The 114,465-nt window shown below is 44.2% G+C and overlaps 1 protein-coding gene and 1 pseudogene across 1 annotated transcript; both read left to right on the forward strand.

Moving 5' to 3' along the window:
- Positions 1-35,829: 35,829 nt before the first annotated feature.
- Positions 35,830-81,288, forward strand: LOC127674482 (transcription factor SPT20 homolog). Its single transcript, XM_052170248.1, has 4 exons — positions 35,830-38,133; positions 43,854-43,884; positions 67,604-67,692; positions 81,187-81,288. The coding sequence occupies exons 1-4, from the start codon at positions 35,830-35,832 to the stop codon at positions 81,286-81,288; spliced, it is 2,526 nt and encodes an 841-aa protein (XP_052026208.1).
- A 5,057-nt stretch (positions 81,289-86,345) lies between these two features.
- LOC127674483 (endosome-associated-trafficking regulator 1-like) lies at positions 86,346-87,463 on the forward strand (annotated as a pseudogene).
- Positions 87,464-114,465: the final 27,002 nt, after the last annotated feature.

Consider the following 114,465-nt stretch of genomic DNA (forward strand, 5'->3'; position numbering starts at 1 on the left):
ACCAACTGGGGATCAAACATTCAAATATATGAGCCTATGGGGACTGTCCTCATTCAAACCACCACAGTCAGACACTCTCAATAAAGGCTGGAAACCTCTCCAAATCTCAATCTCCAGATGTCATCAGTCAGTGACCAACTTTAAGCAGGATTTTCAAAGGTAAAGATTAGAGATGTCATATTAATGCTTATATGCACATATTCCAATTATAAAACATCATGTTTCTCTTTAAGACACCATGGAAACAATGGATATTTCTATAAACGATTTATCAAATTGAAGGAAATAGTTTATTTCTCCTATGATAGTATGTAGAGACTTTGCTCCTTGAATTAATTTTTATCTTTTTTTAAGGATTTATTTATTTATTTATTTATTCATTCATTTATTATGTATTCAGCATTCTGCCTGCATGTACACCTGCATGTCAGGAGAGGGCACCAAATCTCATTACAAATGGTTGTGAGCCACCATGCGGTTGTTGGGAATTGAACTCAGGGCCTTTAGAAGAGCAGACAGTACCCTTAACCTCTGAGCCATCTCTCCAGCCCTAATTTTTATCTTTTTAGGGAGAAAGGAATTGTCAGAATGTGGTCTGTAGGTTAAGCACAACCTGTGCCTGATTTTTGACATAAAGTTTTATTGAAACATATGCAATTCATTCTCATGTTTTTATAGCTGCTTTCACTGTAAGGTGCAGGTTTGAAGAGTTGGAACAGAGGCTATATGGTTTTCAGCCTAATTATTTACTATCTGACTTACTAGAGGAAAAGTTTTGCAATCCTTATATAAGACTACAAAAAGTGCAAATAATCTAATTTTATATAATGCTCTCATGTGTGTTTTTCCAAACATGTGTTTTTCTTATATAACATAGTATTCATTCAATAAGGTAAAAACATTGAGTGTAAGATCGCTTAAGTGATAATTAACTTCTTAATCAGATTATTCATATAAGTAACTCACCTGTGTCCAGTGCACAAAATTGTCACTCTGAGAAAATATACCCTCCAATAAAACAAAAAGCTAGTACTTCTGTGAGGAAATGTGAAAATGCTTATATTATACATTCCTAAGCTCTTAAATGGGTTCTTTGACTGAATGGAGGGATCCAAGCAGTTCTGGAACTCATTAACCAGAGAAAAGCATGAAAATCATATCGATTTGATATGTATGTAAGGGTCTTCACAAGAGAGTGGAGTCCGAGGAAATGAACAAAACTTGAAGTTTAGGAATGTTGCTGAGAGATACATGCAGGGAATATTAGCAGTGGAAGATAAAGATAGCTTTGCAGTGTGTTACTAAGATTTATTGCAGCACGAGTTACCAGTTTTTAGTCACCAAGGCTACTCTCCAAACTTGATATGTGAAGACATGTCTCCTTAAGGACTTTTTATGGCATACCCAGGAATAGCATACCAACTGGTTATCCAGTGCCAAAGGAACAGTTCTGAAAATGTCTACATACAAATAAACATTAAATTATTTTAAAATCATCTTATGGCTTATATCTATCAAAAACATTAAATTATTTTAAAATCATCTTTATGGCTTGCCGCATGCAAGGAAAACAGGTCATGTGGCTCCTTTTGAAGTTCTTCAAGTGGTCTTAGCTAAAAGAATGGACATATTTTAAGAGAGCACATCCTTAATTTTTTTCTACTATAGTACCAGGCCTTCGAGATATTAGAAACTTAAATCTTAGCTGGCAGGTGGTGGCGGGAAAAAAAAAAAAAGAATGTAGTGATTTGCTTAGGTTGTCAGAAATGCTTTAGAAGATTCTGCATCTTCCTTTTGTTTACCTTGATTGTGGGCATTTCATTAGACTCACTCCACCACCATTGGTCATAGCCCCTTGCCATCCTTTGTGTTTTCTGGAGGTGCTGGGATGGACCTTGGGACCTTGCAGGTTTTAGGCAAGTACCTTAGCAGTGAGTGACACCCTCCAGAACCAAGAAGGTGGCAAACTTTCCCAAGATTTAAGTTTATATATTTTTTTTTAATTTTTTTGGATTTGGTTTTTCCGAGACAGGGTTTCTCTGTGTAGCCCTGGCTGTCCTGGAACTCACTCTGTAGACCAGGCTGGCCTCGAACTCAGAAATCCGCCTGCTTCTACCTCCCAGAGTGCTGGGATTACAGGCATGCGCCACCACCGCCCGGCTACTACATCTCATTCTTATTCATTCATTTTTGCCATTCATTCACGCATGAAAAATAAATGTGTTAATGTGTTCTATACAAATATCTATTGGTATGCCCTAGCTGTTAGGGCAAAGGAATTGGAACTTGTTGTCCTTTGAATAAGAAATATTCCCGTAAGCTCATGCATTTGAACATTTGACCTCCAATTGGTGGTGCTGTTTGAGGGAGGTTGTGAAACCTTTAGGAGGTTCAGCTTCACTGAAAGTTTATAGCTTTCCCCACTTCCTGCTCATGCTCCACCCTGTGTGTGAGTAAAGATGTGATCAGCCAGCTTTCTGCTCCTACCTCTATGCCACGCCCTCCCTACCACTGCAGACTCTAGCCCTCTGGAACTATAAGACATACATTGGATTTTACAAGATGATGTTTTTTCATCGCAGGAAAAAATAATAGAGGTATTAGAGAAATAGCTATCAGAGATAAAGTAGTGTCATGTTTAGGAGTAGAGTCAGATTACCTGGATTCAAATTCTGACTCTGCTATTTATTGCTGTGTCCTTTTGAACAAGATACTTAACTGTTCTGTGACTCCATTTTATTTTATTTTTTTATTAGTATATGTAAGTACACTGTTGCTGTCTTCAGACACACCAGAAGGGGGTGTCAGATCCCTTTACAGATGGTTGTGAGCAACCATGTGGTTGCTGGGATTTAAACTCAGGACCTTCAGACCTTCAGAAGAGCAGCCAGTGCTCTTAACTGCTGAGCCATCTCTCCAGCCCATGACTCCATTTTATTTATTTTTTCTTTTTTTCTACTTTTGGTTTTTCAAGACAGGGTTTCTCTGTGTAGCCCTGGCTGTCCTGGAACTCACTCTGTAGACCAGGCTGGTGTTGAACTCAGAAATCCGCCTGCCTCTGCCTCCCAGAGTGCTGGGATTACAGGCATGTGCCACGTATAGACTTACTACTTCATTTCAAGTGAACCAACTATAACTCAACCATATGGATGAATGCAGAACAAAAAGAAGGTGACCATGTTTATACAAAATTCAAAAACGAACAAAATAAAATTTAGGGTTTCAGAAGCCAAAATAGTGACTACCCTTATAGGAGCCAATGGTGTAATTTCTATGAGGAAACATGAAGTATACTTTAGGATCATAATTTTTTATGTATAAATGCATATCTGAGTATATGCCATGTGACTTGGTAAGCACAGAGGCCTGAAGAGGGTGTCAGAATGTGTATATTTGTAGAATATTTATGGAAAATGGTGCATAAGCTATGTAACCATCAGAGTGTAAGGAATGAGTACATATATTGCTTAAAGATTTTATATGTGAAATCTTGGCTCATATACACCTTAACGGGGCAACATAAAAGACAGCTACAGGAACATTGACCTGACTCCTTGCTGTTCTTGTATAATTACTAGTACTAAATGATTAAGGTAGTAGTGTCCAAAATCAAAACTATGGGCAGCACTGTGTTCCTTCTAAAATCTATAGCGAGACACTTCTTAGCTTCTGATGTTTACCCACAATCCTTGGTTCCCTGGCTTCTGCATCACTTCAGCCACATGGCTGCCTTCCTGTATCTTCGCTTTGTATCCTTTTATGCTTTTCAGGTTCTATGCCTGAGTTCCCCACTGTGATGAGGATACCAGCCATATTGAACTAGAACTCACCTTAATAGCCTTATGTTAATTACCTTTGCCAAGATCATATTTGGAAATAAAGCCAAATTCTAAAGGTAAAGGGGTAGGATTTCAACATACCTCTTTTTTTTTAAAAAAAAATATTTTTACTTTGTTTCCTTCTTGGTATTATTTATGTGTTTGTTTATTTATTACTCTAATAATTTTTACAGTCTAGCAATTATCCCCCTCTCATTCTGACCTTCAACAGTTCCTCATCCCATTTCTCTTCCCCCACCTCACCACCACCCCACCCAGTCTCCAAGAGGATGTCCCCACACCCCAACCCTCCAGGCCTCGCCACTCCATGGGGCCTCCAGTCTCTTCTGGGTTAGGTACATCATCTCAGACTGAACCCAGACCCAGCAGTCAGCTGCTGTATATGTGTTGGGAGCCTCATATCAGCTGGTGTATGCTGCCTGGTTGGTGGTCCAGTGTCTGAGACATGGGTCCAGGTTAATTGAGACTGCAGGTCTTCATATGGGGTTGCCCTCCTCCTCAGCTTCTTCCAGCTTTTTCCTAATTCAACCACAGGGGTCAGCAGCTTCTGTCCATTGGTTCAGTACATTAAGTATCGGTGTCTGTCTCAGTCAGCTACTTGTTGGGCTTCTCAGAGGGCAGGCATGATAGAGCCCTGTCTGCAAGCACACCATAGCCTCAGTAATAGTGTCAGGCCTTGGAGCCTCCCCTGGAGATGGATCCCAATTTGAGCCTGTTACTGGACCTCCCTTTCCTCACTCTCTTCTCCATTTTTGTCCCTGCAGTTCTTTCAGACAGGAACAATTATGGGTCAGAGTTTTTGACTGTGGGATGGCAATCCCATCCCTCCACTTGATGCTCTTTCTTCCTGCTGGAGGTGGGCTCTACAAGTTTCCTCTCCCCACTGTAGGGCATTTGATCTAAGGTCCCTCCCTTTGAGTCCTAAGTATCTCTAACCTCCCAGGTCTGGTACGTTCTAGAGGGTTCCCCCACCTCCCAACCCCTGAGGTTGCCTGTTTCCATTCATTCTGTTGGCCCTCAGGGCTTCAATCCTGTTGCTCCCACCCAATACCTAATCATGTTCCCCTTTTCCCCTCCCTGTCCTCTCTCCCACCCAGATTCCTCCCTCCCCCTGACCCCCATGATTCTCCCTCCCAAGTGGGACTGAGGCATCCTCACTTGAACCCTTGGGCTTGTTGACCTTCTTGAGTTCTGTGGTTTGTATCCTTGGTATTCTGTACTTTTTTGGCTAATATCCGGTGTGGATCAAGGACCTCAACATAAACCCATATACACTGAATCTAATAGAAGAGAAAGTGAGAAAGAGCCTTGAACTTATTGGCACAGGGGGAAATGTCCTAAAGAGAACTCCAATGGCTCATGTTCTAAGATCAAGAATTGATAAATGGACCCTCATGAAACTGGAAAGTTTCTGTAAGGCAAAGGACATAGTCAATAGGACAAATTGGCAACCTACAGAATGGGAAAAAAATCTTCACTAACCCCACATCTGACAGAGGGCTCATATCCAAAATATATAAAGAACTCCAGAAGCTAACCATCAAAAAAACACACACAATCAAAAAATGGGGTATAGAACTAAACAGAGAATTCACAACCGAGGAATCTTAAAAGGCTGAGAAGCACTTAAAGAAATGTTCAAAGTCCATGATTATCAGGGAAATATAAATTAAAACAACTCTGAGATTCCACCTCACACCAATCAGAATGGCTAAGATCAAAGGTGACAGCATGTGTTGGTGAGGATGTGGAGAAAGAGGAACACTCCTCCATTGCTTGTGGGACTGCAAACTGGTACAACCACTCTGGAAATCAATCTGGACATTCCTCAGAAGATTGGAAATAGATCCACCTAAAGACCCAGCTATACCACTCTTAGGCATATACCCAAAAGATGCCCCACCATGCCATGGGGCACATGTTCCACTATGTTCATAGTGGCCTTATTTGTGATAGCCAGAAGCTGGAAAGAACCCAGATGTCCCACAAAGGAAGAATGAATACAGAAAATGTGGTTCATTACACAATGGAAAACTATTAAGAACGAGGACATCGTGAGTTTTGCAGGCAAATGGATGGAACTAGAAAAGATCATCTAGAGTGAGATAACTCAGACCCAAAAGGACATTTTATTTTTATTTTATAAACATTGGTGATTTGACTGCGTGTTTATATGTGTGAGGTTGTCAGATCCCCTGACACAGGAGTTACAGACAGTTGTGAACCACCATGTGGGTGCTGAGAATTGAACCCAGGTCCTCTGGAAGAGCAGCCAGTGCTCTTAATCATTAAGCATCACTCCAGCCCCTCAACATACCTCTTTTTAATATATGTTCAACAACAATAAGTCCTAACAGGTATCACATCATTTAATACTAGATGGAGTACATTTTTGCATAGAAGGCCATGATAGTTCTTCCCATGTTTTATATTCACGTCTTTTTGATAACGTGCCTTGTACCTTTCACTCTGTCTTACTATCTCAGGCCTTTTCATGAATAAATCTGAGATGGGCTGCTGCACAGGTGAATGAATGAGGAGTGTTCCCAGTAACAACTAGTGCCTCTTGCTGCACACGTGAATGACGCCATCTTAGACCATGCAGCCCCACTGAACCCTCTGCATGTGTAACCTCAGACAAGACCAGTAGAACTGCCCAGTTACGCGCAATCAAAATGATGGTCTGTAGCACGAAGAACAAATAAAATGGTTGCTTCATATTACTAAATTGTGTGATAATTTCTTATCCAAATAGAAATGCTTGGTATGGTAGATGTGGTATCAGAAGCCTGGGCCTGATTTTTAGCAGCAAAGATTTAACCTAGGACTTAGTATAAGTCGTGCAAGGGTTCTACCACTGAGTTATATCCACAGCCCTGAAGTTTGAGCCTTACATTGCTTACAATCAACTACCTCAACTAAACCACTTCATTCTAACAGCTTCCCTTTACTTCTCTATAAAATGTGACCTTTTTTACTTAATTCTGTCACCATTAAGTCCAATTTCAGGTTTTTGGTTTCAATTAATAAGTCCCCAGCTCAAAGAAACATAAGCAGTAAGTGGAATTTATCAGCTCAAATAACTTAGTAATTCCGAGTTTGCTCTTGTCTTGAGGATAATAATTCTGTGACTCAGAGGTAAAGAGCAGTTGTCCCTAAGCACCCTTCACCTCTTTCTGGTTCCCTCTGTGTCTCTACTTCCTCCTTAAGCAGGATCTTCCCAGAGGGCCCTGGCCTGCAGTGAAAAGGACTCAAGTTCACCTAGCCTTATAAAGCCAAGAACTTTTGAGTCTCGTCAGATCAGCTAGATATATGGGCTGCTGGGTAGAGGAGCTCTTCCTATGGTCTTAGTTGAGTACGTGTCCAGGTGAGCCAATGAGGTAGAAGGGTCAAGAGTAAGGGTGAAAGGAAGAAAGACATGGACTCACTAAAGGCACCTAGAGAGACCCATACAAGGAAAAGCGGGGGTGGGGGGGTAACTACGATTAGAGTAAATGAAAGCTATATTGGCTGTTTTTGTATCACTATAATGGTACACTTGACCTAGCAACTCCAGAGAAGAAAGGTTCATGCTGGCTCTTGGTTTAAGAGCGTCTTAGTTGATCATGGCAGGGAAAGCATGGCAGAAGAGCTTAGTTCCCAGTGGAGGAAGCTTGTAGCTAAGGCTGTCCACACCGCAGCAGAGCAGGAAGCAAAGGTGGAGTCAAAGGCCAGGTATAACTTTCAAAACTTGTCAAACGCAGGTGGCCTACTTCTGACAACTAGGCCGTACTTGCTTATTGTTCCATGGTCTCCTCCTGTAACACCATCTACCAACAGGCCAAGCATTACAAGCATAAACCTCTGGCCGACATTTCAGCTGCAAGCAATAGCAGAAGTAGCAGGAGAGCTAGAAAGTAACAACTTCTGACTCTTGGAAGTCTTGAGTTTTCACTTTCAACCCTCTGTTAGCTCAGAAATGGTAGGGGTAGAGCAGCTGCTGAGTCTCTGAAGAATATCTACAATGGGCAAACATCTCAAAACTGTAGGCCAGGGGGCGCTAGAAAAATATCAAGAATGTTCTAAATATCTAAAGAACCCAATGTAGAGGGCACGAGGCACTTGTGTTTACAAATAAGCACTATGGAAACGGGGAATGTTAAACATACAAGCTGACTCCTCAAGGAGAACAGGTTTGCATTTTTTCCACCCAGAAAGCTGGGAATGGATGTCGTTACTAGCCTCGTGATTTGTGCTATCTATAGGGTCAAGTCATGCTTGAATCCCCCAGAAAATTATGTTTGTTCATCCCAGACTCTTCCTTCCTAGACCTTTACCTTGAGCATTGTTTTTCAGTCAATAAAACCCTTCCTTATGGGAGATGTCACTTGTACTTTATAACAGCCTAAGCACCCTCGGTGCTATATGTAGGACTAGGCCATTCTCAGGTCCACAGACTTTATGTTTATCTCAGGCGTTCTCCCTAGCCCCTTATCTTGAACATTACTTCTGAGGCAGTGGAACCCACCTTTATGGAAGAGGCCACATGCACTTTGTAAAGAGTTTCAATGTAAACATGTCTTTAGTTTTGCTATGCACACAGGATTGAATTAATTGTCATCAGAAATCTTTTCTCCAAAATTGTGATGTGATTAAATATGGGTAAAATAAACCACCCTGGGTCAGACTCAGGTCAAGTTTGAAAGTACACTGGCTAACTAAGTCATGTTGAACCAGATTTCCTTCTTACCTCTCATGGATTATTACTCCACTGGCTCTGATGTTTGCAGAGACCTCCACAGATGAAACTAAGATAAAGGTAGCCCAAAAGGTTAGTTTCCAAAAGAATGGAGGATGATTCTACTGAGAGATATTTCAGTCCAGGTAGTTACTAGTTCCTGAATCAAGACCTTAGCTCTACAAAAGACAGAGAACTGATAATAGCTACTACTCTAATTCAAACACTCATTCATATTCTAAATTCACTGGTGGTAATTTATGTTAACTGGGTATCATTTGATACAAAATGAAAGATGATGAAGGCTGGAGAGATGGCTCAATGGTTAAGAACACTGGCTGCTTTTCCAGAGGTCCTGAGTTCAATTCCCAGCAACCACATGGTCCTTCACAACCATTTGTAATGGGAACTGATGCCTTCTTCTGGTGTGTCTGGAGACAACAACAGTGTACTCATGTACACAAAACAAATAAATCTTTTAAAAAATATTTTAAAAACTAAAAGAAGAAATCCTCCAGAAGTCTTTCTATCACAGCTCACCTCTTCTGCCAACACTTATGACAAGCCTAATTGATTCCACTTATTCTAATCCATAGCTGGTTCCTAGGGAGATCCTAAAACACACACACACACACACACACACACACACACACATATATATATATATATATATATATATATATATATATATATATATACCCTTTCCTTTGCCATAAGGAAGTCCATGTACTGTTCACAATGTTCACAAGCATGGCCTCAGGACTATCTTGTGAATAAATACTCAAAATACCAGACAAATGCTTTATGTACCCATGAGCTTCTCTCGCTGATTGTCTCAGTTAGGGCTTTACTGCTGTGAACAGAGACCATGACCAAGGCAACTCTTATAAGGAGAACATTTAATTGGGGCTGGCTTACAGGTTCCAAGGTTCAGTCCAGTATCATCAAGGCGGGAGCATGGCAGCATCCGGGCAGGCATGGTGCAGGAGAAGCTGAGAGTTCTACATCTTCATCTGAAGGCTGCTAGTAGAAGACTGGCTTCCAAGCAGCTAGGATGAGGGTCTTAAAGCCCACACCCACAGTGACACACCTACTCCAACAAGGCCACGCCTTCTAATAGTGTCACTCCCTGGGCAGAGCATATGTAAACCCTCACACTGATGCAGGGAAAGCAGATTCACATGAAATCATTCCATTATAGTTCATGATGGCTGGCAGGCAAAACTGCATCCCCTTTCTCCTCCCTTCAAAAGAAAAGGGAGTATCTTTTTTTTTATTCTTTGTTTTTTACAGTCCAGAGTTTATCCCTCTCCCAGTCCACCCTCCAACTGTTCCACATCCCACACCTCCTCCCCCCACCCCCACCCCTGTCTCCAAGAGAATGTCCCCATACCACCAGCCCTCCCATTCCTCCTCCCACTTGCCTCTGAGAGGGTACTCCCCACTGCCAGGCCTCCCAACTCCCTGGGGCTTCACGTCTCTCCAGGGTTAGGTTCTTCTCTCACTGAGGCAGACCATGCAGTCCTCTGCTGTGTATGTGTCAGAGGCCTCAATTAGCTCATGTATGCTTCCTGGTTGGTGGCTCAGTGTCTGAGAGATCTCAGGGGTCCGGGTTAGCTGAGACTGCTGGTCTTCCTATGGGGTTGCCCTCCTCCTCAGCTTCTTCCAGCTTTTCCCTAATTTAACCACAGGGGTCACCAGTTTATGTCCATTGGTTGGGTGTAAGGATCTGCATCTGACTCTTTCAGCTGCTTGTTGGGCCTCTCAGAGGGCCGCCATGCTAGGCTCCTGTCTGTAAGCACACCACAGCATCAGTAATAGTGTCAGGCCTTGGAGCCTCCCCTTGAGCTGGATCCCAGTTTGGGCCTGTCACTGGACCTCAGTCTGGGCTCCATTTCTGTCCCTGCAGTTATTTCAGACAGGAACAATTCTGGGTCAGAGTTTTTATGGTGTGATGGCAACCCCATCCCTCCACTTGATGCCCTGTCTTCCTGCTGGAGGTGGACTCTGCAAGTTCCCTCTCCCCACTGTAGGGCTTTTCATCTGAGGTCCTTCCCTTTGAGTCCTGAGAGTCTCTTGTTGAAATGGAAAATCTAAGAAAGAGGTCAGGAAATACAAAAGAAGTGCCTTATTATGGGTTTGGGCAGTGTTGAAGTCTTAATCCAGTGCCTCATACATGCTAGGCAAGCACTGTATTACTATGATGATTTTTATATACCAGATGTTATCCTTAAAATGAGACAGCTAAGAGGACTAAGAAATAATTTAAGGACTATATGGTTCAATTAATAAAGTACTTTCTACACAAGCTTACATTTGTATCTCTAGCACCTGTATTTTAAAAAGCTAAGCATAGCAACCCACATCTACAATCCTATCACTGGAGAGTTAAGGAAAGAATATTTTGTGTCTTGTTGACAAGTCAACCTACCCAAATCAGCAATCTCCAGGTTTAGTTCCTCTAAGTAAGGGAACAAAATAGTCACAGGAGCAATAAGGGAGACAATGTGTGGAGCAGAGACTGAAGGAAAGGCCACCCAGAGACTGCCCTACCTGGGGATTCATCCTATAAAGTCACTAAACCCTGACACTACTATGGACGACAAGAAGTGTATACCAAGCCGGGTGGTGGTGGCGCACACCTGTAATCCCAGCACTCTGGGAGGCAGAGGCAGGCGGATTTCTGAGTTCGAGGCCAGCCTGGTCTAAAGAGTGAGTTCCAGGACAGCCAGGACTATACAGAGAAACCCTGTCTCGAAAAAAAACAAATCCAAAAAAAAAAAAAAAAAAAAAAAAAGAAGTATATACCAAAAGGAGCATGCCATGGTTATCTCCGGAAGGGCCCTGCCAGAGCCTTACAAATACAGAGGCAGATGCTAACAACCAACTATTTGACTGGGCATGGGGTCCCCAGTGGAGGAGCTGGAGGGTTGGCCAGAGGAGCTGAAGAGGTTTACAGCCCCATGGGAAGAACAATGATTTCGGCCACCCAGACGCCCCAAGACTCCCAGGGACTGAACCATCAACCAAGGAGCACACATGGTTCCAGCCAAAAATGTGGCAGAGGAAGGCCTTGTTGGGCATCAGTGGGAGGAATGGTCCTTGGTCAGGTAAAGGCTCAACAGAGGCCTGAACAAAGAGAAACCAAGGAGGGGGGAGGAGGGAGTGTATTGGATAGAGAGGCATATACGTGGAGGCAGGGGGAAGGAGGAAGGGAAGGGGTTGGGAGGGTCTTAGGGGAGGGGGGATATCGGGAAAGGTTTTACCATTGGCAATGTAAATGAATGCAATATTCAATTAAAAAATTAAATAAATAAAAATAAAAATGTGAAAAAAGACCTGACCTCAAATCTATAATAATAATAATAATAATAATAAATTATAATCTTATTATACTATAATGTTATCTAATTAATAATTATTATATTCTTAATTAATAATATTCTGAATTAATAATTATATTATTATAATACTATTGTGATATTATTGTTTATTATTGTTGATACTATTATTATTATTATTATTATTATTATTATTATTGTGGAACAATAGAGGAAGACACCTGACACCCTCTACACATGCAAACAACACACATATACATACACACACACAACACCCATGAACACCATACACACACAGGAGATAGGGCATTGGGATTCAGGAAATGCTTAATGGATAACATTTTTGTCATAAAATCATAAGAGCCTTGATTTGGATCCTCAGCACCCATATACAAAGCCAGAGTTGGTGTCCCTGTAACCCCAGCACTGGGAGGCAGATACCAGATGTCAGGAGCTCACTGGCCAGATAATCTAGCCAATCAGTGAGCTCCAGGTTCAGAGAGAGACTGAGTCTCAAAAAAGAAATTAGGTGATACGTTATAAAAGAAAACACTTGACATTGATCTCTAACTTCCACAGGTAAACACATGGCCCAAATACATAGCTTACACTACACTACACACACACACACACACACACACACAATTTTTATAAACTACTTTAGAAAACTAAATGTTTGAGCCAGGCATTGGTAGCTTAAGCATGTAAACTCTGCTCTTCAGAGGTTGAGGTAGGCAAGAAAATTGCTAGAGTTTGAAACCATACTGAGCTCAGTAAAAAAGGAAAAGCAGAGGAGTAAAAATGAGAAGGAAGAGGATAAAGCAGAGAGGAAAAGAAGGAAGAGGAAGGGAAGAATGAGTAATGCTTACTAAATTGTACCCACCTGTCAGATAAAAAAGACGAACTGTTTCTGCCTGTTCTCAGTTGTTCAGTATTCCTGGGTATTTTTCTTCTAGTGTTGGCAAATATAGATTGATCTGTGTTTAAAACACAAAATTGGAAACAACCTTAAGATTTTTAGCTAGCACAGAGCTTTTCAACCTTGGCACTATTGACAGCTTGGGCCAGATAAATCTTTTTGTGGGACTGTGTTGTGCTGTGTGGATGCTTAGCAGCATCGCTGCCCTGTACCCACTAGATGTCAGTAGCACCACCCACTCGCACGCACTTGTGGCAACTTAATGTCTCCACATATCCATCATAAGGATTTTTACCTAAGAGGTTTAACTACAAAATAGTGACTCCAGAGAAAGCAATTTTGTCTCCCAGAGACCATGTGCAGAACACACACACACACACACACTCCCTAATATACATATACCAACACACACACACATACACACAGAGAGCAAAACCAAAATCTGGCCTTAAATGCTAATAATGTCAAGGTTGAGGAACTTATTATAAAGGAACAAGACTTTGGTAAATGTGGGAGAGATTAGGTTATGTTTTTATTACTAAATGATATCCACAGATAACCTTTGAAAACATTTTATTGATTTATTTGATTATGTTTCTGGGATAAATTTGTACTCCACACTCTATGCCCCTTCTAATGTCTCAAGGATGTAGCACTGAAGGAACACTAACATAATTAGTATATTTCATCCCCCCCCCATGCAATTCATGCTCAAAGTTATTTATGTAGTATGATCCAAGACAAACAAAGCAAACGTCAGGACTTTTGCCAATAAATCAGCTAATATCTCTTTTCCAACTGGAAATGAAGAAGAGAAAAGATCTGGACTCTTGTCAGAAGTCACATTGAGACTACAAGGGAATGTGTCTTTTTGTTTGAACAATTTGGAGCAAAGTCGAGTGGAAATCCAGGGTTTGGTGGTATCTTTAGGCTACCAAATCAAGCCTCTCCAAAAGCTAGACCAGTCTCCCAAGTTTTTACTTTCAGAAGTTATAAATTTCCGTTATTGTTTAAGCTACCAGGAATTATATTTTCCTGTTCTTGACACTAAAAGATAGATCTAAGAATCTGCTTACATCTGTTTCTACTCATAGAACACTTCCAAACCAATCAAGTGTGTAGGATTTCCCTCACATCAACAAACCAGCTCTCCAACTTCCTGGATTGCCATTCTGATGCCCTACAAATTCAACTCTAGTCTGATAGTATAAATTCCAAAATTTAAGGACTCAGTCCCTTAAGACCACGCCCACTTGAAATGTTAATTGCAAGTCTGAACCCTCTCAGATTTCTGATCAACTAGTTAGAAATTCAGGAGGTTCTCATAGCCCTCTCCCCACAGTTGATAACGGTCTGCAGTTACTCACAGAACTCAGAAGCATAGCTTCCATTATGTTTACCAGTTTGTTGTGGAGGGTACTGTGATGTATCCCAGTGAGGAGGTAGACACAGTGAAGTCCAAGAGCTTACACCCCTTTACAATTAGGGCGCTGCCCTCTCGAAGCACACAGATGCACTCACCAACCTTGATACTCTCTGACTCTGAGCAGTTAGGGACTTTATGAAGAATTTATCAGGGAGATATGACCTATTTAGTCTCCAAGTCTTCGCACCCCCAGAAGTTGAGGGGGGCATGGACCAAAAAGTCTGAAGTGTGTGGTAGTCAGAGTTGTATCTGTTTTACAACCAGCTCTCATGTTAAAGCACTAAGTTTCAGTGGGGGCGGGAGGTGGGGGGGGGGTCCTGCCATTCAAGGGTTTGAAGAGCTCTCTGAAAGCAGCAAGAGTCACCTTCATTGCTCAGGATATTGCAGGGGATTTGGACCCTGGACTCAAATACTATGCCAAAGGTCAATCCCCGGGACAAAAACTGCTGCTAGCACCTTATCACTCAGAAAATCACTCGGGTTCTGGGAACTCTTTGTCAGGAATAGGGAACAAAAGTCAAATATACAGTTTCTTGTAAGTGGAGGGCAGAGGTACTTCCTCAAACTGCCAGGGCCTAAAAAGCACTGAACTCTCTTCACCGGATACCTAACGGGCAGCCATCTTACTTGGCTTGTCTATGTATGCCACACTATCTGGTATGTAACAAGTGCCCAGTCAGTGCTTGAAGAATAGCCAAGTAGACTGGGATCTGACCCCATTAATAGACCCAACTAAAGCCGCACTCTAACAGGACACACATTAGATATGGCTATCTTGTTGATAAGTAGAAACTACATTGTTCCTGATTTCTTCTTTCCCCACTGGAAAGATCTAAATAGGACATCTGTTCTGCAGCAGTTTCGTGAAGGTGACAGTTTCTCAAAGCCAGATGCTCTTGACAGCTTTCTAGAGCTCTATTTGGCCCTAGTGGGAACCCTACAAGATCATGAAGTTATTGAACTCACAATAGCTTCAATGTGCTGGCTCCAGGAAGGAAGAGATCGAGCTCTATATACCCTCTATAAGTTTTAAAATGGCTTAACAAAAGCATTGCCCTCCCATCCATATGGGGAAGGCGGGCAACAAAGAAGGAAGTCCAGATCGTCAGGCCCCAGTCTTCCCTGGAAAATACAGTGAGTTGGCTCCTAAGATCACGCTCATGATCTTTGTTGATGAGGCCATGTATTTCCATTTCTTTAGGGTTTACTCTGCACCAGCCGTTGCACTGATGCATTCGCATGTGCTGTTTCATTTGTCAAAAGCAGTTGGGGAGATTCCAGTTAGTACCATCCCCATTTTTGCTGAAGCACTGGGGGGGGGGCGGGAAGGTGGGGGTTCCAGCAACTTCTTTGGTGTGACCTAAGGAAAAGGCCAGGAGTTAAGCCCAGGCAGCCCAGCTCCAGAGTCTTTGTCTTCAAGCACTGTTCCACCTTGTCTCCCATTGCTACACATACCAAGGGATCTGCAGACCTGGCTCCTGTGGAGACAAATGGGACACCACCAGGGCCCAGTATAATCTTCAAAGGAATGGCAGACACAGGAATGAGGGGCTCAACAGTCAGTTGATGCTGGGAATCCCTGGCCATGCAGGGGAAGAAGTAAGATTAGGGTGAAGTAAAGGACTCTGTAGAGATGCTGCCATGTATGGGGAAACAAAGCCGGGTGTGAGCAGAAAACCGTAAAAGCCACTTTCTTCTGAGGAGAGCAAGGTCACTAAGCTGCTTCAGAAAATAGACAAGTGACTCCGGCAGTTCTCATGCCCACGCATCCCTTCCCCATTCCTAATTAGAAGCCTAATTATAAAGTGTTCGCTAATGGTCAATTCTTAGCTGAAATATGTTTTTTTTCTTTTATTTAATTGCTAATATACTATACTAATAATATGGTTTTTAATTTTCTCTCTTGTTCTGGAGATTGGACTCAGTGTCTCACGCACAGCAGCCTTATCATTGAGCTGCAAATTCAGCCCTCTCTCCATTTTTCCCAGTTTCTGAGGCAAGGTCTCTGTGCTGATTACAAACAAACTTTTTCTTACTTGGTTTGGTTGGTTGGTTTTTTTGTTTGTTTGTTTTGTGTGTGTGTGTGTGTGTTTTGGATTTTTGGATTTGTTTTTTTTTTCCGAGACGGGGTTTCTCTGTATAGCCCTGGCTGTCCTGGAACTCACTCTGTAGACCACCAGGCTGGCCTCGAACTCGGAAATCCACCTGCCTCTGCCTCCCAGAGTGCTGGGATTAATGGCCCAGCACTTAAATGCCCAGCACCTGGCCTTAGTTTGTTTGCTCGCTTGCTTGCTCGCTCGCTTGGGTTCGGGTATTGCTTTCATTTTTGTCATCCTTGCTGCTTTTGCTTTAGGGAATTGATTGATGATTGATATGCAAGAGCCTATCCCACTTGAGTGGCGCCACTCCTGGGCAGGTGGGCCCTGGGGAAAACAGGTTGAGCAATCCCCGAGGAGCCAGCCTGGTTGCAGCACCCTTCCAGGGCCTCTGACTCAGCTCTTCCCTGAGCTGTAATCTTTAAACCAAAGTAACCCTTTCTTCTCCCAAGTTACTTGAGGTCATGGTGTTTATCACAGCAATAGAAAATGTAACTAAGTTTCAAAGTCTCAAAGGACTAGGGTCTCAACGTTTTTTTGATATGCCCCCTTTCTGGGTAGCTCTTGAGATCCTTAATGTCATTCGCTGTTATACTATTATTACCCTGTGGCCAGCTGCAATTGTTTTTACAGTGACCTTCAGTTACGAGGGAAAAAAAGCGTTAGGTTTACATGGTTAAGATGACAACAGTTCTCTTGCTGGAATGGTCAATATTCAATCTTAAAAGAAAATGGTGGTGTAGCCCAATCAGAACTATGTGTTTGGGACCTAGAGACGGTTCGGTGGTTAAGAGAGTGTTGCTCTTACAGTGGATCCTGGTTTGGGTTCCCAGAACCCTGATGATGGGTCACAAATATCCTACCCTCCAGTTCAAGGGAATCCTATATCCTCTTCTGGCCTTTACGGACACCAGGAATGCTTGCATGCAAAACACCCATACACATAAAATGAAAATAATTATTTTAAAAGACAAAAAAAGAACTATATATTTAGACTTTGTTACCAGCTCCTAACAAAGAGTTCATAGAGCCCTTGTATTCCCTGCGTGATAAGGGTTGTGGGAGCAGTTTTTGTTTGTTCTGAGTTGTGCAGCTGGCCTTGAATACAGTGCTGACTGTCCTTCCGCACGCTCGGGAGGAGCGGGGCTCACTGGCCTGTGCCACCAAGCCTAGCGATGTGCTTCTTATTATATTCTTCATGTGTGTTATTTCTATTCATTTACTCATTTTTCATTCGCATTTCCTTAAATTTATAGACTGCTTTTTTTTAAAGAGTAGTCCTTTATAACCTAAGAGATACTCAATAAATATGAAACTGCATTTGACACGGGACAGAATTTGGACTTATACTTTATAAATGCCTATAAGACAATCTGAGGTCAGTTCTTTGTTTTTATTCTTTAAAATGCTCACTTCATAGGATGATAAGAATCACATCTCGCCCAAGGCCAATGTTCCTCAGCCTCGAGGTGGTATTATGGGTACCAACCAGGAAACTTTAAAAGCTGCTGACAGCCAAGCCACTTCTAAGACATTCTGATTTGACTTCCTGACCATGAGATTTATCGTCATCATCATCATCATCATCTTCATCTTCTTCATAATCATTATCTTCTTTGTAGGCTGTTTTGTATAAGCATGTCATTTACTCTGAGAACTCCCCCCTTATAGCCGACTACCCTCTCCTTCCCCCATTCCCATTAAGTCTCCTCTGTTCCCTAGACAGTTTCACTTCTACTTTCATAAAAATGTTTTAAAGCTCCCAATATGACTCTAATGCACTCACTTCCAGAGCTGTGGCCTGCGAGGCCTGATGAGTTAATGTTGGATTTGGGAACTTTGAAAATGTCTGAGTCATACATTTTTATTAATTATGGATGAAATGGAATTTCATATCCTAGAGTAAAAGTAAAATTTCTTTCTTTTTTTTTTAGACAGAGTCTCTTTCACTGTATAGCATTGAACTCTCTATGCTATATGTCCCAGAACTCTCTATATAGATCCGGCTGACCTTGAAGATCTCTCTCCCAGAGATCTGCGTGTCTCTGCCTCCTGAGTCCTGAAGTTAAAGGGATGTGCAGTTATATTAGGGGCTAAACAATAAAAATAAGCAAGCTTATAGGACTAAGAGATGTTTCTGATTATGAAAGATCCAACACGGAAACAGAAGTTTCATATTAAAGCAAATATATAGACCATGAGGCAGAAGAATGTTCAATGCATGCTTCTTCAGACACCTTAGAGAAGTAAGCTTTCAGGCTGTAAGGGCCATACGGGGACCGCCCCACCTGGGAGAATCCATGCTGTCTGCAGACACCAAACCCTGACATTTGTTGTTTCTAAAGGCACAGGCTGAAAGGAACTGGGTGTGGCTTTTCCCTGGGAAGTTCTGCCAGCACTTGACCAATACAGATGTGGATGCTTGGGTCTGATCTCAGACTGAGCTCAGGGACCCTGGTGGGGGGAATGCAGAAGGACTGGAGGAGCAGAGGGGATTGCAACCCCATAGGAAGAACAACATAGGCTGTACAGATCACCCAGAGCTCCCACGGACTAGACTACCAAGCAAGGAGTGCACAGGGAGGGATCCACGACTCCAGATATATACTTATCAGAGGATGGCCTTGTCAGACAGCAAAGGGAGGTTAGATGTCCCAGCGTAGGGGGATGCTGGAGAGGTGGGGTAGAAGTGGGGGGAGGGAGCACCCTCATAGAGGCAAAGGGGAGGGAGGAGAGGGCAGATGTGGTATGGGGGAGGATTGTGGAGGGGTAACCAGGAAGTGGGATATCATTTGAGATGTAAATGAATGGAATGATTAATAAAATAATAAAATTTTCTCTAATGAAATATTTTTAAAAAGAGATATGTGTATGGATATATCATTCTGAATGCATCTAATTTCATCTGTCCTTGAGACTAAGCAGGATTGGCCTTGGTTAGCAGTTGGATGGGAAACAGAGGATTGATAAAAATCCAGTGCCAAAATCATACTTATTTTGATTGAGTTTATTCTTTGCTTAACGATCCATAATATTTCTTTCACCACTCCTTCTGTGTCAAATGTTGGGGTCTTCTTACATATACCACAAGCCTCAAGCTGTCCACAGAATGTATATTTGTCATCTTAACATAATTTAGGCTCACTTGATATAGAAAATTAACTGCAACTGGCCACAGAGTGATAACAGGCCCATGTGTCCCCCATTTAGAACATATGGGCATACTGAAGTACGGAGTCTTTAGGGATTCCTGGATTCACTTAGACCTGTTCTTCCTTACTGAAATTAGGGACAAGTCCTCCTATTGCTGACTGCCTCATACTAGGACCATCTACTTCTGTCTTGCATAGTAAGTCAGATTTTTTTTCAAACACCTAGAAAGGCTCTAGAATCTATCAGTTCAATCAATAAGACCACCAACCAGGTTTCCTAGGGCAAGCATACAATTTCAGCACTCTAAATGCAGAGACAGGAGGATTGTTAATTCACAGTTTTCCTGAACTTTATAGTGAGACTATCCTAAGTAAAAAATAAAATTAAAAATAAAATAGGGAGTGAAGAGATGGCCTGGTGGTTAAGAGCACTTGCTACAGAAAGCCTTGGGACAGGCGCCTGCAGAGACAAGAGGGGGTCATGTCCCCTGGGGCCAGTGTTACAACCCACATGCAGAAACCCACATGGAGACACACATTCACGCACGCAATTTTACAAATAAAATTAAAAAATTAAAAACATATTTGAGAATTTGTCATTTAAGTGAAATATAGGAAATGGCTGATAATTAAAGGATTTCCAAATGCCCATCATTATTGCAAAGAGCTATTTGTTAAATTTCTCCCCGTTTCTGCAATTACCTGCCTTCTCAAGTGCTGTCTCATGCTATTTTCTATTCTGTGTAACAGTTGGTAATTAAAAGTTATATAGTTTTCCTATTGCTAGATTGAGTACCATAAGAACACGATCTAAACAGAACAAATTATTCTGTTTCTGAAATCAAGAAGCAGTAAATATTTTTATACTAACTTGGATTATTCATAATTTCAATCTAACAATTGTAAAAGTAAAAACAGCACAAAGAAATCTGCATTAACATTGATCCACATTCCTCATTGACCTGACCCCTTTTGCAAGTCTCACAGACCACAGTCCTTGAGGCCTAAAGGTTTCAACATGTTTCCTGAGACTGAAGATAGTCTCACACAATCACAGTAGTCAGTGACTGGATGCCAGACACAAGGGCCATTGTTCTGGACTGGGTCTTTCTGTTAAAAAAAAAGAAGACTTCTTTAGCATTTTGTAACAAAATCTTCTCTTTCATGAAGTTATGTGGAAACAGGTTGATTCCTTCAAGGCTTGTTTTTCGGCTTTGTGAGGCTAGCCCAGATAAGAACAGCCTTCAGTCAGTATTGAGGAACCCCACTTCTGCATGGTCTACCAAATGCTTGGATTTTACAAGGCTTGCCCGTTCTGGCTACAAGGAAGACGAACTCTTTCCTGTGTAATCCCTGTGTCATCCTGTAAGAACGTCCCCACCTGATCCTATCAGAGACTGTTTCCCCCTGGCTTCCTGACCCACATAGAGATGAGCCCAGGGCTGTAGATGTAAACACTTTCTGCAGATTTCTAGAGTTCAATCTTGAGGCAGTTTGCCTTCTCCGGTCTCCTTCCTGCAGATTCTAGCCACACTGATCTTCCCAAAGCCTTTTTGTATTGACTTTTTAACATTATTATACAGAGATCTTAATATAAAAACTGAAACTGCTAGAGGGGAGCATACAGAAAACGCTTTAAGATACACCAATAGGCAAGAACTCTGACAGAAGAACCCCAATAGCACAGGAAATAACTTTGAGGGTTGATAGATGGGATTAGATACAACAAAATGGCTTTAGCGCAGCAAAGGACGCTATCACCAGAGTGAACAACTTACAAAATGGTCGCAAATCTTTGCCAGCTATCTCTCAGACAGGGGGCTAACATTTAAAACACATGAAGAAGTCATCAAGCCCAGCAGCCCGGGGACTTTTAATCCCAACACTCAGGAGGCAGAAGCAGACTGAGCCCTGTAAATTGAGGTCAATCTGGTCTACGGAGCTGGTTCCAGGACAGTCAGAGCAACACATGTATGTATGAAAATCCTACTGTGAAATCCATTGCTTTTTATGCTAACTCAAAAAATAATACTTTAAGAAGATACTATCTGTAATCTTTCCAAAAGGAAAAAAAGAAAGAGGAAAAGAAAGGCTGGGGGGGGGGGGGCGGGGAACAAACAAACCCTAAAGCTGAGCTGAGCTGGGCAGATGGTTCAGTGGGCAGAGCACTTGCTATACAAGGGTAGGGAGAGTTCAGCTCATCGGCATCCACAACCACATCGGGTGTGACCATGTGCAGCTGGAACCTTAGGCAGATGCTGAGGGGTGGGAGTAAGAGTTTCTAGAGTTTGCAGGCCACCGGCCTAGCCAAAGAACCGCGAGCTCCAGGTTTATCAAAAGACCCTGTTTCAAAAGAATAAGGCAGAGCACAGCAGAGGAGGGCACAGGTAGCAGTTTTTTTTTTGCAGCGAAGGTTGTTACCCACTGAGCCATCTCACCAGCCCATTAGATGTTGCTATTTTGATTCACGGTCTCACATACCCCAAGACACCCTTGAACTTTTGAGTTTGCTACATAACCAAAGCTGTCCTTGAACTCCTAACTCTAATTCCTAAATTTTGATATTATAGGCGTCTGACTGCCCCCCCCCCAAAAGTTTCTAACCTGTGGACTGCCTGGGTACTTCCAATTTCACTATTGTGGAAAAAAACCCAAGTTTTATGACACAAAAGGCTCCTGACTTCACCACAACCTCCCTGGTATTTCTGGATGGAACCACTTCAGTGACCGCCCACCCCTGTGGCTGTCAACCAACTCAAGATGCTATCTTGATAATTGTTTTCTAAGGGTAGGGAACGCGCTCCTTAGCTAGGTAAGGTGAATTCCATCGCCTCCCCCCATGCAGCTGTGGAGGTGAGTCACAATGACTTTAGCACAGCTGTATAGCAAGCAGATGGCAGAGCAGGAGGCCTGAAGTCTGGGGATTCTTTACAAAGCTTTTCAAGCCCACCACTGAGCTGCCTGGGGGGAAGCATTACCGAGCACCGCCCTGTGAGTCACAGGCTCCATCTGGGGTTTTGAGATAAGCGGTTGTTGAGCTTTGCTTCTTCACCTGGGTCACCTAAGCATTCAGCGGTTTCCCCCTCCCCGCCGCAAACTGCTGGACTCTTAAACAGTGCGTCATCGTTCTGGGTCGCAGAAGTGGCCGACTTATTTTCCATTCTGGAAGCTCTAACTGAATTCAACTTGCAACATTAACAAATAAAAAAGCGCGCCCCTGGTTTCTTTGGCCAGGGAGCATTAAGGACCACTTGTTTAATTTTAAAACAATAACCAAACTAAAAAATGCAGGGTTAAAATTCAGGCCTGTGTTTTGATAAAGCGGGTATGTCATCTTTTATTGTTGTCTGTCCCCCAGGAGAAAAATCATTAAAAGGAACTATCAATTTTCTTTTATACTGCCATTAAAGAATTCATATTTCTCTTAACTTACAACATACCAACTATCACCTTATTTCAGAATTAGAAAATTGTTCAGATTGTATTTATGGAAGGAAATCTTAAAAAATCACAGCGTCCAAGAACCTACACCAGCCTACTCAATAATAATGATGTTCAGGTGAGAACTTAGGAATGTCAACCTTAGCGAGCCATCAGATGATTCCTATGTTCGGCCAAGTTTGCAATTATCTGATGCAGAGGGAAGGAAGGAAAGTGGGTGAGACGGCCTGGTAACAAAACGCCTGATCTGGGGTACTTAGGAAGTAAAGAGAGTTTTGTTTTGGCTCATGGTTCTGGAGATTCAAGTCTAAGAAGAGACTGATGCAAAGGGGCCTGAGAGATTTTAGACTCTTTATTCCCTTCAAAGGCATGCCCTCAGTTACCTAAGGATCTTCCACTAATTTCTACAAGGGATACTTAAAGATCCACAGGGACTGCCCAATCAGTAGCACCACCCAGGAGACCTAGCTTTTACATGTGGACCTTTAAGGGGTACACATCCAAAGAGCAGGAGGTTATGTTTCCCTTTGAAAAATACTGAGGGCCAGCAGCAAGTAGGCCCAGAGGAGGCGGACCTGTGCGGGCCTTAGAACCGCCTCCTCCGGTCCTGAGGAGGGGCGAGGGAGGTCACAGCTTGAAGGTGTATCAGCTCCGGCCACGCCTTTCAGCATTTCAAGCTCAGAGCTGCAAGCGGTCAGTCCTGTGCACCAGCGCTGAGAACCAGGACCGGGAGCTACCATGGCCTCCAACGGGCAGGAAGAGAAAGATAAAATTGTATTTGTGACCAAAGAAGACCACGAAAATCCCAGCAATGCGGAGCTGGTGGTTGACGACCCCAGTGATCCCCACGCGGAGTATGGACTGATACTGCCAAGTGGAGGCATTAACTGGAATTGCCGGTGCCTTGGAGGAATGGCCAGCGGTCCCTGTGGAGAACACTTCAAGTCTGCCTTTTCCTGCTTCCACTACAGCTCCGAAGAAAACAAGGGATCCGACTGTGTAGGTCAGTACCAGGCCATGCAGGAGTGCATGCAGAAATACCCAGACATCTATCCCCAAGAAGAGAATAAGAAAGAGGATGAGGATGAGGATGAGGACGGGGACGAGGACGACTTCTACCAGGAGGGTCTGGGGAGCGATGAGGAAGAGAAGGATGAGGAAGAGGTCGATGATGATGATGACGACGACTACTACGAGGGGTTTGAGAATGAGGAGGAAGATGAAGAGGAGGAGGAGGAGGACGGAGACTATTACTACTATGAAGAAGAGGAGGAAGAGGAGGAGGATTATTACGAGGACTATCACGAGAACAACTACAACGACAACAACGACCACTACTATGACAATGACGACTACTACGAAGAAGACAACAAGTACTATGATGATGATGATGAAGATGACATCTACTACGAGGCTGACTACCAGGAGGTGTGCGAGGAAGAAGATGATGACGATATTTACTACGAGGCCGACTATTACGATGATGAGGAGGAACCAGAGGAGCCAGCAGAGCCAAAGGAGCCTGCAGAATCCGGGGAAGAAGCCGACGCCACTGAGGCCCCCTCTGGAGTCAAACTGCAGTACTTCAGCGCCTGAAGGCCACAAGGCCGCAGCTGCTGCCCGTTTGCTCAGTTACAGAACTTTCTGCACTATGAACGCCTCCCTTTCTATCGCTGCTCGCTCTCTCTGAAAGCATCCTTTCCTCTCCTGTTTTATGCACTGTAATATAGAAAATAACTGACTTTGATGATCAGGGTCTTGGCGGCTTGCCTGACCCTGGAAGAAAAGAGGCGTGTGTGTGTGTGTGCGCGCACCTGCATTCTACATGAACTTACCCCCAACACTAGGCCACTGCCGAACTGTCCTCTCTGAGTGCCCTGGATTCTCCCACTTTGAAATAATGTGAAGTTTCTCAACAATCAAGAGCCGTTTCTCAGGAATGTCTCTCGTAAGTAAGCTGATTTATGTTGACCCACTGTATCTCTTTTAGTAGGTTTTATGTCTCTTTGGGAAGTTAAGTAGAGGCCTTAAGATTGCTGGAGTGAGGCCATTCCTACTGGAAGAGGCCAGAGATCAGATACTGGTGCTAGAGTATATGGGGACTGCTGTGCTTTGTTTGCTTTGAGTGTTTGCAGTGCTCTAGGGTGTCTGCAGTTGGAAGGTAGAATTCCAATCATTTGACTCCCAGTCTCTTCCTAAGTGAAAGGAGAAACTGGACTTTGGTTTTTGCTGTTCGTTGATTTACTCTTTCAAAAGGCCTGGTTTGGGGGCTCTGGTTCACTCAATACAGTCAATTGTAGCATTCCTGAGAAATGGAAACCGAACTGTTGTCAGAGGAAGCAGCCAAAGCAGGCTGTGGTCTGAATGAAATACTCAATTAAAAAGAAATGATTTCTCTAAAAAAAAAAAAGTAAAAGAACGAGCTCTAAGATTGTGTATATGAGAAAAAGAATGAATGAATGAATGAATATGTAAACTTAGGTATACCACAGTAGTCCTGCGGAGGTCAAAGAACAGCCTTGAGTGTCAGTCTCTGCTTTCCTCCTTGCTTGAGACAGGGTGTCTGTTGTTTTTCTGTTGGATATGCCAGACTAGCCGGTCCTCAAGCTTCTGAATTCTTTTTCTGCTTCCCATCAATCGCTATTTAGGAGCAGTTGGGTTACAGGTGTTCCTGTTACCATGTCTTGCTTTGGTATGGATTCTGGGGATTCAAACTCAGGCAGGCCCTCTTGCTTGCCTGCAAGCACTTTCACCCACTCTGCTGCCTCCAAGCCCTTATTTTTCTCTTTTTTGAAGTGAGGTCTTGCTGCGTGGTCCAGGATAGCCTTGAACTCTCTTGTCTTCCCACTCCAGTCTTCCCGAGTGCTGGGATTATGCGTTTTGTTGCTAACCCCTGCCATTGCATCTACTTTGGGCACCTAGGAAAATCATTTAGAGCAGTGTGATATCTCAACAGGTAAAAGGCACGTGCCAAGGGACAATCTGAGTTCAATCCTGGGACCCACATACTGGAAGGAAAGAATCTCTGATGTCTATATACACATGGTGGCACACACAGATCCAACACATACACACACACACACACACACACAGAGAGAGAGAGAGAGAGAGAGAGAGAGAGAGAGAGAGATTAAATTGTTTTCATCTATAATATAGAGAAACTGAGCTACCTCCTATCCAAGTACTAAACCAGAACTAACCTTGCTTAGCTTCCAAGGTCAAAGAAGACTGGGCCTGTTCGGGATGGCATGGTTGATACCTAAGGTTGATTTTTTTTTTTTAAGTATAGAATAGAGTTTATTCAGGGCATGGGGAGGGAAGTTAAGGGGGTAGTAGAGGCAGAGAAAGACAGAGAGGAGGAGAGAGTAGAGAAGTAGAGGCCGCCATGACCACGTGGAGAGAGGGGGAAGGGAGGGGGAAGGGCGGGGGGGGGGGGGAGGGAAGAGCCCAAGAGAGCAAAAGAGAAACTAAGAGAGTAAGAGAGACAAGAGTTAAGGTTGATTTTCAATTGTATTAGCATATTAGATAGCATCCCCTGGAAAGATTTTGAAAGTGACCATTATCCAGTCACCAGCCCAGGTTTCAGAAGCAGAATTTCTGAAGAACTCATGCTGCTGTGACTTCCATAAATAGGCTCTGCTTCAGAGGAGGCCGCCAGCCAAGCATCATCAAGCAGAATACCTTTGATCTGTCTTCTCTATGCCCTAGGAGGCTGGACCTGTCTTATGTTACATACAGTTTCTATTCATAGAGGATATATATACTAGTATGAGTTTAAGGTCCTTACCTATACTAAATTATCTGCTATGACTCAGGAGAAAAGTCTGATTAAGGAAAAAAATTCAAATCTTCCCCCCTCACTGACAACACTAATGTGACGTCATTCTCCAGGAACATTCTGGCCCTTAAACATGGATGAGATGAGGATACAGATAGATGGGGATGGATATATTCACTAAATTCTAGAACTCTTTTCATCAGCCCTGATGCTACGGCTCTGAGTTTCCAAAGAAAAGTCACCTGGTTATGGGGACACTGGGAAGACTGAGCAGCAGCAATAGGAACCTGTCCTGATCCTCCTCCATTGCCTTTCTTGAATGGAATAACCTGTCATTTGACCTGGCCATTTTTTTAATCATTCACAGGCCCTTGGAGTATCACCTCATCAGAAAAAAACTACCAAAAGAAATGGCTGGAGAACTGCATCTGATTTTCAGGCTTGGGGAAGAAGAGTTAGCGACTTGGTTTCCTGTTCATTTGCTGGTTTTCCAGGAGTGCCGCTTTGCTACAGGCTGTGGGTCTGACCAGCTGACCCCTTCCGGCCCACCATTCCACAGTCCACGTGGCACGTGCTCTTCTCCTGGGTGTGGCTTTTCCTCCATTTAATGACAACGTTGCAAGGTAGGTAAAATGTGTCTTCCTGCTTCTACAGGATCTGCTTTGTTTCTCCCAGTGGAGTTTACTTTCTTCCTTTCCACAGGAAAGGTTTCTCTCCTCCTGCCCTAATAAAACAAAGTAATTAGAACCCCCAGGATCTCAGGAAAGACCTTTTGGAGTCTAGTCACAGACTTCCTCGTTTAAAGCTTCTACTCTGACTCCTGCTTTCACAAATCCAGTCAGAGACAATGTGCTTCCAGACCAAGGCCCCTGGAATTAGATAAGAAGTGGTTGACTAAGACTGTATCCAGGCTGGCCTGTGCACATCACCTTTGCTTGGTTGTTTTTTTTGTTTGTTTGTTTGTTTTTTGTTTTTTTGTTTTTTTTGAGTTCCAGTCTTTCCCCTAGGGTGTCCACATTGCTCTTACTTAACTACCAGAAGACAGAATTTCAAATTTTTCAAGAAAAATTGAAATCTTAAAAGAACAACTAAATGATTCATAGTCATCTCTCTTGGCTAAGAATGACTTGTTTGAGAAGTAAATCCTACTGAAAGCCCAGCCTGATAACCTCATTTGGCCTGTCATCATGGAGAGGGCCCCCACACTCTTACATCCATCTATCCTCATCACTACAGATGTGGGTCCTACAGGTGGCCTGTCAGAAAATGTTAGTGTTAGTAGTGAGCATTAAAGACCTCAAAATTCAAAAGTACCTTCATATGGGATTCACAGATGAAACTCCTAAACAGATGATCCTTTTCTTATTTTTATTTTTAACAGGAAAACCCAATTCAGGCCGTGAGATCAACTTTTAATCCTCTGCAGAAAGTTTCAAAACAGGAAATGCACTCTTCTGATCAAGAAAATGGTGAACCAATTTTATAGAACTGATTTCCTTTGGATTCATCTTCCTTTTCTGGGACAGAAAATAGCTAAAATGATTTAGGGAACAGCCAAAAATTTTCTTTCACCTTAGAGTTCTTAGAGAAATGCATTTTTCTCGTGAGACAGAAGATTTTCATTTTCGTATACATGTTCTATTTTATGACTTAATATTTTCCATACCCCATCAAACAAAAGGATCTTAGAGAAAACCAAGTGAATTAGTGGTGAATAGTAGACAACCCTGAGCAAAATCAGCTCTTAGCAAATTGGGCCATTTGTCAATGATATGGATTTGTTTATTTTCTCAGTTTATTCTTTTTGTCAAAGTCATATAAAGAAAATGACTCTTGATATTAGCTGATTTAACCATTGGTCCCCTTTAAAATGAAAATTTTATTTAACTAATTTGGTTACTCCCATAGCCAGAAGGATACTTGTAAATGAGCAATTTTATTTTTTCAAAGTTTAGAATATCTAGTGGAATGCATATTAATACACCATTCAGAGAGTTTGACAAAATGAACAGTGAAAACCAAGCCTTTGCTGACAAAGGGCCCCAATATATAACCAGCTATTAAAACTCAACAATATTCAGCTGACACTTTACTAAATAAGATTCTTCAACTCCTAGCTTTTTTGGCCTGAGCAACCATCATGATAAAGTTGCCATTTCCTGAGATGAGAATACTCCCTGGGCAAGAGTATACGATTCTACCTTATCCAAAGCTGAACTACATTTCCTACTTTTCCCCCCTCTAGATCTGTCCGCTATTGTATGGACTGATAGCCTCATGAGTATACTACAGTTCTAGGTTAGGGTGGTTAAAATAAAAACTGATGAGATCTGGAAGGCAGAACTGGAGCATCAGCTGTTAGACCTTGAAGATTTGTGCCAGGTACCAGGGACTGCTGCAGTTCACACACACTGCTGCTGACCTGGTACCTCAGCCTGTTAAGAGTGTCCAGTGATGGTGTGGAACAGGGATAGGCACTAGCTGTAACCTCAGCTCTCACTGGATCTCCTCCCCTACCCCCCCCCCTAGCTTTTCTGAATCCAGGGCCAGGTTTCTGTACAGTTCAGTGAGAAGGGAATTAGACCCTTCTATAGGTCACCTCTATCATCAAGGTTCCAGGCAGTGAGCCCCAGACAGGATAATCCTCACTGGTTCCATTAAACCATGTAAGCCTTGATTTCTTTTGTTTCATCCTCCACTTTCTTGCTTCCTTTCACTGCTAAGCCTCCATGAATCAGGCTCCCTCTCTGAGATAGAAGCAACAGCCCTCCATCAATCCCAGTAACTTCCCTTCATGATTCCTGATGGATAATGACTTTGCTCTTATCGTTCAACTGTTTTCTCCCACACCTTTACTTCCCTAGCTTCTGCCACGGTTGTATGGAGCCTGATTCCTATAAATAAATGCTATTCCATAGCGCATACAGTGATTCCAATTCTTTGTTCAAACGCCACCGATGCACTGCCAACAGAGCTAGTTGTGACCGGAAGGTCAGTTTCAATGTGTGAAATTTAGACTTCCTATTCAGCATCCAGGCAAAGATTTTGACTAGGGAAGTGTTATGTTGTGAGTAGTATGTGGTCCAGGCTACAGATGGAAATTGACAAGCCATTTATATACTGGTAAAGCCAAGCCGTACAGGTAAAGCAAAAAAAAAACAAAAAACAAAAACAAAAACAAAACCATACATCATTAATCAGTGTCTAGGTTAAATCAATGTATGGGTAGTCTTAAAGCCACAACAAGAGATGAAGTCACTGAAGCATTAAAGGCTAGCAGAGAAAAATCAGGAAAAATCCTGGATAAGGATTGCTCTAATATTAAAAATATAAAGTGCCAGATGTGGTGTCTCACACTTGTAATCCCAGCATTTGGAAGCCAAGGCTGGAGAATTGCCATGAGTTCCAGACCAGCCTGAGCTACAGTGTGAAGCTCTGTCTTAGACAATACAAAAAGAACAAAAGGAGGTGGGGGAGAGAAAGTATAGTTAGGAATGAAGGTACAGGCCAATATTCCAAGCACTCTGGAGTCTGAGGCAGAAGACTCAAAAACTCCAGGCCAGCCTGGGCTACCTAGAGCACTCTACCTCAAGAAAAATGTTATTCATGGTAAGTCATCAATTAAAAAAAAAAAAAAAAAAAAAAAAACAACTGGCAGGGGCTGGAGAGAATGGTTCAGTGGTTAATAGTATTGACTACTCTTCCAAAAATACTGAGTTCAATCCCCAGCAACCACATTGTGGCTCACAACCATCTGTAATGGGGTCTGACACCCTATTCTGGTGTGTCTGAAGACAGCTACAGTGTACTTATATATAATAAATATTTTTTTAAAACAAACAAAAAAAAGCCCATGACAGTGTTGGTGCACATCTTTAATTGCAGAACTTGGGAGGCAGAGGCAGGTGGATTTCTGAGTTAAAGGCCAGCCTGGTCTACAAAGTGAGTTCCAGGGCTACACAGAGAAACCCTGTCTCAAAAAAAAAAAAAAAAAAAAAAACTGGCTGAGTAATAGAGGAGGTAAGGTCTGACAAGTGTCTGAGAAGTTGTGGACAGTTGATTGCTGGGGGAGGGAGAACCAGTCCTCTTCAAGGGTGTGGCCCCTGATAGGTCATGTATGTCTCTTGTGGACAGCCCCATGCTCAGTGTATATGGGCAGCTCAAATGGACTCAGGTTATTACAAAAGAAACGCATAAAATGAAAAGGAGGTGAGGGATGGGCATGATTTAGGAGTTAGAGGTTAGTGAGGGTGATCAATATGATCAAAATACATATTCAGTGCTCAAATGATTAAAAAAGGGTTATATACTTTCAACTTGGCCGAAACTGGCTCAGGATTTTAAAGAAGAAACCTCGGGAAAGTCTGTTTTATGGTAAAAGAGCAAACACTGAGTGAAGGCTTAAGACAAGTATTAAGATGAATAAAAGGTCTTAGTTGGTTAATAAACCTAGAAAATTTGGGGATAGTCATAGATTGTTTCCAAAGAAGCTAAATAAAATAATATGCTAGTCTATTTTTTAAATATACTTTCTTTCTAAACTAGTGGTGGTGGTTTTGTTTGCATCTGATCAAAGACTCTATTAATTAAGAAAAATGGTAAGTTTTAGAACATTAGTAGGAACAATTAGAATAAAAACAAAAATAAACAAATTATTATAGGCTGATTCGCAGCCACAGATGTTTTGGTTCCCCCAGGGGACATTTGGGAGTGTCTACAAATATGTTTTGCTATCATAGACTGCAGGAAGCTGCTACTGGAACCCAGTAGGTAGAGACTGAGCATGCTTGTAAACATACCACAAAGCATAGGATGGCTCCCAAGGTGAGTGGTGGTAGCACAGAGTAAGAAAATATAACTTTGGGTATGACTACGTACCATAAGAAGTAGAGCAAAAATCTTATTTCCCTTTTATATTCAGTTGTGAGCCACCTGACCTGGATCTGGGAACCAAACTTCAGTCCCAGTCCTCTGTGAGAATAGTGAATGTAGCAAGCACTTCTAAGTGCTGAGCCATCTCTCTAGCCCTGCCCCACCCTTAAAAAAAAAGATGGACAAATGGAGGAAAAGAAAGAGGAAACAGACCTTGGAGAAAATAAAGAAGTAGAAACAGAAGGTGCCACAGAATAGATACCATACACAGTGGCACTGGATTCAGTTGTAAAGAAAAACTAAATTTTCTGGAAAATACTTGTTTCTGTTTAGTGGATAATGTTAATCAAGGTGACTGAAAGTCAGAAAGGCAAATCCTAGCCTGTGGTGTATGAATGAATACAAATAAACAGATGTAAGGAACATAAGAGAGAAATAAACAGAGGCAAGGAAGATGGGGGTGGGGTAGTCAAAAGGACGTGGGACGTGGAAGAGGAAGAGACTGGAGGGAGGCTGCATGAGCAGCAGGGTTAGTTAGTTTGTGGGAGTAGAAGGATCATTAACTGTAGAAAAGGCGTTTTCGGGGAGGAAGAGGAACCCGTGATAGGATGGGAGGAAGATGAGAGACCCTGACAGCCATCAGGAGCTCTCCTATGCTAAAGGACATGTACCCTCGGGTAACAGCCATGGGGTAGCATTTGCAGCTATGTCCATAAATAGCAAAGAACGAACACTATAAAGTAGCTCCCTGTTCACCCCTTCCTCCCCCACCAAAATAAAAGCAAACCTAGGCGATATTAAGGGGGAAAAGATTATGGAAAAGCAAAACACAGCTTAACTAGCCAAGCGTTTGTTTAGCTTACTTTCAGATATGGAAATTGTTAAAAAGAGAAATAATGAAAATAAGAAAATAAGAGTCTGGGGAGACAGTCCTACTGGAAAAGTACCTGCCTCACAAGCATGAGGATCTAAGTTTGGATGCCCAATGTCCATTGTAAAAGCAAAGCCTCCTATCACCCACTGTAGCCCTAGTCCTGGGAGAATAGAGACAGGCAGACCCCCAAAGCTCAGTGGCCGGCCACTTTAACCAATGCTGAGCACTGAATTTACTGAGAGACCCTGTCTCAAAAGATAAGATGAAGAGTGAGCAATCCAGGGAGCCATCCCGTGTTGATCTCTGCCCCCCTTAGATATAAACACACATGTGTACACATACCTGGACGCACATACACATACAGTGCACATGCGGACCCTTCATACATACATATAAATCATATACCAAAAACAAAAGAAAAGAGAAAGCCCTCTGTGCTTCTCCAAAAAGATCTTCCAAGGAATAGCTAGAGAACCACAATCTTTTTTTTTTCTGTTTGTGTGTAGGCTTGTTTGGGGGGGGGGGGTGATGGTGGAGGTGGTGGCAGTGGCGGTGGCCACAGCAATGGCGGCGGCGGCGGCGGCGGCGGCGGCGGCGGCAGCGGTGGCAGCCGTGGCGGCGGTAGCGGCAGTGGCGGTGGCTGAGGCAGCGGTGGCAGTGGCTGCTGCTGCTGATGATTTGTTTTTTGTTTTCCCATACTATGGGTTGAACCTAGGACCTTGCCTATGCCTAGTCAAGTGAAATCAATAAATTATATATCCAGCCCTAAAAACCCATTTATATCTGTTGCTTAACACCAGTCATTTCAAAGAAACTCAGGTAAAAATGTTGTAATCTAACCAAATATAAAATACTACGATGATTTGTAACAATCACAATTACTATTGATTTTTACTTTTTTATTTTTATTTTTATTTATTTTATTTATTTATTTATTTATTTTATTTATTTATTTTATTTATTTATTTTATTTATTTATTTGTTTGTTTATTTGTTTTGGATTTCGGAGACAGGGTTTCTCTGTGTAGTCCTGGCTGTCCTGGAACTCACTCTGTAGACCAGGCTGGCCTCAAACTCAGAAATCAGCCTGCCTCTGCTTCCCAGAGTGCTGGGATTACAGGCATGGGCCACCACTGCCCAGTGTTTTTCTTTTTTCTTTTCTTTTCTTTTCTTTTCCTTTCCTTTCTTTTCTTTTCTTTTCTTTTCTTTTCTTTCTTTCTTTCTTTTTTTTTTGTACTATTGATTTTAAAGCCTTTATCTGAGCCTGGTGGCCCATCACTCAGTAGGCAAAGGTAAGCAGACCTCTGTGTACTTGAGGTCAGTCTGATCTACATGTGAGTTCTAGGGCTACCCAGTGAGACCTTGTCTCAAAAAGAAAAAAAAAGGAAAAAAAAACATTTATTGTAAATCTGGCCTCTTTAGAGGTTTCACAGATTTATCTTGGGTTCTTGTCATTACAGGTAATCACCGAGAATGTTGTCTGTCAGTGCTGTATGTAAATCTAAACATTAGAGAATCTTCTAAACAGCTGTCAAAAAAAAGCAAAATGGCAAAATTCAAGGTCACAATGGAACTAGAAAACAAGATTCTATAAATAGAATCCATAGAAGAAAATCATCATCACAGAAAAAAAAAGCCAGGGCTAGAAGATGGTGCAGTGGTTAAGAGCACTTGCTATTCTAGAGGAGTGGAATTCAGTCCCCAGCACCTTGTCAGGCAACTCACAACTGCCTACAACTCCAGCTCTAAAGCATGTGACATCCCCCTATCCCCTGAAGGCATGTGTGTGTGTGTGCATGCAAATAGACAAATAATAAAGTAAATTTGTTTTTAAAGAAAAGAATAGGACTGAAGTAATGGCTTAGCAGTTAAGGGCACTGCTTGCTTTAAAAAAAAAATTGGGTTCCATTTCCAGTATCTACATGGCTGCACACATCCTATCTGATGCCTTCTTCTGGCCTCTGAAGGCACTGCTCTTACGTGGTACAAAACCATGCATGTGGGCAAACCACCCATATACACAAAATAGTAAGAGAGAAAAAAGAAAAGTAAAACTAGAAACGCACAGAGAAATAAAAGGTAAGTGTACACGTGTGTTTATATGTAAGAACGCCATGTTATGTGTCTAACTATATAAGAACCCTGGAGGGGGCAGGGAATTGAATGAAGTATTGTAATGCTCACACAAGCATACAGTGAGTATTTCCACAGCTATAAAGGATAATGAAGGCTATCAAGGTGTGCTAAATATCAGTGATGGGTACCAGGAATCACCACCAAAACATTGGAGACAGGAGATTCTGAACACAGATTTTAAAAGAAAACAAAAACAAAAACAAAACAAAACAAAACAAAAAAACCCCAGTCTCACCAGGGGGTTGTGGTGTAAGCTTTTAGACCCAGCTTTCGAGAGCAGAGGCAAGTGGATCTCTGATTTCGAGGCCAGCCTGGTCTACAGACGTGTTCTAAGAGAGCCAGAGCTACGTAGAGAATAGCAGTCTCAACCCACCCCCACTCCGACCCCCACAAAAAAAAATATAAGCAGACACGGTCTCCGTATGTAGTTCTGACGGGCTTGAACTGACTAGATAGGCCCGACTGGCCTCGACCTGCCTATGTAGGCCAGGCTGGCCGCGAAACTCCCAGAGCTCCGACTGGCCCGGCTGTTGTAGATGAGTTTTTGAAGGACTAAGACAGATAAAATGGTGCACAACGGCCCTGCGGGCTGAACTCCAGTGTAAAATGGTGGAACCTGAAACTGTAACAAAAAAAAAAAAAAAAGAACGGCTTGCGCAAGCTTCCGCCCGAGCGCCTTTCAAGTTAGACGGACAGCTGGGAACCGCCCCCAAAACCTTCCCGCCTTCTCCAGCGGAAGTAGAGTCACCCCTGGAAAGGAAGTTCAGTCAGGGACCCTCCTACCCAGAAGGCTTAAGGAGCATGAGGCTCGGACAAGCCGCATTCGGAAGACGACGCGCGCGAGCAAGGCAGCTCCTCAGCCCCGCGTGTCCATTTCGAGTACAGAGGAGTACCGGCCGGCCCACGAGCGCTGGACTCCGAAGGTATGGGGGGTTTTCGAGACTTGCAACCATTTTGAGGTAGCTTTCGGGTCGTTTTTGGTTTGTCTTTGCTGTGAAGTCGAGGGCTCCTGGTGCAGCCCGGACGCGCCTCGCTCGTGTCTACGCGCCAAAAGTCCAGTGAGGCGTCCGCTTTGGCGGCGGGACATGGCTTTCTTGGAGTCCGTGTTAAATTCAGCCTGTGTGCTCCTAGGCAGAGTTGTAGACTTTTTGTAGGACAGTTACTAGAACTGCCATGATTTCGACCGCACTCCGCCAACACGTTTTGTTTTTCTTTAAAGGTTCTGACTCTTTATTACGATGGAGCGAACTTTCCAGGAGGCTTTCGAGTTGGCGGACGATATCATTGAATCTGTCCGGCAGCAGCCGCCTCCTCCGAGACTCATGTCCACCGGGGAAAAATCTCTTCATGAAAAACTGTATGACATTTATGTCGAAGAGTGTGGAAAAGACCCCGAGGTGGAGGGCCTTCAAAGCAATGTCAACTTGCTAGAGAAGCTTCTGAGAAGGGAGGCGTTGCCATGTTTAGTGGTCAACCTGTACCCAGAAAATCAGGGCTATTCTCTCATGCTGAAGGACAAAACTGGGTCGTTTTCAGAGACCTTTCAGTTGCCTTATGAAGTACAGAAACTACTTGAATACTTGGATGCTGAAGAGTTACCTTCTTTTCTGATTGATGTCCTGGAAAAGTCTCCTGTGAATGTATTTCACTGTGGGTGTGTCATAGCAGAGATCCGAGACTACCGGCAATGCAGTGACATCCACCCTCCTGCGGAGCTTGGTGCAGAGCCTGCTGTGTCATCTGATGTGTCCTCTGCTGCGTCACCTCTTCCTGGTTACCAAACTCGGCATATTCTTTTACGGCCAACGATGCAAAGTCTAGTAAGCGATGTAGAGTCCATTACAAGTGATAACCGTCAGTGGACTGAGGAAGAAAAACTTGAGCTTGAGAGCCAACTGATTTTAGCTACAGCTGAGCCGCTGTGTCTGGATCCCTCTGTTGCTGTTGCCTGCACCGCCAACAGACTGCTGTTTAATGAGCAGAAGATGAACACTGACCCCGTGAAACAATGCTTCAAGAGACGTGCATCCCCCTCTCTGGATCAACAGGAGGTGTCATCTGGGTATACATGTCCCCCTGACTTCACAACTATGACTTCTTTCAAAAAACAGGCAAAACTAGGGTCAGATGACCCATCTGACCTGACTGTTACTGAAACAGCTTCATGGATGCAGGGACCCTTTGAACTGACCACGCCTTCAGAGATGGATGTGCAGACATATATTAACGAGGTGCCATCTCTGCTCTTTGATGATGAAGAACCAAGTGTCCTGCAAGTTCCTGAGGTAAAATACGACTTTATGTTTGATTATGAGGATGACAGTCAGCTATGGGAAATGAATCCAAATATTATGAAGTCCCTTAATGATGATCCACTTTTCTCTGGTGACATTGGGCCGTTTCCAGAGGATAGTATTGATAGCCATTTGTATCTCCCTCACATGTCCCTGGATGATTATTCAGATGATTTCATAGCTCGGATAAACTCTGAGCCTAGGGAGACAGTGGATATGTGCCAAGGGTCTGACCAGAGTGAAGCCAGGTGTTCAGGCAAGATGGCAGAGGGTTCTAGTAGCTCAGTCTGTCTTCCTGAGCCCTCCTTGGAAACAAAGCCCACAACCAGTCTGGTGCAAAAGCCCACAACCAGTCTGGTGTCAAAGCCCAAAACCACTGTGGTGTCAAAGCCCAAAACCAGTGTGGTGTCAAAGCCCAAAACCACTGTGGTGTCAAAGCCCAAAACCAGTGTGGTGTCAAAGCCCAAAACCACTGTGGTGTCAAAGCCCAAAACCAGTGTTGTGTCAAAGCCCACAACCAGTCTGGTGTCAAAGCCCACAACTACTCTGGTGTTAAAGCCCACAACTACTCTGGTATCAAAGCCCACAACTACTCTGGTGTCAAAGCCCACAACTACTCTGGTACCAAAGCCCACAATCAGTGTGCTACCAAAACCTGCAACCGGTCTGGTACCAAAGCCCACAATCAGTCTGGTAGCAAAGCCCGCAACTGTTTTAGTGTCAAAGCCCACAACGGGTCCAGTCCCAAAGCCGGCAACTGGTCGGGGGTCAAAGTCCGCAACCGGTCTGGTGTCAAAGCCCACAATCAGTGTGCTACCAAAACCTACAACAATTTTGGTGCCAAAGCCCACAACTGGTCTTGTGTCAAAGCCCAAAACCATTCTGGTGTCAAAGCCCGCAACCACTGTGGTGCCAAAGCCCACAATCACTGTGGTGGCAAAGCCCGCAATTAGTGTGGTGCCAAAGCCTGCAACCAGTCAGGTGTCATCCTCAGTCTTAGAGCAGGAAAGCAGAATTCCTCCACCACTTGCACTTACCCATATCTCAAAACAGGGCTCCGCAACTGTCAGCCGTGGTCAAGATGCACCACGTGCTCCTAAGACAACCACTGTGGTTCAGCAGACCACTGTGAGCATAAGCAGAGTTAGAACCCTTCCTCCAGCTGTCCAACCTAATGCTAGGTCATCAGAAAACAAGCCAAAGGTCCAGCACCCAGTCAGCACCACTACCACAACTGTAATCAATGTGGTAAAGTCTGTAACAAAACCGGCTTTGGTGGGTAGTTCAACCCAGGGCCTAGGGTCTACCATTAGCATCCCAACTGCTGCAGGAATCTCTCAAAACAGCCCTCAAACAACCAGACAGCAACTACCTAGGCAAGTTCAGCGCCCTGTGAAGTCACCTATGCAGCTCATTATAAATAATACGGCAAGTCCCTTAACTGTAAAGCTTCCCCCTGGCTCTATCATTTTGCGCCCAGAGCCTCAGAAGCCACCCCAGGGACAACCACAGCAGATATATGTATTGATTCCAAAAGAGCAGCAGACACCCAGGGCTCCTGCCCCCCCACAGCCAGTGCTAGCAGCTTCCTCCCAAGGGCCTAATACTCAGCAGTTGTCCTTGCTAGCTCAGCAAACTAGTCACCTTAGCACTGAGCAAACTGGTGGGGCCATAGGGGTTCAACCAAGCCATCCATCTGTGGTGGGTCAGGTAGGCTCCACCCAGCAGAGTCACAGGCAGAATGCTCCTTCACAGAGCTTGGAGCTCTCTGCTGCCGGAGTACAGCAGGGGCAACCTCAGGGTCAGAATGTGCAGCTGAGAATCATACCACGCATAGTTACTGTGAACAGACCAGGTCCTCCTCGCTCTGATCGTGGGCACGCATCTGGGGAACCCAGTGATAGAAGAACAGGAGGCCCACCAAACACCCCCAAATCCTAAGTCTTAATTCTCTTGAAAATGCACCAGCATTGAGCTAGATCAATTCTCAATTTTTACTTCATCTCTGGTGTTTTGAATGCCCCAATATATTGCAATTTAAAATGCAAATAAATAAACAAACCCCACAATACCCAAGATTCACATAGAACCAGAGAAAGGATATTAAACACTGAGGCAGTTTTGCCTGTCATTCTTTTTGCTTTCAATATAGTCATGTTTTTTGTAGTGTCCCAATGTGATTTCACATCCAAATGTTTAGTCTCTTCCACATTGTCATTAGATAAATAGTAAAAGGTGCAGTAGCACAAGGCTGCCCAAATGGCTCAGCAGTTAAGAGCACTTATTCTGTCAAGGACTGGAGTTTGGTTCCCAGCACCCATGTTAGGCAGCTCCCAGCCTGCCTGTATGCCTAGCTCCAGAAATTTGCCTTCTCTGAGAACTGACATACAGGTACCCCTTCCACACAAAGAGAATTCAAAATAAAATAGGAACTTCAGATATGGTCTAAAGATTTGTTGCTCTTGTACAGGAACCAGGTTTAGTTCTCAGCACCCACATAGTCGCTCACAAACATCTTTTAACACCATTTCCAGGGGATCTCACACCCTCTTCTGATTTGTGTGGGCACCAGGTACTCATATGGTATGCATACATGCAGTCAAACTCCCAAGCACATGAAATAAACTTAGTATCTCTTTTTGTAATTGCAACAATGCACTTTTAAGTTAATAATTTAGGAATTATTTGTAAATGAGATTTTTGCTATTACATGTATTTTGCTATTTTAACAATTTTTTGAAGGAAGGGTATGTCCTCGATGAGTTTTTTTTGTTTTTTTGTTTTTTAACTTTTGGAGACAGGGTTTTTCTAGGTAGCTCTGGTTGTCCTGAATTCACTGTGTAGACCAGGATAGCCTAAAAAGTCATAAATATCCACCTGCCTCTGTCTCTCGAGTGCTGATAGTAAAGGTGTGCTTTACCTGGCCTGCTTGCTTAGGGTTGTCACACTGACTTTGAGTACAGCCGAGGCTTGCACCCCCGCCCAAGGGTGCCCATGGCAGACTGTCTGATGAGCTTCCAGCCCTTGGAAGGTTTGCCCTGGCAGAGCCCCTCTCTCCTCCAGACCCTGCCACGGGCCTGGAAAAGGCCATCTGGGGTGGCTCCCTGTGGCTCTCCTTGTGAAGCCATTTACATGTGTTAGAGCATTCTAGGTTACTGGCATGGAGGAAGTAAGGAAGCACTTAAAACTCAGTCTTGCAGACTGCTTCAGTGCCCACAGCTGTCAAGTGGGACGTCCCCCTCCTCTGCCCCCACCCCGTTTAGTCCTCATTGATTGTTTGACACCCCCTGCCTGCTCACCTCATCTCAGGTTCCATGTTTCAGTGGCCTGGGCTGCTCTGCCCTTTAGAGGGTTGAGATTGGATCAGTTCTGTAGCAAACATTTATCCACATCTCCACAGCAAGGCACAGCTCCTTAGCATTTATGACACTGGCAGTGCTGTGCGGCCAGCCCTCTCTCTGTCTCCAAAACATGCTCAGCACTTCAAAAGAAGCCCTGGACCCATGAATCCCTAAGCAGGGAGGCATCCTTCCCCTTCCCCCTTCCCCTCCCCCAGTCCCTGGTAACCACTAATTTCCTTTGTGTCCCTATGAATTGGATTATTTGAAGTGTTTATATTAGGTGAATTTTACAGTGTTTTATATATACAACTTTGTACCTTTGGTGTCTGCCTTTTTGCCTGGCAGGTGCTTAATGTTTATTCATATTGTACTGTGTACCAGCACTTATGTCCACCGTCCCTTATCTGTATATGGCCTGATCTGTTTCTCCACATCTGGGCTGTTTCCACCTTTGGCTATTGTGGGTAGCGATGCGGCCGTCGGTTATGGACGGGGACTGTTTTACTGCTATGTCTTGTTCTTTTGTAACTCTGAAAGATGATCTGCCTACATGAAATTTGCCTCTGTAAGCAAGTGCACATGTATGTTTGTTTGCCTTTTTCCCTAAGAAGAAATGGAAACTTGGTCTGTCAGTTCTGAAAGAGGTTAGTTAGCAAAGGGACAGGTGACCGAGATCGTCACTGGCGGAAACCTGTACTGAGGTCCGCTGGTGCTCTTCAACAACGACTTGACCTCCTCCGGGCACGCTGGTCACATTTGCCACCAGAGTGACAGCGAGCTGACTGGAGCATCCTGGACATTGCTGGGAGCGGGGGCCTGCGCTTGGAGAAGTGAACTGGCCCAGTGAGCAGTTGCAAAGAACTTGAGCTCAGCCTTCAGAGTGAAGCAGACCTGCCCTCAGAGCGCCGCCAGTTTTGGTGTCCTTCCTCCTTTTGCTCTGTAAGTGGCCCACTCAGGTACAATAGGCAGAATGTTTTGCTCCAGTGATGTACCCTTCCTTTCAGACAGACAAATAAACTCACCTTTGTTTCTAGTCACTGTTCAGTAGCATTTTTTTCCCCTCCCGTGGTCTCCATTGTAGTGACAGTTTGTCTGTATCCAGGGGTTTCATTCCTATATTTCTTTCCTCCCAGCGGACAGAAATATAGTTGTCTTTTTATTTTTTATTTTTTTGATGAAGCTGGCATCACTGAAATGCCACCAGGCCATCTCATTTGTTAGAGAAAGATGAGTCTTGCAGGTAATGGACAAAATGGATTTGCACTCTTTTTTTTTTTTTGAGGTTATCATACAATTACATCAGTTCCCCCTTCCCTTTCCTCCCTTTAACCCCTGCCCTATATTCCCCTCCTTGTGTTCAAATTCATGGCCTCGTTTTTCATTGTTAGGACATGTATGTGTATATATATATAGTTTTAAATGGTGCTTGTATGTCTGTTTTCAAGGCTGACCATCTGCTCACAGATCTCTCACTGGTGTGCCCTTCCTCAGGAAGGCTAGTTCACTCACTCTCGGCGGTCCTTAGTTACATATAGTTCTTTGTGTAGGGTTGAGGCCTTATTGTTAATAGTGGGTTGTTGTTTGTTTTTTTTTTTTTTTTTTTTTGCAATTCTATCCTGTATGTGCATATGAACCAGCCACACTGAACATGAGGCAGAGGACATGGGAGTCAGTTCTATCCCTCTACCTTCTGTGTCCCAAAGATCAAACTCAGATCACCAAGTTTAGTAACAACTGCTTTATGTGCTGAGCCACCTCACCAGTCCTGTAGTGGTGTTTTTTTGTTTTTTGTTTTTGTTTTTTGTTTTTGTTTTTTGTTTTTGTTTTATTTGTTTTTTTTTCCCCGAGACAGGGTTTCCCTGTATAGCCTTGGCTGTCCTGGAACTCACTCTGTAGACCAGGCTGGCCTCAAACTCAGAAATCTGCTTGCCTCTGCCTCCCAGAGTGCTGGGATTACAGGAGTGCACCACCACCGCCCAGCCCTGTAGTGGTGTTTTTAACAAATATCCATTTTGGTAAAATTGAATACAACAGTCCTCCATATCCAGGATGTTCATGTATCATCTGCAAGAAAATATACTCAGCTGCTTGAAACACCTAGGCCTTCAAATATAGGATACATCCACCCTTTGCCCATTCTCAGTATGTGGAAGGCACAGTTCTGCTTACAATGTTTTCATCTAGTCTTTGAAAGGAGGAGCACCTTCATAGAAGCAAAGGGGAAAGGGGGATGGTGTGGGGTTGTTTTAGAGGGGTAACCAGAAAGGAGGATATCGTTGGAAATGTAAATGAATAATGATTAATAAAAAAGAAAGAATCCCATACAGTTTAAAAAAAGGCCGGGTGGTGGTGGCAGCGGCACATGCCTTTAATCCCAGCACTTGGGAGGCAGAGGTGGATTTCTGAGTTCGAGGCCAGCCTGGTCTACAGAGTGAGTTCCAGGATAGCCAGGGCTACACACAGAAACTCTGTCTCAAAAAAATATATAAATAAATAAATAAATAAAAATAAAGGAAGCAAGTCGTCGGCCTAAATGATGTGCTCCGGGTTACCCAGCTATGAAGTGCCAAAACCAAGATTTGGGCTTAAGCCTCCTGGGGCCAAATCTTATTCTTTCCCACACCATTATCCCACTGCCTCACTAATGGCAAGGCTAGCCACTGGGGCAGATTTACACAGCAAGGATATTGCCAGAATCACTTTAAGAACACAAGAGTTATTCTTTTCAAATACTTGTTACCCAGGTTCATTCTGCCCACCTGACAAGAGCATAGGGGACTTAGTTGCAGACCAAATCTTTTTTGTTTTGTTTTGTTTTTGTTTTTGTTTTTTGAGACAGGGTTTCTCTATATAGCCCCGGCTGTCCTGGAACTCACTCTGTAGACCAGGCTGGCCTCAAACTCAGAAATGCCCCTGCCTCTGCCTCCCAAGTGCTGGGCTTAAAGGCATGCACCACCACTGCCTGACTGGCAGACCAAATTTTAATGATGGTTATCACCTTGCTCTGCCCCCTTGAGCTGCCTGTTAATAGCACGTTCTTTGAGGGTGGGCCTAATGACTGGTCAGTCCTAGTGAGTAAACATTTACATCTTGGCACTATAAATTTTGATTTATAACCAGCATGGTTAGTAAACTACTTTTCTTTGGGGTCTTTTGTGTTCCTTTAGCTAAATTCCACTTGTGCAACTTAATGTCTCCTAAGCAAATCTATTAGTACATCCTTTATAACATCATTCTATTCACTTGAGTTTCTTCTGCATCAGTGGGAGCACCCATCAGTAAAAAATACTGTATAAAGGATGCCACAACACTAAAAATACAAAGTTTCAGGAATGATAGCTCAAACTTGTAAGCCAACACTTTGGAATCTGAGGTAGGAGGACTGATTGCCTGGGGTTCAAGGCTGGGCCTGGGCTCCAAAGGGAAGCCCAGTCTCCACACTGCTCCATAAAACAAAATTATAAAGGGCCTTAAGATTTTTATCCTGCTCTTAAGACAAGTTAGCCTGCTATCATTTTATGGATGTTGGAAGAAGACACGAGAATCTAGTCAAAACAAAGGACTTTTATTTACAACGTGGTAAGCAGCGTGAAATACAGATTTACATTCATTCCTTTCTCCCTTAAGTCCCATGAAGGCACCGGCAATCCAGGCCCAGGTAAGTGTGGTACATGCAGTGAAAATGTGCCACAGCTGAGAAAGCCAAGCGCAGGAAATAGCAATGTTTTAATTTTTTCAGATTTATTTATTTTACATGTTTGAGCATTTGCCTGCAGGTATATCTCCACCACATATGTGCCCGTAGAGGTCAGAAGGTGGCATCCCATTCCTTGGAACTAAAGGTATGGGTAGTTGTGAGCCATTATGTGGCTGCTGGGAACTGAATCCCAGGCCCTCTTCAAAAGCATCAAGTTCTTTTAACCACTGGACCTTCTCTCTAGTCCAGGAAATAGTGGTGCTTTCAAAAGCTGCAAAGTGGCCCACCCTGCTCTTGAAGGAACTTTTTTTGCCCTGAACCCCATAAGGCCATAGCAGCTTTATCTCCTAAGGTTTTCTACTATACAAACTTGTAAGAAAGTAGGTTTAGAGGCCTGGAGATGTCTCTGTGCTGGTATTTCCTTCAGGTCTACTCTGGAACCAGATAGGCAGATGGTATACATACATACATGATGTAGGCAAACATTCATACACAGGGAACAAAAAAGTGTTCTGGATTCTGTGGTCACCCCAACACATGCACCTACATACTACACACACATACATATATACACAGAGAGAGAGAAACTAAAGAATATTAAAATATATTTTTTAAAAGAATATTGCAGGGGATATAGCTCAGTGGCAGAGCACCTCCCTAACTTGTGTGAAGCCCTGAGTAAGAGTCCTAGTGCTAAAATTAAAGGCAAACAAAAATAACAGGAGGGTCTGGGGAGAAAGCTCACTTGGTAATGTGCTTGCCTTGCAAACATTAGGACCTGAGTTCAAGCCCCAGAATCCACATTTAAAAATCAAAAACAAAACAGGCTTGTTCATAGACACTGGTAATCTCAGCGCTGTGGAGGTGAAGACATGGGGCTCCACAGCTGGCCCAGCCGAGCCTACTGGGAATCTTGTCAAAAAGTGAGGTGGATGACTCTTCAGCAGCAGTTCTCAACCTGTGAGTCATGAGTCCTGACTCTTTTGGGAAACCTCTTCTCTCCAAAAATATTTACATTATGATTCATAACAGTAGCAACAAAAATAATTTTGTGGTTGGGGGTGCGGTCACCACACCATGAGGAACTATATTAAAGGGTCGCAGGTTGAGAAGCACTGCTCTAGAGGAGTGGCACTTAATTAAAGTTGTGCCCTGACTTCCATATGCATATGTGCACATGAGCACATACACATGTCAACACATACATACAAAACAATGACAGAGGGAACCAGGTATGGTGGCACACAAGTCTATAACCCCAGCGCTGGAGCCTGGCGGATCGTGCAATCTTGCCTTTAAAAATTAAAAGATAAAAACGAAAATTAAAAGATTGTCAGAAAGGCACAGTTTAAAGAAACAAAAGGACTGTATATCATAACTATGTCATTAATAACATAGCAACTAAATATATAAAATTATAAAAAGAAAAACTGGGATCTAGTCTTTGAGAATGGCCACTTGTGCCGGACGGTGGTGGCACATGCCTTTAATCCCAGAACTTGGGAGGCAGAGGCAGGCAGATTTCTGAGTTTGAGGCCAGCCTGATCTACAGAGTGAGTTCCAGGACAGCCAGGGAGACACAAAGAAACCCTGTCTCAAAAAACAACAACAACAAAACAAAAAACAAAAACCCACGAGAATGGCCACTTCTACAGGCTGGGAAGAATGTATGCTGGAAACTGAGAAAGAGTGATGAATAGAGGGATGGGGAAGGGGTGGGAGGCTGGAGAAATTGTTCCGTGCTTAAAACACTGACCTTGCAAACCTGAGGACCCGATCCACAGAACCCAGACACATTGCGGGTGGGTGCGGCAGCCTGCCTGAAATTCCTACAAAACCAGACTGTCAGAAGATGCTGTCTAGCCATACCAAAAAGTTCTAGGTTTGATTGAGAGACCCTGCTTCGATGAATGAGGTTTGGAAGAGAGACCGAGGATAATGCTCTATCTCAACCTCGGGCCTCCACATGTGAACACACGTGCATGCGCAAACCTACACATATACATGCATGCCACATACATGTGAAAAATGTAAAAAGAGCTGGAAATGGTTATAAAATTCCCGTACCTACAACAGACACCTCCCTTCCTGCACCCCCCCCCACCCCCGTGCCCTGCCCTGCCCGGCCAGCAACAGCTCACACTGGGTTCCCAGCTCTGGTGAGAAAGGCCAGGCCCTAGGTGATGGTTCTCCTGCCTGTGGGGAGTTTTGCTGCAGTGGGCTTTCGCCATTCTTCAACATCTGCAATTTGAAACAGATTGTAATTGAGATGCACAGTGCTGAATGGGATTCTTTTTGCTAAATGGGAATTTTGTAGGCATGGAGTGTGGTTAAGAAAAGAACAGCTGCCCAATGTATGGGTGACATTGTAGAACACACTAGCATGTGGAAATAACAAGAGGGTGCCCATTATTTCCCATTAAGAGATCCATTTAACATTCTCAGGCTTAAGATGTCTGCCTATCTTAAGACAATGCAATGTTTCCTACCCAATACAAGTCCTTTCTATGGCCCAATCAAGAATCTGTCTTACTGTAAAATTGTAGTGATAAATTTGGAGACTCTCCCTAATATCTACAGGAATTACAACTATTTAATATTGGCAAATGCAAGTCCCTGTTCTGTGCCTTTACATATTGGCTTTTCCCTCACCCCTAAAACATGCATGCACGCACATCCACATTGCACACACATCCCAACCACACACACATCCACACTGCATGCAGGTCGACGCCACACACAGGTCCATGCCTCACGCAGGTCCATGCCACACGCATATCCCCAGTCCCCACCGCAGGCGCATCCCCACCGCAGGCACGTCAGCACGCACGACTTATTTTCTGGAACAGGAAACATTTTCTTCTGAAAGAAAAATAGCTCCTAACATAATGCATAGTGATCAAGATGTCTCTTAAGTTTCTGTCCCTCCCTGTTCCAGTTTTTCCTGGTGCTTTGAATTGAAGAGTATGAAAGGAGTTGGTGCTAGGGGCTAAAATGCAGCTGTCCTCATTTGAAATGGAACGAGATAAAAGATAAGGTTGATGCCCCCAGCAACCTCTTTCCTAGTTGACTGTACTTTTTTACTGAGTAAAATATTTGAAAGTAGCTAACAGCATTCATTTCACTCTCGAATTCTCTTGGCCAAAAAAGAAAATTAATACAACCCAAATACAGTGCCATGTACTATATTTTGTACTAAGACCATCTGCACTGCCATCTCTGGGAGCTCATTAGAAATTCAGGCCATCTCTTGGGGACTGGAGAGATGGCTCAAAGGTTAAGAGTATTGGTGGCTCAGTGTTAGAGATCTCGGGGGTCCAGGTTTGTTGAGGCTGCTAATCTTCCTATGGGTCACCCTCCTCCTCAGCTTCTTCAGCTTCTTCCAGCCTTTCCCTAATTCAACCAGGCAGCATCCAGGAGCTAGTCTGAGGCCCCCGACACATATACAGCAGAGGACTGCCTGGTCTAGCCTCAGTGAGAGAAGATGTACCTAACTCTTGAGAGACGAGGCCCCAGGGAGTGGGGAGGTCTGTGGGGTGTGGAAAATGGGGGGCGGGGCGTAGGGACATCCTCTTGGAGACAGTGAGGGTATGGGGGGGCGTGGAGCAAGGAATGGGATGAGGAACCGTCAGAGGACAGAACTGGAGGGAGATAACAACCAGACTGTAAACAAGATTAAAGATTTACAAAAAAAGAGTATTGGTGGCTCTAGCAGAGGACCAGAGTTCAATTCCCAGTACCCACATGGCAGCTCAGAACTGTTTGTAACTTCAGTCCCAGGAGACCCAACACATATACTTTTGGCCTCCACAGGCACCACACACAGAAGTTACAGAAATACATGCAGACAAAACACCCACACACACTGTGTGTGTGTGTGTGTGTGTGTGTGTGTATGTGTGTGTGTGTGTGTATGTGTGTGTGTGTATGTGTGTTGTGCTTTTTTTAAAAGAAATTTAGGCTCCCAGGCTGGAGATAGATCAGCAGTTAAGAGCACTTGGTGTTCTTACAAAGTTTCTAACACCCACATGATAGTTCATAACCACCCACAACTCCAGTTCCCCAGAACCTAACATCTTCTTTTGACCTCCATAGGCACCAAGCATGCATGTAGGCATGCAAGCAAAACACTCATTCTGAGAGAGAAAGAGAGTGGGTAATACGAAGGTACTCAGGCCAGGGAGGCCACACAGTTGGGAGAACATGTACCTAATGTGTAGAAAGCCCTGAGTGCCCTCAGAAGTACATTAACAAGATGCAGTGGTGGCAGGTGTGGTGGCAGATGCCTTTAAACCTAGCACTCGGGAGGGTGCAGAGGCAGGTATTTGAGGTCTGGTCTACATATTGAGTTCTAGGACTGACAGAACTATGTAGAGAGACCCTGTCTCAAACAAAAATAAAATATTAAAAAATTTAAAATTGGAAAAACAAAAACAAAACAAAACAGGCCGAGCACTTGGGAGGTCAATAAAGGAAGGTCAATCAGACCTTCAGAGTCTTTCTTGGCTTTACAGTGAGTTCAAGACCATCCTGTTTAGGGAAGGGAGGGAAGGGAGGAGAGAAAGAGACAGAGACATGGGCAAGCTATACCCCAGGACCCCAAAATCTCTAAGTCGGAATGAGCATTTTTTCCTTTGACCCTTTCACGGAGTCTGAGAGGTACTACTGTGGAAAATCTGGCAAGTGACAAAGAATGCAGACTCCCATGTCTGCCCTCGGATGCAGCCCAGCTCTCAGCCGCTTTGCTGGATTCTCCCGTCCATAGGCCTGCTCCCAGCTGAAACCTGGACACTACTTACATGGTTTCGGGTGATGGCTTATAGTCAAGATCTTCCTTCCTTCCTTCCTTCCTTCCTTCCTTCCTTCCTTCCTTCCTTCCTTCCTTCCTTCCTTCCTTCCTTCGAAACAACGCACCCAAGCTGCACTTACACTCTTAATCCTCCTGCCGTATTACAGGTGTGCAAATCGCCATGACCAGCTCTCAGTTCATATCTTAATCCTGATAAAAATGTCACATAACTTGGGTTCAGTTGCCTTGGTCATGGTGTCTTGTCCTAGCAGTAGAACAGTAACTAAGATATCAATTACTTATGCTAAAAGCAGTTTAGTGTCTCAGATCCAACATAGGCAACTCAGGGATGTGATACTTTGCCAATAAAACCATCTCAGAACACTAAGAACTCTGTAGATAAATCTCAGTGATATGCTTGCCTCACATGCAAAAGGCCCCAGGTTCAATCCCTACAGCCACAAAAAGATGAAAGAAAAAATAATGCTAAGACTTTAAAAGCTTTTCTACAGCTGTTTTGTTATTTCTCTGTTGCAGAATATTTGATCACACCGTGAACCCCGAGATTGTGTTAATTACTGGGGGGAAAAGCTGTTTCTAGGGGCTGGAGAGATGGCTCAGGGGTTAAGAGCACTGTCTGCTCTTCCAGAGGTCCTGAGTTCAAATCCCAGCAGCCACATGGTGGCTCACAACCATCTGTAGTGAGATCTGATGCCCTCTTCTGATAGCTACAGTGTACTTACATACATAAAATATTTTTTTTAAAAAGTAGCCAACATTTTTAAAAAAGCTGTGCTCAGCCCTTAGTACACACCTTCAATCCCTCACAATAGCATTAAAGTTAGTTTATAGAAGGAAGTACCCATGATTGAAAGTGATGTCTAATTAAGAGGCAGAGAGAGAGAGAGAGAGAGAGAGAGAGAGAGAGAGAGGCAGTTTTACTGGAACAGTTGTACAGAGACTGAAGAGAGAACAAGCTAGACACAGGTGAAGACAGAATGGGCCAGAGAGAGTGAGAAGGAGCCGGAAGATTAGAGCAGATGGTCTGAGGCCGAGCGGGGCACTCGGGAGAAGCTCAGAGAAGCCAGGCTGGATCAGTTAGCTTGGAGGAGTTTGAGCCAGAACAGCTGAGGTGAGCTAGCCAGCCAGAGATAAGAAAGAAAGAGAAAGAAAAGAGTAAGCTTAGGCCTAGATTGGATTATGTGAAAGCTAGAAGCTTCCAGGACTAGGCATAGATTAGCAGATGGAGGCAGTAAATTCCAGAGATAACAATTAATACAAGAGAATAAAAGTTACCTTTACATTTCTCTAACAATATTTTTCCTAGCAATGTAATCTTTTCCTTCCATATTTGCCCCAAGAACCTGATTTTTTTACATAGAGCACCTAGCCTAGTTCTTCTGATAGTGCTTAAAACTATCAGAAACGCTGGGCAGTGGTTACGCACACCTGTAATCCCAGCACTTGGGAGGCAGAGGCAGGCAGATTTCTGAGTTCGAGGCCAGACTGGTCTACAGAGTGAGTTCCAGGACAGTCAGGGGTACACAGAGAAACCCTGCCTCCAAAAAACCAAAAAAAAAAAAAAAAAAAAAGAAAGAAAAGAAAAGAAAAAAAGAAAAAAGAAAACCAACTATCAGAAACTACATCCCAACCAGGTGGCAGGGGTGCACACCTTTAGTCCCAGCACTTGGGAGGCAGAGGGAAGTGGATTTCTAAGTTCGAGGCCACAACTTAGATCGACAAAGTGAGTTCCAGGACAGCCAGAGCTATACAGGGAAACCCTGTCCCAAGGGGAAAAAAAGGAAGAAAGAAAAAAGAAAAAGGAAAAAAAGGAGAGAGGATTACATCTCTTCAGATGACTTCATTCTGGGCAGAATACATGGAAATATGATTTCCACATGCCTGCCTTCTGGCTTCTTGGGGGTTTTATTTTGTCCCACATGTTTTCCATACATGTAACACATGCTCAGCTTTGGCTCCTCCCATGAAAGGGACGCTCTAGTCACCCAAATTGTAATAGCAATGTCCTTTGTTGCTTCTGACATCCCTCCATTTGAAACTCTAAGACTCTCTAAGAGTCACCCAACTAAGTTACCACCATAGAATAGCTCTTTAGAAAGAGCAGCGTGGTCATATATTATCATCTGTTATCTCCTTGAGCCAGATTCAAGCCTGAAATTTCAGCTCCACTTAACATTGAACCACATATCGTGAAAACCATTTTCTCTCCGGTCAAGTATCCCTTTACCAAGGTGTATACTTGAACTCCTTCTCCATTTGGGATTAGTAATTCCCAATGAGGCTAAAATCTAGAGTAGTGAGAAAACCATTGGCCCCATATGACTAGTCATTGTCCGTTCTAGGGATGGGGCTAGGATGAGGGTAGGTGAGATATTAATTCTCCAGGGTTATGCAACTATAGCCATAAATGTTTATTTATTTATGTGCATTGGTGTTTTGCACATGCAAATTGGTTTTCCATGTCTGTGTGAGGCTGTCAGATCTTGTTACAAACAATTATGAGCTGCCATGCGGATGCTGGGAATTGAACCCAGATCCTCTGGAAAAACAGTCAGTGCTCTCACACCCCGAGCCATCTCTCCAGCCTGACATAAATCTTTTATATTACTATTATTGTTGTTGTTGTTGTTGTTGTTGTTGGGTTATTTAAGGCAGGATCTAGATATGGAAATCACTATGTAGCCATGGCTGGCCTAGAAATCACTCTGTAGATCAGACTGGCCTCCAAATCTGTCTGCTTCCACCTTCTGGGTGCTGGGATTATAAGCACCCAGATTTTTTATTTTTGTTTAAAAATTTGCATTCATCATAGATTCTTTGGCTCAAACATTTTTTTCAAAATACTGCTGACAATATTTTTGCCTTTAAGGGTTTTAAAAAACTTTTACCACTACATTAAATTTTTATACTAGTGCCTAACTTAATTTCACCTTAGTCCCAAGCTCGAGGCCTGGCGATCAGGTAGGGTCCTTTAACCCCCGTTTGCATGGAGCCTCATGTACCTCTCGCTTCATCAAGCTAAATCTGCCAGATACCCATAGCATCCAATGATCAATCCCTAGTTACATTGACGATGCTCAGCACAGCTTTATATTCTCTTGAATTTTCACAAGCAATAGCTTCCTAAACCGTTTCCCTTGGAATAGTGGCCATTTTAAAAAGAGGGACGTCTGGTATTAAACTATGTCGGAGACAGGAAAGAGAAAAGAAGAAAATGCCAAGGTTTGAAAAGAGTGCCTACTCAGTTTTCTTTCACAATTCTGATGCTAAGCACCTGACAGCAGAGAGGCTTGGGCAGAAGCTCACAGGAGCACACCTGTAGACCACAGCAAGTTAGCTTCGTGGAGCTAAGCATTGCCAGGAAAACATTGCTTCGGGGGTCTTGAGAGACGGTTCCTCCAATATAAGAGGGAATAGGGATTCGAACTTGAAAGGCAGATAGATGTTAAGGGATTCTGAGGAAATCTTAAGGAAGTGTTAGTGTGTCCTGGGTTCCATATTGTCAGGACACAAGGGCAGTACAATAATTGGCAATCTTGTGTTTTACAGGTCAGGAGAATTAAGACAAAGCTCAAATTGTCAATGTTAAAGGAGCTGACCTGGTTAAAGAGTGGCCTTTTTTTTTTTTCCTGTCCAATTCCAAACAAGTGGCATTCTTGGGACATTATTTATTTCCCATGAGTGCTATTTTGGTGTACCTGAAAACATCATGGCCTCACTCCCAACGGGGCTGGTTTTCACTTCCTTAGATCCTCCTTTGGACAAGGGTCATCGAGCTGAGCCTGAAGGACTTTGTGCTCAGGGCTCAGGCCATGTGAGTCAGCTGTAATGGTCGCCAGGGGACTAATTTTACTTTGTCACAGATGAGTGCGCTAAGGGATCCTGGAAGTCCACTCTGACATGTTTGAGACATGGAGTTTCCGCTTCAGGACTGCCACTGTTCATTGACAGCACCTGCATGTCATCTCTGCCTTTTCTGTCCGCCAGAATTTCTGAAGAGATGTGAATGCTTACTCTTAGCTTCATTCCCTCGAAATTTAGACAGTTGCTACAATTCCAGCAACTACCCCTTCTCCCAAGGTCCGATGGCAAATCGTGGCACTATCCCACTAAAGATTCCTCTGGGGAACCAGTGAGTTTATTGGGCTTCCTTACAGAGCATAGGTGAAGGATTGCCTTCAGAGATGTTAGTGCTCCCCACCCTCAAAAGGTGTCACAAGACCATCTTTGCCCATAAGAAATGACAACTTACTCAAATATTAAGCATCCCCTGCCCTATACCTCCCCAGCGTGTGTATATATATTTATGTATGTATACAGTATATATACATATACATACACATAATATATAATATATTAATATATATTAATCCATCCCCTCAAGAGACCTATTAAGGCAGATTTGAATATAACAGGTGGATACTCCAGGGGGAGATATAAACAGTCATCAAGCTCAGCTGGGATAATTCTTTGGCAAGGGGACACAGCTGAACTCCCAAAGGTGGCAGTTACTTGGCTGAGGATATAGTCATGTACAGGCAGCTTGTATATAACTAGTTAACTGTATGATGCGTCCACTAATGTTAATGTGGTTCAACTGTACTGTAGATATGAAATATCTCAGCAGCATCCAAGAGTGAACAACAGGCAAATGCAGAAACGCTGCAGCCTTCTGCCCTTGAGAGCTTCTCAGTGACTTCTCTGACCACCTAATTAGTAGGATTGAATCACATAGATGCAATCTCAGACAGATATAACAATAGCTCTCAGGTGTGGCTTGCCACCTACGCCTTACCCTAGGCAACAGCCTTACCTCTTAGACCTTCTGCGAATGATTGCTTAAGCCCTGCCAGCCTCTTTAGAGCTGGAGAACATGAATGCCCCTCCATCCTTGTGGAGAAAGCCTTCACCAATGCATGCCCACTGACCAGAGCCATTCACATCCCAGTAATACAGAGACTGGAGAGAAATGTAAAAAAATGAAGAGCTCCTGTCCCAAGCAAAAGGAGTGAATCATGATTCCATTCATGTGAAGTATCTAAAAGCATCAAAACCATAGAAACAGAACCAGTTGTGATGAAATAGGTATATAATCCCAGAACTCAGGAGGCTTAGGCAGAAAAATTGGGAATTCTAGACCAGCCTGAGCTAATTAGAAAGAATCTCCCCCCCTCCCCCTTCTCCCTTCTCATCTCCCCTCTCCCCCTCCCTCCCCTCTCTCCCTCTTCCCCTTCTCTCTTCCCCTCTCCCCCCTCCCCTGGTTGGTGGCTCAGTGTCTGAGAGATCTCAGGGGTCCAGGTCAGTTGAGACTGCTGGTCTTCCTATGAGGTTGCCCTCCTTCTCAGCTTCTTCCAGCCTTTCCCTAATTCAACCCTAAATTAACCACAGCAGTCCCTGGCTTCTGTCCATTGGTTGGGTGTAAGTATCTGTGTCTGTCTCAGTCAGCTGCTTGTTGGGGCTCTCAGAGGACAGCCATGCTAGGCTCCTATCTGTAAGCACACCATAGCCTCAGTGATAGTGTCAGGCCTTGGAGCCTCCCCTTGAGATGGATCCGAGGTTGGGCCTGTCACTGGACCTCCTTTTCCTCAGGCTCTTCTCCATTTTTGTCCCTACAAATCTTTTAGACAGGATCAATTCCAGGTCAGAATTTTTGACTGTGGGATGACAACCCCATTCCTCCACTTGATGTCTTATCTGCCTACTGGAGGTGGTCTCTACAAGTTCCCTCTCCCCACTGTCAGGCATTTAATCCAAGGTCCCTCCCTTTGAGTCCTGAGAGTCTCTCACCTCCCAGGTCCCTGGTACATTCTAGAGGGTCCTCCCATCTTCCTACCCCCGAGGTTGCCTGTTTCCATTCTTTCTGCTGACCCTCAGGGCTTCAGTCCTGTTGCCCCCACCCAATACCAGATCATGTCCCCATTTTCCCCCACCTACTTCCCCTCTTCCACCCAGTTCCCTCCCTCCCTCTCTCAGCTCTCTGGTTTCTTCCTCCCAAGTGGGATTGAAGAGATGGCTCAGCAGTTAAAGGCTAGGTTCACAACCAAAAATATAAGACCTTAAAAAAAAAAAAAACAGAATAAAACATGACTGGCTATTCTTCCTGAGGACCAGGGTTTTGATTTCCAACACCTACATGGCAGCTCATCTATAGTTACAGTACCAGAATGCCCTATTCTGACTTCCATAGGCAGTCAGCAACTTAGAAGAAAAAGTAGCTGATTTGAGGCTCAGAGTTCCAGAGTGTTAGAGCACGGGTGGCATCATGGGAGGACGCATGGCAGCCCAGAAGGCAGGCTTCATGCTGCAGCAGTAGCTCAGGACTCACATCTCAGTCCACACGCACCAGGCAGAGAGAGCTACTGGGATTGATTGGCCTTTTGAATTCTAACCCCCACCTTCCCGGGCAGTGGTGGCACAGGCCTTTAATCCCAGCACTTGGGAGGCAGAGGCAGGTGGATTTCTGAGTTTGAGGCCAGCCTGGTCTACAGAGTGAGTTCCAGGACAGCCAGGGCTACACAGAGAAACCCTGTCTCAAAAAAAAAAAAAAAAAAAAAAAAACCAAAAGACAAAAACAAAGGGGGAAAAAAACTTAAAAAAATTAATTCTAAACCCCCAACCCCAAGTGACACACCTCTCAGAATGAGGCTACACCTCCTAACCCTCCCCAAACAGTTCTACCAATTGTGTGTGTGTGTGTGTGTGTGTGTGTGTGTGTTTGGGGGTATTCAAATATGTGAGCCTATGGCATCCATTCTTGTTTGAACACCCACAGCATAGTAAAATAATAAAAAGAAAATTAAAAATCCTTGTTTTCTATGTCCAGCTCTTGGGTATTTTTTTAAGTGCCCGGGATAGTAAATGAAAAGGAAGTGAGACCAGCTTTATCCCTGTGCCCCTGACCAATCTGCAGGCTCATCTGAGGCTCTGGATGAAGAGTGTGCTTTATCTGCGCAATAAAGCACCAGCAAAGCCCTAGAGAGAAAAGTTGTAAGTGTTCAAGCAGCCTTGCGAGATGCCCCACACTGTCATCCCATGGGGGGGGAGGGAAGCTGGGGGCAGGAAGACCAAGAGCTGCAGGCCAGCCTGGACTCCACCATGAGACCTTGTCTTAAAAGAAAATTAATAAAAGACCAGCCAAAACTAAAAAAGAACCCACAGTGTAATGATCGAAATGGGAAATGTACATAAATAGCTGGACCAGTTTTTCTCTTGTTCAAAATTCTATTCTATTTGGGAGTAATTTTCTCCCACTTCAAGCTCCCTCATTATATGCGCTTTCATTCAAAATGTTAATTCTTCTTCCTCTTGTAATTTAACCATCCACTAATCATTTCTGGGATGGAAACACATATTCCTAAGTGAAATTCTATTGAAGAGCTGAATTAAGCAGACAGTTTGTTTGTTTCTGTAATTTCTTGTCTAATGGTTAATAGAATTGCCAACGAAGAACTTTTTCAAAGTCTTAAAAAACTATCTGTGGTGATGTTTTTGTGCAAACTAAACTTTTTTAGCCAGACAGAGGTTTAAACCTCAATAAAGGAAAACTGTGTGTGTGTGCGCGCGTGTGCGCGCGCGCTCACACATAGCCCCCAAATGATATTTGCAAAAGTAAATGAGTAGAATCTCTAAATGCAATGCAACTCATTTTAATTTAAGCACAAAGGAAACTAGATTCTAGTCTTGGGTAGTCTAATTGAGAGACCTTAGACAAGTAACTGAGAAGAAGCCTTCATCTTTTCACAAACTTGAGCCTGTTTTTAACACACTGGATGGACACTGGATCAAGAAACAAAAGGAAGTTAATGGCAGGCAGGTTTTATCTGCAGGAGAGAAAAGATAAGATACCAAGTCACACAGACAACCATCTCTGGCTGCCTTTAGCTGTCATCCTGCTCTCTTCCATCCCTGCAATTTAGAGGACTCTCTAACCACCGTAATTTATGGGCTCCTTAGCAAAACAACACTTTTAATGAAGTCAGCAGTGTACGAGATCAGCTAAGATTTTCCAGGATTTGAAGAGATAAAACAGCAATCAACTCCAAATTAGATCTTATTTAAACACTTTTAAGAGAAAGTCATAAGTCAACTTATGCATCCAATCGCATACTTTATCGCATTCAAGAAGAAACTTTGAAGATGGGAGAGTTTTGAGTCTCTACTCCCTCCTGTCCTCATAAAATACATAAAATGCTGTTCTGGTCTACAGCATGCAATGCATTAAGTGCTAACTTAGAACCAAGGCCCAGTTCCCCATCCCTTTCTGTATCCATAACGCCCTCCATGTAAATGTGTATGTAGTACTGCCAGGTGTGAAGCCAGCTACTTGATTTATTGAGCTCAGTAAACCATGAAAAGTGTTGGAGGTAGAGAGAGTGTGTTCAGTAGCATTTTTGCTCTTGCAGAGGACCTGGGTTCGACCATTATTTCATAACCATAATTTCAGTGCCAAGATAATCTGACTCCCAGAAGCAGCAGACACAGCTGTGGTGCACATATATACATCCAGGCAAGCAAAATACTCATACACACAAAATGAAATAAATAAATCTAAAAACTTCCAAATGAAAATGTAAGTTCTGTCATTCAAAACCAGAAAATATGTTGCCTTTATAAGATTTAGTTTTTTTTAATTTCCTTATGACCTTCTCATACCTCCCATAACCCTGCCCCTTCTGTCCCCAGTTGTCCCCTTCTACCTCCAGTATCCCTCTTTTATTTTCATTTCACATGTTTTTCTTTTATCACCCATCACCCCCCTTAAAGCCCCTTTTGTCACCACCTGTGATCCCAGCACTCGGGAGGCAGAGGCAGATAGGTGGATTTCTGAGTTGGAGGCCAGCCTGGTGTACAGAGTGAGTTCCAGGACAGCCAGGGCTACACAGAGAAACCCTGTCTCAGAAAAAAAAACAAATCAAAACAAAGCCCTTTTGTCTCATCTCATAGGCCCCAGTGTAAGTAACGTCCTGACCTCTGCCCACACTCACCCCCATATAACTATCCATATATAAAAATTCCAACTAAACACCCATATGTGGGATTACAGGCTAAGATTCACAGCCCATCAAGTATTCCCTGATCTGCTGTAACTTGAAGCTCATTGGGAAAGGCTCTTATGTGGACTCTACTTCATCCTTCCAGCCAGGTGTGCAGTGGCCTCTCGATAGCCTGAGGTAGGAAGTACATATACATACCTCATGTACATCTGTTCTTTTTCCCCACAGCTAACATGCAATGTTTTCTCTGCTGCCTTTATACCCCTAATCCATATACTTTCCTTCTCCTCGATTCACTCCCCTTGCCTCCTTCCCCATGTTCCCTTCAATTTGTTTACCCCAGCCCTAAAAAAGAAAAAAAAATCACTGTGAACCCAACCAGTATTTTAAGCACCCCTGACCCCAAGCCTTCATTAACTATTGACATATAAAATTTCTTCACTGGGGCAGGAGAGATGCTCAGCGTCCAGCACTCAATGGCCTTGAGGTGGACCCAGGTTTGATTTCCAGTATACACACGGTGGCTCACAACCACCCATAATTCCAGTTCCAGGGGATCTGATGCCCTCTTCTGATTCCTTTTATTTTTTAAAGATTATTTATTTATTATTATATCTAAGTACACTGTAGCTGTCTTCAGATGCACCAGAGGAGGATGTCAGGTCTCTTTACGGATGGTTGTGAGCCACCATGTGGTTGCTGGGATTTGAACTCAGGACCTTCAGAAGAGCAGTCAGTGCTCTTTACTGCTGAGCCATCTCTCCAGCCCCCTCTTCTGATTTCTGTGGGTACCAGATACATGGTACTCATACATATTCAGGCAAAACATGCATTCATTCATAAATAACATTTTAAATTTTAAAAAACGAAATCTTTCTTTTTATGTATGCTCTCTCTGTGTGTATGTGTATGAGAGAGAGAGAGAGAGAGAGAGAGAGATTGTCTGTCTGTTTGTTTGATCAGTTTAGGACTTTTCCTTTCGAGGCACAGTCTCATGCATCCCAGGCTGACCTCACACTCTCTCCATATAGCCAAGGCTGGTCTCAAACCCTAGATCCTCCTGCTTCTGATTATTGAGATTACAAGGATATGACACCAAGCCTGGCTCCTTTTAGGACATATTTTTATTTCCTATTGCATGTCATTATAAGAGGAAACAACCTAAACATTAGTATGGCTTTTTTGCAGTTTGTGTTCTACAAGAAGTGACACGTAAGGATCTAACACATGTAAGAAGATAAATACACTGCTTCCTTGCATGACTAAGGATTCCTAAAGTAGGAAGACAGTAGCACCATTCTCTTGCAATCCACACTGTTAGGCCTGGGGCACATGCTTAAGGACAAAGGAAGGCAGGGAAGAAGAAAGGGAGTTTTTAAACTTTTTCTTCCTGTGAGAACAAAGACAAACTGGCCCATTCCTGGGCCACAGAAGTGTACAATGGCACAAATTAAAACAAGGAAAATAAGATAGTTTAGGGAGAGAGGGTTCTCCTAGCATGTGCAAAGATCTCCGTTCAGTCTCCAGCAATGAAAAAGAAGTTAAACACAGAATTATCACGTGATCCTGCAATTCAATGCACAGGTATATATATATATATATATATATATATATATATATATATATATATATATATATATACCCAAGAAGACTGAAAACATGTTCACACAAAGTGTTGTCATAAAAGTTTATAGCAGCATTATTCCTAGTAGTTCAAAACTCGAAGCAACCCAAGTTGCCAGCAACTGACAAATGGGATTTTTTAAACTGGTAGAGCCAGATAATAGAACACAAGACTACCATTAAAAAGTGAGGTCCTAGCCAGACAGTGGTGGCCCACACCTTTAATTCCAGCATTCTGGAGGCAGAGGAATGCAGATCTCTGTGATTTTGAGATCAGCCTGATCTGCAAAATTCCAGGACAGCGAGGTCTGTTACAGAGAAACCTGTCTTGAAAAGCCAAAGGGGGCAGGTGGTTCTTGGCTTGTGCTGAGGCACAGATAAGACCTTGAAAATACTATACTTACGTGGACAAGGTGACTCACAATTGGATCTGGACCCGGATGGTGGCTGAGCTGCTCTCCCACACTCCCACCCCCAGGGCCGTATCACTGGGACCAGCTTTGCCTCAGTTCCTAGGCAAATTTTGGGGCCCAGTCTCCCAGAGTGCTGCAGCCAGTGAAGGGCGGAGGCAGTTTTGCACAGTCCTCAGACATCAATATGACCCAGGGTAGCAGCCCAGACCAGGGGGATGTCTGAATGACCTTTGGTGGTAACATGGGCCACAGACATTGACGCAGAGCTGGACATGATCTTCAGCAACTTCAGCAGCAGCATTGGGTCAGGACCTCATCATGGCCGCAGGTGGCAGCGCAGGCTATTCACATGAGGCTGTTCCCCTCCACCCTCCAGTTTCGAGTTCAGCCTCTCCACAGTACACACACCGTTCCACGGTCTCTTTCTCTCCCATCTCTCCCCCACTTACTTGCTCATCTTAGGGGCACCCAGACCTCTGGATGTTTTCTGCCCCTCTTACACCACATGGAGCTGGGCAGGGTGTCTTCTAGGCAGAAGCACACATCTTTAATGGCAGCCCTTAGGAGGCAAAGGTGCAGATCTTTTCGCGTTCAAGACCAGCCTTGTCTACAAAGAGAGACCCTGTCTGTCTTAGTCAGGGTTTCTATTCGTGCACAAACATCATGACCAAGAAGCAAGTTGGGGAGGAAAGGGTTTATTCAGCTTACACTTCCACATTGCTGTTCATCACTAAAGGAGGTCAGGACTGGAACTCAAGCAGGTCAGGAAGCAGGAGCTGATGCAGAGGCCATGGAGGGATGTTTCTTACTGACTTGCTTCCCCTGGCTTGCTCAGCCTGCTCTCTTATAGAACCCAAGACCACCAGCCCAGGGATGGTACCACCCACAAGGGACCCTCCCCACTTGATCACTAATTGAGAAAATGCCCCACAGCTGGATCTCATGGAGGCACTTCCTCAACTGAAGCTCCTTTCTCTGTGAGAACTCCAGCCTGTGTCAAGTTGGCACACAAAACCAGCTAGTACACTGCCTCAAGAAAAAAATAAAACATAAAGTCAATAATGTAATAGTGAATTCCAAGGATTGTCAGAAATCGTCAGAAGCTAGGGAGAAGCATGGCACACATTTCCTGTCAGCACCAATCCTGTGACACTTTGACTTTGGGCTTCTGCTCTCCAGAAATGTGATAGAATAAAACATTTCGAGCTACTTAGTTTCATGATGAATGCTAGAGAAGCCCTGGAGAGCCAATCATCAACTTGTTCTAAAATTTGTTTTTGTTTTAAGTGTACAGGTATTTTGCCTGTGTGCTTCTCAGTGTAGCATGTGCTGCCTGCAGCGGCCAGCAGAAGGCGTCATATCCCCTGCAATTGCAGTTACAGGCATTGTTAGGCACCACATGGGTGCTAGGAATCAAACCCAGGTCCTCTTGAAGAGCAGCTATCGATTGCTCTTAGCCACAGAGCCCTTTCTCCAATACCCCAAGTCACCAACTTACATGGAAATAGCAAGGTACCAGGCAGAGACAGGTAAGTGCCACAAGTCTCTATTTGCTTTGGCAGTTCACGGAGTAGAGCTGACACAATTAATCAATGTGCATGGAAGGATCTGGAAGCAAGGGAAACAGAGCTGCTGGCAGAGGGCTGACCTCAGATACACTGAATGGATAAAGTCTAAAGAGCTGCAACCTTGCTGCTCTTCTGGAGGACAGAGTTTGGTTCCCAATCCTCACTTCATACCTGCCTGAAACTCAAGCTCCAGAGGATCTGACATCCTTGTATGCCTTCCTCAGGTTCCTGCACACATGTGGCTAGCATGGAAGGATGCACACACACACACACACACACACACACACACGATATACATATAAATGTAATTTTAATTTTTTAACTTTATTTTTAATGATGCTATTTAAATGCTTTAATCTTATTTGTAACCCACCACCCACCAGAGGTAGTGGAAAAGAAAGAATACAGGGGAAGTGGACCTGTTTAGAAAGGTTTTTTGGAGCAACTCCAGTCTTCACTTTCTTTCCCACTACCTCTGGTGGGTGGTAGGCTACAAAGGAGGTTAAAGCATTTAAGAACCATCATTAAAAATAGGGTTTGAAAAAAAATTAAAACTATAGGTGGTGCCCAACGTGGGGAAGTGAACCTGTTTAGAAAGGTTCTTTGGAGCAACTCCCATCTCTGTTGTCTGGAAATTAGCAGTTCAGTTCACAGGTCAGCAGGCAGCAGCTCGATCCACTCACAAACACATCACAGATACACCAGCAGTCAGGTTAAGTAGAGTCGGGTTAGCAACAGTGGTGGCATGACCTGGCAGAGACAGCCAGGCCTCAGCCTCAGCTCCAGTCAGCAGGAGGGACCAGGAGGGACACCAGGAGAAGTTCTTGGTTGTGCCTCTCTCAGGGAATCAAAAATCAGTGTAGACATGAGACCCACAAACATTGCATAGCTAGCTGTACCAGCAAACCATGTTAAGATTCTAAGCTCCACCCCACAGTTACCTGGCAACAGCCAGCTATGCCCCTCACCCCAGTTACCTGGCAACAGCCAGGTAGGTCTGGCCCACTATAAAAGGGGCTGCTTGGCCCCTCCTCTCTCTTGCCTCTTGATCTCTTAGCCTCTCTCTTTACTGTCTCTTTGGCTCTTCCCTTCCCCCTCCCTTCCCACCTCTCTCCACGCGCGGTCATGGCCGGCCTCTGCTTCTCTACTCTCTCCCTCTCTCTGCCTTTCTCTGCCTCTACTACCCTTTTCCATGCCCTGAATAAACTCTATTCTATACTATACCATAGTGTGTCTGGTCCCTCAGGGGGAAGGGAGGCCTCAGCATGGGCCCACTGAGGCATCCCCTTCCCCCACACCACTGTAGAACATATTCTCGTGCCATTTCTCTTTTTATGATCACAAGTCAGCTCTGTCTGTCACTCCATCAAGTCCTATTTATACCCTCTGTCTTTGTCAGGGTTTTACTGCTGTGAGCAGACACCATGGCCAAGGCAACTCTTATAAGGAGAACATTTGAGGCTGGCTTACAGGTTCAGAGGTTCAGTCCTTGATTATCATCAAGGCAGGAGCATGGCAGCATCCAGGCAGGCATGGTGCAGGAGGAGCAGAGAGTTTTACATCTTCACCTGAAGGCTGCTAGGAGAAGACTGGATTCTAGGCAGCTAAGGTGAAGGTCTTAAAGCCCACACCCACAGTGACACACCTACACCAACAGAGCCACACCTTCTTATACAGAGCCTCACTCCCTGGGAAGAGCATATGCAAACCCTCACACTGATGCAGGGAAAGCAGATTCACATGAAATCATTCCATTAGAGTTCATGATGGCTGGCAGGCAAAACTGCCTCCCCTTACTCCTCCATTCAATATATAAATGAAAAATGTCTCTCAATAACGCTACAGAATAGAACATTCTGTAGGAGTATCTTGCTTCATGTCATTTCCTTAGATGTACCATACCTGCAGAAAGGATGCTTTTGCTCTTCTTAGAATTAGGGCTCTACAATCAGCTCTAAGTTGTGATATGAAAGCAAGGTCTTCTGACTTGATCATCTCAGGATGTTTCATAGAAGAACAAGGGTGGCTGTAGCCAATCAGGAGAAATTGAAGAAGAAAATTATCTAAGTGCTTTCTGGTGGTCATGGCTTAAGTCATGCAGCCTTAATAAAATATTCATCTGGTCAATATGTAGAACATGCTGTGCTCTCTCTTGCTTATGCAAGTAGGTCCTATATACCTGGGTAGTGAAAGAAAAGTGTGCCTTTAGATTTACCATTATTTTCTTTCTTTCCCTGTCATACCCTTTCCATTATATAAAAGTTTCTATTCTCTGGATACCACAGTCCCTCTTCTGCAGGTTTAAAAATCCTTTTCTGTATACACAAGTTCTCTATTAGGTAAGGGCAATTCCAAAATTGTAATCATTCACTTAATTCATTCAGTGACACACCTACTCCAACCGGGCCACAGCTTCAAATAGTGCCACTCTCTGGGCCAAGCATATACAAACCACCCCACGTGTCCCCCATGTGCCTGGCCTCAGCACGTGCATCCAATCAGCCCGAGTCCTTGGAAGCAGCAACTGTAGTATTCTATCAGAAGTTTTTTGGTGCATTTCTCTCTATGGCGTCCTCACAAATGCAGCTCAACTACACAATGTAAGGCAGACCAATAAATGTGTGTCGTTAGCAAAGAATCTTTCATCACATGCCCTATCATGTGCTTGCTTTAGCAGAACACCATCCAACCAACTTTCCAAAGAACTCTTAAGTTTCTACTTCATATAAATATAAGTAGAATAATTTTTTTGGAACAGGATTTCAATATACAACTTTGACTGAACTGGAATCCCTGTAGACCAGGATGGCCTCAAACTGACAGAGATTTTTCCCACCTCTGCCAATGGACTTCTGGAATAAAAATAAATCCTTTTTAAACTATTTAATGAAACAAGTATGGTGGTACATGTTTGTTATCCCAGCACGTGGGAAACTGAGGCAGTAGGATCATGAGCTTGAGACCAGCCTGTACTGCACACAGCAAGAGACTCGCAAACAGCAACCAAATGAGAACAAATTTAATTAGCACAGTTTTGTGTTTCCAGAAAAGGTTGCTGTTCCCTACCTTAGTAGCCAGACTGATGTTTTATTTGAAGTACATCCTGAGGTGACTGGACCCATATAGCCAATTTATCACATCACTTTGATTGCCTCTGATACAACAGTTTTTATTCTACTCTTTCAGCCTAGGGCTTGAAACCACAGCCTCCCCTGTTCTAAGCAAGCGCTCCTGCGTGAGCTGCATCCCTAGACCACCATGTCTGAATGTCAAAAGTCATGTATTTCTTTTTTACCCCAACACAAAACCTTCTCTAATTGCTTCCTCTTTTGCTTTGTCTCCTGTTCTGACTTGTTAGAAAACTGAAGTCCCTGGGGGAAACCCAGCATCATGCCTCTCTCCTGGCTTCTGTGGTCGCTGCCATCCACTCACACTCTTGGCTTGTCCCTGCATACAGTTCTCTACCTCCATCTTCACATGGCCATTGCTTCTCTGTCTTCTCCTTTTAGATCTCTTAAAAAGACATTATCATTGGATTGACAGTCCACCATAAATCCAAAAATAATCTCACTCTAGCATTTCATCAGTATCAGGAACTAAGACTCAGATGCATCTTGGGTTTGGGGGTGGGAATAAGGCTAAGATACAATTCAACCCACTATAGTCATTATCAGACTGAGACCTTTGAGATTCAGACTGTTTTGTCTATTATTTATTCCAAGTGCCTAGAATAATATGTCCTAATGATAATGTCTTAAACATAGAAAGTGCTCAGTGGGCTTGCTGAATCAGTGGGTGGGTGGACTGTTGGTGGCTGCTAGGATGAAGGATATCATCTAACCTGGGTGGTGGACACTCCACGGTGTAGGCCAGAATTGGAACGTATGCATTAAGGACTCATGGAACTATAGAAATTTGATCATCATTCCAGGTAGGACTCAAAACTGCAGTGCACAGTCCTCAGTGAAAAGCAGCGCAGGAATGGATGCAGCGCTGCGCACCTGTACACCCAGCACTGAGGAGGCTGGGCCAGGAAGTGGGCCAGGAGGCTAGACTAGGCCATATAGTGAAATGCTATCCCAAAGCAGTGGAGGTAGGGTGACGCAGGACACTCCATGGCTTCATAGCCACATAGTTGAAATTTAAAAACAAACAAAACACAACAATAACATCCAAAAAAATGTTTCACAAATCCTTGCAAATACATTCCAGATGAAGCTTCTCCAGTCTTCAGAGAGTTGTTAGGTAAACTTGGCAGAGACCCCAACTGTCACAATGAGGATTCGCAGCCCTCTCTCCAATTTCTACAAATTACTAACTCTTCTTCGTGATCCTAATTTGTCAACTTCCATGTGGTCTTGATTTCTTCCCTTGCCAAAATTCAGGCCAGTTCCCGGTTGTTGTGCAACATTCCCCTAGCCCTCTTCACAGTGTGAGCACATGCTGTTGCGCATTTTGCTAAAGTTCTGGGATTTTATATAGTATACCTACATTCTCTTCATGGTCTGCTCCCTCCATTTTCTTCTTATTCAATTCCCCCTTTCCTCTCCAACCGTAGTGTAAAGCGTGAATTCTTTCTTTGTCGCAAGCCAAGCAGTTCTGTTCATAGTTAGCTACCAACATCGCTGCTGCCACCCACCCTGCCCTGGTCTATCTCACCTTCTACTCTGAACAGGCTTGAAGGAGAGAGGGGAGGATTGTAGCTGTGCAGCAGCTTTGGTCAAACTGGGTCCACCTGGAAGGAGAGCTGGGCTGAAAAAAGAACAGACAGGCGGGCGAGAGAAATAAAGAAACCAAGACAAAGTTCTGATCAAGGCTCGCTGTTTAATATCTTAACCCAGAATATATAGGGGGAAACCCATCCTCTGTTTTGCCAGGATCTCGTCAGCAAAACAAGCTCAGCTGTTCTGTGGGTGGTCAGCTTCTTGCAGGAAGCTGTGGATGTGGCAGAGCAATAGACATCACTTAGGTCAGACTCTGCCTTAGGTGGGCTAGGTGACAGTGGCACACAAGGTCTGGTTTAGCCGGCTCAAGGCTGGGAGAAGGGCATAGAGGAAGAAGAGGGAAGGGAAAGAACAGGAAGGAAGAAGGGGAGGGAAGGAGGAGACAGAGGGAAGGATGAAAGGAGGAAGAATGGGAGGAAAGAGAGGAGGAAGGGACCACTGGGGAGAAGAGAGGGAGAAGCAAAAGAATTCGAAGGAAGAAGACAGGAGGAGAAGAGAGGAATTAGAAACTTCTAGGAGGAACCAGCCCATCAAAAGAATATGTTTTTATTTTTCCTGTGTTCCATTAATAATAGACTAAATTTTGAAGGTCTCCGAGTAAGAAGTGAACTTCAGCAACAGCTCCTGGGCCACTTGCTGCAGACTTCCCTTGGCTTTCTTACCAGAGTGAAGCAAGTCTCTTCTCAAGTTTACGTTTAATTTGAATCGCAACCATAATGATGAGTTCCCCCGCCCCACCCCCGCTGCTGCCTTTCGTATTGTCTTTTCTTGGCGAGCTCCCCTTGGCTCTCTGCTCGCCTGCTGTACACTGTGTACGAACCACAGAGCTGCGTGCGCTGTGTTAACTGCCTTTTGTTTGTTCCCACAATCAGCTCCAAAAAAACAGCTGTTGAATGCTCGTCCTTGGATCTGGCGTCTTCTTTCAGAGACCTTGAACGGCAGGCAACAGCTTCTGCTTTTCATTTTCTTGAAGAAAAAGGAGATTAAAAAAAAAAAAAGCAAGGAAAAAGAAAAAGAACAGGCCAGGAGCTTGTAGCTGCTAGTTAATGACTTACTTTCTCCCTTTTCCTTAATCAACAAAGTTCATACTCCCACAGCCCCAGGGCTCCCCTTAAATTTTCTGACCTCAGCTGAACTTCACAACTCACTGAGGGGGTCCAAATGAGCCAGTCTGCGGGGAGTGCCATTTGACACAGAGGTGAGGAAAGCACGGACAATTGTCAAGGTTCTGTGGTGCCAGTAGGCCCCATCTGTTGAAAAGTCAGACATTTAAGCGCCATTGGTCATTTTGGGTATGAATTGGCAGGTGGGTTTTTGCTTTAGGGAGTTTTCCTTATGAAAACTTGGCATTGAGTGATGGACACATTTAATACCTTGTGGTATGAAAAAGCACTCAAGAAAATCAAGACAAAGTGTCCTTTTCTGGACACGAGCTATTGCTTAGTGTGGAATCATTGCTTCAAATCTAACAGCTAATCAAAACAGCCATTATTAAATGTCACGAGCTGTGTTTAAATTGCTTTTTGACCACTGGTTTTTCTCACCACAGCTCTCCACCGGGGTCATGTAAAGAGAGCTTTGGAGGAGGGAGCCCAAGTAGCACGAATCCAGTGCCACAAGATTTGCTCCAGCCATCCAGTGAGTCCTAGGGAAGGGTTTTCAATGTGCAGCTTGGATCAGAGTCACCGCCTTATGAAACTCACAGTCACAGACAAGCCTTGAAACCAACATGTAATGTGTGGGACACATGAGAGCCTGCTGTAAGTCAGCGCACTTTTGTAACTGCCTTGTAAATAGAATTTCACTCCCTTCTTTGGCTTAGCCCATCACAAACTATCTTTGGCAAGCTTCATGGTCACTTCTATGCTGCAAGTCTCTCTCCCGCTTCCCTCCCCTCCCTTCCCCTCCCCTCCAGTCCTCTTCCTTCCACACTCCACCTGACCCCTAGAGATAGAAAGCTAGTGTTCTGTCCAAAGGTAGATCAGACTCTTCTTCTTCTTCTTCTTCTTCTTCTCCTCCTCCTCCTCCTCCTCCTCCTCCTCCTCCTCCTCCTCCTCCTTCTTCTTCTCCTCCTCCTTCTCCTTCTCCTCCTCCTTCTCCTTCTTCTCCTCCTCCTTCTCCCCCTCCTCCTCCTCCTCCTCTTCTTCTTTTTTTGATTTTCGAGACAGGGTTTCTCTGTGTAGCCCGGGCTGTCCTGGAAGTCACTCTGTAGACCAGGCTGGCCTCGAACTCAGAAATCCACCTGTCTCTGCCTCCCAAGTGCTGGGATTAAAGGCGAGTGTCACCACCGCCTGGCAAACCACCTTAATCTGTTTAAATAGATTATGGTCCTGCCTGTCTCACCTCAGCCCCACAGAAAATAGGAGCCTTAAATGGAAACTCCCAATAGCCCAGCTTCAAAAAAATGGCCCCCCAGATGTGTACTCTGACTAAGGTAATAATGGCCACATCCTTGATTATTTCCTTCCCTGATACCATACAGCTAGGCTCTTGCTTCCCCACTATCCAGTCATCCAGTCTGTAACTACATTGACCTCACTCCAGTCCTTGCTGCTTTTGAGCCAGTTCACACCCAGCGGTCAGAGGAATTTAAAAAAAAAAAAGTGTCCTTTTGTTTTGCTCAAAACAGGTTCTCACCAAGTACCCAACCTGGCCTCAAACTTAATTCTTGTGACCTCTGCCCCCCCCTAAGGCTGAGAGGTTCCAGATGTGCTGGAGGGCCCGGTAAAGCAGTGGATTATGGACCACTTTCTGCTTGAATGCCTTGCAGTAGGTTCTCATCTCCCATGTGATAAAAATGCCACTAGCCATGACCTAAAAAGGCCTCCCTGGCTGTTGTGACTTGGACTAAAAACACGCAATGCCCATACCTCTCCCAGGGACTGGCTGTCTGTCCCTGTCTTGAGCAAGCTGCCCCCACTCAGGGCTACTTTCTCAACCTGAAATACCCTCTCTCTGGTACCTTACATGGCCAGAGCCTTCACTTATTTATATTCTGTCTCCCTCCACTGGATTTGAAATTCCATGGAGAAAAGAATTTCACCTTATTTACAGTTGTACTCTTAGCCATAAGAGCATACCTGACACACTATAGTAAAACAGCAAACATCTGCTGTTTCCTTGTAAGATATGGTGGTTTGAACGAGATTGGCACCCACGAGCTCATATATTTGAATGCTTAACTCCCAGCTGAGAAGCTGTCCATGAAGGATTAGAAGGTATGGCATTGTTGGGGTAGGCAACGCCTCGTTGGAGCAAGTGTGTTGCCAGTTCCAGTCTCTGTCTGTCTTTCTGTCTGTGTCTGTGTCTCCTTGCCTGCTGCCTGATGAGCAGGATGTAAAGCTCTCAAGCCTTCCTCCAGCCTGCCGCCATGCTCCTTGACATGATGATAATAGGCTAAGCCTTTGAAACTCTGAGCAAGCCCCCAATCAAATACTTTCCTTTATAAGAGTTGCCTTGGTTGTGTTGTTTCTTCACAGCAATTGAACACTGACTAAGAGAGAGGTCAGCTGAGCTAGCTCTCCAAATGACAACAAATATTTGTATCATTAAATGAAGAACTGGGAATGGAGCAGGAGGATAAATTTGAGCAATTCATTTTGGAGGCAGCCTCTCTCGGAGTGACCAGGGTTAACAAGTTTTCCCTTATACATATATCCACTGTGTCTATGAGCTGCTGATGACATATTTATCCCCACATCACTCTCAGAATGTATGTTGATTTTCTAATCCACTCATAAGTACAAGAATCAGAAATTAACTTGAGCTAAGTTAGCCCAAACAAGAATTCCTTACTGTGTAGTAGAAATTTAGATACCCTGTCCTCTGTTCAGCTGATTCCTTCTCTATAGATGGGGTTTCCACCCTCTTGTCATGTTCCCCCCACACACACACACTCGCACACGCACATGCACAGATGCATGCATAATAATTCTGAGTTGTTATAACATCTCTGTTGCTCCCATTTTCTGATGGATTCTGATTCTCGGGTCCTCCTGGGTGCTTTGGGCTTGGAGCTGAATTGCGGATTCCTGGAAACTGTAAAGTGTTAAACTTGTCCTATAGGAGAGAAAGAAGAGAAAAGGCAAAGTATTTGAATCTGTTCAAGGAAAGAATAAGTATATTTTAAGCATCAAAGCACGATGCATTATTTCCTAAAGGAGAATTGCATTAAGAATAAGCACATATTTCTGGATATGGTGGTGCATGCCTGGGATCCTAGCACTCTTGGGAAGCAGAAAAGGGAGGATCTTTGTAAGTTCAAGACCAGCCTAGTCTACATAATGAGTTCCAGAGTGGCCAAGCTGCAAACTAAGACCCTGTCTCATCAAAAGAAGAAGGGGAGGAGGAGGACGAGGACAAGGAGGAGGAGGAGGAGGAGGAGGAGGAGGAGGAGGAGGACGAGGACGAGGACAAGGAGGACAAAGAGGAGGAGGAGGAGGACAAGGAGGACGAGGACGAGGAGGACGAGGAAGCAGCATATATTTATTAGTCCTGAAAGCTTAATAGGTTGTCTGAAGTTGTTGCCTTTTCAAATCAAATGACTCAGATTCCAGGAGGTTCTTTTGTAACATGATCAATCTGATTCTGTTGGTAACACAGCAAACTCAGATCATTACAATGTTTAATTGAGAGCAGCCTGTTTCCCTGTCCTTAAGTTCAATTTCATGAGATGTCATCAGCCCACAGGTGTTTGACTCTGTAGAAACAGAGCCATCCATATATTTTGAATTTTAAAAAGTGATTGAATTGGGGATGTGAAGTTTTAAGTTTTTGTGGAATGATGTCATGTAAGTTACAACAATGAGCATGTTCAGAAAAAAAGTAGATAGGAAAAATGTATATAGCGGTTAATATTCTGACTTTAGGGGCTGGAGCGATGGCTCGTTGGTTAACGGCATTGGCTGCTCTTCCAGACGACCTGAGTTCAATTCCCAGCACCTGCATGGCAGCTCACAACTGCCTGTGACTCCAGCACCAAGGCATCCAATGCCCTCTTTGGGCCTCTGAGGACACCAGATATACACACACCAGTGCACAAACATACATGCAGACAAACAACCATACATGTAAAATAATATCTATTTTTTAAAATCTGGCTTTGTAGCCTGATGTTTCAAACCTTGGTTTCTTGCCTCTTAATCAGCTCTATGTAGTTTGATTTATTTTTCATTATAAAAATAGGATGTTAGCATTCCTTATATGAGGGCTCTGGAGAAGTCAGACTCACTGACATAGAACGTAGAAGGACAAAGCCTGAGATGGCTCAGCAGGAAAAGGTGCTTGCTGCTGAGCATGGCGACGTGAGTTCAATCCCTAGGTCCCTCATCATAGAAGAAGAGCTCTGACTCCTCCAAGCTGTACTCTGACTTTCACATATGCCCCGTGGCACCTATATGCATGTGTACATTCGAATAAATAAGTGTAACTTTTTAAAAATTTTCTTTCGGGAGGGAGAAAAGAAAGGGAAGGGGAGAGAAGGAGGAAGGAGAAAGCGAGAGGAGGAAGGGAAGGGAAGGGAAAACCCCATAGCCTGGGGCTAGGAATGCAGTTCCCTTGTAGAGTGTTTACCTAACATGCAAAAAGTCTCCAGCATTGGAAAAATTGAAAAAGAGGAGAGGGAGCATACATGCGCACACGCATGTGCACACATGCACACACACACACACACACCACAGAAAGGAGGCTGTATACACACAGAAGCCACAGTTGGAGGGCTGTAGTCACAAGCTAAGGAGAGAGGTGCTGCGGGCCACCAGGAAATTAAAGAAGGTCAAGCAAGGACGTCCAAAGTTCCCAGCCCTGAAACACCTCCCCTCCCACCATCCAACGCCACAGAAGAGATTCCTAGAGTTTGGAGCCAACTAACAAAAGCAAAGGCAAAAGCCGTCCTTGGTCTCTTGTACATACTTTTTCATATGTCCCGCTCCACATTTTTATTGATTTGTTCATTTTCCATGTTATTCATTGCAAAGAAAGTTTCTGTGGCCTCTCTTCTCCCCTTCACCTCTACCTTTCAAGAGGTAATACTTTTTTTTGAGGTGACCCTTTCCTGACCCCCATCAGTCCCCAAATCAACAGGCCCTTTTTTTTTTCTGTTTCCACCTGCCCTGGGGTTAAATACAAATGCCTGTTATGTTAACAGAAAAGAAGAAAATGAGAATGGAACTGCAAGAAAGTTTGCCTAATTTGTAAAATGAAATGAGTTTCGATTCCAGCAGCTTATGTATTATTCTCGTGAGGACTGGGTTTACATCGATCATCTTTTTTTTTTTTTTCCTGGCAGTCAAGTGTGGAATATGGTAGAGTGAGAAATGTAATTGTGGAGACATAAAAAATTGCGTCTCGATGCCCATCATCGGGACACTTTTCTCAAGATGCTATCTTGGTGTCCTTCAGAGCAATAACGATACCAATTGAGAACGTAACAGAAGCAACTTAAGTGTTATGCCTCGTTTACTTCTGGCCTAATGTGCTTGAGAGCCGGGCTATTGCTCATGACATAAAGTTCTGTCAGAAAGACTGGAAACACTTCAAGACCATTAAAATAAAATGCCCGCCATTCCTGCTGTTCAAATATTCCTTAGCTTCTAATTTAAGACACCAACACCTAAGAATGTAATTGTGTTATTCTCTCTGATAGCTGGAATCTATCTAAGCCAAATGCCTAGGAATTATGGACTATTGGGGCTACAGGAGTCCAGAAGACAAATGAGGTGGGCAAAACGTGTTATTTTGTACTGGCTCGTTCAACATCTGGGCTCTGTTTCCATTTATGTGTTAAAATGCAAAGACTAGAGTGTCTGAGTGTCTTTCCTTGGCTCCATTGAAGGAGAGGTTGGGGAAATGGACAAACCGCCTGAAAATGGAAACTTAGGGGCGAGAGGGAGAAGACAGAAAGACTTACACACCTCTGCTCAGAATTATTGTCCACACTAAACTTTCTAATTGTCTTTTTTTTTTTTAATCTGGGAGTTTTCACCTTGCAACTCAAACTTCTCACCCTGATTCGCCAGTGAGAGCACATGGGAGAAGGAGTGCTGGATCAGAAAAGGGCAATTTTAAAAGCAAACGCCCGGACAAAGTGACACCTGTCCCCTTCACATGGGGAAAACCATTTCTGTCTAATGCGTGCCTCAGGAGAGATACGTTTTAGATTCAGGTACCCCATAGGTACATCAGGGCTTTGACTGGGACATGGTGCCAATTCAAAGTGTCACATGGTAGGAAAATGGGGAGAAATCTCAACTCGGTTTCTATTCTTTAATAGAAAGCAATACTGCAGTTTAAATTAGCAGGGCCCTGCTGAACCCTTATTTAAAATGTGTTTGCAATGACATCCCAAGAAAGGAATTTTTTTCTTGTTTAATTGCACTGTCAGTGTGGACCGCTTTCACTTTAAACCATTCTGAGATAGACCTTTTAATAGAAAGTGACAATTTAAATTGCCATGATAGCAGCCGAAATGGTGCTTAAAGTCATTACTAAACTGATGTCGCAGTTGGCTCCAGACCAGTTTGTTAAAGCTGAAGAAAAGGTGTGGGGGGACGGGAGGAAAGGAATGAACTGGTGAATCATTAATTCCTTTTGTATCCATTGTAATAACATCAGCTGTGATGAAGTCATCTGGCCCCCGGTGGATGTAATGTACATTTCTATTGAATTCCACATTATTCCACTCTAACGTTTACCCTGATTAATGCTGACTACTGGGGAACTGCTCCAGTCACAAGCACTTAGTTCTCTGCAGTGACTTTGTTTTCTTGTCTTCACTCCCAGGGTCCAAAGAGAGGGACTGTGGCTTCCATTTGCTGGCTGGAGTTCCAGTCTGCCTTTCTTTACTCTTCCTAGAATTAGTCAGACTCTCTTGGCATTCCCTGCAGGCGACTCTCACTAGCTTTCCGGGAGTGCCATCTGCAGACTGAATGAGTCCTAAGAGCCTAGGTGAAGACCACCTAAGGGAGGCCACTGGTCAAATGACATGGGGGGAAGCAGTGATGGAATACAGCTTCTGTGGACCTGGGTAACAGCTCACGAGTGAGTCAAAGTCGAATTTGGAGCATTGCGGGTGCAGGGAGGATGCCCCAGACATTCGGAAAGATGGATGGGGGCAGACACGGCCAGAGGTTGCCGCCATCGAGGCACATCATGGTCTCTCACACGTGTGTTTGGAAATTGTCTCTGAAACATACTCCCTTAAAAGGATAGGAATCACTTGATTTTCTAGAAATTACAGGTAAGTTAGTTTATAGGATTGCCCTTTTAAAACTATGCTGCAAGTGACTGACAGGCAGGTTAGTCCATAGGTCCTCAGAACCCACATTTAAAAAATAAATAAATAACTGGGGCTGGAGAAATGGCTCAGCGGTTAAGAGCACTGACTGCTGTTCCAAAGTCAGGACTGAATTCAATTCTCAGCAACCACATGGTGGCTCACAACCATCTGAAATGGGGTCTGATGCTCTCTTCTGGGGTGTCTGGAGACCGCTACAGTGTACTCATACAGCTGGCCATGGTGTTGCATGCCTGGAATTAAAGCTGAGAGCCTGGGGTCGGAGGAATGTGAGCTTTCTTTTTTAAATTCTTTCTTTCTTTCTTTCTTTCTTTCGGTTTTTTGGATTTGGTTTTTGAGACAGGGTTTCTCTAGCCCTGGCTGTCTTGGAACTCACTCTGTAGACCAGGCTAGCCTCGAACTCAGAAATCCGCCTGCCTCTGCCTCCCAGAGTGCTGGGATTAAAGGCCTGCGCCACCACTGCTCAATTTCTTTTTTTTAATTCTTGTTGTCTTCTTTTTAATGTTTCTTTATTTATTTTATACATGTGACTACACAGTAGCTGTCTGTCTTCAGACACACCAGAAGAGGGCATCAGAACCCCCATTACAGATGGTTGTGAGCCACCATGTGGTTGCTGGGATTTGAACTCAGGACCTCTGGAAGAAGAGTCAGTGCTCTTAACCACTGAGCCACCTCTCCAGCCTGGAATTCAAGTTTAAGGGCAGATTAAGTTGTGTGATGACCTCCAGCCTGAACCATATGATGAGATCCTTTATTAAAACAAATATATATAAGTATACACTGCACACTTTTTTATTATGTAAAAATTACTTCCAAGAACCAACAATGGTAATTGGGCTTAGTTTAAGGAAGCATACTCTATGATTTAAATTTGAAACATACTGACGGGCTGGTGAGATGGCTCAAGCACATACACATGCATACACACACACACACACACACACACACACACAAACACACACACACCATTTTATGATTCCATGCACATGCATAATAATACTGGTTTTTGGTTGGTTGGTTGGTTTGGACTTTTAAGATGAGGTTTCCCGCCAGGCAGTGGTGGCGCATGCCTGTAATCCCAGCACTTGGAAGGCAGAGGCAGGCAGATTTCTGAGTTCGAGGCCAGCCTGGTCTACAGAGTGAGTTCCAGGACAACCAGGGCTACACAGAGAAACCCTGTCTCGAAAAAAAAAAAAAAAAGATGAGGTTTCTCTGTAGCCCTGCCTGCCCTGGAGTTTTCTCTAAAGAGCAGAGAGAGAGATCCACATGCTTCTGCCTCCTAAGTGCTGAGATTAAAGGTGTGCACTAGTCTGCCTGGGAAAGGTTTCTTTACAAGATGGTTTAACTGTTCTAAACTTGACCATGGAGAAAATACATGCATATAAACAAAACATTGGACTGTACTCTTCAAAGAGGTGAACTGTTTCAATTGTGTTTCTTTTTGGCTGTTTACTTATCTTGAATGAACCCTGAGTTCTGCATGTTCAGGGCAATCCCTCAGCCACTGGGCTGTGTGTGTGTGTGTGTGTGTGTGTGTGTGTGTGTGTGTGTGTTTGTGTGTCAAATGTGTGGAGGTCAGAAAAACTATTTGTGAGAGTCAGTGCTTGCTTTCTTCCATGTGGGTCCCAGGGACTAAACACTGCTTGTGAGGCTTAGAGGCCAGTACCTTTGCCCACTGAGCCCTCTCAACAGCACCCACGGTGGACTGTTGGTAACAATGGATGGTAACTACTCTGTGATGGCTAGAAAGACTAGGAAACCCACGGAGGAATGCAAAATGTCAAAGCAAAGAGAGGGGAGAACACACACACACACACACACACACACACACCTATCCATATTCAGCACAGTGTTTTGTCAAAGGGTAAATGTGAGCTTTAGACTCTATTATCCAGTTACCTCCAGCCACCCCAGGGAAGATAATTCCAGGAAAAAAAAGGCAGAGATCAATGTGGAATAAATACGTGTGCAGTGTTTTGGAAAAGCTAAGTCTTTCTTCTTTCTTTCTTTTTTTTTTGGGGGGGGGGGGTCAAAAAGTCTTTGTATGCAGGCTGGCCTTGAGCCTGCCACTGCTCCCGCCTCCTAAGTTTTATTGGAGGAAATCCTGAAAATGGGGCAATGTGGGGAATCCCTGAGTGGGTGAAGTCCTGAGTGAATGTATATTTTGACACAGACACAGCATGCTGAGGACTCAGAGGCCAGTTGGCCTATGATAAATTGGCAAAGCCATTGCCCATATATATAATCAGGCTTGAGAGGGGTGGCAAAGATTTGGGGGGAGGTCCGAGTATGAGCGTTTATGAACATTGACAAAGATTAGCAACCCTGGTTTCCTCCTGGCCACATCTAGAGCCTGAGGCTGCTCCCCTATAAAGACACCCTGCCAAGATTCGCTAACCCTCCCCATGTGCTGTATCTAACAAACAGCCTGAGAGTCCAGGTAGCCTTCGCAGTGAGAGCACCCAGCCTGACCCCAGTGTCGTTATGTATCTGTTCTTTCTCCATTCTCTCAAAGCTCCTAGTCAAGGTTGCAGGACACAGGCCTCAGAGGTTAGGCAGAGCAGGCAGTCTTGTGTCTAAGAGTCAGAGAAGACAACCTGGTAGGTTTCAGAGAAAAAAATCTAAAGGTTTTTCAAGGATCTGTGACAGAAGCTGGGCCGTGGTGGCACACGCCTTTAGTCCCAGCACTTGGGAGGCAGAGGCAGGCAGATTTCTGAGTTCAAGGCTAGCCTGGTCTACAGAGTGAGTTCCAGAACAGCCAGGGCTACACAGAGAAAATCTATCATGAAAAAAAAAAAGCAAAACAGAGTTAGACCTCCTTGTTGTCTTTAAGAGACATGAGATCTCTCTCTCTCTCTCTCTCTCTCTCTCTCTCTCTCTCTCTCACACACACACACACACACACACACACACACACACACTCAAAACTCATTGATATCCCTAAGACTGAAAACAGAAAAGTAGATAAGTAGATAGTATGGACACTGGGGTTAGCATAAGCCTGCTTTTATTTTAGGCTTTATTCCTGACTGGTTTGCAGCCAGCAGCCCAGGGTATTCACTAAAAGCAAACCTCTCTGCACACAGATGGTCTCAACAGGTCGCCCTGGACTATAGCTTTACACGAGGCACCTCCTGGACAACACAGGTACTGTTAACTATGTGGGTCTTTGGCGAGAGGTTGTTTCATTTCTTTCCACTTTCCAGTGTGTATAGTCTATAGTGTTTGCGTGTGTATGGGCACAGGAGTGAGTGTAAATACATGGGGTGGACATGGCTGTGGAAGTGATGTCAGGGGTCATCATTGGTGGCCCTTCCACCTTCTTCATCGAGTCAGGGCCTCCCAGTCCAACCCAGAACTCACAGATATGGCTAATATTCCTAGGCAGTGTGCTCTGGAGCCGCCCTGCCCCTCCCTTTTGAGGCTGCAATTATGTGAAGTTACAGGTGACCTGCTACACCCTCAGCCAGCATCCTCACGGGTTCTGGGACTCTAAATTCTTATCCGCCTGCTTGAGTGTGGAACGAGTTAACCACTGAGCAATCTCCACAGCCCACTGAGCTTAGGTCTCCTGTCGCACCTTTAACATTCTAGAATTCACATCTAGAATTAAAGGAAGGGCCAGGCAAAACCCTTTCAATAAAGGCTGTTTTCTGTCAAACACACCAAGGACATTGCGCCTCCAGATCAGCCAAATCTGAATTACTCAAGGTTTGGTTTTGGTTTTTGCTTTGTTTGTTGTTGTTTTGTTTTGTTTTGTTTTCAGAAAGATACCACCAATAAAGAGGCAGAGAAAGGAAAGAGGAAGGGACGAGGAGAGGATGACAGGACAGGGGGAAAGACAGAAAAGAGGAGAGAGAAGGGCTCATGTGATGTGCACAGGGGGCAGGGAGGGCAGTGACTAGCCTGAAACCGGCAGCTAGGCAGGCTGGACGGTCTCTCCCAGGTCGCTGCTGAAATCTGAAGACACTCCAGCCGAATCCCTTCTTCTTCAGAGTATCTCAGTGTTTTTACCCTCAAGCCCTTTGAATGATTGTGCTCCAAGTCGGCTGAGAAGGTGCTGTTTGGAGAAAGCAGTTCTCCTCAGAAGGCAAGCGAAAGCCACATAAACACATGAAGGGGAGCTTCCAGCAGAAAGCAGCCCTTGAGTTAAAAACACGCCAGGCACCTTGCTAAGATAAGTAACACTCCGGGTTACAGGGCAATGGTGCCGAGCTTTACTTCATTCTGATAATGTTTCCCCAACTGGTGCTGAGGCTAAAACCCAAGACTTGGCCTATACTGGGCAAATTAGCACAGCAGCACTGAGCAACAGTGGTGTGTGTTTGCTTGTTTGTAGGGCCGCGCTGCCTGGAGGTCAGCCTCCCTCTGCTGATCTTGAGGACTGGAGTGTTGTTCTGAATGAAATGGGGAAGAGTTTGGTTAAAGAAATGGCATGGGCTGGAGAGATGGCTCAGTGGTTAAGAGCACTGACTGCTCTTCTGAAGATCCTGAGTTCAATTCCCAGCAACCACATGGTGGCTCACAACCATCTGTAATGAGATCTGATGCCCTGTTCTGGTGTGTCTGAAGACAGCTACAGTGTACTCACATATAACAATAAATAAATCTTTAAAAAAAAAAAAGAAATGGCATGATGTATTTGGCTTATATTTTAACAAATTATTGGCCACTTTATGGAAAAGGGACTTTAGGAGTCTTCAAAATGGCCCCATGAGGCCGGGCAGTGGTGGCGCACACCTTTAATCCCAGTACTCGGGAGGCAGAGGCAGGCAGTTTTCTGAGTTCGAGGCCAGCCTGGTCTATAGAGTGAGTTCCAGGACAGCCAGGGCTACACAGAGAAACCCTGTCTCGAAAACAAAAACAAAAACAAAAACAAAAAACAAACAAAACAAAACAAAGGAAGATGGACCTGTGAGTAAAGGCACTTGCCACCAAGACTAATGACCTGAATCCAATCCCTAGGACTGGGGTATTGGTCCCTGACCTCCACACATGCACTGTGCCTGACACACTCTCACCCAGATGCACACATATACGTGCACACAAACAAAAGTAAAGGGAATTTTAAGAGAAGGAACTACAGGTAGTCAAGGACAGAAGCAAAGACAATCTGGGGGGGTGAGGGGTATTTCAGAGATCCAGGTGAGAGGCGGCGACAATGGCTTGAATAGGCACAGCAACAGTCACAGGAAGAGAGGAATGTCCCGGTAGGAAACCCAAGTCTGTTTATAGCTTGAAGATAAGATGGAGTCAAGATTTGCTGGCGGATGTATGGATGGGCTGTGAGATATGTGAGGGTGTTTTGTGGTTTAGGGCAGTTGTGATAGAGGAATCGGCACAAAATCTAACCAGGGCTCATGGAAGAATCAAAACAGAAAAATGAGAGGTGGTGAACAAAGGAAAGGACCATACTGTTAGACATAGAGGTGCTAGCAACACACCCATGGGCTGACAGGAACGGCGCAGGAAACAGGAGCACAGCAGTGATTCAGGAGAGGGCATGGAATTTAGCACACGTACTGCGTGCTCTTCCTGGTCAGGAGCATAGGCGTCCTTTACCTTTGTTAAGGTGAGCTGAAAGAATGCAGGGGGGAGAGGAAATGTGGAAAGTTTGGGAGGACAGAGAGAAAACAAACTGTTGAACTTTGCCTGCGTTTATTAAAGGCTTCCCCCAGTTCCCAGTAAAAACTTTATGATTCCCCGCAAAAGGAAGGGAAGGCAGACAAGGCCCCCAGATGTTTGCAGCAAGAGAAGTATACAATCGGGAACAAAGATGGCAGGAAAAAAGTACTTGGCCATGTCCCCCAGCGGTGGGCCTCACTGTGAGGCCTGTGAGTGCCTCCAAGCAGCAGGAGGAAAAAGGAACTCTTCTCCATCTTGTTCATTTGCTTTCTTCAAATGAAAGGGGCTTTGGAAGATCAAGGTTGCCAGTAGAAACATTTGTCTGTACAGTGTCTGTGTGACTGATGTTTGTGTTGCTATAACCAAAAAAATCTGTCAGAAAAAAAAGGGTTATTTAGGTTCATGGTTTCCAAGAGAAACCATCTATTGTAGTAGAGGGTGGTTAATTACTTTTTTGTGTCTGTGATAAAAAAAAAAAAATGACTTTTTTTTTTTTTTGGTTTTTTGTTTTGTTTTGTTTTTTCGAGACAGGGTTTCTCTGTGTAGCCCTGGCTGTCCTGGAACTCACTCTGTAGACCAGGCTGGCCTCGAACTGAGAAATCTGCCTGCCTCTGTCTCCCAGAGTGCTGGGATTACAGGAGTGTGCCACCACCGCCCGGCTGGCAATCCGAGTTTGATCTCCAGAACCTATATAAAGGTGATAGAAGAGATCAAGTCCACAAAGTTGTCTTCTGACCTCCAACATGCACGCACACATCTCTCTCTCTCTCTCTCTCTCTCTCTCTCTCTCTCTCTCTCTCTGTGTGTGTGTGTGTGTGTGTGTGTGTGTGTGTGTGTCTCTGTCTCTCTCTCTCTCTCTCTCTCTCTCACACACACACACACACAACACACACACTCACACCAGACCCACTCATTCACACACTTCGGAATTTCAAAAAAGAACTGCAAGCCATAACATATACACAGAGGCCCTGCTGCAGGCCGTGCAGGCCCCGTGCTTGCTGCTTCCGTCTCTGTGAGTTCATGTGAGCTTTCCTCAGTTCATTTGCTGGGCCTTGTTCTCTTCGCTTCTCTTTGAATTACCCACTGCCAGGTATTTTGTTAAAGCAGCACAAACAGGCTAAGATAGGACTCAAACCCTCTGAATGCGGGGGCCGACAGGCTGTGTTTTCGCAAGATCATCGCCATTCTGCTGAATGTTTGTGAAGCAGGCCTTGAAGGCGCCGCGCCGCGGCCTGGCTAGCTTTGCACCTGCTCTTATCCGGTACTGCCACCTATTGGGCAAGCGCTTCCACATGCTGCGGGACAAATGAAACCTACTAAAGAGAAAGGGAAACTCATTTCCTTGTATTTTTCTCTTCTAAAAAAATTTTACACACCAAACCAGGTTTGCTCCTGAGAGGCATGAATGAACATGTGCCACAAAAGATATACAGGAGAATGTGCAGAGAGTCTTTCGGAAAAATTAAAAACTGGATGACGAAATCTTCCATTAAAGGTCCATCTCAGAAGGGGCTGAAAGAGTTTAAGAGTCAGAAGTCGGGGAAGATGAATGCCAAGCAATGTTCTCTGGACACAAGACTGCTGCACAAAGCCTGCACAATGCCGAGTCAGTTATAGCTGTAGCAGGGAGCTCCCACCCCTGACACACTGTGAGCTTCTGGGAAAAGAAAGGTCAGCTTTCTTTAAGGATATAGCCAGCCCGGCAGCTATACAGAGAAACCCTGTCTCGAAAAAAACAACAACAACAAACAAACAAACAAACAAAAAACCCGGAAGCCCAGCACTTGGGAGGCAGAGGCAGGCGGATTTCTGAGTTCAAGTCCAGCCTGGTCTACAGAGTGAGCTGCAGGACAGCCAGGGTCACACAGAGAAACCCTGTCTCGAAAAACCAAGAACAAAGGGATGTAGCCCCTGGTAGGTAGATGACAATCCAGTAAAGTGCCCCATACTGAGATGTATATAAGCAGCACAAATTGGACTCAATGGTTTTGTTTTTCAAGGATAAATGAAGTTTGAAGGAGGGTTGTAGCAGGACCAGGAAGACTTAGGGGGTGATGGAGATGTGAATAGGATCAAAATCATTGTATTCATCAATGAAACTCCCAAAGAATTTTTATATGTGTATATAATATATAGTATATAGTATATAGTATATAGTATATAGTATATAGTATATAGTATAATACATATATGTATATATTTGGTTTTTGAGACTGGGTTTCTTTGTGTAACAGCTCCAGCTGTCCTGGAACTCTCTCTGTAGACTAGTCTGGCCTCAAACTCACAGAAATCCACCTGCCTCTGCCTCCTGAGTGCTAGGATAGGCCACCATCACCCAGTCCTAAAAATATTTTTAAATGTCTGTCAATAAGAAAATGGATCTAGGGGCTGGAGAGATGGCTCATCAATTAACAGCACTGATTAATTCTTCCCAAGGACCCAGGTTCAATTCCCAGCATCCACATGGCTGCTCACAATTGTCTGTAATCCAAGATCTGACCCCATCACACAGATAAATATGTACAGGCAAAACACCAATATATATATATATATATATATATATATATATATATATATATATATATATATATATCAAAAATAAAATTTGAAAAGGAAAAGAAAATGGATCTGGAGCACAGCATAGTGTTGCTGGGAATTGAACTCACGCCCTTTCAAAGAGCAGTCAGTGCACTCAACCGCCCAGCCATCTCTCCAGCACAAATAAAGTCATTTTTTTTAAGAAAAGAAACACCTCAGGGGCTGATGGAGGTATGCCACAGATCCTGAGTTCAATTCCCATAGTGTCTCACAATTGTCTTTAACTGTAGTCTCATGGGGTCTGATGCCCTCTTCTAGTGTGCAGATATATACCCTTACAGGCAAACAAAGAAAAACCATATACATACCTTTTAATAATAAATAATAAAATAAATAATTTTAAGAAAAGGAAAGAAACATCTGAATTTTTCAAAAATTAGTTTAAAAAGAAACCTCCACAGACCCCCATACTATGAGCAGCAAGATTTTAAAGAATACTGTTGCCGGGTGGTGGTGGCGCACGCCTGTAATCCCAGTACTCTGGGAGGCAGACGCAGGTGGATTTCTGAGTTCGAGGCCAGCCTGATCTACAGAGTGAGTTCCAGGACAGCCAGGGCTACACAGAGAAACCCTGTGTCAAAAAACCAAATACAAAAAAAAAAAAAAAGAAGAAGAATACTGTTGTTAAATACTGGGCTGATTCGGCCAGGCAGTGGTGGCGCACACCTGTAATCCCAGCACTTGGGAGGCAGAGGCAGGCGGATTTCTGATTTCAAGGCCAGCCTGGTCTCCAGAGTGAGTTCCAGGACAGCCAGGGCTATACAGAGAAACCCTGTCTCAAAAACAACAAATCCAAATATATATATATATATATATATATATATATATATATATATATATATATATATATATATATATATATATATATATATATTGGGCTGATTCAAGGTAAATGTAATGTCAAAGGTTCCTAGTTCTGTTCTATGATGATATTGCTTTAAAAAAAAAACAGGAAGTAGGGGGCTGTAGAGATGGCTCAGTGTTTAAAACTCTGGCTGCTCTTCCAGAAGTCCTGAGTTCAATTCCCAGCAACCACCACGTGGTGGCTCACAACCATCTGTAATGAGATCTGATGCCCCCTTCTGGCACGCAGGTGCACAGGCAGACAGAGCATTTATACACATAAGATAAATAAAGCTTTTTTGAAAACTTAAAAAAAAAAAAACAGGAACTAAAATAAACAACAACAACAACAAAAAACAGGTAGTAGTGGTACACATTTTTAATCCCAGCACTTGGGAGACAGACACAGGCAGATCTCTGTGAGTTCCAGGCCAGCTTGATCTATAGAGCCAGTGCCAAGCCAACTACAGCTACACTGAGATACTCTGTCTTGAAAAACAAAAGGAAAGAAGAAAAGAAAGAAAAAACAACAAAAAAAAAAACCAGAAACTAGCCTAGTGCTTCTTGTCTTTAATTCCAGCACAGAGCGGACAGAGGGGCAGGCAGATCTCTAAGCCTGAGGCCAACCTATCTACAGAGTGAGTCCCAGAACAGCCAAGGGTACACAGTGAGAGCCTGTCTCAAAAAAAAATACAAAACAAAACAACAAAAGAGAAAATAAATTTTAAAATTTCAAGTATAACAAAAATCAAGAACTTGAAAGAAGCAAAGAGTAAATTCCTGGTTATAGTAAGACACTTAGTGTGTGGGACCACTGAAGTGGAAACCTTAACGGTTCCTTGGAAAGTCAGTTGTGTTGGAAGGTGTTTTGCTGGGGCAAACACATGAAGGAACGTTCCGTTAAGGTGGACACGGGTGAAAGACTCGTGAAGGAATGTTGTGCTGAAGCAGACACAGAAGAAAGGATGTTCTGCTAAAGCCAGTACATGAAAGGACATGTGATGGGGGGGGTGAATTCTTTGCTAACAACACACATGTATTGGTCTGCTTTCCATCGCATAGTTGAGCTGTATTTGTTGGGACTCCATAGAAAGAAATGCACCAAAAAAGTTCTGAAGGTGTGCTGCTGTTTCTTGCCACTTTCACAGACTCAGGCTGATTGGCAGAGTGATGTCAGCCGAGAGAGAGACACGTGCTGAGGCGAGACCCGTGGAGGACACGTGATGTTCGGAGGGTATAAACAGGGCTCGACAGACAGTGACAGAGGCTGAGCTGGCCTTGCTTATAGAACTGGCTGGGCAGTGCTTGTGGGTCTCGTGTTTTCCCTGATCTTCCCTTCACTGACAGAGGCACAACTGAGAACTTCTGGTGTCCTTCCCTCCAGGTCCCTCCCGCTGACTAGTGCTGAGGCTGAGGCCTGGCTGTCTCTGCTAGGTAATGCTACTGCTGCTGATTCAAGTTCGATATCCTGACTCTACCGAACTGGACTGTTGGTATATTCATGCAGTGTTTGTGGCTGGATCGAGCTGCCTCTGCCTACATACGAACTGAACTGCCGATTTCCAGACGACACAGATGGAAGTGGCTCCAAAGAACCTTTCTAAACAGGTCACTTCCCCCATATCCTTTCTTCTCCGCCACCTCTGGTGGGTGGTGGGCTAAAGAGGAGGTTAAAGTGTTTAAGAGCCATCATTAAAAATAGACTATAGAGACCAGGACCCACCAGATAGTGAAGTCTAGAATTTCAGACATGTGGGGAGACTCCAATGGCTGGGCAAGGAAGCAGCACTCTGACTCACAGTAGGGAAGCCGAGTGAAACTTAATGTTCCACCTGCTAAGTTCACATTTACCAAGTTCTCTAGCTAGACAAAAACCTCGCACCTGAGACAAAGGAAGGAAAAGACAGAAATGTTTACAGAGCAACCACCAGGAATACTTTTGACGTGAGCTCCTGGTCCCAAATTGTGATGGTCCCCTGAGCCACTGAATTTTGTCCTGGGCACAGTGATGTCCAGGGATGTCCTGGGATGAAGCCATCAAATAACCACTGTTGCAGGATATTTGATCATGCTGTTAACCCTAAGACTGTGCTGTTTATTAAAAAAAAAAAAAAAAAAAAAAAAAAAAAAAAACCTTGTTGTGGTGGTGAGGCTCAGCCCTAGTACATACCCTTTATCCAAGAGCTTTCTATGTATTTCAAACAAGTATTGTAGTATATGTCTCAGTCCTAGCACACCCTTCTGATCCAAGAGGTAACTAAAGTCTGTGTTAGGTTGAGATGGAGCACGCAACCAAGCTGACAGGGTGTTATGGTTTATATAAGATCAGCCCAGGGAGCGGCATTGTGAGAGTGGCCTCTTAGAGTAAGAGTGGCCCTGTGGAAGCCAGTATTCTGCCAGCAGCCTTCAGTTGAAGATATAGAGCTCTCAGCTCCTCCTGCACCATGCCTGTCTGGATGCTGCCCTGCTCCCACCTTGATGATAATGGACTGAACCTCTCTGAACCTGTCAGCATGCTGCAATTAAATTTTGTCCTTTATAAGACTCAGCTATTTAAAAACAATGAATTCATGAAATTCTTAGGCAACTGGTTGGAACTGAAAAATATCATCCTAAGTGAGGTAACCCAATCACAAAAGAACACACATGGAATGCACTCACTGATAAGTGGATATTAGCCCAGAAGCTCTGAATACCCAAGGTATAATTCACATATCAAATGGTGTCCAAGAAGAAGGAAGGAATGGCCCCTGGTCCTGGAAAGGCTCAGTGCAGCAGTGTAGGGGATTGCCAGGACAGGGAAGTGGGAAGGGGTTGATTGGGGAATAGGGGGAGGGATGAGGGATTATGGGACTTTCAGAGAGGGAGAAACCAGGAAAGGGGAAATCATTTGAAATGTAAATAAAGAATATATTGAATAAAAAATATGAAAAAAAAAACTTGCCTTCTGGCAGCACCGGATGAGGCAGGGGCTGGGATGGCACGGCCGCAGGGCGCGCCCCCACTATCACGGACGCGGAGCCTCGTGGTTCCCGACGATCTATGGAAAGGGGAAATGTACTAAACAAGGTCGGTCGGGAGGACAAGAGACGTGCTTTGGAGGTGACAAACTTGAAGAACTTGAAGAAGCCAATCCATTCTCCTTCAAAGAGTTTTTGAAAACCAAGAACCTCAACCTGTCAAAAGAAGTCAGGACCACCAGCCGAACTTACCCGAAGGAAGCCTCTTGGCGCCCACTGGGATGAGACCGCAGCTCCCCTGCCTCCCGGCCCATGGGGTATGGCCCGGAATATCGGCAGCCATTTTTTGAAGACCCAACAAGAGCCAGGAACCTAGAGGAGGATGAAGAAGTTGGATGGAATCGAGCCTGCCTGCCGTCTGCCGTGGAGCAGACCCATTCCTCTAGAGCCACACAGAACTCATCGCCCTGTGCCACCTACCTTTCCTGTTGTTCCAACGCATCCGAGCTGGCAGGTCCCGAGTCTTTGCCCCCATGGTCGCTGAGTGACACTGACTCCAGGATCCCACCCCCCCCCCCCAGCATCTCCAGATGGGAGTCCTAATGCAGACTTTGCAGCTCACGAAGAATCCCTAAGGGACAGACACCTGGGGATGTTGCAGATAAGTTACGAAGCACTGAGAGATGAAAACTCTAAGCTCAGAAGAAAGCTAAGTGAGGTTCAGAGCTTCTCTGAAACTCAAACAGAGATGGTGAGGACGCTGGAACGGAAGTTGGAGGCGAAGAGAGTGACTTCCGTGACCGCGAGTCAGTGGTCCGGGAAGCCGAACAGAACCTCGAACTCATGACTGCACAGCTCTCAAACTTCAAGCGAGAAAATGGAGCACTTCGGTCAGGCCAGTGTGCCAGCCTTATGGGTGAAGCAGAGCGCCGATGTGGCCTTGCAGAACCTCTGTGTTGTCGTGAACAGTGCGCACACATCCGTAAAGTAGCTGGTGTCTGGAGCAGAGACACTCTTCCTTGTTGCTGAAATGCTCAAGTCTCTCGATAGAATTCCTGAAGTTAAAGATGAGGTGGACTCTTGAGAATCTCTACCTGCCCCTCTGCACCGATGGCACCACACATCTTCTGAATGTGTTCCTAACTGTGCAGTCCTCACCAACGCACTTCACAGCCTAAGTATGTGACTGGCCACCTGCAGTACGGGGCTGCTTTCCACCAGTTGCACCTTACAGTTTACATGAAGTCCCACTGTTTGATAGACTCACTGATTTACTGGAAGACATTTTATAAAATGTCTTTTTTTAGAATTTTTTTTAGAAGCCACTAAAGCTGAAACGACAGTTTTGTAAGACGCTTCTTCCAATGTCCTCTCAAATTTAGCTATAGGATGAGCTCGGGCTCAGCCTCAGTTTTATCAAGCGGAACACTAAGTGAGCCAGTGTGAAAGTTCTATCATTCACGAACATGATAGAACTCAAAGATGGCTGGCATTGTGGCCTTCACAGGACGGCTCCTGCTGCCAGCAGCCTTGCTGAGGCAGCCCCTCTTGGTAGATGTTGCTGTCCTCCCCACCAGACCATAGGACCAAGGTCACACACAGACTGTGCACATTGCAAAGCTTCAGACACTCACTACAGTGGGCTGTCAGCTTTGGAAAGCCATTTGGGGCCGTCGGCTTTGATGCACGTTAATGTGTCAGTGTGCCTTTTGCACAGTGCAGTTCAGACTGGAATGAAAGCAAACCCCCGTCTGGGGGTCAGCAGCAGATCCCTAGGCTGGCTGGCTGGTTTTTGCAGGACAAGCAAGGCATGCTGTGCTGGGAGGTCAAGGTTTGGGGGCCACTTTCCTATAGATTTTTTTTTAATTTTTTCTTTTCCCCTCCTGTTGAGATTGACAGCTTTCTTATCTAAATAAATCCTGAAAATCATTTATTAAAAACAAGCAAGCAAACAAACAAACAAACAAAGATTTGCCTTGGTCATGGTGCCTGTTCATAGCAGTAAAACCCTAAGGACAGAAGAAGTTGGTACTGGGAGTCGGGTGTTGCTGTGATAGGCCTGGCCATGCTTTTGTTTGGAAGAATGTGGACTTTGGATTTGGAAAGCAGTGGAATGCTTTAAGTGAGGCTTAATGGGCAATCCTAGTAGGAATATGGAAGACTTTGCTACTGAGAGTGATTTGAATTGTGCGGACCTGGCCCAAGAGGTTTCAGTGGAGAATTTCAGTATGTGGCCTAGAAACTGTTTTTTGTGATATTTTGGTGAAGAATGTGGCTACTTTGGCCCTTGTGTGAAGAGTCTGCCTGAAGCTAAGGTAAAGAGACGCAGATGAATTGCACTGACAAAGGAAGTCTCAGAAACGCCCATCATAGACCTTGCTCTCTGTTTAAGTCTCATGAAGAGCATTTTAAACAAGTGTATCAAGCAGAGAAAGGAAAAATATAAAATACATGGTTCGAGTATTAAAGGGGCAGCAAGAAGTTAAATGGAGCTGAATCCTGCGTTCAAGGAGTTAGCAGATTAAGGGAGTGGGACTTTGGGGCAAGATCCCACCCAGCTAAATTTAGGTCCAGGCATGGTAGTACAAGCCTTTAATCCCATGAGACAGGCATGCAGATCTCTGAGTTCAAAGTCAGCCTACAGAGCAAGTTCCAGGACAGCCAAGCCTAGGGAATGAAAGAGCTAGAAAACAGAAAGCTGGTGATAATATAATAGAACAAGGGGTGAAGCCTAGTTGCAGTGGAAGACGTCAGCTTATTGGAGATGCCAGTACCATGGGGTGACCACCAAGAACAGCAGCAGCAGTGGGGTGGAGTCAACCTGAGGGCAGAGCTGGAGAAGTGTCACCAGCCCTTTGGAGGATCCCAGAAGATCATGTGTGGATCCTAGACATTGAAACAAGAATCTGAACGTTGAAGTTGCCTTGGAGACCCCAAGATGTTCAAGATGCCAGAGCCGTGGGCTGTCTGCTGAGGAAAGCTGTTAACAGGGAGTGGAACCAGCCCAGGTGAAAGACATGTGCTGCAGTCATCAAAGATGAAAAAGGAGTCAGAGATCTGAAGAACGCTTTGACATCAGACATGGGGATGCAGAGTTTGGAGTTTGCCCAGCTGGTTTTCTGTCTTGTTTTTGGGATTACAGTTAAGTGATTGAAAGAATCTCAGAAGAAGCTTTGAACTTTGGACTTTTAACATTGTTGAGACTGCTATAGACTATGGGGACCTTTGAAGTTGGACTAAATGTATTTTGCATTATGCTGTGGTTAGGTATGACCCCCCCCATAGACTCATATGTTTGAACAAGCCTATGGGGGCCAGGGAGTGGAAAGTGATGGTTTGTATATGCTCATCCCAAGGAGTGGCACTATTAGGAGATGTGGTCTTGTAGAGTAGGTATGGCCTTGTTGAAGTAGGTGTGTTACTATGGACGTGGGCTTAAGACCCTCACCCTAACTGTCTGGAAGCCAGTATTCTGCTAGCAGTCTTCCAGATGAAGATGTAAAACTCTCAGCTCCTCCTGCACCATACCTGTCTGGATGCTGCCACCCTCCTACCTTGATAATAAAGGACTGAACCTCTGAACCTGTAAGCCAGCCCCAATTAAATGTTGTTCTTATAAGAGTTGCCTTGGTCACGGTGTCTGTTCACAGCAGTAAAACCCTAACTAAGACACAGGGAATGAACATAACTCCACAGAAAGGAGGGCTTTGAGTTGAAGGCTATTTAAGACAGCATTGAGAAAGAGAAGGAACTTTTTCCTGCTAGGACATCAGTGGAGTGGGAAGGTCAGCCGGGTGCTCTCTCTGTCTCTGTGAGCTAGCAGGCTTTCACCCCAGTGTCTGGCTCCTGAGTCTTCATTGGTAAAATCAAATGACTGGGATTTGGGGATTGTTTGTTTGTTTTTAATTTTCATTTTTTTCACTTACTCATTTTACATCCTGCTCACTGCCCCCTTCTGGTCAGCGCCTCCCACAATTTCCCCATCTCCTCTCCCTTACTCCTCTGAGTGGGTAAGGTGCCCCTGATTTTCCCCCCACCCTGACACAATCAAGTCTGTGAAGCTAGGTGCTTCCTCTCCCACTGAGGCCAGACACGGCAGCCCAGCGAGAAGAACTTATCCCACCGACAGGCAACAGCTTTTGGGATAACCCCTGCTCCAGTTTTTCAGGACCCACATGAAGACCAAGCTGCACATCTGCTACATATGAGCAGGGAGGCCTAGGTCCAGCCTGTGTATGTTCTCTGGTTGGTGGCTCAGTCTCTGAGAGCTCCAAGGGTCCAGGTTAGTTGACTCTGTTGGTCTTCCTGTGTAGTTCCTATCCCCTTAGGGGCTGCAGTCCTTCATCCTATTCTTCCATAAGAGTCCCCAAGTTCCTTCCTCTGTTTGGTGGTGTGTATCTGCATCTATCTGAGTCATCTGGTGAGTGGACCCTCTCAGAGGACAGCCATGCTACACTCCTGTCCTAGTTGTACCACTCTTGGGCATATACCCAAAAGATGTTCCACCATCCACAAAGACACTTGGCCAACTATGTTCAGAGCAGCTTTATTCAGAATATCCAGAAACTGGAAACAACCATTTCAGCTAAGATGTCCCTCAGCTGAAGAATGGATAAAAAAAAAAAAGTAGTGCATCTACACAATGGAATACTATTCAGCTATTAAAAGAAAAGACATCATGAATTTTACAGGCAAATGGATGGATCTTGAGATTATCATTCTGAGTGAGGTAACCCAGTCATAAAAGGACATGCATGGTATGTATCACTTATAAGTGGATATTAGTGATAAAATCAGGATGCCCATGCTACACTCCACAGACCCAAGGAGGCTGGACAGGAAGGAGGACACAGCAAGGACGCTCGAGCCTCACTTGGAAGCGGGAACAGAATGGCTGTGGAAGGCAGATGGGGGGAGGGAACTGGGTGGCAGAGGGGATCAGGAGGGGAGTGGGAGGGTCAGAGTGGGGTGTGGGGAGGGGCAAGGGAGATGATTGGATATCCATGAGAATAAACAGAAATCTGCAACTGATTGGGGTGGGGCATCTCCAGGAAGAGACAGAGACCAAGAATCAATGGATGTGTCCTTAGCTGTGACTCACAGCACTGGAGGTATGAAAAGGCCACTTCATGTAGCCAGGCAGGAACCCCAGTGGAGTGATACAGGCCCCGACCCACCAACAAAACTTTTGACCCAAAACTTACCCTGCCTACAAGAAATGCAGGGACGGGGAATGGAGCAGAGACTAGGGAAATGGCCAACCAATAACCGGCCCGAGCTGAGACCCATTCCATGGGCAAGCACCAGTCCCTGACACTATTAATGATACTCTGTCATGCTTGAAGACTGGGTTTCTGTTTCTTAAAACAACAAACTACTTTCCAGAGAGGAAGAGAGACAGGGAGGGAGAGAGGGAGAGAGGGAGAGAGGGAGAGAGAAGAAGGGGGCAGGCTTCTATGTTAGAACTCTTCATCTTCTAGCTGGGCTACCTTGTCTGGCCTCACTGAGAGATGAAGTGCCTCGGGGCTAGTTTGTAACACTCAGTGACAGTTACAAAGGCCTGGGTGAAACTGACCACAACAAATGAAAGACAATGAACCCAAAGTGTGTAAGAGTTTATATAAAAGAAACTAGGAATGATACAGCAATCTAGAAAAAAATTTTAAAATGAGTGCATTAAAAATTAACATAGCCGGGCAGTGGTGGCGCACGCCTGTAATCCCAGCACTTGGGAGGCAGAGTCAGGTAGATTTCTGAGTTCGAGGCCAGCCTGGTCTACAGAGTGAGTTCCAGGACAGCCAGGGCTACACAGAGAAACCCTGGTTTTGAAAAAAAGAAAATTAACAAACGAGAGGGCTGAATAGATGACTCAGGGTTAAGAGCACTAGCTGTTCTTCCAGAGGGCCTGAGTTCAATTCCCAGCAACCACATGGTGGCTCCCAACTATCTGATCTGATGCCCTCTTGTGGCACACAGGTGTACATGCAGATAGAGCACTCATAAATAAATAAATAAATAAATAAATAAATAAATAAATAAATCTAAAAAATTAACAAACCAAAGCAGGTAGTTATGGTTTAAGAATAGGAGAAAATGGAATGTTGTAATTACTTATTACAGTTTCATGTTATGTCTTTGCATACATACATATCTGTGTACCGTGAGCATGTGTGGTGCTCATAGAGGTCAGAAGACAGAGTTGGCTCCCATGGAACTGGAGTTACAAATGGATGTGAGCCACCATGCGGGTACTGGGAGTTAAACCTGCATCTTCTGCAAGAGGAGTAAGAGCTGTTAACCACGGAGTCATCTCTCGAGCCCCAACTTGGAAAAAAAATTAAGTCACTGAGAGATTATTTTTAGATTCTACAAAAGAAACATCACTCTAGGCATATGTGTGTGGAGTTTTTTGTGTTGTTTTGTGTATGTGGGTGTTTGTTTGATTTTTGGAGGGGGAAGGGATTAAGACAAATCTCTCTTTGTAACCACGATTGTTTGGGACTTGCTATATAAACCATGTTGGCCTCAGACTCACAGAGATCTGCCTACTTCTGCCTCTGGAGTGCTGGGATTAAAAGCATATGCCAATCACACCTGGATAGCAAGTGCAAATTTAGGGAAGGAATTTATTACACAGATGACAGAGAAGATTACATGGTATGACATCCCAGAAATTAAATATAGCGGGAAGCTGCTGCCGACCTTATGGTCAAAGGGACAAATGAAGGAGGGCATGTTACTAGAATCCAGCATTTACAGACATCTGCTACGAGCTACAAGCAACTGCAGATTGAAAATAGCTTTTTCAAAAGCGTGCCTCTGTATTAAATGTGCACAGGCTTTATGCTATATGCCAAACAATATAGCATAGCAAAGATTTACATAGCATTTACATTGCATTAAGTATTCTGAGTAATATAGAGATGGCTTAAAGTGTGCAAGAGTATAGAGGTGTGCAGACTGTAGCTGGGTTGGTAGCATGTTTGTTTGGCAAGCATAAAGCCCTGAATCCAATCTCTAGCACTCCATAAACCAGGCACATTAATACTGGCCTGGAATTATGAAACATCTATGATGAGATCTGGTGCCCTCTTCTGGTTTGCAGGCATACATTCAGGCAAAACATTGTATATATAATAAATAAATCTTGAGAGAGAGAGAGAGAGAGAGAGAGAGAGAGAGAGAGAGAGAGAGAGAAAGAGAGAGATTAGGAAGTGTGGCCTTGTTGGATAGAATGTGACACTGGAAGTGAGCTTTGAGAATGCACTTTGAGAATTTAAACACTTAGGCTAGCCGGGCATGGAGGTGCACGCCTTTAATCCCAGCACTCAGGAGGTAGAGGTAGATAGATCTCTGTGAGTTTGAGGCCAACCTGGTCTTCAGAGTGGATTCCAGAACAATTAGAGAATACACAGAGAAACCCTGTCTCAAAAAAAACTAATAAATAAAATAGATAATAAACACTTGAGCTATTTCTGATTCATCCTCTGTTTCCTGCTCCTGGCTGGAGGTGTGAACTGGAAGCTTCTGCTCCAGCCACTGCACTGTGCCCGCTGCTCCCTGCCAAGCTTCCCTGCTGAAACAGGCTCTGCTCCCTGGAATCACACCCCTGAACGAATTCTTTATAAGTAGCTTTGGTAATGGTGTTTTATCACAGAAATAGAAAGCAAACACAGAACTTAAGCATCCATGGATTTTGATATCCAAGGAGGTCCTGAAACCAATGCCCCATGGTTCCTGAAAAACACTGTAATAACACAATAATGTCCTAGGAAGCATAGATTTGGAGAAGGGGATAGAAATAGAATCCTGTAAGGTCCTTGAACTATCTGAGAAGCACACAAAAATGCCCGTTAACATTAGATTTTGGGAAATCAAAGATGAATATTGTAACCTCTATTACAGCTACAGACCAGCAGTCTTACTCCTGGGTACATACCTAAGAGAAATGTGTGAATATTTGCACCAAAAGAGAAATGGAAGAGCACTCCTAGCCAGCGGCATTGGAGACAGCCCCAGAGGTCGATAATTCGCAGCGTGCTCAAGAAATGGAAGAAAAGGCAGCCAAGGCACTCCAGAGCTCCTCTGCAGCTGGTAAAACTGGACGGTCCCCTCCCAGCACTGCGAGTGAATAGACTTGCTCCACTCCATTTAGGATTAAAAGATTAAAAGTTCCAGAAGCATGAGTCACCCTCACATACTTCAGGCAACATGCTGGCACCTTGGCTCTGTTGCAGAGATTAGAGGAAGAATCTGCCAGATGGCGCCTTCAGGGGCCCCTTTGGTTTCTGTAGTGGGAGTTCTGCCAGATTCTGGATTTATCATTCCACCGAGACTGCACACACCCTGGGAACTGCCCAGAAGCAATCCTGCCTGTTAGGAAGGATGAATGAATGAATGAATGAATGAATGATTGAATGTTAAACGGTAACTCCTTCTCGCAGAAAAATCCATCATTTCAAGTCTGTCTTCTCATGTACATATGTCCAAGAACTCTGTTGTCTAAAGTGATGTGACTTTCCCCTAGCAACATAAAATACACGTGTTTCTCAACATCTCCCCAGTTTCTACATCTAGCTCCAAGATAAAGATCTGTTTGGATCTGATCTGTTCCCCTAATTCCATCGCTATGCTGTAACCTAAGGTCCATGCAGTGAGTTTATCCATCTTTATCTATATCTAGGGAGGGGAGCCAAGAAGATGAGAATGGTATTTTTAAACACAAAAGCATACATATTTGAGGAAATATTTAGGCTGAGCTAGGGCCTTTATTTTTGTAGATTGCTATCTAAGAGCTAATCCTAAATTCTGTTAACTTGCAGATGTGGGGTGTCAAAAAATCCTAATCTCTGAAGGCCTTATGCCCTTCGTGGTCCTGCCTGGCCAAACATATCATGGTTTTTCATTACCTTTGAAGTAGATGGAGCCCTACCCCACCCCACCCCCCACATCCAGCTCCATCCTCAACATATTTTTGCATCAATCAGCAACAGGGCTGTCTACCTTTTACTTAGCCTTTCTGCTCTCAAATCACTGGCCTACTGGGTCAAGCCAGTGACTCCTGCTGGATTAACTAACGGTCTGGTCTGGCTGAAAAGCAGCAGCTAGCTCATCACCCCGGAGGGAGGGGCCAAGCTGCGTGTGAGCCCGGGTCCTCACAGGCTGTCCCAGTGCTATCAACACCAGGCAGCTGATGTTCTCGGAATGGATACGGGACTTCCCTGAGGACTTGGCACCAAGCTTAAAATCCCACGCCCTGCTCCCCACCCTCACTCTTGGACGCCTCTCGCATGGGGCCCTATAGAGAGGAAGAGGGAGATTTTTTTAAAATTGCATGAACAGGGGGAATGTGAGCTAAAAACAACAAGAAATCATGTTTTACCTACTAGAGTGGAAAAATATGACATCCCAGCAAGGCTTAAGGCTCTCGGGCACTTTCGCTACTGCAGGAAGTGTATATTGGCATGGCCATTTTGGTGAGAGACTGGACAGTGTGTGTGAGACTTTGAATTGTACGTATTTTATGATTAAAGGTGTGTGCCCTAGAAAAACACACTGGCACAGGTAGGGGGTATGTATTCAACTGAAGCGTGGGAGAGAATGAGGAGAAACTAGAAACACCTGAAAGGTCACCAGTAAGAAAACAGCAACATGTACCGTTCTCACTCGATAGTAAGATAGGAGGATGTTTCAAGTCCCTATTTTTTTGTAACCTAATCTCCAAATGGACATCTCATGATTTCTGTCACACTCTGTTCAAAAGCAGATGAGATGATTAAGGTGGGGGGGGGTGGGGCAACGAGTGAAAAAAGTGAAGGTTATGGCAAGAAGGGATCATATTTGCAAAAATAAACACATGCATTTGCTTTGGGTGTAGAAACATTGACTCCAAATTCATAAGAGCAGACCAGAGAGGTGGAGAGAAGAGGGCCCTAGATCAGGTTACTGTCAAAGACGACTCTATTTATAACACACTTATTTCATAAAGAGAATGTGTTTGTGTTATACTCTTACGAGTACAAATTAATCTAAAAATAATGTGTGCCGCTCTGCAATGTGTGCTCAACAGTAAAATGTTCATTTGCACCGTGTATGGTAATGATTAGCCTGTTTATTTTTTTCAGATTTATTCATTCATTTTATGTATGTGAGTACAGTGTCACTCTCTTCAGACACACCAGAAGAGGACATCAAATCTCATTATGGATGGTTGTGAGCCACCATGTGGTTGCTGGGATTTGAACTCAGGACCTCTGGAAGAGCAGTCAGTGCTCTTAACTGCTGAGCCATCTCTTCAGCCCTAGACTGAGTATTTACAGCATGTTGTGAGAGAGAGAGTAATTAGCTCTTAGTACTCACTAATATAGCTCAAGCTGGTCTCAAACTCACAAGTCCTCACGCCTCAGCCTCCCAAGTACTGGCATTTCAGGCGTGTACTACCAGGTCCAGCTAGACTCACCTTCTGTAATAGACTCTTCACAGGAACACAGACTGTGAATGCCTCCAGAAGCTTCTAGAAATTGTCCTCTGGAAAGGCTAAGTCTAGCAAGTTTGCTTAAATATGCGAACGCAGTGAAAAATCTTTCCTGATGTTTATGAAGTCAAATTCAAACAGGAAACTCCTGGAGTGTTTGAAATTTTTTGTCTAAGTGATCTGATGGTGGTCCCTGGATTAGCTATCTATATTAACTGCACAAAACATAATTCTAAATGGAACAAAACAATACAATTTTCTCAGTTTCTGTGACTCAAGTATCAAGATCTCTCACTGCAGAGTACTGGGAAGTCTCTTCTAAAGGCACCATGGGAGAAAATTCCAAGTTCACTCATAGAGTTGTTAGCTGGGTAGTGTTTCTCAGAAGCCACTGGACTCAGGGCCTTAGTTCCCCAAAAGCTTGAGTTTCTAATCGATTGATGAGCAGAGCTGGCAGTTTTTAACCATGGAGATCTCCATAATGTAGGTGGTGACCGGGAAGCTAGGCCCACTCAAAACAAGCACTAGCAAGGGACAATTCATGAGGCAGACCAAAGTCCTTGCCTTTTTTTATTTTTTTGTAATCTAACCCAGAAGGACATCACATGACCTTTATCTCTGCTTATACCATTACAATGGAGCCTGTGGGATGAGGAGAAGGGAATGACCTACAAACAGAGGAAACAGTAGCACCCAAAAGCACCCGAAAAGAATTCCTTGTGCTGCTGGAGAAAATACTAGTCAATCCCCCAGGAGTAAAATTATAGTAAAATGCTATACTTCCCTGCTGTGGGTGGACCATTCACAACATGTCAGCTGTCAACTTTTGACCCTATCTCCTATATAAATTAAATAAAATATCTATTATAAATTAAATTATCTAATTAAATCCTATTATAAATTAAAATATCTAAGCAGTTATAGATATCAAATATCATCTAAAGGTCTTTTTTCATATGAATAAGTATGCCATACTAGTAGGCCAGGAAATCAATTTGGTACATTATGCTAAAGGTTTTATATCACACTGAAAAATATATATATATATATATATATAATACATAAATATATATTGTAAACTTAACATTTTAGTCACAGTTCAATGGCATTATGTATATTTCAAGTGTTTTAAAAGCATTTTTTTTTGGTGTTTTGGTTATTTGAAACAGGGTTTCTCTGTGTAGCTCTGTGGAACTCACTCTGTAGACCAGGCTGGCCTCGAATTCAGAGATCCACCTGCCTCTGCTTCCCAAGTGCACCACCACTGCCCCACATTTCAAGTGTTTATTTAACCATTCTGCATATTTTAAGTGTTACTTAGCCATCACCTTTACTGTTTTCAGAGCATTCTCATTCTCCTAAACAGAAACTGTAGCTTCAGCATCAACGGTCTATTACTCCTTCCAGCCCCAGCCTGGAGGAGCCTCCTTTGAGGGTGGGCATGACTGTGAGGTTTTATTATGTCAGGCTTTTACTCTATACCCTAGGGTTAAGTTTCCTCATGTGCTATTTGTCCTTTCTCACATCTGGCTTATTTAATTCAGCAGAACTTTTCAAGGTTAATTTGTGTTGGACAATATACCAGGAGCTCATTATTAATAATATTCCACCATATGGAAAGATCCCTTTTGTTGTTGTTGTTGTTTTTTGAGACAGGGTTTCTCTGTGTAGCCCTGGCTGGCCTCGAACTCAGAAATACACCTGCCTCTGCCTCCCAAGTGCTGGGATTAAAGGTGTGTGCCACCACTGCCCGGCAAGATCCCATTTTTTAATCCATTCATTTGTTCACCGTTCAAATTATGTAGAAATACGTAGAAAAGGCAATGTCATCATCAATGTTGATGTGCAAATATCTATTTGGGCCCTGGTTGCAATTCTTTGGGGTAACTATCAACAGAATCACTGGGTCATATGGCAATTCTTTTTTTTTTTTCAGTCTTTTTTTTTTATTCGATATATTTTTTATTTACATTTCAAATGATTTCCCCTTTTCTGGCCCCCCACTCCCCGAAAGTCCCATAAGCCCCTTTCCCTCCCCCTGTTCCCCCACCCACCCCTTCCCACTTCCCTGTTCTGGTTTTGCCCTATACTGCTACACTGAGTCTTTCCAGAACAAGGGGCCACTCCTCCTTTCTTCTTGTACCTCATTTGATGTGTGGATTATGTTTTGGGTATTCCAGTTTTCTAGGCTAATATCCACTTATTAGTGAGTACATACCATGATTCACCTTTTGAGTCTGGGTTACCTCACTTAGTATGATGTTCTCTAGCTCCATCCATTTGTCTAAGAATTTCATGAATTCATTGTTTCTAATGGCTGAATAGTACTCCATTGTGTAGATATACCACATTTTTTTGCATCCATTCTTCTGTTGAGGGATACCTGGGTTCTTTCCAGCTTCTAGCTATTATAAATAGGGCTGCTATGAACATAGTGGAGAACGTATCCTTATTACCTCCTGGGGAATCCTCTGGGTATATGCCCAAGAGTGGTATAGCAGGATCTTCTGGAAGTGAGGTGCCCAGTTTTCGGAGGAAGCGCCAGACTGATTTCCATAGTGGTTGTACCAATTTGCGACCCCACCAGCAGTGGAAGAGTGTTCCTCTTTCTCCACATCCTCACCAACACCTGCTGTCTCCTGAGTTTTTAATCTTAGCCATTCTGACTGGTGTAAGGTGAAATCTCAGGGTTGTTTTGATTTGCATTTCCCTAATAACTAATGAAGTTGAGCATTTTTTAAGATGCTTCTCCGCCATCTGAAGTTCTTCAGGTGAGAATTCTTTGTTTAGATCTGTACCCCATTTTTAATAGGGTTATTTGGTTTTCTGGGGTCTAACTTCTTGAATTCTTTGTATATATTGGATGTTAGCCCTCTATAGGGTTGGTGAATAGAGCATCCTGCCTGAATGTACACCTGCAGGCCAGCAGAGGGCACCCGATCCCATTACAGATGGCTGTGAGCCACCATGTGGGGGCTGGAAACCTCAGGAAGAGCAGTCAGTGCTCTTAACCTCTGCGCCATCTCTCCAGCCCTCATATGGTAATTCCATGGTTAACATTTTTAGAGCCAGGGAACTGTTTTGCACAGCTGCAGCACTGTTTTACATTCTTACCAGCAGTGCCTGGGGGAAGGGGGGGCTCTTTCTAATTTCTCCATCTCCTTCCAAACACTTGTTACCTCCCATGCTTTGGATGATGGCCATCCTGGAAAGTGGGATCTCACTGTAGTTTTGATTTGCATTTTCATAATGACTAATAATATCGAGCATCTTTCCATGTGCCTGTTGGCCGTTTATATATCACCTTTAGAAAATGCCTAAATCTTTGCCCATTTTTAAATTGGATTGTTGGCTTGCTTGTCATTGAGTTCCTTTGTTCCTTTTTTATTGAAATTTTTTTCATACATTATATTCTGATCACAGTTTCCCCTCCCCCCACAGCTCCTTCCAGATCATGGATCATGGAAGATGGAGAGGATCTAGGAGTTGAGTTCTTTCTATATTCTGTGTGTTGATTTTCAGCAGATTTATGATTTGCATACATTTGTCTCATTTTGTGAGGTGTCATATCTCTCTCCCTCTCTCTCCCCATTTCTCTGATACAGTCTGTCTGACCTCAAACTTTCAGTGTCACAGAATGACCTTGAACTTCTGAACCTCCAGTGGAAATGAGGGCTGACCCCCGGGGTGTACATATTCTAGGCAAGCACTCTACTGACTGAGCCACACAGCCCCAGCCTTTCCATCTTTTGGTAGTGTCCTTTTCACAATAGGCTTTCAGTTCTAGGCAGTCCAGTTTACCTATTTGTTTCCTGGGGTTGTGTGTGTGTGTGTCCCATTAAGACAAACAGGTGACTTAATGAAACTCAATAGAAAAGTCTCAGTTGGCCACTCAGGACAAACATTAACGGAGTTCTTGTTCCATTATACGTGTTTGAATGTGTGGATAGAATGTTTTCATGATGAACCTCAGTTGTTCTGATAGGTCACAGTCAAAACTATGTGAAATTCATTGATGCATCTTAATTTCCTACAACGTATGGGAATATTCTACACACACACACACACTTAACCATAAAAGCTTGTATCAACAGAGAGCTCATTCCCTTCTGACGCCACTTCCTAGCATTCCAATAAAAAATGCAAACTGGTCCAACACACCTAAGTCTTTCCAAAAGCCCAGCATAACAGGACAAAATAAGTTAGTTGTGTGCACCACCACTAGAAGGCAGAACGTTGCAAAGCAGATGTGTTGAAGCACTCTTAAAGAGAAAATTACAAGGCGAGATCAAATCTATGAGCCATACATACAAGACAGGAAGGAGGGAGGGCTGGCAAAGTCTGAAAGCTATGACGACACGGAGCACGGGGAATCATGGGCAGTCTATCAGGCAGTTAATGTGAAAAGGAAATGCAAATGTCTCTATCTCTGCCCCTCTTCCCCACCCCCCTCAACAGTGGACAGCAGAAAGAGTTACTCATTACCTAAAACTTCCAGGAGTAGATAGTCCACGCAAGCTGTCAACATCTTCCACTGCAGCCCTATAACCCTCAAAAGAAGTCCCCCTGCACCCAGACAGCACCCATAAGCACACAAGCAAGAGCCCTAAAATACCAATGGGAACACATCGGAGAAACAGAAGGAAGATCTGAGGACACTAGTGGCCATTAGACAGGCACCAAACTCAAAGAAATCCCAGCATTGCAATGGTTGCTTCAGGAAGGAAAGTTCTGTGTGTTTTCTCTTTTGCAGCCTATGGCCAGTGAGCCTGGCACAGCTCAAGGCTGATGTGATCAGGGAGGGTTCCCCAAACCCCACCCCCCAGCAGTGAAAACAGCATAAGCTGATATGATGGCACATGCCTGTTAGCCCAATACTTGGGGGGCTGAGGCAGGAAAACTAAGGGTAAGTAAGAGAAGCCTGCACTACACAGGAATTCCCAAGCCAGCTTGGTCCACTGAGTGATACCTTGTCTAAAAAGTCACAATGAAATGTAACTAAAAGCCAGGTGGTGGTGGCGTGTAATCCCAGCACTTGGGAGGCAGAGGCAGTGGGATTTCTGAGTTCGAGGCCAGCCTGGTCTACAGAGTGAGTTCCAGGACAGCCAGGGCTACACAGAGAAACCCTGTCTTGAAAAAGAAAAGAAATGTAACTAAAAGATGAAAAGAACCCATGAAATCATTAGGCCTAAGTAGGCCCAAAATATATTTCAGGGGCAAGTAATCTCCCGAAGCTTCTGCTTCCCTTCCATACAAGTGGGGAACCAAATGGCATGCAGTATAAGTGGCAGCCTGTGAAAAAGGATGAGACATGAATACTGAGGCCCATAGAAGGTAAAAAGACCTTGGAATGCAAAGACAAAAGTGACTCTAGGCTGCGCACAGTAGCTGTTTTAGTAAGGGTTGCTATTGCTCTGATGAAACATCATGACAAGGAGCAACTTGGGGAGAAGAGGATTTACTGACTTCCACTCCCATATCATTGTTCATCAACGAAAGAAGTCAGGGCAGGAATGTAGAGGTAAAAATCGATGCACAAACAACAGAGGACTGTTGCATACCACTTTGCTTCGTTTGCTTTCTTATAGAACTGAGGACAATCAGCCCAGGGTGGTACCACCCACTGTGGACTGGGCCCTCCCACATCAATCACTAATTAAGAAAATTAGTGGGCTGGAGAGATGGTTCAGCGGTTAAGAGCACTGGCTGCTCTTCTAGAAGTCCTGAGTTCAATTCCCAGCAACCATATGGTGGCTCACAGCCATCTGTAATGGGACCTGATGCCCTCTTCTGGCTTGCAGGTGTACATGCAGACAGAATACTCAGAATATACATAAAATAAATAATAAATCTAAAATTAAAAAAAATCTACAGGCTTGCTTATAACTCAGTCTTTAAAAAAAAGTGTTTTCTCAATTGAGGTTCCCTCCTTTCACTGACTATAGCTTGTGTCAAGTTGACATAAAACTAGCCAGCACTTTTGTGACTCCCAGCAGTTGGGAGGCTGAGGCAGGAGGCAGTGGGAGAGCTGTTTTACACACACACACACACACACACACACACACACACAAAATTTTTAAAAGTCAGTCAAAGCTGGGCAGTAGTGGTGCACGCCTGTAATCCCAGCACTTGGGAGGCAGAGGCAGGCGAATTTCTGAGTTCAAGGCCAGCCTGGTCTACAGAGTGAGTTCCAGGACAGCCAGGGCTACACAGAGAAACCCTGTCTCGAAAAAAACAACAAAAAAAAAATCTTGATTTTAGGGCTAGAGAGATGGCTCAGTGGTTAAGAGCACCGACTGCTCTTCCAGAGGTCAGGACCTCTAGAACCACATGGTGGCTCATAACCATCTGTAATGAGATCTGGTGCCCTCTTATGGTGTGTGTCTTAAGACAACTGCAGTGTACTTGTATAAATAAATCTTTAAAAAAAAAATCTTAGCTGGGCAGTGGTGGCACATGCATTTAATCCCAGCACTTGGGAGGCAGATGCAGGTGGATTTCTGAGTTTGAGGCAAGCCTTGTCTACAGAGTGAGTTCCAGGACAGCCAGGGCTACACAGAGAAACCCTGTCTGGGGTGGGGGCGGGGAAGAAGCAGGCAGATCTTTGTGTGTTGAAGGCCAGCCTGGTCTTAGAGCTGCATAGGAAGAGCCTGGAAAGAGTGGGGGCCTAACTTCCACCCCACCAATGTCCACTTTCTTTAGACAGTGAACTTGTCCCTGGGTGGAGATAGGACATTTATGACTGACATTTGCCTTTCCCCAAGACCTAGGCTCTCAGGGCTCAGCAGATTGCGCGAGGTTTGTGACAATATGGGCTTACCAAAACCAGCTCTTAAAGTGTCAGGTCAAAAGGCTTCATGCTGTGACTAGAGATGCCAATGAAATGGTACAGGGTGGGAAGCCCAGAGAGCCGGGCTTACGTTGACCCTCATGGGAGAGTTTTTCCCATACCCTTAGGTCAGCAAAAGTATTTTTGAAGGACTGCCTCATTCCCTTGGAGAGAGAAACCTCAGACAACTGCTACAATCCATGTGCCAGTTTCTCAGTGTGCCAGCGGGAAGAACAGAAGACACTCCCTGTTGCTGCAACAGCTCTCATGCAGCATCATCCACTTGGAAGAGAGCCACAGGTGAGGAGGGCCAGAGCACCAACTGGGAACTCGGTCTCCACTCCACCCCCAATGTGTGATGGGACCATATCCATTTGAACACTGATTTTGCCACTTTGGCTGCACATTTAACCATCTGGGAAGCTTTAGAAATAGTATTAGTGCCTGTGCCTGTGCTCTAGCTTGATATGACTCCTGCTTGAACAGACTTTTTAAATGACCCCAGGGAATCTGATGTGCACCTAGATCTGAGAGCCTCCTTTGAATATGCTTGAACCAGGGAGTGGCACTATTTGGAGGTGTGGCCTTGTTGGAGTAGGTGTGTCACTGTGGGCATGGGCTTTAATACCCTAGTAGTAGCCGCCTGGAAGTCAGTATTCTGCTAGCAGCCTTCAGATGGAGATGGAGATCTCTCAGCTCTTCCTGCACCATGCCTGCCTGGATGCTGCCATGTTCCTGCCTTGATGATAATGGACTGAACTGCTGAACCTGCAAGCCAGCCCCAATTAAATGTCGTCCTTCTAAGAGTTGCCTTGGTCATGGTGTCTGTTCACAGCAGTAAAAGCCTAAGACAGAGTCTCTACTGTGGATTACAGACCTGGAACCCTAGTTTGTAGTCAGAATTATTCATTCCTTTTAGATCTCATTCCGATTTCCACAGCTCCCCAATTGTTTCCTCCAAAAGCAAGATACAATACTAAAAGCTCAGACAGGGAGCTGGAGAGATGGCTCAGCGGTTAAGAGCACCGACTGCTCTTCCAGAGGTCTTGAGTTCAATTCCCAGCAACCACATGGTGGCTCACAACCATCTGTAATGGGATCCGATGCCCTCTTCTGGAGTATCTGAAGACTTATATATAATAATAAATAAATCTTTAAAAAAATAAATAAATAAGCTCAGACAATATTCTGGAACAGAGCCTAGAGTGAAGCACCAATCCGAAGCACAAACTGGAGTAAAGCCTGGTAGCGCGTGCTCATAAATCCCAGCATCTAGGAGGCCTGGAAGGAGACTGATGTGTTGGAGGCCAACCTGGATTACTTAACGAGACCGGATCTCGAAAAGCAACGCTATGAACCGAACTGATGAGGAATCCTGAAGTGGCTTCGATAACCACACAATGAAACCCAGATCCATGTGTACTGCTTGGTTTTGTTGTTGTCGTTGTTGTTGCTTTGTTGTTGTTGTTTTTGGCACCATGACACAAAGTGAAGTCATCTGGGAAGAAGGAGATTCAATTGGGAAAATGCTTGTGGGTAAGTCTGAGAGTCATTTTCTTCTGTCCACATGTCTGTCTGGGTGCCACTTGAATGCCCGGGGCCCTCAGAGTCCACAAGAGGTCTTTCAGATGGTTGTGAGCCATCAGGACAGTGCTGGGAATTGAACCCGAGTTCTCTACACTCGCCTCTTAAATGCTGAGCCAACTTTCCAGCTCCTCATGAGGGTCATTTTCTTGATTTTGTGTTTGATGTGGAAGGCCCAGCTCACATCCCACCCCTGGGTAGGAGGTCCTAGGTTGTATTAGAAATCAGGCTGAAGCCGGGCGGTGGTGGCGCATGCCTTTAATCCCAGCACTTGGGAGGCAGAGGCAGGCAGATTTCTGAGTTCAAGGCCAGCCTGGTCTACCGAGTGAGTTCCAGGACCGCCAGGGCTACACAGAGAAACCCTGTCTCGAAAAAAAACAAATACAAACAAACAAAAAGCAGGCTGAGCAAGCCGCCAGTCGGTCGGCAGCGCCCCTCCACCGCCCTGTATCAGCTCCTCCAGGTTCCTGCCCTGTTTTGAGTTCCTATCCTGACTTCCTTTGATGGTAAAGAGTGGTGTGGAAATGTAAGCTGAATAAACTCTTTCCCTTACATGCTGCCTTTGGTCACGGTGTTTATTACAGAAATAGGAAGCAACTAAGACACGCCCCGCCTTCCAAGAGCTCAGTTGGAAGACAGCACCCTCTAATTTGCTCCAGTTAAACAGGATAAGTTAGGAAGTTTTTTTGAAACCCCAGACAAACGTGAAATGAAACCTACAACGCTGTTTCCAAGCACTAAGCAGTTCTCTAGGCCCCAAGTTGCTTCAAGTTGAGAAAGGTCACTCAAGCAGGACACGATGGCCTGCTCTTGTAAACCCAGCACTCCGGGAGGCAGAAACAGAAGAGTGTTAACTGTAGGCCAACCTAGAGTACATGCTGAGACCATTGTGTCAAGACAAAACAAATGACGCAAACAAACACAAACAGAAAAAGGCCTGGGGAAGAAAGCCAAAAAGCCTGAGTTTGAGCCCCATGACCCAGGTGGAGGGAGAGAGCCAACTACTAAAAGTTGTCCTCTGACCGCTACAAAGAAAACGTGGATGCAAGCACACATACACACAGAGAGAGAGAGAGAGAGAGAGAGAGAGAGAGAGAGAGAGAGAGAGAGAGAGACTAGTAATGATAAATAAAATAACTTTTAAAAACAAAAAAGGCCATCTGACCAGAGCCTGCAAACTGGTAAATTTGGTGAGCAGATCTCCGCAGGCAGCACTACAGGGCGGGAAGTGTGGGGTGTCCACTCGGCTACTTCCTGGCTCTAAAGCTTAGGGCCAGAACTCTTGGTGAATTCAGTCAGACTCAGCAAGAACTCCAGGATACAAAAATAAATAAACAAATCTTTAAGCTCACCCCAGAGAACAAGATGAGGACTCAACTGGAGATGAAGTAGTTTCTGGGCCCCACTGTGGAATACTGGAGTTGTATTTAGAGAGACTTTCAAAAGCTTCCCTGGAAAAGTGTAAGTGAAGGAAATCTCAGATGAATGGTCATGTTCTTCCCCTCAGGGCATTGAGTTTCTAAAGGAAAAACATTCTTCCTGTTACAACTCCTGGGTTTCCTTTATTGTAGAGAATGCACAGGCAAATGGACCAAAAAAGAGAGTTAAAAAAAAAAAATCTCTACAGATTCCAATAGGAAGGAAGGGGCCGGAGGCAGGGGTGGGGTTGCTGCACACAGGAGATTTCTGGGGGGCCTTCAAGAGGGTTTGAAAGTAATGTGCGAGAAATTTTTCAGAGATAGATTATCAGTGGCGTGACACTTCAGAGAGGTAGCTGTTGAGGGACGGGACCCTGGACATTAGGTGGGAATTTAAAATGTAGTTCTTCTTTGGTTCTTCTAGAGCGATTAAAACAAAGCTAAAAAGACCTGTTAAGAATTTTAGCCGCTGACCTAGATTTCTTTGGATGGATGCCTTGCAATAAATGAAACACGAGGATCTGGAGAAAGATTAGAGAAGCTATCTCATCCACAAAGCAGGAACGCACTGTGGGGGACAAACCTATTAAGACAGAAATTCAAGTTTTGATTATTACAAGTTCTAGCTGGGGAAGGGTTTTTCGGAGTCACTTTCTTGGAACATCACGCAAACAGGAAACAAAGGGGATTAAGACATGAGAGAAAAGTTGAGGGAGCAAGAGTAGGGCGGGGCCAGCCCCGCCCTAACGCTACTTCCGCAAGACCTAGAGAAATCACAGATGGGAGAAAATAATTTTGAAGGGACATGAACAAACATATAGCAATTTTCCTATTTTGAAGTCACTCAAGGGGAACTAGACAGATGCCATGGTTTGGTAACTCCCACCTGCTTTTAATGCCCTCTTCTGGCCACCTTGGGCACCTGTACACATGTGTACACACACACACACACACACACACAAAATCTTTAAAAGTCAGTCAAAGCCAGGTGGTGGTGGTACACGCCTGTAATCCCAGCACTTGGGAGGCAGAGGCAGGCGGATTTCTGAGGTCAAGGCCAGCCTAGTCTACAGAGTGAGTTCCAAAACAGCCAGGGCTACACAGAGAAACCCTGTCTCGAAAAAAAACAAAACAAAACAAAAAAGCCATAAAAGTCAGTCAACACACAGAAACACACAGAATAAATCTTTAAAGGTTTAATTTAAGGAAGATATAAATTTTAAAATACAGAACCAGTGAGATGGCTCATTGGGAAAAATGCTTGCTGTGCAAGCCTGGCGACATTAGTTCTAGTCCCAGAACCCACATAAAAACAGCTGAAGAGAACTAAGTCCAAAAAAACTGTTCTCTAAGCCATACATGGAGGCAAGGCATGTGCCTCCCCCCCCCCCACATATCTCACCCATATGCACAATAGTACATTTTTTTTTGAGACAGGGTTTCTCTGTGTAGCCCTGGCTGTCCTGGAACTCACGCAGTAGACCAGGCTGGCCTTGAACTCAGATCTCCACCTGCCTCTGCCTCCCAAGTGCTAGGATTAAAGGCGTGCGCCACCACTGCCCAGCCAACAGTACACTTTAAAACTTAAAAATATAAATACTTGAACCTACCACCGTTGAACATCAGAATGCCAAAAATAAAGAAAAATTAAGTATTTAAAGAAGAAAAACACATTTGTTTCAAAAAGAAGAAGAGGATTATCCCTAGATTTCTCATCAGTATTTTCAAATGCTGTAGGACAACCGAGATAGCGTGGCATCAAGTATTAAGGGTGAGAACAGGGCAGACATTTTCAGACATGAAAGGGATTAAAATTTACCTCCCCAAACCCTTTTCAGGAATTTAAAGGATGTGCTCCAGCATGTGACAGGACATGTAACCTAGAAAGAGAAAGGTGTAGCCTTAAAGAAACAGTCCGTGCGACCAGGAACCAGGAAGTTGAGGAGAGCAGCTGCAGAGAGGAACTTGGAAAGATCTCAAGAGGGTTGGAACTGGGGGGCGGGGGGCTTTGTGAGTAAAATCCACCCAAACAAATACTGAATCCCAATAAGGACTAAAAAGCAAAACAAATAAAAGTTGCCATGGCCAGGGATGAACATTCTCCCCATATAAATTTAGAACTCGCACCATACGACTGTGGAAAGTAGGACCAGGCACAAAAATGCAACAAGAAAAAAAATAAAAACAAAAAAACTGAAACGTTGCTTTTCCTATGTGCTGCAAGAGTGGCCTGAATTCTTGCACAGCGGCTCTCCCACTGAGCCCAACCAGAACAAGCAAACAGCCCAGGGACTGTTTGGAAATGTCTCCTGGAGAATGGAGCAGGCTATCAGTCCAAAGAAGCCTTGAGAGCCAAGATGGGACCTGAATCCGCTGCTGCCTCTCTCTCCACTTCGTGGATGTTAAAATGCAGCTGAGAAGCTGGAAGCTTAGCACACAGTGGTGACTCACACACAGGAACTGTGCAGCGCTTCCAATGGTCTCAAAGGGACTGGGAGGTGCTGCGGTCTGAACGTTCCCTCCAAAACTCATGTTGAATTGAATTGCTTTCATAACCATATTAAGGAGTGGGGCCTTTGAGAGCTGGTTGCATCACGAGAGCTCTGCTCTCAGACTATCCGGAGAAATCATGATAGCTCAGGAGTAGAGAGCTTAGTTCTTGTGGGTCTATCCTGCAGGATTTGGTCTCTCACTCACTTCTACTTCCTTCTCCCCTGTTACCCTGCCCCTCTCCCCTCCTCCTTTTCTCTCTGTCTCCAACTCTGTTTCATGTGGTATTCTCCACATTATAATAGCAAGTGTGCCCCCTCGATCTTGTACTTCCCAGCACAGGCCACATAGACGTCTGCTATTCTGTTGTAGCAGTGAAAAACGGACCAAAACAGAAAAATAGTGCCAAGAACCGGGCTTCTTATTGTAGGAAATATTTTCTTTTTTTCTTTTCAGAAATCAAAAACTTGGCTAGGTTTGGTGGCTACATGCCTTTAATCCCAGCACTGGGGAAACAGAAGCAGGTGGGTCTCTGTGAGTTTGGAGCTGATCTGGTCTACATAACAAGTTCCAGGCCAGCCAGGGGAACAATCAGACCCTTTCTCAAAATGTTTTTTTTGGGGGGGGGGGCGTTGCTTAGTGAGACCCTGTCTCAAAAAAACTGTGAAAAAACAGAACAAGATCAGCAAGAACGCAGAAATGCTTGTCAGCCAACATTGTTTTAGTGAAAATGATTCAGGACAAAAAGGGGGGTGAAAATAACCTATTTTAACACTTTTAAGATTTATTTTGATGTACTGTGTGTATTGGTGTTTTGCCTGAATGCACATCTGTGCACCATGTGTATGCTGGGCCTGCAGAGGCCAGAAGCTGTCTGATTCCCTGCAACTGCAGCTCCATGTGGATATTGACTATTAACTTCAGGTCCTCTGGAAGAAAAGCAGCGAGCACTCCTAACCACTGGGCCATCTCTCCAGCCCCCTTAACTTTCGATATTTCCAGTTATTGGGAGGAGTGGATAATGTGCACATCAAAGCGGGTCCTGGAGGCAAGAGGCTTTGGATGCCCTGGAGCTTACGTTACAGACATAGGTGCTGGAAACTGCATCTTGGTCCTCCCTCTGGAAGAGCAGGAAGTGCTCTTGAGCACTGAGCAGTTCTCCATAATTCACATCCATATTGAAATTCAAAAGGTGGTGGCACACACCTGTAATCCCAGCACTCTGGGAGGCAAAGGCAGGTGGATTTCTGAGTTTGAGGCCAGCCTGGTCTACAGAGTGAGTTCCAGGACAGCCAGGGCTATTCAGAGAAACCCTGTCTCGAAAAAAAAAATTCAAAAGGCTTCTAAAGGCACAATTAAAATTGATAAGATACAGGCTGGAGAAATGACTCCCACTGACTGCTCTTCTGAAGGTCCTGAGTTCAAATCCCAGCAACCACATGGTGGCTCACAACCATCTGTAATGGGATCCGACGCCCTCTCTGCTGTGTCTGAAGGCAGCTACAGTGTACATACATATAATAATAAATGAATCCTTAAAAAATTGGTAAGATACTATGGTAAAAATAAGTAGGTACATGGAAATATATATAAATCAGGGCTAGTGGCCAGGCGGTGGTGGCGCACGCCAGTAATCCCAGCACTTGGGAGGCAGAGGCAGGCGGATTTCTGAGTTCGAGGCCAGCCTGGTCTACAGAGTGAGTTCCAGGACAGCCAGGGCTACACAGAGAAACCCTGTTTCAGAAAAAAAAAAATCAGGGCTGGTGAATACTTGCAGCCAAACCTGACAAACTGAGCTTGATTCCAGGACCCACATGATGTGGGGGGGGGGGGGAGGCTGACTCCCATAAACTCTTCTCTGACCTCCACACGCATGCTGTGGCACATGTACACACACCAAATAAATGTAAAAGGAAATATATATGAGATGTAGCTTTTCTTTATACGCTAGCGGTAGATAGCTCTAAAAATTATCATGAACTTGTGAGGAGGATATGATCTACACAATTAAGCAGTAAAATTTTATGAAAACAAAACCAAACTAAGCTAAATGGAGAAGCAGATGTGAGGACAATATGGTGAACATGCTAGGCTCCATTTTAATAATAAAACTTCCCAATGGCCTTTTAAGGGAACAAGTTAAAATATTTTAATGTTCCTTTAGAAGAATGTCAAAAAAATTATGAAAGAAAAAAGAGAACTGAAGGTGGTTGTCTTCTAGATGTGAAAATCCACCATAAAGTACAGAGAGTAAAATACTATGGCATAAACATAGAAAAATCAATCAGAAAAACAGGCTCTGAAAAAGAATGCAAGGTTGGACATGCACTCACAGGGGTTGTTTCAACTCATGGGTAAAGGATGGCTTACTTCTTGAACAGCACTGTAATGGTCAGCTCTTTGCCAAGAAAAAAAAGAGGCAAGACCTCCCTATGGAAAAAACAAGGCAGATAAATGGGGCTGGACAGAAGGCTTCGTGGGTAATCAATTGTACTGTCTTTGCAATAGACCATAGTTCCCTTCCTAGCACCCATTTTGGGTGACTCGGAGCCAGCTGTAACTGCAGCCCCAGGGCATCCCATATGCTCCTCTGGCTTCCGTGAGCACCTGCATTCATGCATACACAGCCACACACAGACAATTTACATAGCACTTTTTAAAAAATCACAACTTTAAATAAAGTTAAAATAATAAAAATATTAAAAGCTGGGTATGTGACACCCTAGAAAGGAGGGTCATGGGGTCCAAGGTTATTTTTGGCTAGAATTTCAGGCCAGCCTGGAGTACATTTGGGGCAAGTGGAACCATATTTCCAGACAAAAGAACTGGAAAGTTGACAGATTACAGAACCCCAGCAGTTCTCAAAATTGAGAACGGTAGGTGTTTGATTCTCCTCCTGACCAGATGCCTGTCCTGGAGCACATGACCATGACACCTCACTAAAGGGACCATGACAACCGGTCACATAGCAGAGAAACCTAGAGTTCTTCACGTGAATGAGGTATTTAGATGGGTTTAGCCAATAAGCTTCCCTTCCCAGACATTCCTTCCTGCAGAAGGTATTTAACCTTTGGTCCATCCTGAGGATGTACCCTATGCATCCTTTTCCACCGTGAATAAACAGTTTGGATAAGCAAGGACTGTCTCCTTCCTCTTTCCTCAAGGACCTCCTTGGGGAGACGCCTTAATCATACTGATCCTCTGCTAAGTCTCCTGAAGAAGGTCTCTCAGTACTCGTGGCACCCACTCTGAGCTAAGCCTGTTTCCCCACAGCCCCGGGCTCATCTCTGGCCCTCAGCGCCCCACCCCCAATCTCAACTCATCCAAGGTTCCCAGCAGCATCTGGGTGCCCAGGGGTCCGAGAGCCTCCGTCCCAGCCCCTGCCATTTCTCACCCAGAGAAACAAGGGCTGGGGCCCCTATCCTAGGCTGCATTTCATCTTCCCTGAGCAGGTGTCAGCATCCCACAAGCCAGTCACCCCAACAGGGATGTAGCCTGTTGCCTCTGTTCTGACACTTTAGTGGTTCTTTGGAAACAGAGAACCACAAGACTCGGTCTTAAAAACAAACAAACAGCCGGGCGGTGGTGGCGCACGCCTGTAATCCCAGCACTCTGGGAGGCAGAGGCAGGCGGATTTCTGAGTTCGAGGCCAGCCTGGTCTACAGAATGAGTTCCAGGACAGCCAGAACTATACAGAGAAAAAAACCAAATCCAAAAAGCCAAAAACAAACAAACAAACAAACAAACAAACAAAAAACTAGAAACAGAATAAAATCGGGAAAATCTAGGGATATATTTGTAGAACTTTGAAAGCACAAAAGAACCTTTTTAGGCAGGACAAAACCCCAAAGAAATCATAAAGGAAAACCAAAAACATTGCTGAACACACAAATTGTGTGTGTGTGTGTGTGTGTGTGTATCTTGTTTCTATTTGATAGATATGAGTTCAAAGCTGGCCTGGTTTACAATGTGAATATAATATGCTTCTATATAATAGAAACTAGATAACTAGACAATAAAATGTGCAACAAGAGAAGGCCAGTGAGATGGCTCAGTATGTGATGACTTGCTGGGGAGTCTGATGACCTTGAGTTTGATGCCTGAAACCTACTTGACAGAAGAGAACCAACTTCCAAAAGTTGTCCTCAAACCACCACTCACACACACATACTTCTGTGCACATGTACACACACACACACACACAAATAAGGAAATGTAATAAAAAAGAATCCAGACATGGTCTCACTACTATAGCCCTGGTTATTCTGGAATTCACATTGTAAACCAGGCCAGCTTTGAACTCATAGTAATCTCACTTGCCTCTGCTTCCCAAGTGTTGAGATTAAAGGCATAAGGAGGCACCATGTCCAGTTTCCTAAAAAGAAACTGAATGTACAACAAATGCATTAGAAAATCAACAGGCCATACAAAGGACACCCACGATTCCAAATAGAAAATAAGACTCAGGATTTAAAGAGGCAGTTTATCAGAGAGACAATGCAAAGGATAATCAGATATGAAAAAGTATTAAATTCTACTCAGTCGCATCAAAGGGCAGTTTGCTTCTTAATGACTGGCTATAGTACTCTGTAAGATTAAAGGGAACAGATACTGCCATATACTGCCACGGCAGGGTGAATTGCTCTAAGCCTGGAAACTTCATCTAACAGATTTCTCCAGCACCATCTCGCCATTGCTCTATCCTATGTGAACAGAAACAATCAAAACAACATACATCTCTGCATTCATATTTACCTTATAGAAGAAAAGAATTTGGCAGTATCTAGTAACATTTTTAAACAGCGCACAAGCCTGTTCCCCCATCTTGGGGCAAATGCTCAAGTATGCGCAGATCGTATGCACAAGGGGAGCTTCTCATTTCTTGTTTGTTCTCACTCATGCACATGTATGGGAAGGCCAGAGGAGGCTATCAGTATCTTTATCACTCACCACCTTATTTTGTTCAAGACAGGGTGTGGCCAGTGAGCTACCAGGATCCGCCTATTTTTGCTTCCCCAATGCGGCAATTACGGGCATATGCGTCCATGTCCAGACTTTACTTGAGTGTCAGGAATCGGAACTCGGGTACTCTTGCTTTCACAGCAAATGCTGTTACCTACCGAGACATCTCCACAATTCACTTTAGCATTCAAGGGAGACAGACTGAAAACAAATGTCTATCAAAGGGGAGCTGCTTGATTAAATTGTGGAAGAGTCAGTTAAGGAAAATGAAGCTAAGCCTGACCCATTGCTCCAGAAGAGTGGACCCAATATATTAAGTAATATAATGC

This window comes from Apodemus sylvaticus, chromosome X, assembly GCF_947179515.1.
Source record: "Apodemus sylvaticus chromosome X, mApoSyl1.1, whole genome shotgun sequence".
NCBI classification, from domain to species: Eukaryota; Metazoa; Chordata; class Mammalia; order Rodentia; family Muridae; genus Apodemus; species Apodemus sylvaticus.

Coding starts and splice junctions, on each gene's coding strand:
- LOC127674482 (XM_052170248.1), top strand. CDS start 35,830: ATGGAGCGAACTTTCCAGGAGGCTTTCGAGTTGGCGGACGATATCATT. Junction 43,885..67,603: donor CACCGGCAATCCAGGCCCAG/GTAAGTGTGGTA, acceptor TTCTCACCACAG/CTCTCCACCGGGGTCATGTA. Junction 67,693..81,186: donor AGATTTGCTCCAGCCATCCA/GTGAGTCCTAGG, acceptor TTTGTGAAGCAG/GCCTTGAAGGCGCCGCGCCG.